General features: G+C 48.9%; 1 protein-coding gene across 1 annotated transcript; it reads left to right on the top strand.

Moving 5' to 3' along the window:
- Positions 1–23,393: 23,393 nt before the first annotated feature.
- On the top strand, positions 23,394–132,880 carry LOC147103042 (cornifelin-like). Its single transcript, XM_085962315.1, has 5 exons — positions 23,394–23,496; positions 35,316–35,482; positions 82,442–82,578; positions 123,867–123,964; positions 132,746–132,880. The coding sequence occupies exons 2-4, from the start codon at positions 35,377–35,379 to the stop codon at positions 123,957–123,959; spliced, it is 336 nt and encodes a 111-aa protein (XP_085818441.1). The 5' UTR covers positions 23,394–23,496; positions 35,316–35,376; the 3' UTR covers positions 123,960–123,964; positions 132,746–132,880.
- The last annotated feature ends 11,299 nt before the right edge of the window (positions 132,881–144,179 follow it).

Here is a 144,179-nt window from a genome sequence, read left to right as displayed (position 1 = left end):
TGCACAAGAACACCCAGGTCTCTTTGCACTTCCCCTTCTCCCAATCTATTGCCATTAAAATAATAACCTGCCTTCCTGTTTTTGCCACCAAAGTGGATAACCTCACATTTATCCACATTATAGTGCATTTGCCATGTTTCTGCCCAGTCACCCAACCTGTCCAAATCGTACTGGAGTTTCACGACATCCTCCTCACGGCATACCCTCCCACCCAGCTTTGTGTCATCTGCAAATTTGGAGATATTACATCCAATTCCCTTGTCCAGATCATTAATATATATTGTGAACAGCTGGGGTCCTAGGACCAATCCTTGCGGTACCCCACTAGTCGCTGCCTGCCACTCGGAAAACGACCCGTTTATTCCAACTCTTTGCTTTCTGTCTGCCAACCAGTTCTCTATCCAAGTCAATACCTTGCCCCCAATCCCATGTGCCTTAATTTTGCATGCTAATCTCTTATGCGGGACCTTATCGAAAGCCTTCTGAAAGTCCAAATACACCACATCCACTGGTTCTCCCTTATCTATTTCACCAGTTACATCCTCAAAAAATTCCAGTAGATTAGTCAAGCATGATTTACCTTTTGTAAATCCATATTGACTTTGTCTGATCCAGTCACTGCTTTCCAAGTGCTCTGCTATTACATCTTTGATAATGGACTCTAGCATTTTCCCCACTGCCGATGTCAGGCTTACCGGTGTATAATTCCCCGCTTTTTCTCTACCACCTTTTTTGAATAGTGGGGTAACATTAGCTACCCTCCAATCCATGGGTACTGTTCCAGAGTCTATCGAGTTCTGGAAGATGACCAGCAATGCATCTACTATTTCTAGGGCCACTTCCTTAACTACCCTGGGATGTAGATTATCAGGCCCTGGGGATTTATCGGCCTTCAGTCCCATCAATTTTCCTAACACCATTTCCCTATACTGATTTCTTTCTCATCAGACCCTATGTTCCCCGGCATCTCTGGGAGGTTATTTGTGTCCTCCTTTGTGAAGACAGAACCAAAATATATATTTAGTTGTTCTGCCATTTCTTTGTTCCCCATTATAAATTGCCCTGATTCTGATTGCAAGGGACCTACGCTTGACTTCACCAATCTTTTTCTCTTCACATATCTATAAAAGCTTTTACAGTCAGTTTTTATGTTCCCTGAAAGTATACTCTCATATTCTATTTTCCCTTTCTTAATTAATCCCTTTGTCCTCCTTTGTTGAATCCTAAACTGCTCCCAATCCTCAGGATTATTGCTTTTTCTGGCCAATTTATATGTCCTCTCCTTGGATCTTATGCTATCCCTAATTTCCCTTGTTAGCCGCGGTTGAGTCACCTTTTTTGTTTTATTTTTGTGCCAAACTGGGATGAACAAATTCTGTAGCTCATCCATTCGGTCTTTGAATGTTTGCCATTGCCTATTCACTGTCAACCCTTTGAGTGCCATTCCCCAATCAATCCTACCCAACTCGCTCCTCAGACCATCGTAGCTTCCTTTATTTAAATTGAGGACCCTAGTTTCTGAGTCAACTACTTAATTCTCCATCTTAATGAAGAATTCTATCATATTATGATTGCTCCGACCCAAGGGGCCTTGTACAACAAGATTGCTAATTAATCCTTTCTCATTACATAATACCCAGTCTAAGATGTCCTGATCTCTGGTTGGTTCCTCGACATATTGGTCCAGGAAACCATCCCATAAACACTCCAGGAATTCCTCCTCCGCAGTATTGTTACTAATTTGGTTGGCCCAATCTATATGTAGATTAAAGTCACCCATGATGACTGCTGTGCCCTTATTGCACGCTTCTTTACTTTCCCTTTTAATGCCATCCCCAACCTCCGCCTTACTGTTTGGAGGTATATACCACACCCACTAACGTTTTTTTCCCCTTAGTGTTTTGTCCTCCTCACGACTATGATTCGACAGACAGCTAAACCCTCATCACCAAACAGGAGGCGTTGTTACTTTTAATCCAGTTTAATGACACAGTGTGAAACTACAAAGAGAGCAAGAAATTACAACATCAAATAAGGCCGATTGGTGTTACAATCACGATCTAAATACACAAATTAAACCTAGGATAGTAGAATGAAATGTTACCACTATAACTCAACAGTTCTATTACAATTTGAGGTAAATCTGATACAACAATCAAAGGTCTAACACATGAATGCCAGAGGAAAGACTAATAGCCAGCCACATGGAAACTCCACAATGTGCAATATTTTAACTCATCTGGCCGCAAATATCAAGAAATGGTGACATAGATCAAACATAAAGACATCTGATAAAAGGCTACTTACAGACAATGCCAGTCAAAGGGGGAAACTGAGAAGGATGGCGTTAGATACTGTATACATCACCAGCCATGAATTTTGGGCTCCCTCGTGGTTGTGTTTTACTTTCACTTTCTCATCATGTCACATGACATAAATCAACAATAAGGAGGTAAGTTGTAAAACCACTAGGGGGGACAAAACACAATACTAAAAGTCTCATAGGGGACATAACACTCCCCGTCTGGTATCTCTAAGATGCCACATAATAATGAAAATACAACTTATCAGGGAGCAACCATCTGGTCTTCCTTGGAGAGAAGCACAATCTCTGTGATTGGCCTGTAGAAGAACTTTGTCCCATCACCGATTGGGATCTTGACCTCTACCTTCCAAACTCTACCATCTTTGCTGGGGAAAACCTTTGAGATGATCCCCATCGGCCATTCACTTCTTTTGTTCTGACTGTCCTTCATTAAAACTATGTTCCCCGTCTGGACGTTGGTCTTTGATGACTGCCATTTGCTACGTGCTTGGAGAGTTGACAGGTACTCGCGTCGCCAACGGCTCCAGAAGGTGTTGGCCAGACTCTGTACCTGCTTCCACTGACGTCTGTAGAGGTCCTTGCTGCCGAACTCTCCTGGAGGTGTAGGAATGGCTTCTCCTTTCTGAGTGAGGAGGGTAGCCGTCATCAGGATGAGTGGGAACTCTGCATCTGATGACGGAGGGACGAGTGGTCTTGCATTGATGATGGCTGCCACTTCAGCCATGAATGTGGTGAGGACTTCATGAGTGAGTCTGGAAAATCCATGTTCCAGAAGCATTGCATCCAATATGCGGCGTGTGATGCCGATCATTCGTTCCCATGAACCTCCCATATGTGAGGAATGTGGCGGATTGAAGATCCAGGTGCAACCTTGGTCTGCGAGGTATCTCTTAACTGTGTTGTCATCGTTAGAAGAAGGAATGTCGAGCTCCTTGCAGGCTCCGATGAAGTTGGTACCACAGTCAGATCGAAGCTGCTTGGCTGGTCCACGTATGGAGAAGAATGACACTTCTGTGACTTTCTGCTGGGGACGACACAGGAATTCAGGTCCTATAAGCCATGTGGTATCCCTTAAGCGAGCTGCAGTGACAGATCTGGTGGCGTGATCGGCTGGATTCAGCTGAGTAGGCACATAGTGCCATTGTTCAGGTTGTGTTGACCTTCTGCTGCGTTGGACTCTGTTATTGACGTACACATAAAACCTTCTAGTCTGGTTGCATATGTAGCCCAGCACCACCTTACTGTTTGTGTAGAACTGGATAGAGTCAGGCTTGAGATCAATCTCAGAGGTGATCAGTTCTGCCATCTCTACAGCCAGAACGGCAGCACAGCTCCAGTCATGGAATGCTGTGTTCGGGACGCGGTGTTAACCTTGCCTTGCCGAGGATGAGCCTGCTTCACAATCTCCATTGGGGTTTGTGACCTTGAGCTAGGCAACTGCAGCTGTGGCATTGTTTGAAGCATCAGAAAAGACACATATTTCTTTGTGTTGAGCTTCAGAGGGGGAGATGAGAGTATAGGGTCTTGGAATTTGAAGCTTTCTGAGGTCTTGGAGAGAGTTTCTCCAATTGTGCCAAGATCCCTCCTTTTCTCGAGGTAGTGGGGAATCCCAATCGTTTGTGTCTGCCGTGAGGTCTCTAAGCAGAGCTTTTCCTTGGATGATGACTGGTGCCACAAACCCAAGGGGGTCGAACAGGCCATTCACTGTAGAAAGGACACCACGACGAGTGAAGGGCCTTTTGCTGTCTTCAACTTGGAAGGTAAAGGTATCCGTATTCAGGTCCAAACTGAGCCCAAGGCTGCGCTGTAGAGGAGGTAAGTCAACTCCAAGGTCCAGGTCCTTTAGGTCATTGGCGTGGTCTTCTGAGGCAAAGGCTTTCTGCATGAATGAAATGAAGTGGCCCTTTGTATCCGGCTTTCTTTCCAGCGTGTGGCGGAGAGAGATGAGTCAATTGAGTGCCTGTCCTCTGTTGTTAGGAAGCCATCGTCTTGGAGTTCTGAACGGTAGAGGAGCGACCCAGCTATTGCTACTGTCCATGAAGACATCTTCATCCATGTTCTTTATAAAGAGTTTGTCCTCAATGGAAGGAGCAAACTTGTCATCGTCACTCGTCCCTTTGAAGACTGCCTGGCCAAGACGATCCTCTTGCTTTCCGTGTTCTGGTTGCTCAGTAGGATCATCAGAGAGAGAGCTTGGAACCTGTATGCCGTATCTTTCTTTCACTTGAAAGCTGTTGGGGCACGGATCAAAGAGTGAGGGGCGACCATTCTCCAGCACATTTGTATGGAATGTGTTCACTTTGGCAGGTCTGTGGGCGTTTCCCAGGCAAACATCACCGATGATGACCCACCCTAGGTCAAGTCTCTGAGCATAAGGTGAGTCGTGTGGACCATTTATCTGTTCATGTACCTTGTGGATTCTCAATATGTCTCTGCCTAGTAGAAGCAGGATGGGAGCTTGAGGGTTCAACGGTGGAATCTGGTAAGCCACTGGTTTGAGATGAGCATGATGAAGCGCTGCTTCAGGTGTAGGGATCTCTGACCTGTTATCAGGCACCTGGTTACACTCTATTAGTGTGGGCAGAGGCAGACTCGTCTTTCCATCAAGAGTCTCCACTACAAAACCACTGGCCCTCCTTCCTGATGTCTCCACTAGGCCGGCACAAGTTTTCAGTGAATATGGGGAGCTGTTTCCTTCTATGTTGAAGTGGTCAAAGAACTGAGACTTGGCGAGTGATCTGTTACTCTGATCATCCAGCATGGCGTATATCTTTATGGCTTTCTCTTGCTGTCCTTCAGGGTAGACCGTCACAAGACAGATTTTGGAACAGGATTTGCCGCTGATGTGTGCTCCGCAGACCTTGGTGCAATGTGAGGCTACTTCAGGTGTCAGAATGTCTTCCTCTTCCTCCCCGCCGTGCTCTGCTGCAGCGGTAGAGGCTGTTGAGACCCAGGGGGCTGGACCTGGGTGGAGTGCTGTGTTGTGGCCTTCGCTATTGCATTCTGCACATTTGACGGCCGTGATACAGTCCCGTGCCAGGTGAGTTGAAGAGGAACAGCATTTATAACAGATGCCACGTTTCTTTAAGAACGATTTGCGATCCTCCAAAGTCCGTTCTCTGAAGCTCCGACACCTCCTGAGCAGGTGCGGCTTGTTGTGAATGGGGCATTGCTTGACGGGGTCGTCCGTTTTCCCATCTGCGTCGTCGCTGGAGGAGGTGGTGGGCAGTGACATTTCAGTTTTATGAACTGACACTGGAGTTCTCTGGTTGTAGCTTGTAGCAGACTGTGCTGTCTTCGGTGGCCCAGGGCTTTGAGTGGAGAAGAAGAAGCTTGGGTCGTTTCTTATTTTAGCCTGCTGGCAGATAAACTTGGCAAAAAAGGAGAAAGGTGGGAAGGGAACGCTGTGATCTTCCTTATACTTTGATCCCTGAGTTATCCATCTTTCCTGCAAGTTGAATGGTAACTTTTCAACAATGGGATTTATCCCACGTGCCGTGTCAAGGTACAGAAGACCTGGCAGACATCCCTCAGTTTGGCTGAGTCAATTTCCATTAGGACGTCACCTAACTCTCTGAGCTTCAGGCGGTCTCGATTGAGGATCTTGGGAAAGTTCTCCAGCTTCTTAAACAGTGCATTCTCAACCACCTCCGGGGAGCCATAGCTCTCGTCCAGACGATCCCATATCCTCTTCAACCCCCTTTCCGGGAGGTTAATGTGCACAGCTCGAATTCTCTTGGCGTGCTCAGAGGATTCCTTACCCAGCCATTTAGCAAGTAGGTCGATTTCTTCGCTTGCTGACAGGTCTAACCCTCTTATGGTGTTCCGAAAAGTAGACCTCCATGCTCTGTAGTCTTCAGGTTGGTCGTTGAACTGTAGCAACCCGGTGGTGACGAGTTCACGACGTGCGAAGAACCTCACGAAATCTGACATGCTTTGGGTCTGTTCGTAGTGAGGTAGAGCAGCTGGACTGTGATAGGTCTGCAAATATTGTGAACGATAATGATGGGTTAGCCTTTGGTCTTCTGGTTGGAACTTGTGTTCATCCTCTTCCACAGTGTTTTTGTTGCGCTCACAACGACACTGAGATGCATGGCCAGGCTCCTCCTGTTCGTGTATTAACTCTGGAACAGGCTCTATGTCGGGCATTGAAGAGTTAACAGTTTGTGACCTGGAGTGGCTTTGTATGTATTCTGTGGTGCGTTGCACTGGATCTTGGTGAGGGAGATGAAGGTTAAGGTTGCTGCCTGTTGCTTCACCTTCAACAGCTGCTTCAAGGACTTCTGCCTCCGCTAGAGCTGCTGCTGCCTCTTTTTCCATATCCAATATGGCTAATGTTGCTTCAATACATGCCTTTTCCATTTTTATGTCCATTTCCCTTTGAGCAAAGGATATCTTTGCTTTGGCTGCTTCGGCCTTGGCTCTGGCCATCGCTGCTGCTGCACCAGTAACAGACCTACTTGAATGCCTGGAGGAGCCAGAACAGTGAGATCTGGTCTCCTCTGCTTGTTTCAATGGTGACTGTTCCTCTATTTCAGCTTTTGTGACTGGTATTTGGAATGTGTGGCTTCGGAGATGCATTGAATCGTGTTGGTGTTGAGTATCTGTACCTTTAGTAGATTCGCCCATGGGAAAGGTGTCTTTTCACTGTTCTGTCCTCCTCACGACTATGATTCGACAGACAGCTAAACCCTCATCACCAAACAGGAGGCGTTGTTACTTTTAATCCAGTTTAATGACACAGGGTGAAACTACAAAGAGAGCAAGAAATTACAACATCAAATAAGGCCGATTGGTATTACAATCATGATCTAAATACACAAATTAAACCTAGGATAGTAGAATGAAACGTTACCACTATAACTCAACAGTTCTATTACAATTTGAGGTAAATCTGATACAACAATCAAAGGTCTAACACATGAATGCCAGGAGAAAGACTAACAGCCGGCCACATGGAAACTCCACAAAGCGCAATATTTCAACTCATCTGGCCACAAATATCAAGAAATGGTGACATAGGTCAAACATAAAGACATCTGCTAAAAGGCTACTTACAGACAATGCCAGTCAAAGGGGGAAACTGAGAAGGATGGCGTTAGATACTGTATACATCACCAGCCATGAATTTTGGGCTCCCTCGTGGTTGTGTTTTACTTTCACTTTCTCATCATGTCACATGACATAAATCAACAATAAGGAGGTAAGTAGTAAAAGCACTAGGGGGAGACAAAACACAATACTAAAAGTCTCATAGGGGACATAATACTTAGTATTTCACAATTCTACCCATACAGATTCCACCTCATCAGAGCTAATATCCTTCATTACAATTGTGTTAATCCCTTCTTTAACTAGTAATGCTACCCCACCTCCCTTTCCTTTTTGCCTATCTTTTCTGAATATCGAATATCCCTGGATGTTGAGTTCCCAGTCTTGGCCATCCTTGAGCCACGTTTCCGTAATCCCAACCAAATCATATTCGTTTACCTCTATTTGCGCAGCCAATTCATCCACCTTATTACAAATGCTCCTCGCATTAAGACACAAAGCCTTCAGGCTTGTTTTTTTAACGCTCTTAGACCTATTAGAATTATTATTTACTGTGGCCACATTTGATTCAAACCGTTGATTTCTCTGACTGCCACTTTTGTTTTTCTCCTTCCTATCTTTTGCTTTTATCCTTGTTTCCCTTTCCTCTGTCTCCCTGCTCAGGTTCCCAACCCCCTGCCATTTTAGTTTAAACCCTCCCCCACAGCACTAGCAAACACTCCCCCTAGGACATCAGTTCCAGCCCTGCACAGGTGCAAACCGTCCGGTTTGAACTGGTCCCACCTCCCCCAGAACCAGTTCCAATGACCCCACCAAGGCAGACAGAGCTGTGAAAAGGTTCGGGGATGCCCTCCACTATGCCTCCTATTACCCAGAGGGCATGTGCAGGCAAACCCTATTTAAATGTGGGAAATATGGCCTCCACTGTATTTCCCACCATTTGCCCCATTAGATGTTTGGAGGCAAGGGCTGCCCAGTGAGTCCTGGTGCCTGAGGTTGAACGGTTAGCCTCACGACCTCGGAGGTTGTATTGCAGAGGGACCTGTGGAGTAGGGTTGCCAGCTCTGGCTGTTGTCTGACCATGTGACAGTCTGACCCATGTGATGACTGGTCATATGACATCTAATCACATTACATCAGATCACGTGACTTCTAGAAACATTTTTGTTGGGAACTCTAGTGAGACTGCACGAAATCTGTGAAAACCCAAAACTTTTCAGGCAGCTGGGAGGCTGTCTGCTTCCTCCTGATGTGCAGGCGGCTGGAGATTGGCGCAGTCAATCTGGGCCCCAACCTCAGAGCTGCCTCGAGTATGTTAATGGCCCCAAGGCTAGAAGATGGGCCTGGGCCTGGGCCAGGAGCACATCTCTGGCTGCTGGTGGGCAGAATACCTGCCCCAATTGGAAAGTCTAGGCTATTGAATCTGAAAACCCGGTAGATAATTGATATTAATCAAAGACTATTGGGCAATCCTTCCCTCCCCCCCCCTTTCTAACACCCACACATTAGAAAGCCAGACTGAAATCTGCCATTACAAAAACAGGCCATTCGGCCCAGCTAGTCCGTGTTGGTGATCATCCTCCATATGAGCAGTATGCCAATCCCATGGACCCACCCTCCTCCCATTTCCCTTTATCCTCCTTCCCTTCAACCAGCCATCCAACCTGCTATTAAATGTTGACATGATCTCTGCTCCAATCACTAACTCCAATTGTGCATTCCACAGTGTCACAACCGTATGTGTAAAAAAGTTCCTTCTGTTCGCTGTCCTAAATCTCACCTTAAATCTTATGTCTATGTCCCCTTAACCACTGGAAATAGTGTTTCTATCTAATCTGTCCCATCCGTACATAATTTTAGACACCTCTACCAACTCATCCTTTAGTCTCCTGTTCAAACGAAAACAGCCCCAATGTTGGCTGCTTCCGAGACATAAGCTGCATAAATAACCTCACCTTCGGAGTGTCTCATTTAACCCAGGCCAAATTGTATTAATCATTTTCCAGGAAAACCCAATCACTACTGGAGCACACAACAACACAGCGTGTTATGAAACAAATTAGACACTGCTGGAGATTCTCCTCAGGTGAGGCAGCCTCTGTTTTATCTCCAGAGTTTGCTGGTTTTGTTTCAGGTATTTTATTCTTGATGACAGAGTGAAGTGACATGAACGCCTACTTCCTAGAGTCAGCATGGATAGTCAGACACAGAGCTGTATTAACTAACATTGCTTTTGTTAACATCTAGGAGACACACCATCACAGGGTTAAGACTTGAAAATGACAATGAGAAACATAGAAAAATAGGAGCAGGAGGAGGCCATTCGGCCCTTTGAGCCTGCTCCGCCATTCAATATGATCATGGCTGATCCTCTATCTCACTACCATATTCCCGCTCTCTCCCCATACCCCTTGATGCCTTCTGTGTCTAGAAATCTATCTATCTCCTTCTTAAATATATTCAGTGACTTGGCCTCCACAGCCTTCTGTGGTAGACAGTTCCACGGGTTCACCACCCTCTGAGTGAAGACATTTCTCCTCATCTCAGTCCTAAATGTCCTACCCCGTATCCTGAGACTGTGACCCCTCGTTCTAGACCCCCCAGCTAGGGGAAACAGTACTTGGTTTTATATTATAGATGGAAGGTGAGATGGATACTGGGGATGGAATGAGAGGATAATGAGGATGGAATGAGGGGTATAATTAAAGTGTTGCTGTGAGAGCTCATATTGTTGCACTGTACATCAATTAGGTAGATATGTTTCAATGAGTTGAATCAAGTACAAGCAAAGTTTCACTGATGACAAGTTTAATACTCCAAATAAGGTAAAATATTTATAACCAAACAAATTTATTTCGGAAAACTGTCTCTCATGTTACAATTTCTTGATCTTGTGGCAAAGCCACTAAGAGACTCTCACAGTGACTTGTATAATTGCCTTTAATCATGTTTATTACCTTTTTAATGTTGGCTCTGGTTAAACAGAGCTAGATCGACAAAATCGCGATCTGACGCGATGACGTCATCACGTGGGTCATGTGACGTCCCCAACGGCGGGAAATGTGATGACGTCATGACGTCAGAGGTAGAGGGCGTAGCCAGCCAGTCCTCATGTGGAGTGATAGTGAAAAGACCAGTTTAGAACTTCTCCTGCATTTTCTTGTTTTGTAAAGTTTTAATACATTAAACTCAGTTTGTTAACTTCCAGTGAGTTTATAGATTCTTTGCTAGGAGTGCAGAGACTCCTACATTGGTGACCCCGAATCCTCGCGATCGTTTTTCGCGGTGAACGCAGAGAACGGGCCAGTAATGGAGGCCAATGCAGTGGCCTTGAAGCTCCCCCAATTCTGGGAACAACAGGCGGCCTCTTGGTTTGTGCAAGCCGAGGCGCAATTTGAGCTCCGCAACATCGTACAGGACCAGACCAGATATCTCCACGTGGTCTCCGCCCTCGAGAGCTCGACGGCGTCAAGAATCATCAGCCTTCTGGAGAGTCCCCCGAATGCTGACAAGTATGTCGCCATCAAGACACGATTGCTGCAGGTATTTGGTCTTACCAAAGCGGAGCGCGCTCGCCATTTACTGACGCTACCAGGGTTAGGTGACTCCAAACCCTCGGAGCTTATGTGCCACATGCTGACTCTCCTGGGGTCCGAGCCCCAGTGCTTTCTGTTTCGCGAGCTGTTCCTTACACAACTCCCCGAGCAAGTCCAGGCGGCCCTCGCCCGAGCAGAAACCGCAGACTGCGTCGCGCTTGCCGAAGAGGCGGATAAGATTTACGCAGTCCGGCAACAATACTGCGCCCTCGCGCAACGCCCCGCCACGAGGAGCCCGGCCCCGGCTCCGACCATGGCACCTCCAACGACCTGTTACTATTACGACCATGCTCGTTTCGGCCCGAAGGCTCGCTGCTGCCGCCCACCGTGCAGTTTAGTTACCAGACCGTCGAATAGACCGCCGCGAGTCAAGCACGCCGGTCCCGGTACTTCCCCCGCGGCCACGATGGTGATCGGCGCTTCCGGGAATCTCACCTACTTAACCGACTCCATCTCGGGCCGTCGTTTTCTATGCGACACGGGGGTGCAATGCAGCATACTTCCCGCCTCAGTCATCGACCGTCGGTCCGGCGGATGGGGTCCCCCTCTGCAAGCGGCCAATGGGGGTTCGATCCGCACTTGCGGAAAGCGGCTCGTCCAAGTATGTTTCGGTGGAAAGTTTTTCACCTGGAATTTCATCACCGCTCAAATCTCGCAGGCCCTGTTGGGTGCTGACTTTTTGGGCGCCAACGGCCTGTTGGTGGACGTGAAAAATCAACGCCTCGTTCGCGCCGCCACACTCGATGATATTTCAGGGGCACGCAGCACGCCTGCGTCACACACGATTTCATGTGCGCGGCCACAGCCCGACGATTTTGCCCGTCTCCTCGAGGAGTTCCCCGAGCTGACGAAGCCCACCTTTTCAGCTTCGACCATCAAGCATAGGGTGGAGCATCATGTCTCGACTACCGGCTCTCCCGTTTACGCCAGGGCGCGACATTTAGAGCCCAGCAAGCTAGCGGCAGCAAAGGTGGAGTTCGCCATGATGGAGAAAATGGGGATCATCCGTCGGTCCAGTAGCCCCTGGTCCTCCCCGCTCCACATCGTCCCCAAGCCCGGCGAGGGATGGCGGCCCTGTGGTGATTAGCGCCGCCTCAATGAGATAACGACGCCCGACCGCTACCCCATTCCCCATATACAGGACTTCTCAGCCCATTTGGCGGGGACGTCCATCTTCTCGAAAGTCAACCACGTCCGTGGTTACCACCAGGTGCCAGTGCACCCTCAAGATGTCGAAAAGACAGCGGTAATTACCCCCTTTGGACTTTTTGAATTCCTGCGAATGCCCTTTGGGCTTAAGAACGCGGCGCAGGCGTTTCAGCGCCTCATGGATTCAGTCCTGCGGGACCTTGATTTTTTATTTGTTTATTTGGATGATATTCTGATTGCCAGCACCTCCAAGGAGGAACACCTCGAACACCTTCGGGTCCTTTTCTGACGGCTTCAGCAGCACGGCCTCATCGTTAGCCTGGACAAATGCCGTTTCGGCCTAGTGCAACTTGATTTCCTGGGCCACCGCATAACCCCCACTGGGGCAATGCCACTTCGAGTCAAGGTGGAGGCAATCGCGGCGTTCCCGAAACCGAAATCCGTGAAAGCCTTACAGGAGTTCCTGGGGATGGTGAACTTCTATCATTGTATCATCCCCAGGGCAGCACAGCTCATGCGTCCGCTCTATGAGGCCCTCAGAGGCATGACGGGAAAGGAGCCAGTGGTATGGTCGCAAGACATGGATCGCGCCTTCGAGGAGATGAAGACTGCGCTCACCAACGCGACCATGTTAGCACACCCCCTGCCGGGAGCCACCATTGCCCTCACGACGGACGCGTCAGACTACGCGGTGGGGGCCGTCCAGGAGCAGTGGGTCGATGGTGCGTGGCAACCTCTGGCCTTTTTTAGCCGCCAGCTACAACGGCATGAGCGCCGGTACAGTACTTTCGACCGAGAGCTGTTGGCTTTGTTTTTGGCCATCCGCCATTTTCGTTTCCTCCTCGAAGGACGACGCTTCATAGCATTTGTTGACCACAAGCCATTGATGTTCGCAATGGCCAAGTCTGCGGAACCATGGTCGGCTCGGCGGCAACGGCAGCTGATGTACATATCGGAGTTCACCACCGACATCCGGCATGTGGCCGGTAAGGACAACGTCGTCGCCGATTGCCTATCCCGTGCCGCCGTCCAGGCCGTCCAATTGGGCATTGACTACACACAGATGGCGGCTGACCAAGCGGCCGACCCGGAGACCCAGGGTTTTCGTTCGGTTCCAACGAGCCTCCAGCTGAGGGATGTGCTGTTCCATTCCGCAGGTACTACTCTGCTCTGCGATGTTTCGTTGGGTGCACCCCGTCCGATTGTTCCGTGCAAATGGCGCCGAGCTGTTTTTGATGCCATACACGGCCTATCGCATCCTGGATTGCGGGCTTCGCAAAAGCTGCTGGTCTCCAAATTTGTATGGAGGGGAATACGCAAAGACGTCAGAGACTGGGCGAACACTTGTGTTGTTTGCCTACAGGCCAAGGTACAGCGGCATGTCAGGGCCCCGCTCACCACCTTCGAGGTTCCAGAGCGGCGATTTGATCACATTCACATTGACTTAGTGGGCCCGCTTCCACCTTCCCGGGGCTTTACGTACCTTTTGACAATGGTGGATCGAACCACGAGGTGGCCGGAGGCAGTCCCCATGACGTCCACCACCTCTGCGGCTGTTGCTCGAGCCTTCGTTTCATCATGGGTAGCCCGGTTTGGTGTCCCTGCGGATTTTTCGTCAGATCGGGGGCCGCAATATTCGTCCGAACTGTGGAATGAGGTGGTTTCCGTGTTGGGCGTTAAACTCCACCGCACTACGGCCTATCACCCGCAAGCGTACGGCTTCTGCGAGCGGTTCCACCGTTCCTTGAAGGCGTCGCTCAGGGCCAGCCTTCTGGATGCATCCTGGGTCGACAAACTGCCGTGGGTGATGTTAGGACTCCGCACGGCGCCGAAGGAAGATCTCCAGTCGTCGGTGGCAGAGATGGTTTACGGGCAACCGCTTTGAGTCCCGGGTGAGTTCCTGCCGTCCCCTACGCGGCCATGGTCCGCGGCCAGGCAAAGAGAGACCCACCGGGATGTGGCCCGCTGTTTCCGCTCAGTTCCGACCTCACAGCATGGTTTGCCTCGTCCAACGTCCCGGGGGAGTTGTTGAAAGCTAAGCTCGTGTTTGTGTGCCAAGACAGCCATTGTACCCCGCTCGCACCTCCTTATGCAGGGCCCTTCAAGGTTTTGCAGGCAGGGGACAAGGGTTTCATGATTGACGTTAGGGGCAAGCCTGATCACATCTCTGTCGATCGCCTTAAGCCTGCTGTGCACCTGGACCTCGAATGACCGATCGAGCTGGCGCAGCCTCCGCGCCGCGGCCGGCCGCCAGCCGCCGCCACACCTGACAGCGCCGTGTTACCTGCCAGCTCACCGCCTGCTCAGCGTTTTCCCCTCCGGGAATTTAGGAGTCGGTCCAACAGACTTGTCCGACCTCCTCAGCGATTGACTCTTCTCGTTAAAGACAATTCTGGGGGCGCGTATGTGGCAAAGCCACTAAGAGACACTCACAGTGACTTGTATAATTGCCTTTAATCATGTTTATTACCTTTTAATGTTGGCTCTGGTTAAACAGAGCTGGATTGACAAAATCGCGATCTGACGTGATGACGTCATCACGTGGGTCGTGTGACGTCCCCAACGGCAGGAAACGTGATGACGTCATGATGTCAGAGGTAGAGGGCGTAGCCAGCCAGTCCTCGTGTGGAGTGATAGTGAAAAGACCTGCTTAGAGCTTCTCCTGCATTTTCTTGTTTTGTAAAGTTTTAATACATTAAACTCAGTTTGTTAACTTCCAGTGAGTTTATAGATTCTTTGCTAGGAGTGCAGAGACTCCTACAATCTCAATCTTCCCAAGTCAAATCCAAAATCCCATTACAATTTGATGCGTTTTATCCCTTTCTCCTACCCATCCTACCTAACCATCAGCACCTCTCTACAGAACATGTTGAACCTCATATAAGGAGAAACTAATATGAAACCTATAACTTATCAATAATACGGTTATAAGCTGAATTCCTCATGAACGACCTCATTTGTTGAGCTAATGAGATCACTCGCCTTATTCTTGTAATCCTATTGCTCGTTCCATTCCCGATACATTTAATTGCTGATCAACCATGTGAATCTGCATCCTTCAGCACCAGTGTGACCCTCTTATCCTACATGCACTTTAATTAAGAAGATAATGGGGTAAAAATTGGGTAGTGCCTGTTACATTGTTATATAGTATCACATCGTTAAATGGAACTACTTTTGGTATGGAACTACTTTGGTATGGTGTAGTTATATTGCTATGTGGCAGTGCACAGCGCAGCGTCGGACATCTTGTATCACTCCGCACCATGCGGCAGCACTGTAACAAAAGCAAGAATACAGCTAAGTAAAAGCACTAACTAAAATGAACTAAAAGTGTCTGTAATATATATAGTATAAGAACACAAGGAGACACAACATGGTGGCAGCGGTATAAGTGAGTACAAATTCTGTTATACAAACTACGAATAAGACGAAAAGTGATTTTATGAGCTGATTGTGATTGCCGATGTCTGCGGTGATTGAAAGTGAATCGTATGGGAAACTAAAATGACGGCTGCCGCTGCACTGACTGTGCAAATGCAACCCCTCATGAACTGGGAAGCCGACAATATAGTTGAAGCATTCCGCAAGTTCAAACAGAAATGTGAGCTTACATTCAAAAGCTTCCTGAAGGGTACTACCAACGAGGAAAAGGTTAGTTACATTCTGTTGTGGACAGGAGAAAAAGGCCTAGATTTGTATAATGGCTGGAGTTTGACTGAAGAGGAAAAGGAAAACCCAGCGACAATTTTTGATAAATTCACCAACCATCTAGAGCCTAAATCCAATCACCGTATACACAGATACAAATTCCAGAGTCTAAGACAGGAACCCGGTGAAACAGCTTACAATTTCCTGACAAGGCTGAGAAATGAAGCCAGCAAGTGTAAATTTAAGGAAATGGAGGAAAGGCTTGTGGACCAGCTAATATGGGGGTCAGCGCATGTAGAGGTACAAAAAGCCCTGATAGGAAAAGAAAAGCTCGGAATAACAGAGGCTATAGATACTGCGAGAGCTCATGAAGCCATGAAGCAGCAAATGAAAACGCTGATTTCTCAAACGGCTGACATGCGGACGGCTTCTGAGACGGACAACAGAGTGGATGCAGTGAGAGAAAAGTACAACACATGAAGACATGCACATGACAACGGGGGAAACGTGCAGAAATTGTGGAAGACCGCATGATTACACAGACAAGAGGAAATGTCCAGCATATGGAACAAGCTGCAATGCATGTGGCAAACTAAACCATTGGGAAAAGAGGTGTAGAACGAAGAAAGGAGGAACATATATCAAAAACAAAGGTGGACAGCAGAACCAGAGAACGAAACACAATATCCATGCCATGGATGAGCAGGATGATGATGATGATCATGACAATGCACTAAACATCGTAACCATAAAGATACAGCTTCATGAGATGTCCAGAGTGGAAAATACTCCGAGGAGAGAATTGCGCACCATCATCCAAATAAAAAAAAAGGTCAAAGGTCGGCCCACAACCATCAACTTAAAGTTGAAGCTAGACACAGGGGCTCAGAGCAACATTCTCCCATTGAGACTGTACCAGCAGATCTTTCCCAAAAACCTGAGAGAAGATGGCTACCCGAAAGCGGTTGTTTAAAGGCAAGTAATGTCATGCTGACAGCATACGGGGGGAGTGAGATTAAACAACTCGGAATAACCTTTATCAAAGGGACACATAAAAGAAAGAACATCAACTGCATGTTCTATGTCACCGACACTGAGGAGCCAGCGATCCTGGAATTAAACAGCTGCGAGAAGTTGAGATTGATCTCAGTGCATCACGAGCTGACGGAAACGTCACCGAAGATAGACAGCAACACCCCGCTGGAGAACCGCCCACAAATCAAGAGTAAAAAAGACTTGATAGACATGTATCCGGAATGTTTCGATGATACAGTGGGATGTTTCGGAGATTTCCAATACCACATCACCATCGACCCAGAGGTAAAGCCCGTTATCCATGCTCCACGAAAAGTACCCATCGAGCTGAAGACAAAGCTTGAAAGAGAGCTAAAGGAGATGGAAGAAAAGGGAGTGATCGTAAAGGTCACTGAACCCACAGACTGGGTAAACTCAATTGTGGTACGAGAAAAGCCAAACGAGCGTCTCAGAATATGTTTGGACCCCAAAGATCTAAACCAGGCAATAAAGAGGGACCACTATCCCACCCCAACGCTAGAAGACATTATGCCATCACTGGCAGGAGCCAAGGTTTTCTCAAAACTAGATGCCAGAAATGGATATTGGAACGTGAAGTTGGATGAGGAATCAACAACACTGACATCATTCAACACACCATTTGGGCGTTACAAATTCCTGCGGCTACCATTCGGGCTAAAGGTCAGTCAAGATAACTTTCAACAGAAAGTAGATGAGACATACAGAGGCTGTGAAGGGGCTATAGGAATAGCTGATGATATTCAGATCTATGGAGCAGATGAAAGAGACCATGACATGCACCTACATGAGGCCATGGAGCGTACCAGGAAGGCTGGCATCAAGTTAAATGTAGGTAAGTGCATAGTTAAAGTCAAGGAATGCCAATTCTTCGGTATGATTTATACACCAGAGGGAGTCAAGCCAAGTCCAGAGATGATTGCGGCGATTGCTGAAATGAAACCACCCAAAGATAAGAAAGAGCTGAGGAGTTACCTCGGCTTGGTCCAATACATGAGTTCTTTCATCCCACACATGTTGGAACATACAACAAATCTCAGAGAGCTATTGAAAGAAGACACTGAATACCAATGGTCTGAATCACACGAAAGGAATTTCAAACAACTTCAAGAACTATTGTGCAAGGAAACAAGTCTGTCATACTATGACAGAAAACCAGTCACTCTGCAAGTAGACGCTTCTACCAGAGGACTAGGGGCAGCTCTGGTGCAGGAAGGAAAGCCGATAGCTTTCGCATCAAAGGCCTTGATGTCAGCCGAGACGAGATATGCCAACATAGAAAGAGAACTATTAGCAGCAGTGTACGGATGCGAGAAATTCCATACATACATATATGGCAGGCGATTTACAATAGAGAGTGGCCATCGTCCACTAGAACAGATCTATAAGAAGAATCTGTGCAAAGCGCCTGCAAGACTGCAAAGACTACTTCTAAGGATCCAAAGCTATGACTTCACGCTTAAATATAAGCCAGGAAAGGAAATGGTGCTAGCAGATGCGTTGTCTCGATTGTCACCATATGAGAAACATGAGGTGGAGGGCCTAACAGTAAAAATCCACCACCTAGTGAGTGTTACCCCTACAAAGCTCAGTCAAATCAGAGATGAGACTAGCAAAGATGAGGAATTGCAACTACTCACACAACAAGTAATACAGGGGTGGCCGGAGAGAATCCAGCAGGTACAGGCGACAATTTGTCAATACTGGATGATTAAAGACGATATTGCAGTAGAAGACGGTATTCTCCTTGCTGGATCGAGGATCATCGTGCCAAAGACGATGCAGACACAACTTCTCCATCTCATACATGAAGACCACATGGGAATGGAGAAATGCAAGCTGAGAGCCAGATCAGCTGTATACTGGATAGGCATGTACAAAAATATCGAACAGATGGTCTCTGCATGTGGTATATGCCAGAAATACAGAAATGCACAACAGAAAGAGGAGATGATACCTAGTGAAATACCGTCAAGACCATGGCCCACTGTTGGGGCAGATCTCTTCATGTGCAATCAAGAATGGTATCTCATAGTGGCAGATTACTATTCCAAGTTTCCTTTTGTGAGAAGGATGAAAGACTTGAGAGCCACAACTACCACCAGGATTGCAAAGAGCTTGTTTGCTGAACAAGGAATCCCGGAAAAGGAAATCTGTGACAATGGAACCCAGTTCACATCGAGTGAATTCAGAGCTCTGGCAGAAAAGTATGGGTTCAAAATAGTAACCTCATCCCCACATTTCCCAAGGGGACACGGGTTCATCGAAAGACAGATCCAGACTGTCAAGAGAACTCTCATCAAAAGTAGTGAGATGGGGGAAGACCAAGACCTTGCCCTCCTATCACTCAGATCAACACCACTGAAAGCAGACATGAATTTACCTGCGGAATTGCTGAATGGGAGGAAGTTTAAGACTACACTACCAGCAAAAATACATCCTCCCCAGGACCAGGAGGACTTCAGACAAATGCTGGCAGAAGCACAAATCGTAGGAAGCAAACATTACGATAAACATGCAAAGATGCTACCAGAATTGCTGAATGGACAATCAGTGCATGTGCAAGACCCGGTGTTGAAAACCTGGAATCCAGCCAAGGTCATTGGAAAAGCTGATACTCCAAGATCCTACTTCGTAGAGACCGAACCTGGTAACCAATACAGACGGAACAGACTCCACATCAGACCTTCACCTGAACTGGATAAGCAGCAGACAACACCAGCAACATTGACAACACCAGCTACCACAAGCAGTACAACACCAGAAACAAGCGCTACAAATCAAACAACCACGAGCATGCACACTCCAACTCCAAAGGTGACAGCAACAACAACGAGAGTGGAACACACCAAAACACCGCAGAGAGGAATGGTCACCACCAAGTCCACAAGATGGAGGGACAACATCCAACCACCTGAGCGATATCGCGAATAAAAAAAAAACTCACGATTCTTTGTAGTTGATAATAATAGTTTAGATATAATATTTGTTAATTTAAATTGTTAAATTTTATGTTTTAGTTTTTTTGAGAAAGAGGGATGTTACATTGTTATAGTATCACATCGTTAAATGGAACTACTTTGGTATGGAACTACTTTGGTATGGTGTAGTTATATTGCTATGTGGCACACTGTGCATGGGCAGTGCACAGTGCAGCGTCGGACATCTTGTATCACTCCGCACCATGCGGCAGTGCTGTAACAAAAGCAAGAATACAGCTAAGTAAAAGCACGAACTAAAATGAACTAAAAGTGTCTGTAATATATATAGTATAAGAACACAAGGAGACACAACAGTGCCCCCTTTGGGGTGCTACCTTTGCCAGGGAGAAGTTAGCACCCCCACAGCCGATTTTCCCAGGTAGCGCACCAAGAGGGAGGAGGGGCGCTACTGGAAGCACCCCACGTCCCTCTGGGGGCGCTGCGAGCCAAAACCGCAGTGCTACGTGTCGGAGTACTGCAGGCCTTCCTCCCCTTATTAAAGGGGAGGGGCCTGGCGCAGCGCGTCCTGGCACCCAGCTGGGCCACCAGGGATCGGGAGTGCCGGCAAACGAGCCTGGCACTCAAGGGGAATGCCGGGCTGACGGAGAGCAGCCAGCACCCCGCGGTGCGGGGGGGTGGGCTTCACAGGGGCCGGGGACAGCAACAGGGGCAGGTGCTGGCAGGCGGCCAGCAACAAAAATGGCGGCAGGCACCTCCCCGTTAACTAGCGCCGCCCCGGTAGGTGGGCCCCCCTGACCCCGGCGGACATAGCGTCCGGTGGTAAATCGGGGGGGGGGCGCCACCCAATATTACAGCTGGGGCGCGAGTGGGGCGCTGCGCACGGCGATGACGTCATCGCCGGCGGCGCGGGGCTAACGGTTAGTGCTGCCGCTAACCTCCCGCTGAATTTCCCATTAGCGCCCTCTTAGGCAAATCAACCGAATTTAGCCCCCAAAGACCTCACAGATGTTTTTCTTTAACCAGTTTCTTTGCAGCCACAGGTCAGTGATTGCACTTCCTTCAGCCTCGAGGATCAGTACACATTGGCACAGCTCCAATTAGCTCATCCCGTTAAGACACATTTTCTATCAGACAAGCATATTAAACCTGCTGGTGCTGTAAGGGTCAGTTCTCAGTTCAAAAGTTCAGTAATCACCATCTTAGGATTGCTGTGTGGTTTTGTGGCTACACAATCGTAATGTCAATTCGTTATTTTAAGGCATTACAATTTAAGATTCATACCTCCCTACTTAAAAAAACAAAGGTTAAAAGTTAACAGGAAAGAAAGGCTTGCATTTCTATAGCGCCTTTCATGACCTCAGGAGGTTCCAAAACACTCTACAGCCAATTAAGTACTTTTGAAGTGTGGTCACTGTTATAATGTGGGAAACGTGGCAGCCAATTTGTGCACAGCAAGCTCCCACAAGCAGCAATGAGATAAATGACCAGATTATCTGTTTTAAATGTTGGTTGAGGGATAAATATTGGCCAGGACACCAGGGAGAACTCCCCTGCTCTTCTTCAAATTAGTGCCATGTGATCAATCGCTTGAGAGAGCAGATGGGGCCTCGAATTAACGTCTCATCCGAAAGACGACCCCTCCGACAGTGCAGCGCGCCCTCAGCACGGCACCTGGGTGTCAGCCTAGATTTTATGCTCAAGTCTCTGGAGTGGGACTTCAACTCACTACTTTCTGACTCAGAGCTGAGGAGTTTTACTTGGAGCTGGTTACTTGGCTGCAATATAAAGACAAATCATTAGCAATATTATATTAACAAATTTTATTAAATCACTTCTCATTAATACATTCCTTAAAACTCTTACTCTGAGCTCTGTTTGTTTCACTGGGCTGCGTAGCTCCCATTTTTCAGGCGCTACATGACCACCCAAAGAGCTAAATCTCGCCCAAGGTGGCGCGCACACTTACGATGTGAAGTGCACAGCGCACCACCTTGGTGTAGGAGGGACCGCTCGTGAGAGTATCGCATGCCGGTGAGATGGAAAGGAGATAATCACCTGGATGAGTGTGCAACGCTTCTTGCAGGACGGGATTGCCATTTTGGAAAGCCCCAGTGAATCGGACGTCCTGTACTGCGTGATGCTAACCGGCACGAAGACCCCTCACCAGCGCTATTTAAAGGGATCATGCAGGGCTTATGGGCAAGCTGCTGGCTCACTGCTTCTAGCTGCTGCTTGAATTTTTGGCGTTTTTTGCTGAGTTCTAGCACTGTTCAAAGTTCCATTTGTCTGCACAGAGAGGACTGGCTGCTCTTGCACTCCTGTTGTTATCTCCATCCCAAATGATCCTGCTCCAGACATGGGCAGCCTGGTAGGACTGCCTCTCTGAACAGAGCACGACTGGAAGCATGAAGGAAGACACCACAGAGCTGGACATGCTGCCGGAAGAGGGAGGAGCAGGGCACTGTGCAGGAGGCCAGACCCACAGCCGGTCTTCAGGGAGCACTTCCGAGCTTGCGTGGCAGTAGTCGGAGATTCCAAGGCAGCAGTCAGAGCTGTAATGGAAGCTGTGACATCGGCCAACAGACTCTGCACCAGGGTGGGTTCCACAGGTGTGCTGATGGAGATGACCACCAGTTCCATGCTGGAAAGGATGGGCTCCAAGCTCTGAGCAAAACCCTGTGCCAAGTTGGTGCCGGACTCCTCCATGATCCTTGACATTGAGCGCAGGCTTCCCAATGCACCAAGCATTTGGTTATGTACACCCATCGGCCTTTTTCTGTAGCCTGGCCCATCGAAGTACTCATCTGACTCCTCTGCAGCAGAACTAGTGGGTGACCTCGCCCTCCGGCGCACTGGCGCCTGCACTATCCTTTCCCCCACCCTGGTTCCTGCACACTTGTGTCTCACCACGTGCAGATCCCTCCTCTATCCTATTCTGTACCCTATCCTCTAAAATACGCCCGGTGTCAGCATCTGAGCTGGTGGCTGTGAGTGTAAGATCAAGTGACGGGGTCTCTTCATCGTCACTCTCGTCATCTTCCTCCATTGGATGAGGAGCTTTCACATCCTGGTGATCTGAAATGGAAAAGGGACAAGGGTTAGGTTGAGGTGTGGGGAGAGGAGAGAGGGAGAATTGTGTGTTGACAGCAACTGCAGCTTGTCATGCAGAGTGTGTGGGGTGAGGGAGAAGTGAGAAGGTGGATGAGGTATGAAGAAATCCTGCTCAGCGATCCCTCCAGCCCCGCCAGTGGCCATGGCCGCCACGATGCCCCCTCCCATGATGGCCAGCACCATCTCCGCAATGGGGGAAAGGTGTAGATGCGCTGGTCCTCCTCCAGGGGTATCCGCTGCCTGGTGTTTTATGCCACCTTCTCCTGCAAGAAAGAGAGTTATGTTAGTGAGCCTTACACTCTATCTTACACTGAGTTTTACTCTGCATCTCGCTCCGAGTCTCAGTCCGAGTCCCACTTCGAGTCTCACTCTGAGCTCTGTTTCCTTTGCCTATCACTCTATAACTCAGCAGTAAGAACAGACACTGGGACTAAATATTGCTCAATCACAGCCTGGGAGTCACTCAGTAGCACTTGTGAGCGAGTCTATTGGTTCGGGTTGTGTTACGCTGCACATGCCCAGTCGCAAAACTTCTCCTTCTCACTTCCACTTTCCTATATTTAAATGACCTGATCACAAGCTTCTGGCTCACAGAAATAATTCTTGCTTCTGACAAGTGAGTGATTTACTTTGTTTTACATTTTAAGGATCTGTTGCTTCAGTTGTTTGATGTGTAAGCTCCCAGTTTACTTATTTTTGAAAATCTCCCCTCCTCACCTGAAAAACAAAGACTTGCATCTCTACGGTGCTTTTCTTGACCACCGGAGTCCTAAAGCGCTTTACAGCCAATTAAACACTTTTTGCAGTGTAGTCACTGTTCTAATGTAGGAAATGTGGGAGCCAATTTGTGCACAGCAAGCTCCCACAAACAGCAATGTGATAATGACCAGATAATCTGTATTAGTGATGTTGATTGAGGGATAAATATTGGCCAGGACACCGGGGATAACTCCCCTGCTCTTCTTCGAAATAGTGCCCTGGGATCTTTTACACCCACCTGAGAGAGCAGACGGGGCCTCGGTTTAACATCTCATCTTAAAGTCAGGACCTCTGACAGTGCAGCACTCCCTCAGCACTGCACTGGACTGTCAGCCTGGACTTTTATGCTCAAATCTGTGGAGTGAGACTTGAACCCACAACCTTCTGACTCAGAGGCCAGGATGCTAACCTTTGCTGTGATCTGGTTCCCAAATTCAAGATTATCACTAGGCTATTTGACCACGGAGCACATCGCAGCTGAACCCAGCCCTGTTTTTGTGTCCCTACTGTGCCTAGAAATTAGGCCAGAGAGGGACCAATATTGAGTGGGGATCTGTACCACCGATTCTCTGCCCATTCCGATTCTCAGGCGGGCTTCGATCTGGTGAGCTGTGGCTCAGTGGGCAGCACTCTCACCTCTGAGGCAGAAGGTTGTGGGTTCAAGTCCCACTCCAGAGACTTGAGCATAAAAATCTAAACTGACGCTTCAGTGCATTACTGAGGACCCCACTGCACTGTCGGAGGTGCCGTCTTTCAGGTGAGATGTTCTTAAACCGAGGCCCCGTCTGCTCTCTCGGGTGGACGTCAAAGATTCCCAGGGCACTATTTTGAAGAAGAGCAGGGGAGTTCTCCCCGGTGTCCTGGCCAATATTTATCCCTCAATCAACATCACTAAAACAGATTACCCGGTGATTATCACATTGCTGTGTGTGGGAGCTTGCTCTGTGCAATTGGCTGCCGCGATTCCTACATTACAACAGTGACTACACTTCAAAAAGTACTTCATTGGCTGTAAAGCTCTTTGGGGTGTCCTGAGGTCGTGAAAGGCGCTATATAACTGCATCTTTCTATTTTGGGAGGTCTGTGATTAAAATAGTTATAAAAGTTTAAATAGCCTTGTTGAATTTCAGTCACTGGTCGGTTTTATTTTGCATCCTGTCATCTGCCAATTGATTGCAGTGCATTTCACAATGGTCCTTTTACTGTAATTCAGTGTCTGTGGGGTCTGGTGTCTGTGGGGTCTGGTGTCTGTGGGGTCTGGTGTCTGTGGGGTCTGCTGTCTGTGGGGTCTGCTGTCTGTGGGGTCTGGTGTCCGTGGGGTCTGGTGTCCGTGGGGTCTGGTGTCCGTGGGGTCTGGTGTCTGTGGGGTCTGGTGTCCGTGGGGTCTGCTGTCCGTGGGGTCTGGTGTCCGTGGGGTCTGGTGTCCGTGGGGTCTGGTGTCCGTGGGGTCTGGTGTCCGTGGGGTCTGGTGTCTGTGGGGTCTGCTGTCTGTGGGGTCTGGTGTCTGTGGGGTCTGGTGTCTGTGGGGTCTGGTGTCTGTGGGGTCTGCTGTCTGTGGGGTCTGGTGTCTGTGGGGTCTGGTGTCTGTGGGGTCTGGTGTCTGTGGGGTCTGGTGTCTGTGGGGTCTGGTGTCTGTGGGGTCTGGTGTCTGTGGGGTCTGCTGTCTGTGGGGTCTGGTGTCTGTGGGGCCTGGTGTCTGTGGGGTCTGGTGTCTGTGGGGTCTGCTGTCTGTGGGGTCTGCTGTCTGTGGGGTCTGGTGTCTGTGGGGCCTGGTGTCTGTGGGGTCTGGTGTCTGTGGGGTCTGCTGTCTGTGGGGTCTGGTGTCTGTGGGGTCTGGTGTCTGTGGGGTCTGCTGCCTGTGGGGTCTGGTGTCTCTGGGGTCTGGTGTCTGTGGGGTCTGGTGTCTGTGGGGTCTGGTGTCTGTGGGGTCTGGTGTCTGTGGGGTCTGGTGTCTGTGGGGCCTGGTGTCTGTGGGGTCTGGTGTCTGTGGGGTCTGGTGTCTGTGGGGTCTGGTGTCTCTGGGGTCTGGTGTCTGTGGGGTCTGGTGTCTGTGGGTTCTGCTTTCTCTCCCTCTCTTCTCCTTCCCCATTTCAATGACTTCCTCCAGAGAGAAAACGATTCTCTCAGTTGCTGCAGCGTTGGGCTGTACAGCTTGGGCGGTGACAGGGGTCCAGGAGCTGAGGTTTCAGCTCTACCTGTCTTTGTGGCATCAGCAGGGTTCAGTTTTGGTCTCCGTATTACAGAATGGCCATCGAGTTATTGGCAGGACCCCAGAGAAGGACAACAGGGCTAGTTCCTGAACTTAGAGGATGGAGTAAAGATAGTCTACCCTAGAGAAGAGGAGGGTGATTGCTGACTTGATCAGGGAGATTTAAGATTTTTAGGGCTATAGACCTAAGATAGTCTCCTGTTGGACACAGATTACGAGGGCCAGCAACAGTTTAAAGTTAAGAGTGTCAACGGAAAATATGCAATTTAGATACTTAATAGGAGGGTGATCGAATCGTGGAACAGAGTACCAGCGGGGAACGAAACACTGAGGCCATGCTGACTGACTTTCTCTGTTAGGATCTCTCACTTTTCTCCTCTTCCTCTTCCTCTTTGTTTTGCTCTCCTGTGCCCTTCTGCCGATTCCCCGCCCTTCTCTGTGATGGCCGTGTATGCTCACTGATGGCGTAAGCAGCTTTATTCACCTACTGTCCCCACTCAATAAATAGGATGGAGAAAGGAGGAGGGAAAGTGCCCCCTCCCCTCAATTGTGGACTGAAAAATATAAACAGAGAAGCAAAGAATCATAGAGGCTTCCAGCACAGTAGGAGGCCATTCAGACCGTTGTGTCTGTGCAGCTCTTTGCGAGAGCAATCCGAAACTAATCCCACTGCCCCGCTCTCTCCCCATAGCCCTGTATCAATCCCAAATTAATCCCACTGCCCCGCTCTCTCCCCATAGCCCTGTATCAATCCCAAATTAATCCCACCGCCCCGCTCTCTCCCCATAGCCCTGTATCAATCCCAAACTAATCCCACTGCCCCAATCTCTCCCCATAGCCCTGTATCAATCCCAAATTAATCCCGCTGCCCCGCTCTCTCCCCATAGCCCTGTATCAATCCCAAATTAATCCCACTGCCCCAATCTCTCCCCATAGCCCTGTATCAATCCCAAACTAATCCCACTGCCCCAATCTCTCCCCATAGCCCTGTATCAATCCCAAATTAATCCCGCTGCCCCGCTCTCTCCCCATAGCCCTGTATCAATCCGAAATTAATCCCGCTGCCCCGCTCTCTCCCCATAGCCCTGTATCAATCCGAAATTAATCCCGCTGCCCCGCTCTCTCCCCATAGCCCTGTATCAATCCCAAACTAATCCCACTGCCCCGCTCTCTCCCCATAGCCCTGTATCAATCCCAAACTAATCCCACTGCCCCGCTCTCTCCCCATAGCCCTGTATCAATCCCAAACTAATCCCACTGCCCCGCTCTCTCCACATAGCCCTGTATCAATCCCAAACTAATCCCACTGCCCCGCTCTCTCCCCATAGCCCTGTATCAATCCCTAACTAATCCCACTGCCCCACTCACTCCACATAGCCCTGTATCAGTCCGAAAATAATCCCACTGACCCACTCTCTCCCTATAGCCCTATATCAACCCTAAACTAATCCCACTGCCCCGCTCTCTCCCCATGGCCCTGTATCAATCCTAAAGTAATCTCACTGCCCCAAACTTTCCCTATAGCCCTGTATCAATCCCAAACTAATCTCACTGCCCTGCTCTCTCCCCATAGCCCTGTATCAATCCCAAACTAATCTCACTGACCCACTCTCTCCCCAAAGCCCTGTATCAATCCCAAACTAATCCCACTGCCCCGCTGTCTCCCCATAGTCCTGTATCAATCCTAAACTAATCCCACTGTCCCGCTCACTTCCCATAGCCCTGTATCAATCCTAAACTAATCCCACTGCCCCACTCTCTCCCCATAGCCCTGTATCAATCCCAAACTAAACTCACTGTCCCGCTCTCTCCCCATAGTCCTGTATCAATCCCAAACTAATCCCACTGCCCTGCTGTCTCCCAATAGCCCTGTATCAATCCCAAACTAATCCCACTGCCCCGCTCTCTCCCCATAGCCCTGTATCAATCCCAAACTAATCCCACTGCCCACTCTCTCCCCATAGCCCTGTATCAATCCCAAACAAATGCCACTGCCCCGCTGTCTTCCCACAGTCCTGTATCAATCCCAAACTAATCCCACTGCCCCGCTTTCTCCCTATAGACTTGTATCAATCCCAAACTAATCCCACTGCCCCGCTCTCTCCCCATAGCCCTGTATCAATCCCAAACTAATTCCACTGCACCGCTCTCTCCCCACAGTCCTGTATCAATCCCAAACTAATCCCACTGTCCCGCTCTCTCCCCATAGCCCTGTATCAATCCCAAACTAATCCCACTGCCCCGCTCTTCCCATAGCCCTGTATCAATCCCAAACTAATCCCACTGCCCCGCTCTCTCCCCACAGTCCTGTATCAACCCCAAACTAATCCCACTGCCCTGCACTCTCCCCATAGCCCTGTATCAATCCCAAACTAATCCCACTGCCCCGCTCTCTCCCCATAGCCCTGTATCAATCCCAAATTAATTCCATTGCCCCGCTCTCTCCCCACAGTCCTGTATCAATCCCAAACTAATCCCACTGCCTCGCTCTCTCCCCATAGCCCTGTATCAATCCCAAACTAATCCCACTGCCCCGCTCTCTCCCCATAGCCCTGTATCAATCCCAAACTAATCCCACTGCCCCTCTCTCCACATAGCCCTGTATCAGTCCGAAAATAATCCCACTGACCCACTCTCTCCCCATAGCCCTATATCAACCCTAAACTAATCCCACTGCCCCGCTCTCTCCCCATGGCCCTGTATCAATCCTAAAGTAATCTCACTGCCCCAAACTTTCCCTATAGCCCTGTATCAATCCCAAACTAATCTCACTGCCCTGCTCTCTCCCCATAGCCCTGTATCAATCCCAAACTAATCTCACTGACCCACTCTCTCCCCAAAGCCCTGTATCAATCCCAAACTAATCCCACTGCCCCGCTGTCTCCCCATAGTCCTGTATCAATCCTAAACTAATCCCACTGTCCCGCTCACTTCCCATCGCCCTGTATCAATCCTAAACTAATCCCACTACCCCACTCTCTCCCCATAGCCCTGTATCAATCCCAAATTAAACTCACTGTCCCGCTCTCTCCCCATAGTCCTGTATCAATCCCAAACTAATCCCACTGCCCTGCTGTCTCCCAATAGCCCTGTATCAATCCCAAACTAATCCCACTGCCCCGCTCTCTCCCCATAGCCCTGTATCAATCCCAAACTAATCCCACTGCCCACTCTCTCCCCATAGCCCTGTATCAATCCCAAACAAATGCCACTGCCCCGCTGTCTTCCCACAGTCCTGTATCAATCCCAAACTAATCCCACTGCCCCGCTTTCTCCCTATAGACTTGTATCAATCCCAAACTAATCCCACTGCCCCGCTCTCCCCATAGCCCTGTATCAATCCCAAACTAATCCCACTGCCCCGCTCTCTCCCCATAGCCCTGTATCAATCCCAAACTAATTCCACTGCACCGCTCTCTCCCCACAGTCCTGCATCAATCCCAAACTAATCCCACTGTCCCGCTCTCTCCCCATAGCCCTGTATCAATCCCAAACTAATCCCACTGCCCCGCTCTTCCCATAGCCCTGTATCAATCCCAAACTAATCCCACTGCCCCGCTCTCTCCCCACAGTCCTGTATCAACCCCAAACTAATCCCACTGCCCTGCTCTCTCCCCATAGCCCTGTATCAATCCCAAACTAATCCCACTGCCTCGCTCTCTCCCCATAGCCCTGTATCAATCCCAAACCAATCCCGCTGCCCCGCTCTCTCCCCACAGTCCTGTATCAATCCCAAACTAATCCCACTGCCCCGCTCTCTCCCCATAGCCCTGTATCAATCCCAAACTAATCCCATTGCCCCGCTCTCTCCCCATAGCCCTGTATCAATCCCAAACTAATCCCACTGCCCCGCTCTCTCCCCATAGCCCTGTATCAATCCGAAACCAATCCCACTGCCCCGCTCTCTCCCCATAGTCCTGTATCATTCCCAAACTAATCCCGCTGCCCCGCTCTCTCCACATAGCCCTGTATCAATCCCAAACTAATCCCACTGCCGCACTCTCTCCCCATAGCCCTGTATCAATCCCAAACTAATCCCACTGCCCCACTCACTCCACATAGCCCTGTATCAGTCCGAAACTAATCCCACTGACCCACTCTCTCCCCATAGCCCGATATCAATCCTAAACTAATCCCACTGCCCCGCTCTCTCCCCATGGCCCTGTATCAATCCTAAACTAATCTCACTGCCCCAAACTTTCCCTATAGCCCTGTATCAATCCCAAACTAATCTCACTGCCCTGCTCTCTCCCCATAGCCCTGTATCAATCCCAAACTAATCTCACTGACCCACTCTCTCCCCAAAGCCCTGTATCAATCCCAAACTAATCCCACTGCCCCGCTGTCTCCCCATAGTCCTGTATTAATCCTAAACTAATCCCACTGTCCCGCTCACTTCCCATAGCCCTGTATCAATCCTAATCTAATCCCGCTGCCCCGCTCTCTCCCCATAGCCCTGTATCAATCCCAAATTAATCCCACTGCCCCAATCTCTCCCCATAGCCCTGTATCAATCCCAAACTAATCCCACTGCCCCAATCTCTCCCCATAGCCCTGTATCAATCCCAAATTAATCCCGCTGCCCCGCTCTCTCCCCATAGCCCTGTATCAATCCGAAATTAATCCCGCTGCCCCGCTCTCTCCCCATAGCCCTGTATCAATCCGAAATTAATCCCGCTGCCCCGCTCTCTCCCCATAGCCCTGTATCAATCCCAAACTAATCCCACTGCCCCGCTCTCTCCCCATAGCCCTGTATCAATCCCAAACTAATCCCACTGCCCCGCTCTCTCCACATAGCCCTGTATCAATCCCAAACTAATCCCACTGCCCCGCTCTCTCCCCATAGCCCTGTATCAATCCCTAACTAATCCCACTGCCCCACTCACTCCACATAGCCCTGTATCAGTCCGAAAATAATCCCACTGACCCACTCTCTCCCCATAGCCCTATATCAACCCTAAACTAATCCCACTGCCCCGCTCTCTCCCCATGGCCCTGTATCAATCCTAAAGTAATCTCACTGCCCCAAACTTTCCCTATAGCCCTGTATCAATCCCAAACTAATCTCACTGCCCTGCTCTCTCCCCATAGCCCTGTATCAATCCCAAACTAATCTCACTGACCCACTCTCTCCCCAAAGCCCTGTATCAATCCCAAACTAATCCCACTGCCCCGCTGTCTCCCCATAGTCCTGTATCAATCCTAAACTAATCCCACTGTCCCGCTCACTTCCCATAGCCCTGTATCAATCCTAAACTAATCCCACTGTCCCGCTCTCTCCCCACAGTCCTGTATCAATCCCAAACTAATCCCACTGCCCTGCTGTCTCCCAATAGCCCTGTATCAATCCCAAAGTAATCCCACTGCCCCGCTCTCTCCCCATAGCCCTGTATCAATCCCAAACTAATCCCACTGCCCACTCTCTCCCCATAGCCCTGTATCAATCCCAAACAAATGCCACTGCCCCGCTGTCTTCCCACAGTCCTGTATCAATCCCAAACTAATCCCACTGCCCTGCTGTCTCCCAATAGCCCTGTATCAATCCCAAACTAATCCCACTGCCCTGCTGTCTCCCAATAGCCCTGTATCAATCCCAAAGTAATCCCACTGCCCCGCTCTCTCCCCATAGCCCTGTATCAATCCCAAACTAATCCCACTGCCCACTCTCTCCCCATAGCCCTGTATCAATCCCAAACAAATGCCACTGCCCCGCTGTCTTCCCACAGTCCTGTATCAATCCCAAACTAATCCCACTGCCCCGCTCTCTCCCCATAGCCCTGTATCAATCCCAAACTAATTCCACTGCACCGCTCTCTCCCCACAGTCCTGTATCAATCCCAAACTAATCCCACTGTCCCGCTCTCTCCCCATAGCCCTGTATCAATCCCAAACTAATCCCACTGCCCCGCTCTTCCCATAGCCCTGTATCAATCCCAAACTAATCCCACTGCCCCGCTCTCTCCCCACAGTCCTGTATCAACCCCAAACTAATCCCACTGCCCTGCTCTCTCCCCATAGCCCTGTATCAATCCCAAACTAATCCCACTGCCCCGCTCTCTCCCCATAGCCCTGTATCAATCCCAAATTAATTCCATTGCCCCGCTCTCTCCCCACAGTCCTGTATCAATCCCAAACTAATCCCACTGCCTCGCTCTCTCCCCATAGCCCTGTATCAATCCCAAACTAATCCCACTGCCCCGCTCTCTCCCCATAGCCCTGTATCAATCCCAAACTAATCCCACTGCCCCGCTCTCTCCCCATAGCCCTGTATCAATCCCAAACTAATCCCACTGCCCCGCTCTCTCCCCATAGCCCTGTATCAATCCCAAACTAATCCCACTGCCCCGCTCTCTCCACATAGCCCTGTATCAATCCCAAACTAATCCCACTGCCCCTCTCTCTCCCCATAGCCCTGTATCAATCCCAAACTAATCCCACTGCCCCGCTCTCTCCCCATAGCCCTGTATCAATCCCTAACTAATCCCACTGCCCCACTCACTCCACATAGCCCTGTATCAGTCCGAAAATAATCCCACTGACACACTCTCTCCCCATAGCCCTATATCAACCCTAAACTAATCCCACTGCCCCGCTCTCTCCCCATGGCCCTGTATCAATCCTAAAGTAATCTCACTGCCCCAAACTTTCCCTATAGCCCTGTATCAATCCCAAACTAATCTCACTGCCCTGCTCTCTCCCCATAGCCCTGTATCAATCCCAAACTAATCTCACTGACCCACTCTCTCCCCAAAGCCCTGTATCAATCCCAAACTAATCCCACTGCCCCGCTGTCTCCCCATAGTCCTGTATCAATCCTAAACTAATCCCACTGTCCCGCTCACTTCCCATCGCCCTGTATCAATCCTAAACTAATCCCACTGCCCCACTCTCTCCCCATAGCCCTGTATCAATCCCAAATTAAACTCACTGTCCCGCTCTCTCCCCATAGTCCTGTATCAATCCCAAACTAATCCCACTGCCCTGCTGTCTCCCAATAGCCCTGTATCAATCCCAAACTAATCCCACTGCCCCGCTCTCTCCCCATAGCCCTGTATCAATCCCAAACTAATCCCACTGCCCCGCTCTTCCCATAGCCCTGTATCAATCCCAAACTAATCCCACTGCCCCGCTCTCTCCCCACAGTCCTGTATCAACCCCAAACTAATCCCACTGCCCTGCTCTCTCCCCATAGCCCTGTATCAATCCCAAACTAATCCCACTGCCTCGCTCTCTCCCCATAGCCCTGTATCAATCCCAAACCAATCCCGCTGCCCCGCTCTCTCCCCACAGTCCTGTATCAATCCCAAACTAATCCCACTGCCCCGCTCTCTCCCCATAGCCCTGTATCAATCCCAAACTAATCCCATTGCCCCGCTCTCTCCCCATAGCCCTGTATCAATCCCAAACTAATCCCACTGCCCCGCTCTCTCCCCATAGCCCTGTATCAATCCGAAACCAATCCCACTGCCCCGCTCTCTCCCCATAGTCCTGTATCATTCCCAAACTAATCCCGCTGCCCCGCTCTCTCCACATAGCCCTGTATCAATCCCAAACTAATCCCACTGCCGCACTCTCTCCCCATAGCCCTGTATCAATCCCAAACTAATCCCACTGCCCCATTCACTCCACATAGCCCTGTATCAGTCTGAAACTAATCCCACTGACCCACTCTCTCCCCATAGCCCTATATCAATCCTAAACTAATCCCACTGCCCCGCTCTCTCCCCATGGCCCTGTATCAATCCTAAACTAATCTCACTGCCCCAAACTTTCCCTATAGCCCTGTATCAATCCCAAACTAATCTCACTGCCCTGCTCTCTCCCCATAGCCCTGTATCAATCCCAAACTAATCTCACTGACCCACTCTCTCCCCAAAGCCCTGTATCAATCCCAAAATAATCCCACTGCCCCGCTGTCTCCCCATAGTCCTGTATCAATCCTAAACTAATCCCACTGTCCCGCTCACTTCCCATAGCCCTGTATCAATCCTAATCTAATCCCACTGCCCCACTCTCTCCCCATAGCCCTGTATCAATCCCAAACTAAACTCACTGTCCCGCTCTCTCCCCATAGTCCTGTATCAATCCCAAACTAATCCCACTGCCCTGCTCTCTCCCCATAGCCCTGTATCAATCCCAAACTAATCCCACTGCCCCGCTCTCTCCCCATAGCCCTATATCAATCCCAAACTAATCCCACTGCCCACTCTCACCCCATAGCCCTGTATCAATCCCAAACTAATCCCACTCAACCGCTCTCTCCCCATAGCCCTGTATCAATCCCAAAATAATCCCATTGCCCACTCTCTCCCCATAGCCCTGTATCAATCCCAAACTAATCCCACTGCCCCGCTCTCTCCCCATAGTCCTGTATCAATCCCAAACAAATCCCACTGCCCCGCTCTCTCCCCACAGTCCTGTATTAATCCCAAACTAATCCCACTGTCCCACTCTCTCCCCATAGCCCTGTATCAGTCCCAAACTAATCCCGCTGCCCCGCTCTTCCCATAGCCCTGTATCAATCCCAAACTAATCCCACTGCCCCGCTCTCTCCCCACAGTGCTGTATCAACCCCAAAGTAATCCCACTGCCCCGCTCTCTCCCCATAGCCCTGTATCAATCCCAAACTAATCCCACTGCCCCGCTCTCTCCCCATAGCCCTGTATCAATCCCAAACTAATCCCACTGCCCCGCTCTCTCCCCACAGTCCTGTATCAATCCCAAACTAATCATTCTGCCCTGCTCTCTCCCCATAGCCCTGTCTCAATCCCAAACTAATCCCACTGCCCCGCTGTCTCCCCATAGCCCTGTATCAATCCCAAACTAATTCCACTGCCCCGCTCTCTCCCCACAGTCCTGTATCAATCCCAAACTAATCCCACTGCCCCGCTCTCTCCCCATAGCCCTGTATCAATCCCAAACTAATCCCACTGCCCCGCTCTCTCCCCATAGCCCTGTATCAATCCCAAACTAATCCCACTGCCCCGCTCTCTCCCCACAGTCCAAGGTCCAACATTACTCATAGTCCAGGAATGGGTGGTATAGTTAGAAAAGCTGGAGAATTAGCGCAAGGCTAAACTTGTGGTTCTGGCCTCTGTGATGATGTCACTGATGAAGGCGGAGCCCAGGGTATTTCCTTTGACGTGCCATGCCATTGGACCAGCCTGCACACCAATCAGGAGCCACCCTGCACCAGCCCACTGCATGGGCTGACTACTCGACCCGTGGCAAAACATTCTTCCCCCTTTCATTCTTTGTTTCACGTCAAAATGTATTGCTCTCTGACTTGTTCATTAACACTTTTGTTGTATTGTTCATCTTGTCCTGCCAAACAAAAGAAACTGAGAACCTGCGAATGTTCCTCCTGTCTGTTTACAGGTTGAAATGAACTGTGTTATTATGGTGTTAAGAGCTTTGTTCCCATCGGTGCTGTTTGCCCAGTGTAACCATTCATGTTGATGTTGCAGCCCGCTCAGGACCCTCTCGGCTCTTTCCCACGAGTACCTCTGGGTATCAGCAGTTGTGAACATGGCCAACATCATCACTCAACAGCCTAGCACTGAACGTCATCCACTGATAGGCTCCGAGTTATGGAGCACGGGACTGTGCAGCATATGTGACGATGTGCCCATCTGTAAGTACCATGATCTGCAGGCAGGGGAGAGGGTCAGGGCGGGGATCAGGGCAAGGGCACTGGTGAGGGTCAGGACGAGAGTTTGGGTGAGAATCAGTGCGAGGCCGGGGGTGAGGGGGAGGGTGAGAGTCAGGGTGAGGCGGGTGCGAGGGTCAGGGCGAGGGTCAGGGTGAGGCGGGTGCGAGGGTCTGGGCAAGGGGCAGGGCGAGGGTCAGGGTGAGGCGGGTGCGAGGGTCAGGGCGAGGGTCAGGGCGAGGGTCAGGGTGAGGCGGGTGCGAGGGGCAGGGCGAGGGGCAGGGCGAGGGTCAGGGTGAGGCGGGTGCGAGGGTCAGGGCGAGGATCAGGGTGAGGCGGGTGCGACGGTCAGGGTGAGGTTCAGGGTGAGGCGGGTGCGAGGGGCAGGGTGAGAGTCAGGGTGAGGCGGGTGCGAGGGTCAGGGTGAGAGTCAGGGTGAGGCGGGTGCGAGGGGCAGGGTGAGAGCCAGAGTGAGGCGGGTGCGAGGGTCAGGGTGAGGCGGGTGCAACGGTCAGGGTGAGGATCAGGGTGAGGCGGGTGCGAGGGGCAGGGTGAGGATCAGGGTGAGGCGGGTGCGAGGGTCAGGGTGAGAGTCAGGGTGAGGCGGGTGCGAGGGGCAGGGTGAGAGTCAGGGTGAGGCGGGTGCGAGGGGCAGGGTGAGAGTCAGGGTGAGGCGGGTGCGAGGGTCAGGGCGAGGGTCAGGGTGAGGCGGGTGCGACGGTCAGGGTGAGGATCAGGGTGAGGCGGGTGCGAGGGGCAGGGTGAGAGTCAGGGTGAGGCGGGTGCGACGGTCAGGGTGAGAGTCAGGGTGAGGCGGGTGTGAGGGGCAGGGTGAGGGTCAGGGTGAGGCGGGTGCAACGGTCAGGTTGAGAGTCAGGGTGAGGCGGGTGCGAGGGGCAGGGTGAGAGTCAGGGTGAGGCGGGTGCGAGGGGCGGGGTGAGAGTCAGGGTGAGGCGGGTGCGATGGTCAGGGTGAGAGTCAGGGTGAGGCGGGTGCGAGGGGCAGGGTGAGAGCCAGGGTGAGGCGGGTGCGAGGGTCAGGGTGAGGCGGGTGCAACGGTCAGGGTGAGGATCAGGGTGAGGCGGGTGCGAGGGGCAGGGTGAGGATCAGGGTGAGGCGGGTGCGAGGGTCAGGGTGAGAGTCAGGGTGAGGCGGGTGCGAGGGGCAGGGTGAGAGTCAGGGTGAGGCGGGTGCGAGGGGCAGGGTGAGAGTCAGGGTGAGGCGGGTGCGAGGGTCAGGGCGAGGGTCAGGGTGAGGCGGGTGCGACGGTCAGGGTGAGGATCAGGGTGAGGCGGGTGCGAGGGGCAGGGTGAGAGTCAGGGTGAGGCGGGTGTGACGGTCAGGGTGAGAGTCAGGGTGAGGCGGGTGTGAGGGGCAGGGTGAGGGTCAGGGTGAGGTGGGTGCAACGGTCAGGTTGAGAGTCAGGGTGAGGCGGGTGCGAGGGGCAGGGTGAGAGTCAGGGTGAGGCGGGTGCGAGGGGCAGGGTGAGAGTCAGGGTGAGGCGGGTGCGACGGTCAGGGTGAGAGTCAGGGTGAGGCGGGTGCGAGGGGCAGGGTGAGAGTCAGGGTGAGGCGGGTGCGAGGGTCAGGGTGAGGGTCAGGGTGAGGCGGATGCGAGGGGCAGGGTGAGGGTCAGGATGAGGCGGGTGCGAGGGTCAGGGTGAGAGTCAGGTTGAGGCGGGTGCGAGGGGCAGGGTGAGAGTCAGGGTGAGGCGGGTGCGAGGGGCAGGGTGAGAGTCAGGGTGAGGCGGGTGCGAGGGGCAGGGTGAGGGTCAGGGTGAGGCGGGTGCGAGGGGTAGGGTGAGAGTCAGGGTGAGGCGGGTGCGAGGGGCAGGGTGAGAGTCAGGGTGAGGCGGGTGCGAGGGGCAGGGTGAGAGTCAGGGTGAGGCAGGGGCAAGGGGCAGGGTGAGAGTCAGGGTGAGGCGGGGGCAAGGGGCAGGGTGAGGTGGGTGCGATGGTTAGGGTGAGAGCCAGGGTGAGGCGGGTGCGAGCCAGACTTGCTTCGGTTACTGTGCAGAGATCAACTGTAAACGCGTGCAATCATCGGGCAGCTCTTAGACTTTTCTGCAGTGCGAGGAATTCAGTCCGGTATCACAGCGGGGCAGCAGTGAGGTAGCGTCAGGCAGCATTTCGGCGTTCCTGGTTTTCTCACAGTGCAGGGAGCAACCGTTGGTGTCTCTCTGAACTCCCACAGGAAGCCCACACAACAGGAAGGGCCTCCAGTCCCTGAATGTACAGATTGTGTGACAATCCTGCACATCAAAATAAGATACTTGCTGCAAACTGCATTTCAACTTCAGAATTAGTAAAGGAATAATCGGGTGTTTTTCTAATTGAGCGTAAACACTAACACACTCCTGTGGATCCACTGTAAACATGAACACACTCCTGTGGATCCTGTGTAAACACTAACACACTCCTGTGGATCCTGTGTAAACACTAACACACTCCTGTGGATCCTCTGTAAACACTAACACACTCCTGTGGATCCTGTGTAAACACTAACACACTCCTGTGGATCCTGTGTAAACACTGACACACTCCTGTGGATCCTGTGTAAACACTGACACACTCCTGTGGATCCTGTGTAAACACTAACACACTCCTGTGGATCCTGTGTAAACACTGACACACTCCTGTGGATCCTGTGTAAACACTAACACACTCCTGTGGATCCTGTGTAAACACTGACACACTCCTGTGGATCCTGTGTAAACACTAACACACTCCTGTGGATCCTGTGTAAACACTGACACACTCCTGTGGATCCTGTGTAAACACTAACACACTCCTGTGGATCCTCTGTAAACACTAACACACTCCTGTGGATCCTGTGTAAACACTGACACACTCCTGTGGATCCTCTGTAAACACTGACACACTCCTGTGGATCCTCTGTAAACACTGACACACTCCTGTGGATCCTCTGTAAACACTGACACACTCCTGTCGATCCTGTGTAAACACTGACACACTCCTGTGGATCCTGTGTAAACACTGACACACTCCTGTGGATCCTGTGTAAACACTGACACACTCCTGTGGATCCTGTGTAAACACTAACACACTCCTGTGGATCCTGTGTAAACACTGACACACTCCTGTGGATCCTGTGTAAACATTAACACACTCCTGTGGATCCTGTGTAAACACTAACACACTCCTGTGGATTCTCTGTAAACACTAACACACTCGTGTGGATCCTCTGTAAACACTAACACACTCCTGTGGATCCTGTGTAAACACTAACGCACTCCTGTGGAGCCTCTGTAAACACTAACACACTCCTGTGGATCCTGTGTAAACAATAACACACTCCTGTGGATCCTGTGTAAACACTAACACACTCCTGTGGATCCTGTGTAAACATTAACACGCTCCTGTGGATCCTGTGTAAACACTGACACACTCCTGTGGATCCTGTGTAAACACTAACACACTCCTGTAGATCCTGTGTAAACACTGACACACTCCTGTGGATCCTGTGTAAACACTAACATACTCCTGTGGATCCTGTGTAAACACTAACACACTCCTGTGGATCCTGTGTAAACACTAACACACTCCTGTGGATCCTGTGTAAACACTGACACACTCCTGTGGATCCTGTGTAAACACTAACACACTCCTGTGGATCCTCTGTAAACACTAACACACTCCTGTGGATCCTGTGTAAACACTAACACACTCCTGTAGATCCTGTGTAAACACTGATACACTCCTGTGGATCCTGTGTAAACACTGACACACTCCTGTGGATCCTGTGTAAACACTAACACACTCCTGTGGATCCTCTGTAAACACTGACACACTCCTGTGGATCCTGTGTAAACACTAACACACTCCTGTGGATCCTGTGTAAACACTGACACACTCCTGTGGATCCTCTGTAAACACTGACACACTCCTGTGGATCCTGTGTAAACACTAACACACTCCTGTGGATCCTCTGTAAACACTGACACACTCCTGTGGATCCTGTGTAAACACTAACACACTCCTGTGGATCCTGTGTAAACACTAACACACTCCTGTGGATCCTGTGTAAACACTAACACACTCCTGTGGATCCTCTGTAAACACTGACACACTCCTGTGGATCCTGTGTAAACACTAACACACTCCTGTGGATCCTGTGTAAACACTAACACACTCCTGTGGATCCTGTGTAAACACTGACACACTCCTGTGGATCCTGTGTAAACACTAACACACTCCTGTGGATCCTGTGTAAACACTAACACACTCCTGTGGATCCTGTGTAAACACTAACACACTCCTGTGGATCCTGTGTAAACACTAACACACTCCTGTGGATCCTGTGTAAACACTAACACACTCCTGTGGATCCTGTGTAAACACTAACACACTCCTGTGGATCCTCTGTAAACACTGACACACTCCTGTGGATCCTGTGTAAACACTAACACACTCCTGTGGATCCTGTGTAAACACTAACACACTCCTGTGGATCCTGTGTAAACACTAACACACACATATTGTCAGGAATGACCCATGTTCTGCCTCGCCTCGCCACCAGAGGGCACCATGAACTCTTAATTGGTTCCTTCTTTATTCCTAACTGTACTCACCTGTGCATGGTTATATGCCTACTATTTAAGTGGTGCTTAGTTTATGTACATTGCTCAGTCTTGAGTTTCACTGCCTTGTGATCCTCTTGCTGGCCTGCTAGCCTGTATCTGTGCTGTTGTTATTTTATTTATTTCAAGTAAAGTCTATCATTGTTTTTGCATCCTAACCTCTGCCTCAGTTTGCCTTCCTGCAGTTGGGTTCACCAAGTTCCATTCCTCACAGCAAGACTGAGCCAAACATGGACCCAGCAGAGAAGGACCAATGGCTACGACAAGTCTTTGAACATCTACAACTGGACTTGGACGAACTGCGGTGCCTCGCCACGTCATTCTCCCGAAGCCAGAAACAGCTGGAGGCCCTCGTCATTGCTTTCCATCAGAGCCAGAGTCAGGCGACCCAAGCTACTCCAGCACCGTTACCTGCTCCTCCGGTTTCGCCTCCCCCTCTGAAAGAACCCCGATTACCTGCAGCCGAGCGCTACGACGGTAACCCGGGAGGATGTCGAGGCTTTCTAACCCAGTGTTCCCTGGCTTTCCAACTGCAAGGTTCATTATTTCCCCGTGACCGTTCCCGAGTAGCCTACATCATTTCGCTACTCACCGGCAAAGCACTTACCTGGGCTACGGCCGTCTGGGAACAGCAAACTCCGGCATGTTCAAACTACCAACTTTTCTCTGAGGAAATGAGAAGGGTCTTTGATCATCCTGTCAGTGGGAGAGAGGCATCTAACAAACTGCTTCGGCTTTGCCAGGGGGCTCGTAGCGTTGCGGACTTCGCCATTGAGTTTCGCACTCTCGCGGCAGAGAGCCAATGGAATTCGGAGGCGCTCATTGCCACTTTTCGCCATGGTCTCATGAATGAAATCAAGGACGAACTGGCTTCCAGAGATCCGGTGAGTGATTTGGAGTCTCTCTTTGATATCTCCATTCGAGTGGATAATCGTCTCCGTGAGAGGCGAAGAGAACGCCGCTCCTTTTTCACCCCACTTCCGGAGACAAGAGCCTTCCCTGCTTCGAAGCCATCCGAGAACCTCCGAGCCATCCCGAGTCCATCTTTGACTGATCCAGAGGAGCCCATGCAGTTGGGAGTAACTCGTCTCTCGCAGCCTGAACGTGATCGCCGAATGAGAGAGGGATCTTGCCTCTATTGTGGGGAACCGGGCCACTTTCGCTCTTCTTGCCCAAAGTTGGTGGGAAAAGCCAGGGCTCATCCAGGACGGAGGGACCTGAGATGAGCGTAGCCATCCCTCCCGGTCCCACTGTTTCTAGGGTCCTGCTGGCATCCTCCCTTTTCTGGGGCAATCAACAACATGATCTTAAGGCCCTGGTGGATTCTGGGTCCGATGGTAACTTCATGGATCTGGGTTTAGCTAAACAGCTCAAGATTCCCCTGACCCATCCAGTTCACCCCCTCACTGTTATCGCCCTGGATGGAAGACCCCTGGGCTCCGGAACTATTCACCATCTTACTGCCCCCTGTGTTTGGGCGTGGAAGGACAACATTTCGAGACCATCCAATTCTCCCTTATCCACTCTCCCCGAGTTTCCATTAGTTCTGGGTTACCCTTGGTTGGCCTGCTATAATCCACGCATGGATTGGGCCGCCGGCCGGCTTACGGAATGGGGCTCCGCCTGACATACGCTCCAAGTCTCCTTCCCAGCCCCAGGAGCCCCCATCGCACTCTGAATTGTCCCGAGTGCCTCCCGAGTATGAGGATTTAAAAGAGGTCTTCAGTAAGGTTCGAGCCACATCACTTCCCCCTCATAGGCCATATGACTGTGCCATTGACTTCCTGCCTGGGACATGCCCACCTAGGGGTAGGATCTTCTCCCTTTCTGCTCCAGAGACCGCCGCCATGGAGGATTACATCCGTGACGCCCTCGCCGCTGGCTTCATCCATCCGTCCACCTCTCCTGTTGGTGCCGGTTTTTTCTTCGTGAGTAAGAAAGATGGAGGTCTCCGCCCCTACATCGACTACCGTGGCCTTAACAAGATTACTATAAAAAACTGTTATCCTCTTCCGCTCATGTCGACGGCCTTCGAGCTACTGCAGGGAGCCACAGTCTTCACAAAATTGGATCTCTGCAACGCCTACAACCTCATCCGCGTCCGCGAAGGGGACGAGTGGAAGACGGCATTCAACACACCTACCGGGCACTAGGAGAACCTGGTCATGCCTTTTGGATTGGCCAACGCCCCTGCTGTGTTCCAGGCGCTCATCAACGACGTCCTCCGAGACATGCTGAATCGCTTTGTCTTTGTCTACCTGGACGACATTCTTATTTTCTCCAAAACTCTTCACGATCATGTCCAGCATGTAAGGCAAGTCCTGCAACGTCTGCTTAATAACCTCTTGTTTGTCAAGGCTGAGAAGTGTGAGTTTCACGTTTCCACGGTTTCATTCCTGGGCTGCTTCATCTCCAGCGGCAACATCCAAATGGATCCTGGCAAGACCCAAGCTGTCCGAGATTGGCCACCACCCACCTCTCTCAAACAGGTGCAACGCTTCTTGGGGTTTGCTAATGTCTATCGGAGATTCATCAGGAACTTTGGCACCATTGCTGCCCCTCTCAACGCCCTCACCAAAACAGCTTCCACCCAGTTCAGTTGGTCCGCTGAGGCTGCGCAGGCTTTCGAGGATCTCAAGCGGCGCTTCACGTCTGCTCCTGTCCTCGTGATTCCGGATCCCTCACTCCCCTTCATTGTCGAGGTGGATGCCTCTGATATTGGAGTGGGTGCCGTTTTGTCCCAGCGGTCTAACGACAACAAACTGCACCCTTGCGCCGCCTTTTCTCACCGACTCACTCCTGCAGAACGAAACTATGATATTGGAAACCGGGAACTACTAGCAGTTAAGTTGGCACTGGAGGAGTGGAGACATTGGTTGGAGGGGTCTAAACACCCGTTCATTGTCTGGACAGACCATCAGAATCTGGCCTATATCCAGGAGGCCAAACGGCTTAACTCTCGTCAAGCTCGCTGGGCACTGTTTTTCAATCGTTTCGACTTTGTCCTGTCATATCGTCCAGGATCCAAGAATCTCAAGCCTGATGCTCTCTCCAGGCAGCTTGATCCACCCGAGCCAGAACCAGAACCTATTCTTCCAACTTCTCGAATTGTAGCACCGGTTCACTGGGGGATCGAGACGCTGGTCAGAGAGGCGCAACAGAGGGAGGCAGACCCTGGCAACGGCCCACCAGGTTGCCTTTTTGCTCCCAACACAGCACGCTCACAAGTCCTGCAGTGGGGGCATTCGTCGCGACTCACCGGTCATCCAGGCACATCCAGGATGCTGGAGTTTCTTCGCAGAAGGTTCTGGTGGCCCACCATGGAGAGGGACGTAAAGGCATTCGTGGCAGCTTGTGCTATTTGTGCACGAAACAAGAACCCATGATCTCGCCCCCAGGGTTTGCTGCATCCTCTCCCCCATTCCCACCCGCCCCTGGTCACACCTCGCTGTGGATTTCATCACAGGCCTTCCACCATCTCAAGGCAACACCGTCATTCTGGTCGTCGTAGATTGCTTCTCCAAAGCCTGTCGCTTTCTGCCCTTGCACAAGCTTCCCTCAGCCCAAGAGACAGCCGAGCTCATGGTCCAGCATGTTTTCAGGTTGTTCAGTTTGCCTCTTGACATCATCTCTGACCGTGGTCCACAATTCGCCTCCCGGTTTTGGAGAGCTTTCTATAAGTCATTGGAGCTACTGTCAGCCTTTCCTCGGGTTTCCACGCTCAGTCTAACGGTCAAACAGAACGGATCAACCAAGACCTAGAGACGACCCTGAGGTGTCTCGTGTCCGCTAACCCTGCGACCTGGAGTCGTCACATCATCTGGGCTGAGTACACGCACAACACCTTGTGCTGCTCCCCCACAGGAATGTTGCCATTCGAGTGCCAGTTTGGGTTTCAGCCTCCACTGTTCCAGGAGCAGGAGCTCGAGGTGGGGGTTCCCTCCATGGAGAAGTTTGTCCAGCGCTGTCGACGGACCTGGAGGAGAGCCCGGCTGGCCTTACAACGAGCTTCTCGGCAGCGACAGATCCAGGCCAACTACCTGGTCAGAGGGTCTGGCTTTCTACGCAGGATCTCCCGCTGTGAGTGGAGTCCGCAAGCTGGCGCCCCGTTTCATCGGCCCCTTCATGGTGTTGAGGAAGGTCAACCTGGTGTCCTACGATCTCCAGCTGCCCCGCTCCATGCGGATTCATCCTACCTTCCACATCTCCCGGCTCCGGCCAGTGGCCATCAGTTCCCTGGCGCCCGCCAGGAGGCCTCCTCCTGCTCCCCGCATCATCGAAGGCCAGCCTGCCTACATGGTCCGTCGCCTGATGGACTATCGCCGGGTTCGTGGGGGCCTCCATTTCCTGGTGGACTGGGAGGGATATTGTCCGGAGGAACACTCCTGGGTCCTGGACCGGAACATCCTGGATTGCGACTTAGTGCAAAACTTTTTTCGTCGTCACCATGGACCTTCTGGGGGAACGTCAGGGGCCGTTCCTAGTGCGGGGGGTCCTGTCAGGAATGACCCAGGTTCTGCCTCGCCTCGCCACCAGAGGGCACCATAAACTCTTAATTGTGTCCTTCTTTATTCTTAATTGTACTCACCTGTGCATGGTTATATGCCTGCTATTTAAGAGGTGCTTAGTTTATGTTCATTGCTCAGGCTTGAGTTTCACTGCCTTGTGATCCTCTTGCTGGCCTGCTAGGCTGTATCTGTGATGTTGTTATTTTGTTTATTTCAAGTAAAGTCTATCTTTGTTTTTGCAACCTAACCTCTGCCTCAGTTTGCCTTCCTGCAGTTGGGATCACCAAGTTCCATTCCTCACACATATGGTTCCTCTGTAAACACTACCAGACTCCTGTGGATCCTCTGCAAACACTAACACAGTCCTGTGGAACCTGTGTAAAAACTAACATACACTTGTGGATCCTGTGTAAACACTGACACACTCCTGTGGATCCTGTGTAAACACTGACACACACTTGTGGATCCTGTGTAAACACTAACACACTCCTGTGGATCCTGTGCAAACACTAACACACACCTGTGGATCCTGTGTAAACACTAACACACTCCTGTGGATCCTGTGTAAACACTGACACACACCTGTGGATCCTGTGCAAACACTAACACACTCCTGTGGATCCTATGTAAACAATAACACAATCCTGTGGATTCTGTGTAAACACTGACACACTCCTGTGGATCCTGTGTAAACACTGACACACTCCTGTGGATCCTGTGTAAATACTAACACACTCCTGTGGATCCTGTGTAAACACCGACACACTCCTGTGGATCCTCTGTAAACACTAACACACTCCTGTGGATCCTGTGTAAACACCGACACACTCCTGTGGATCCTGTGTAAACACGAACACACTCCTGTGGATCCTGTGTAAACACCGACACACTCCTGTGGATCCTCTGTAAACACTAACACACTCCTGTGGATCCTGTGTAAACACTAACACACTCCTGTGGATCCACTGTAAACACTAACACACTCCTGTGGATCCTGTGTAAACACTAACATACTCCTGTGGATCCTGTGTAAACACTAACATACTCCTGTGGATCCTGTGTAAACACTAACACACTCCTGTGGATCCTGTGTAAACACTAACACACCCCTGTGGATCCTGTGTAAACAGTAACACACTCCTGTGGATCCTGTGTAAACAGTAACACACTCCTGTGGATCCTGTGAACACACTAACACACTCCTGTGGATCCTGTGTAAACACTAACACACTCCTGTGGATCCTGTGTAAACACTAACACACTCCTGTGGATCCTGTGTAAACACTAACACACTCCTGTGGATCCTGTGTAAACACTAACACACTCCTGTGGATCCTGTGTAAACACTAACACACTCCTGTGGAGCCTCTGTGAACACTGACACACTCCTGTGGATCCTGTGTAAACACTAACACACTCCTGTGGATCCTGTGTAAACACTAACACACTCCTGTGGATCCTGTGTAAACACTAACACACTTCTGTGGATCCTGTGTAAACACTAACACACTCCTGTGGATCCTGTGTAATCAATAACACACTCCTGTGGATCCTGTGTAAACACAAACACACTCCTGTGGATCCTGTGTAAACACTGACACACTCCTGTGGATCCTGTCTAAACACTAACACACTCCCGTGGATCCTGTGTAAACACTAACACACTCCTGTGGATCCTGTGTAAACACTAACACACTCCTGAGGATGCTGTGTAAACACTAACACACTCCAGTGAATCCTGTGTAAACACAAACACACTCCTGTGGATCCTGTGTAAACACTGATACACTCCTGTGGATCCTGTGTAAACACTGACACACTCCTGTGGATCCTGTGTAAACACTGACACACTCCTGTGGATCCTGTGTAAACACTAACACACTCCTGTGGATCCTGCGTAAACACTAACACTCTCCTGTGGATCCTGTGTAAACACACTCTCCTGTGGATCCTGTGTAAACACTGACACACTCCTGTGGATCCTGTGTAAATACTAACACACTCCTGTGGATCCTCTGTAAACACTAACACACTCCTGTGGATCCTGTGTAAACATTGACACACACCTGTGGATCCTGTGTAAACACTAACACACTCCTGTGGATCCTGTGTAAACACTAACACACCCCTGTGGATCCTGTGTAAACACTGACACACTCCTGTGGATCCTGTGTAAACACTGACACACTCCTGTGGATCCTGTGTAAACACTAACACACTCCTGTGGATCCTGTGTAAACACTAACACACTCCTGTGGATCCTGTGTAAACACTAACACACTCCTGTGGATCCTGTGTAAACACTGACACACTCCTCTGGAACCTCTGTAAACGCTAACACACTCCTGTGGATCCTGTGTAAACACTAACACACTCCTGTGGATCCTGTGTAAACACTAACACACTCCTGTGGATCCTGTGTAAACACTAACACACTCCTGTGGATCCTGTGTAAACACTAACACACTCCTGTGGATCCTGTGTAATCAATAACACACTCCTGTGGATCCTGTGTAAACACTAACACACTCCTGTGGATCCTGTGTAAACACTGACACAGTCCTGTGGATCCTGTCTAAACACTAACACACTCCCGTGGATCCTGTGTAAACACTAACACACTCCTGTGGATCCTGTGTAAACACTAACACACTCCCGTGGATCCTGTGTAAACACTAACACACTCCTGTGGATCCTGTGTAAACACTAACACACTCCTGAGGATGCTGTGTAAACACTAACACACTCCAGTGAATCCTGTGTAAACACAAACACACTCCTGTGGATCCTGTGTAAACACTGATACACTCCTGTGGATCCTGTGTAAACACTGACACACTCCTGTGGATCCTGTGTAAACACTGACACACTCCTGTGTATCCTGTGTAAACACTAACACACTCCTGTGGATCCTGTGTAAACACTAACACTCTCCTGTGGATCCTGTGTAAACACACTCTCCTGTGGATCCTGTGTAAACACTGACACACTCCTGTGGATCCTGTGTAAATACTAACACACTCCTGTGGATCCTCTGTAAACACTAACACACTCCTGTGGATCCTGTGTAAACATTGACACACACCTGTGGATCCTGTGTAAACACTAACACACTCCTGTGGATCCTGTGTAAACACTAACACACCCCTGTGGATCCTGTGTAAACACTGACACACTCCTGTGGATCCTGTGTAAACACTAACACACTCCTGTGGATCCTGTGTAAACACTAACACACTCCTGTGGATCCTGTGTAAACACTAACACACTCCTGTGGATCCTGTGTAAACACTAACACACTCCTGTGGATCCTGTGTAATCAATAACACACTCCTGTGGATCCTGTGTAAACACTAACACACTCCTGTGGATCCTGTGTAAACACTGACACAGTCCTGTGGATCCTGTCTAAACACTAACACACTCCCGTGGATCCTGTGTAAACACTAACACACTCCTGTGGATCCTGTGTAAACACTAACACACTCCCGTGGATCCTGTGTAAACACTAACACACTCCTGTGGATCCTGTGTAAACACTAACACACTCCTGAGGATGCTGTGTAAACACTAACACACTCCAGTGAATCCTGTGTAAACACAAACACACTCCTGTGGATCCTGTGTAAACACTGATACACTCCTGTGGATCCTGTGTAAACACTGACACACTCCTGTGGATCCTGTGTAAACACTGACACACTCCTGTGTATCCTGTGTAAACACTAACACACTCCTGTGGATCCTGTGTAAACACTAACACTCTCCTGTGGATCCTGTGTAAACACACTCTCCTGTGGATCCTGTGTAAACACTGACACACTCCTGTGGATCCTGTGTAAATACTAACACACTCCTGTGGATCCTCTGTAAACACTAACACACTCCTGTGGATCCTGTGTAAACATTGACACACACCTGTGGATCCTGTGTAAACACTAACACACCCCTGTGGATCCTGTGTAAACACTGACACACTCCTGTGGATCCTGTGTAAACACTAACACACTCCTGTGGATCCTGTGTAAACACTGACACACTCCTGTGGATCCTGTGTAAACACTAACACACTCCTGTGGATCCTGTGTAAACACTAACACACTCCTGTGGATCCTGTGTAAACACTAACACACTCCTGTGGATCCTGTGTAAACACTGACACACTCCTCTGGATCCTCTGTAAACGCTAACACACTCCTGTGGATTCTGTGTAAACACTGACACACTCCTGTGGATCCTGTGTAAACACTAACACACTCTTGTGGATCCTGTGTAAACACTGACACACTCCTGTAGATCCTCTGTAAACACTGGCACACTCCTGTGGATCCTGTGTAAACACCAGCACACTCCTGTGGATCCTGTGTAAACACTAACACACTCCTGTGGATCCTGTGTAAACACTAACACACTCCTGTGAATCTAGTGTAAACACTGACACACTCCTGTGGATCCTGTGTAAACACTAACACACTCCTGTGGATCCTGTGTAAACACTAACACACTCCTGTGGATCCTGTGTAAACACTAACACACTCCTGTGGTTCCCGTGTAAACACTAACAAACTCCTGTGGATCCTGTGCAATCACTAACGCACACCTGTGGATCCTGTGTAAACACTAACACACTCCTGTGGATCCTGTGTAAACACTAACACACTCCTGTGGATCCTGTGTAAACACGAACACACTCCTGTGGATCCTGTGTAAACGCTGACACACTCCTGTGGAGCCTGTGTAAACACTAACACACTCCTGTGGATCCTGTGTAAACACTGACACACTCCTGTGGATCCTCTGTAAACAGTAACACACTCCTGTGGATCCTGTGTACACACTAACACACTCCTGTGGATCCTGTGTAAACACTGACACACTGCTGTGGATCCTGTGTAAACACTAACACACTCCTGTGGATCCTCTGTAAACACTGACACACTCCTGTGGATCCTGTGTAAACACTAACACACTCCTGTGGATCCTGTGTAAACACGAACACACTCCTGTGGATCCTGTGTAAACACTGACACACTCCTGTGGATCCTGTGTAAACACTAACACACTCCTGTGGATCCTGTGTAAACACTAACACACTCCTGTGGATCCTCTGTAAACACTGACACACTCCTGTGCATCCTGTGTAAACACTAACACACTCCTGTGGATCCTGTGTAAACACTAACACACTCCTGTGGATTCTGTGTAAACACTAACACACTCCTGTGGATCCTCTGTAAACACTGACACACGCCTGTGGATCCTGTGTAATCACTAACACAATCCTGTGGATCCTGTGTAAACACTGACACACTCCTGTGGATCCTGTCTAAACACTAACACACTCCTGTGGATCCTGTGTAAACACTAACACACTCCTGTGCATCCTGTGTAAACACTAACACACTCCTGTGGATCCTGTGTAAACACTAACACACTCCTGTGGATCCTGTGTAAACACTAACACACTCCTGTGGATCCTGTGTAAACACTAACACACTCCTGTGGATCCTTTGTAAACACTAACACACTCCTGTGGATCCTGTGTAAACACTGACACACTCCTGTGGATCCTGTGTAAACACTGACACACTCCTGTGGATCCTGTGTAAACACTGACACACTCCTGTGGATCCTGTGTAAACACTGACACACTCCTGTGGATCCTGTGTAAACACTAACGCACTCCTGTGGATCCTGTGTAAACACTAACACACTCCTGTGGATCCTGTGTACACACACTCTCCTGTGGATCCTGTGTAAACACTAACACACTCCTGTGGATCCTGTGTAAACACTAACACTCTCCTGTGGATCCTGTGTAAACACACTCTCCTGTGGATCCTGTGTAAACACTAACACACTCCTGTGGATCCTGTGTAAACACTGACACACTCCTGTGGATCCTGTGTAAATACTAACACACTCCTGTGGATCCTCTGTAAACACTAACACACTCCTGTGGATCCTGTGTAAACATTGACACACACCTGTGGATCCTGTGTAAACACTAACACACTCCTGTGGATCCTGTGTAAACACTAACACACCCCTGTGGATCCTGTGTAAACACTGACACACTCCTGTGGATCCTGTGTAAACACTAACACACTCCTGTGGATCCTGTGTAAACACTAACACACTCCTGTGGAACCTCTGTAAACACTGACACACTCCTGTGGATTCTGTGTAAACACTAACACACTCCTGTGGGTCCTGTGTATACACTAACACACTCCTGTGGATCCTGTGTAAACACTAACACACTCCTGTGGATCCTGTGTAAACACTAACACACTGCTGTGGATCCTGTGTAAACACTAACACACTCCTGTGGATCCTGTGTAAACACTGACACACTCCTGTGGATCCTGTGTAAACACTAACACACTCCTGTGGATCCTGTGTAAACACTAACACACTCCTGTGGATCCTGTGTAAACACTAACACACTCCTGTGGATCCTGTGTAAACACTGACACACTCCTCTGGATCCTCTGTAAACGCTAACACACTCCTGTGGATTCTGTGTAAACACTGACACACTCCTGTGGATCCTGTGTAAACACGAACACACTCCTGTGGATCCTGTGTAAACGCTGACACACTCCTGTGGATCCTGTGTAAACACTAACACACTCCTGTGGATCCTGTGTAAACACTGACACACTCCTGTGGATCCTCTGTAAACAGTAACACACTCCTGTGGATCCTGTGTACACACTAACACACTCCTGTGGATCCTGTGTAAACACTGACACACTGCTGTGGATCCTGTGTAAACACTAACACACTCCTGTGGATCCTCTGTAAACACAGACACACTCCTGTGGATCCTGTGTAAACACTAACACACTCCTGTGGATCCTGTGTAAACACTAACACACTCCTGTGGATCCTGTGTAAACACTGACACACTCCTGTGGATCCTGTGTAAACACTAACACACTCCTTTGGATCCTGTGTAAACACTCACACACTCCTGTGGATCCTCTGTAAACACTGACACACTCCTGTGGATCCTGTGTAAACACTCACACACTCCTGTGGATCCTGTGTAAACACTAACACACTCCTGTGGATCCTGTGTAAACACTAACACACTCCTGTGGATCCTCTGTAAACACTGACACACGTCTGTGGATCCTGTGTAATCACTAACACAATCCTGTGGATCCTGTGTAAACACTGACACACTCCTGTGGATCCTGTCTAAACACTAACACACTCCTGTGGATCCTGTGTAAACACTAACACACTCCTGTGCATCCTGTGTAAACACTAACACACTCCTGTGGATCCTGTGTAAACACTAACACACTCCTGTGGATCCTGTGTAAACACTAACACACTCCTGTGGATCCTGTGTAAACACTGACACACTCCTGTGGATCCTGTGTAAACACTGACACACTCCTGTGGATCATGTGTAAACACTGACACACTCCTGTGGATCCTGTGTAAACACTGACACACTCCTGTGGATCCTGTGTAAACACTGACACACTCCTGTGGATCCTGTGTAAACACTAACACACTCCTGTGGATCCTGTGTAAACACTAACACACTCCTGTGGATCCTGTGTAAACACTGACACACTCCTGTGGATCCTGTGTAAACACTGACACACTCCTCTGGATCCTGTGTAAACACTAACACACTCCTGTGGATCCTGTGTAAACACTAACACACTCCTGTGGATCCTGTGTAAACACTAACACACTCCTGTGGATCCTGTGTAAACACTAACACGCTCCTGTGGATCCTGTGTAAACACTGACACACTCCTGTGGATCCTGTGTAAACACTGACACACTCCTGTGGATCCTGTGTAAACACTGACACACTCCTGTGGATCCTGTGTAAACACTGACACACTCCTGTGGATCCTGTGTAAACACTGACACACTCCTGTGGATCCTGTGTAAACACTGACACACTCCTGTGGATCCTGTGTAAACACTGACACACTCCTGTGGATCCTGTGTAAACACTAACACACTCCTGTGGATCCTGTGTAAACACTAACACACTCCTGTGGATCCTGTGTACACACACTCTCCTGTGGATCCTGTGTAAACACTAACACACTCCTGTGGATCCTGTGTAAACACTAACACACTCCTGTGGATCCTTTGTAAATACTAACACACTCCTGTGGATCCTGTGTAAACACTAACACACTCCTGTGGATCCTGTGTAAACACTAACACACTCCTGTGTATCCTGTGTAAACACTGACACACTCCTGTGGATCCTGTGTAAACACTAACACACTCCTGTGGATCCTGTGTAAACACTAACACACTCCTGTGGAACCTCTGTAAGCACTGACACACTCCTGTGGATCCTGTTTAAACACTAACACACTCCTGTGGGTCCTGTGTAAACAGTGACACTCTCCTGTGGATCCTGTGTAAACACTGACACACTCCTGTGGATCCTGTGTAAACACCGACACACTCCTGTGGATCCTCTGTAAAAACTAACACACTCCTGTGGATCCTGTGTAAACACTAACACACTCCTGTGGATCCTGTGTAAACACTAACACAGTCCTGTGGATCCTGTGTAAAAACGAACATACACTTGTGGATCCTGTGTAAACACTGACACACTCCTGTGGATCCTGTGTAAACACTGACACACACTTGTGGATCCTGTGTAAACACTGACACACTCCTGTGGATCCTGTGTAAACACTAACACACTCCTGTGGATCCTGTGCAAACACTAACACACTCCTGTGGATCCTGTGTAAACACTAACACCCTCCTGTGGATCCTGTGTAAACACTGACACACACCTGTGGATCCTGTGCAAACACTAACACACTCCTGTGGATCCTGTGTAAACACTAACACAATCCTGTGGATTCTGTGTAAACACTGACACACTCCTGTGGATCCTGTGTAAACACTGACACACTCCTGTGGATCCTGTGTAAATACTAACACACTCCTGTGGATCCTGTGTAAACACCGACACACTCCTGTGGATCCTCTGTAAACACTAACACACTCCTGTGGATCCTGTGTAAACACCGACACACTCCTGTGGATCCTCTGTAAACACTAACACACTCCTGTGGATCCTGTGTAAACACCGACACACTCCAGTGGATCCTCTGTAAACACTAACACACTCCTGTGGATCCTGTGTAAACACTAACACACTCCTGTGGATCCTGTGTAAACACTAACACACTCCTGTGGATCCTGTGTAAACACTAACACACTCCTGTGGATCCTGTGTAAACACTAACACACTCCTGTGGATCCACTGTAAACACTAACACACTCCTGTGGATCCTGTGTAAACACTAACACACTCCTGTGGATCCTGTGTAAACACTAACACACTCCTGTGGATCCTGTCTAAACACTAACACACTCCTGTGGATCCTGTGTAAACACTAACACACTCCTGTGCATCCTGTGTAAACACTAACACACTCCTGTGGATCCTGTGTAAACACTAACACACTCCTGTGGATCCTGTGTAAACACTAACACACTCCTGTGGATCCTGTGTAAACACTAACACACTCCTGTGGATCCTTTGTAAACACTAACACACTCCTGTGGATCCTGTGTAAACACTGACACACTCCTGTGGATCCTGTGTAAACACTGACACACTCCTGTGGATCCTGTGTAAACACTGACACACTCCTGTGGATCCTGTGCAAACACTGACACACTCCTGTGGATCCTGTGTAAACACTAACGCACTCCTGTGGATCCTGTGTAAACACTAACACACTCCTGTGGATCCTGTGTACACACACTCTCCTGTGGATCCTGTGTAAACACTAACACACTCCTGTGGATCCTGTGTAAACACTAACACACTCCTGTGGATCCTGTGTAAATACTAACACACTCCTGTGGATCCTGTGTAAACACTAACACACTCCTGTGTAAACACTAACACACTCCTGTGGATCCTGTGTAAACACTGACACACTCCTGTGGATCCTGTGTAAACACTAACACACTCCTGTGGATCCTGTGTAAACACTAACACACTCCTGTGGAACCTCTGTAAACACTGACACACTCCTGTGGATCCTGTGTTAACACTAACACACTCCTGTGGATCCTGTGTAAACACTGACACACTCCTGTGGATCCTGTGTAAACACTAACACACTCCTGTGGATCCTGTGCAAACACTAACACACTCCTGTGGATCCTGTGTAAACACTAACACACTCCTGTGGATCCTGTGTAAACACTGACACACACCTGTGGATCCTGTGCAAACACTAACACACTCCTGTGGATCCTGTGTAAACACTAACACAATCCTGTGGATTCTGTGTAAACACTGACACACTCCTGTGGATCCTGTGTAAACACTGACACACTCCTGTGGATCCTCTGTAAACAGTAACACACTCATGTGGATCCTGTGTAAACAGTAACACACTCCTGTAGATCCTGTGAACACACTAACACACTCCTGTGGATCCTGTGTAAACACTAACACACTCCTGTGGATCCTGTGTAAACACTAACACACTCCTGTGGATCCTGTGTAAACACTAACACACTTCTGTGTATCCTGTGTAAACACTAACACACTCCTGTGGATCCTGTGTAAACACTAACACACTCCTGTGGATCCTGTGTAATCACTAACACACTCCTGTGGATCCTGTGTAAACACTAACACACTTCTGTGGATCCTGTGTAAACACTAACACACTCCTGTGGATCCTGTCTAAACACTAACACACTCCCGTGGATCCTGTGTAAACACTAACACACTCCTGTGGATCCTGTGTAAACACTAACACACTCCCGTGGATCCTGTGTAAACACTAACACACTCCTGTGGATCCTGTGTAAACACTAACACACTCCTGAGGATGCTGTGTAAACACTAACACACTCCTGTGGATCCTGTGTGAACACTGATACACTCCTGTGGATCCTGTGTAAACACTAACAAACTCCAGTGAATCCTGTGTAAACACAAACACACTCCTGTGGATCCTGTGTGAACACTGATACACTCCTGTGGATCCTGTGTAAACACTGACACACTCCTGTGGATCCTGTGTAAACACTGACACACTCCTGTGGATCCTGTGTAAACACTAACACACTCCTGTGGATCCTGCGTAAACACTAACACTCTCCTGTGGATCCTGTGTAAACACACTCTCCTGTGGATCCTGTGTAAACACTGACACACTCCTGTGGATCCTGTGTAAATACTAACACACTCCTGTGGATCCTCTGTAAACACTAACACACTCCTGTGGATCCTGTGTAAACATTGACACACACCTGTGGATCCTGTGTAAACACTAACACACTCCTGTGGATCCTGTGTAAACACTAACACACCCCTGTGGATCCTGTGTAAACACTGACACACTCCTGTGGATCCTGTGTAAACACTAACACACTCCTGTGGATCCTGTGTAAACACTGACACACTCCTGTGGATCCTGTGTAAACACTGACACACTCCTGTGGATCCTGTGTAAACACTAACACACTCCTGTGGATCCTGTGTAAACACTAACACACTCCTGTGGATCCTGTGTAAACACTGACACACTCCTGTGGATCCTGTGTAAACACTAACACACTCCTGTGGATCCTGTGTAAACACTAACACACTCCTGTGGATCCTGTGTAAACACTAACACACTCCTGTGGATCCTGTGTAAACACTGACACACTCCTCTGGATCCTCTGTAAACGCTAACACACTCCTGTGGATCCTGTGTAAACACTAACACACTCCTGTGGATCCTGTGTAAACACTAACACACTCCTGTGGATCCTGTGTAAACACTAACACACTCCTGTGGATCCTGTGTAAACACTAACACACTCCTGTGGATCCTGTGTAATCAATAACACACTCCTGTGGATCCTGTGTAAACACTAACACACTCCTGTGGATCCTGTGTAAACACTGACACAGTCCTGTGGATCCTGTCTAAACACTAACACACTCCCGTGGATCCTGTGTAAACACTAACACACTACTGTGGATCCTGTGTAAACACTAACACACTCCCGTGGATCCTGTGTAAACACTAACACACTCCTGTGGATCCTGTATAAACACTAACACACTCCTGAGGATGCTGTGTAAACACTAACACATTCCAGTGAATCCTGTGTAAACACAAACACACTCCTGTGGATCCTGTGTAAACACTGATACACTCCTGTGGATCCTGTGTAAACACTGACACAATCCTGTGGATTCTGTGTAAACACTGACACACTCCTGTGGATCCTGTGTAAACACTGACACACTCCTGTGGATCCTCTGTAAACAGTAACACACTCATGTGGATCCTGTGTAAACAGTAACACACTCCTGTAGATCCTGTGAACACACTAACACACTCCTGTGGATCCTGTGTAAACACTAACACACTCCTGTGGATCCTGTGTAAACACTAACACACTCCTGTGGATCCTGTGTAAACACTAACACACTTCTGTGTATCCTGTGTAAACACTAACACACTCCTGTGGATCCTGTGTAAACACTAACACACTCCTGTGGATCCTGTGTAATCACTAACACACTCCTGTGGATCCTGTGTAAACACTAACACACTTCTGTGGATCCTGTGTAAACACTAACACACTCCTGTGGATCCTGTCTAAACACTAACACACTCCCGTGGATCCTGTGTAAACACTAACACACTCCTGTGGATCCTGTGTAAACACTAACACACTCCCGTGGATCCTGTGTAAACACTAACACACTCCTGTGGATCCTGTGTAAACACTAACACACTCCTGAGGATGCTGTGTAAACACTAACACACTCCTGTGGATCCTGTGTGAACACTGATACACTCCTGTGGATCCTGTGTAAACACTAACAAACTCCAGTGAATCCTGTGTAAACACAAACACACTCCTGTGGATCCTGTGTGAACACTGATACACTCCTGTGGATCCTGTGTAAACACTGACACACTCCTGTGGATCCTGTGTAAACACTGACACACTCCTGTGGATCCTGTGTAAACACTAACACACTCCTGTGGATCCTGCGTAAACACTAACACTCTCCTGTGGATCCTGTGTAAACACACTCTCCTGTGGATCCTGTGTAAACACTGACACACTCCTGTGGATCCTGTGTAAATACTAACACACTCCTGTGGATCCTCTGTAAACACTAACACACTCCTGTGGATCCTGTGTAAACATTGACACACACCTGTGGATCCTGTGTAAACACTAACACACTCCTGTGGATCCTGTGTAAACACTAACACACCCCTGTGGATCCTGTGTAAACACTGACACACTCCTGTGGATCCTGTGTAAACACTAACACACTCCTGTGGATCCTGTGTAAACACTGACACACTCCTGTGGATCCTGTGTAAACACTGACACACTCCTGTGGATCCTGTGTAAACACTAACACACTCCTGTGGATCCTGTGTAAACACTAACACACTCCTGTGGATCCTGTGTAAACACTGACACACTCCTGTGGATCCTGTGTAAACACTAACACACTCCTGTGGATCCTGTGTAAACACTAACACACTCCTGTGGATCCTGTGTAAACACTAACACACTCCTGTGGATCCTGTGTAAACACTGACACACTCCTCTGGATCCTCTGTAAACGCTAACACACTCCTGTGGATCCTGTGTAAACACTAACACACTCCTGTGGATCCTGTGTAAACACTAACACACTCCTGTGGATCCTGTGTAAACACTAACACACTCCTGTGGATCCTGTGTAAACACTAACACACTCCTGTGGATCCTGTGTAATCAATAACACACTCCTGTGGATCCTGTGTAAACACTAACACACTCCTGTGGATCCTGTGTAAACACTGACACAGTCCTGTGGATCCTGTCTAAACACTAACACACTCCCGTGGATCCTGTGTAAACACTAACACACTACTGTGGATCCTGTGTAAACACTAACACACTCCCGTGGATCCTGTGTAAACACTAACACACTCCTGTGGATCCTGTATAAACACTAACACACTCCTGAGGATGCTGTGTAAACACTAACACATTCCAGTGAATCCTGTGTAAACACAAACACACTCCTGTGGATCCTGTGTAAACACTGATACACTCCTGTGGATCCTGTGTAAACACTGACACACTCCTGTGGATCCTGTGTAAACACTGACACACTCCTGTGGATCCTGTGTAAACACTAACACACTCCTGTGGATCCTGTGTAAACACTAACACTCTCCTGTGGATCCTGTGTAAACACACTCTCCTGTGGATCCTGTGTAAACACTGACACACTCCTGTGGATCCTGTGTAAATACTAACACACTCCTGCGGAGCCTCTGTAAACACTAACACACTCCTGTGGATCCTGTGTAAACATTGACGCACCCCTGTGGATCCTGTGTTAACACTGACACACTCCTGTGGATCCTGTGTAAACACTAACACACTCCTGTGGATCCTGTGTAAACACTGACACACTCCTGTGGATCCTGTGTAAACACTAACACACTCCTGTGGATCCTGTGTAAACACTAACACACTCCTGTGGATCCTGTGTAAACACTAACACACTCCTGTGGATCCTGTGTAAACACTGACACACTCCTCTGGATCCTCTGTAAACGCTAACACACTCCTGTGGATTCTGTGTAAACACTGACACACTCCTGTGGATCCTGTGTAAACACTAACACACTCTTGTGGATCCTGTGTAAACACTGACACACTCCTGTAGATCCTCTGTAAACACTGGCACACTCCTGTGGATCCTGTGTAAACACTAACACACTCCTGTGGATCCTGTGTAAACACTGACACACTCCTGTGGATCCTCTGGAAACACTGACACACTCCTGTGGATCCTATGTAAACACTAACACACTCCTGTGGATCCAGTGTAAACACTGACACACTCCTGTGGATCCTGTGTAAACACTAACACACTCCTGTGGATCCTGTGTAAACACTAACACACTCCTGTGGATCCTGTGTAAACACGAACACACTCCTGTGGATCCTGTGTAAACGCTGACACACTCCTGTGGAGCCTGTGTAAACACTAACACACTCCTGTGGATCCTGTGTAAACACTGACACACTCCTGTGGATCCTCTGTAAACAGTAACACAATCCTGTGGATCCTGTGTACACACTAACACACTCCTGTGGATCCTGTGTAAACACTGACACACTGCTGTGGATCCTGTGTAAACACTAACACACTCCTGTGGATCCTCTGTAAACACTGACACACTCCTGTGGATCCTGTGTAAACACTAACACACTCCTGTGGATCCTGTGTAAACACTAACACACTCCTGTGGATCCTGTGTAAACACTGACACACTCCTGTGGATCCTGTGTAAACACTAACACACTCCTGTGGATCCTGTGTAAACACTAACACACTCCTGTGGATCCTCTGTAAACACTGACACACTCCTGTGCATCCTGTGTAAACACTAACACACTCCTGTGGATCCTGTGTAAACACTAACACACTCCTGTGGATCCTGTGTAAACACTAACACACTCCTGTGGATCCTGTGTACACACACTCTCCTGTGGATCCTGTGTAAACACTAACACACTCCTGTGGATCCTGTGTAAACACTAACACACTCCTGTGGATCCTGTGTAAATACTAACACACTCCTGTGGATCCTGTGTAAACACTAACACACTCCTGTGTAAACACTAACACACTCCTGTGGATCCTGTGTAAACACTGACACACTCCTGTGGATCCTGTGTAAACACTAACACACTCCTGCGGATCCTGTGTAAACACTAACACACTCCTGTGGAACCTCTGTAAACACTGACACACTCCTGTGGATCCTGTGTTAACACTAACACACTCCTGTGGATGCTGTGTAAACACTGACACACTCCTGTGGATCCTGTGTAAACACTGATACACTCCTGTGGATCCTGTGTAAACACTGACACAATCCTGTGGATTCTGTGTAAACACTGACACACTCCTGTGGATCCTGTGTAAACACTGACACACTCCTGTGGATCCTCTGTAAACAGTAACACACTCATGTGGATCCTGTGTAAACAGTAACACACTCCTGTAGATCCTGTGAACACACTAACACACTCCTGTGGATCCTGTGTAAACACTAACACACTCCTGTGGATCCTGTGTAAACACTAACACACTCCTGTGGATCCTGTGTAAACACTAACACACTTCTGTGTATCCTGTGTAAACACTAACACACTCCTGTGGATCCTGTGTAAACACTAACACACTCCTGTGGATCCTGTGTAATCACTAACACACTCCTGTGGATCCTGTGTAAACACTAACACACTTCTGTGGATCCTGTGTAAACACTAACACACTCCTGTGGATCCTGTCTAAACACTAACACACTCCCGTGGATCCTGTGTAAACACTAACACACTCCTGTGGATCCTGTGTAAACACTAACACACTCCCGTGGATCCTGTGTAAACACTAACACACTCCTGTGGATCCTGTGTAAACACTAACACACTCCTGAGGATGCTGTGTAAACACTAACACACTCCTGTGGATCCTGTGTGAACACTGATACACTCCTGTGGATCCTGTGTAAACACTAACAAACTCCAGTGAATCCTGTGTAAACACAAACACACTCCTGTGGATCCTGTGTGAACACTGATACACTCCTGTGGATCCTGTGTAAACACTGACACACTCCTGTGGATCCTGTGTAAACACTGACACACTCCTGTGGATCCTGTGTAAACACTAACACACTCCTGTGGATCCTGCGTAAACACTAACACTCTCCTGTGGATCCTGTGTAAACACACTCTCCTGTGGATCCTGTGTAAACACTGACACACTCCTGTGGATCCTGTGTAAATACTAACACACTCCTGTGGATCCTCTGTAAACACTAACACACTCCTGTGGATCCTGTGTAAACATTGACACACACCTGTGGATCCTGTGTAAACACTAACACACTCCTGTGGATCCTGTGTAAACACTAACACACCCCTGTGGATCCTGTGTAAACACTGACACACTCCTGTGGATCCTGTGTAAACACTAACACACTCCTGTGGATCCTGTGTAAACACTGACACACTCCTGTGGATCCTGTGTAAACACTGACACACTCCTGTGGATCCTGTGTAAACACTAACACACTCCTGTGGATCCTGTGTAAACACTAACACACTCCTGTGGATCCTGTGTAAACACTGACACACTCCTGTGGATCCTGTGTAAACACTAACACACTCCTGTGGATCCTGTGTAAACACTAACACACTCCTGTGGATCCTGTGTAAACACTAACACACTCCTGTGGATCCTGTGTAAACACTGACACACTCCTCTGGATCCTCTGTAAACGCTAACACACTCCTGTGGATCCTGTGTAAACACTAACACACTCCTGTGGATCCTGTGTAAACACTAACACACTCCTGTGGATCCTGTGTAAACACTAACACACTCCTGTGGATCCTGTGTAAACACTAACACACTCCTGTGGATCCTGTGTAATCAATAACACACTCCTGTGGATCCTGTGTAAACACTAACACACTCCTGTGGATCCTGTGTAAACACTGACACAGTCCTGTGGATCCTGTCTAAACACTAACACACTCCCGTGGATCCTGTGTAAACACTAACACACTACTGTGGATCCTGTGTAAACACTAACACACTCCCGTGGATCCTGTGTAAACACTAACACACTCCTGTGGATCCTGTATAAACACTAACACACTCCTGAGGATGCTGTGTAAACACTAACACATTCCAGTGAATCCTGTGTAAACACAAACACACTCCTGTGGATCCTGTGTAAACACTGATACACTCCTGTGGATCCTGTGTAAACACTGACACACTCCTGTGGATCCTGTGTAAACACTGACACACTCCTGTGGATCCTGTGTAAACACTAACACACTCCTGTGGATCCTGTGTAAACACTAACACTCTCCTGTGGATCCTGTGTAAACACACTCTCCTGTGGATCCTGTGTAAACACTGACACACTCCTGTGGATCCTGTGTAAATACTAACACACTCCTGCGGAGCCTCTGTAAACACTAACACACTCCTGTGGATCCTGTGTAAACATTGACGCACCCCTGTGGATCCTGTGTTAACACTGACACACTCCTGTGGATCCTGTGTAAACACTAACACACTCCTGTGGATCCTGTGTAAACACTGACACACTCCTGTGGATCCTGTGTAAACACTAACACACTCCTGTGGATCCTGTGTAAACACTAACACACTCCTGTGGATCCTGTGTAAACACTAACACACTCCTGTGGATCCTGTGTAAACACTGACACACTCCTCTGGATCCTCTGTAAACGCTAACACACTCCTGTGGATTCTGTGTAAACACTGACACACTCCTGTGGATCCTGTGTAAACACTAACACACTCTTGTGGATCCTGTGTAAACACTGACACACTCCTGTAGATCCTCTGTAAACACTGGCACACTCCTGTGGATCCTGTGTAAACACTAACACACTCCTGTGGATCCTGTGTAAACACTGACACACTCCTGTGGATCCTCTGGAAACACTGACACACTCCTGTGGATCCTATGTAAACACTAACACACTCCTGTGGATCCAGTGTAAACACTGACACACTCCTGTGGATCCTGTGTAAACACTAACACACTCCTGTGGATCCTGTGTAAACACTAACACACTCCTGTGGATCCTGTGTAAACACGAACACACTCCTGTGGATCCTGTGTAAACGCTGACACACTCCTGTGGAGCCTGTGTAAACACTAACACACTCCTGTGGATCCTGTGTAAACACTGACACACTCCTGTGGATCCTCTGTAAACAGTAACACAATCCTGTGGATCCTGTGTACACACTAACACACTCCTGTGGATCCTGTGTAAACACTGACACACTGCTGTGGATCCTGTGTAAACACTAACACACTCCTGTGGATCCTCTGTAAACACTGACACACTCCTGTGGATCCTGTGTAAACACTAACACACTCCTGTGGATCCTGTGTAAACACTAACACACTCCTGTGGATCCTGTGTAAACACTGACACACTCCTGTGGATCCTGTGTAAACACTAACACACTCCTGTGGATCCTGTGTAAACACTAACACACTCCTGTGGATCCTCTGTAAACACTGACACACTCCTGTGCATCCTGTGTAAACACTAACACACTCCTGTGGATCCTGTGTAAACACTAACACACTCCTGTGGATCCTGTGTAAACACTAACACACTCCTGTGGATCCTGTGTACACACACTCTCCTGTGGATCCTGTGTAAACACTAACACACTCCTGTGGATCCTGTGTAAACACTAACACACTCCTGTGGATCCTGTGTAAATACTAACACACTCCTGTGGATCCTGTGTAAACACTAACACACTCCTGTGTAAACACTAACACACTCCTGTGGATCCTGTGTAAACACTGACACACTCCTGTGGATCCTGTGTAAACACTAACACACTCCTGCGGATCCTGTGTAAACACTAACACACTCCTGTGGAACCTCTGTAAACACTGACACACTCCTGTGGATCCTGTGTTAACACTAACACACTCCTGTGGATGCTGTGTAAACACTGACACACTCCTGTGGATCCTGTGTAAACACTAACACACTCCTGTGGATCCTGTGCAAACACTAACACACTCCTGTGGATCCTGTGTAAACACTAACACACTCCTGTGGATCCTGTGTAAACACTGACACACACCTGTGGATCCTGTGCAAACACTAACACACTCCTGTGGATCCTGTGTAAACACTAACACAATCCTGTGGATTCTGTGTAAACACTGACACACTCCTGTGGATCCTGTGTAAACACTGACACACTCCTGTGGATCCTCTGTAAACAGTAACACACTCCTGTGGATCCTGTGTACACACTAACACACTCCTGTGGATCCTGTGCAAACACTAACACACTCCTGTGGATCCTGTGTAAACACTAACACACTCCTGTGGATCCTGTGTAAACACTAACACACTCCTGTGGATCCTGTGTAAACACTAACACACTCCTGTGGATCCACTGTAAACACTAACACACTCCTGTGGATCCTGTGTAAACACTAACACACTCCTGTGGATCCTGTGTAAACACTAACACACTCCTGTGGATCCTGTGTAAACACTAACACACTCCTGTGGATCCTGTGTAAACACTAACACACTCCTGTGGATCCTGTGTAAACACTAACACACTCCTGTGGATCCTGTGTAAACACTAACACACTTCTGTGGATCCTGTGTAAACACTAACACACTCCTGTGGATCCTGTGTAAACACTAACACACTCCTGTGGATCCTGTGTAATCACTAACACACTCCTGTGGATCCTGTGTAAACACTAACACACTTCTGTGGATCCTGTGTAAACACTAACACACTCCTGTGGATCCTGTGTAATCAATAACACACTCCTGTGGATCCTGTGTAAACACAAACACACTCCTGTGGATCCTGTGTAAACACTGACACACTCCTGTGGATCCTGTCTAAACACTAACACACTCCCGTGGATCCTGTGTAAACACTAACACACTCCTGTGGATCCTGTGTAAACACTAACACACTCCCGTGGATAGTGTGTAAACACTAACACACTCCTGTGGATCCTGTGTAAACACTAACACACTCCTGAGGATGCTGTGTAAACACTAACACACTCCTGTGGATCCTGTGTGAACACTGATACACTCCTGTGGATCCTGTGTAAACACTAACAAACTCCAGTGAATCCTGTGTAAACACAAACACACTCCTGTGGATCCTGTGTGAACACTGATACACTCCTGTGGATCCTGTGTAAACACTGACACACTCCTGTGGATCCTGTGTAAACACTGACACACTCCTGTGGATCCTGTGTAAACACTAACACACTCCTGTGGATCCTGCATAAACACTAACACTCTCCTGTGGATCCTGTGTAAACACACTCTCCTGTGGATCCTGTGTAAACACTGACACACTCCTGTGGATCCTGTGTAAATACTAACACACTCCTGTGGATCCTCTGTAAACACTAACACACTCCTGTGGATCCTGTGTAAACATTGACACACACCTGTGGATCCTGTGTAAACACTAACACACTCCTGTGGATCCTGTGTAAACACTAACACACCCCTGTGGATCCTGTGTAAACACTGACACACTCCTGTGGATCCTGTGTAAACACTAACACACTCCTGTGGATCCTGTGTAAACACTGACACACTCCTGTGGATCCTGTGTAAACACTGACACACTCCTGTGGATCCTGTGTAAACACTAACACACTCCTGTGGATCCTGTGTAAACACTAACACACTCCTGTGGATCCTGTGTAAACACTGACACACTCCTGTGGATCCTGTGTAAACACTAACACACTCCTGTGGATCCTGTGTAAACACTAACACACTCCTGTGGATCCTGTGTAAACACTAACACACTCCTGTGGATCCTGTGTAAACACTGACACACTCCTCTGGATCCTCTGTAAACGCTAACACACTCCTGTGGATCCTGTGTAAACACTAACACACTCCTGTGGATCCTGTGTAAACACTAACACACTCCTGTGGATCCTGTGTAAACACTAACACACTCCTGTGGATCCTGTGTAAACACTAACACACTCCTGTGGATCCTGTGTAATCAATAACACACTCCTGTGGATCCTGTGTAAACACTAACACACTCCTGTGGATCCTGTGTAAACACTGACACAGTCCTGTGGATCCTGTCTAAACACTAACACACTCCCGTGGATCCTGTGTAAACACTAACACACTACTGTGGATCCTGTGTAAACACTAACACACTCCCGTGGATCCTGTGTAAACACTAACACACTCCTGTGGATCCTGTATAAACACTAACACACTCCTGAGGATGCTGTGTAAACACTAACACACTCCAGTGAATCCTGTGTAAACACAAACACACTCCTGTGGATCCTGTGTAAACACTGATACACTCCTGTGGATCCTGTGTAAACACTGACACACTCCTGTGGATCCTGTGTAAACACTGACACACTCCTGTGGATCCTGTGTAAACACTAACACACTCCTGTGGATCCTGTGTAAACACTAACACTCTCCTGTGGATCCTGTGTAAACACACTCACCTGTGGATCCTGTGTAAACACTGACACACTCCTGTGGATCCTGTGTAAATACTAACACACTCCTGTGGAGCCTCTGTAAACACTAACACACTCCTGTGGATCCTGTGTAAACATTGACACACACCTGTGTATCCTGTGTAAACACTAACACACTCCTGTGGATCCTGTGTAAACACTAACACACCCCTGTGGATCCTGTGTTAACAGTGACACACTCCTGTGGATCCTGTGTAAACACTAACACACTCCTGTGGATCCTGTGTAAACACTGACACACTCCTGTGGATCCTGTGTAAACACTAACACACTCCTGTGGATCCTGTGTAAACACTAACACACTCCTGTGGATCCTGTGTAAACACTAACACACTCCTGTGGATCCTGTGTAAACACTGACACACTCCTCTGGATCCTCTGTAAACGCTAACACACTCCTGTGGATTCTGTGTAAACACTGACACACTCCTGTGGATCCTGTGTAAACACTAACACACTCTTGTGGATCCTGTGTAAACACTGACACACTCCTGTAGATCCTCTGTAAACACTGGCACACTCCTGTGGATCCTGTGTAAACACTAACACACTCCTGTGGATCCTGTGTAAACACTGACACACTCCTGTGGATCCTCTGGAAACACTGACACACTCCTGTGGATCCTATGTAAACACTAACACACTCCTGTGGATCCAGTGTAAACACTGACACACTCCTGTGGATCCTGTATAAACACTAACACACTCCTGTGGATCCTGTGTAAACACTAACACACTCCTGTGGATCCTGTGTAAACACGAACACACTCCTGTGGATCCTGTGTAAACGCTGACACACTCCTGTGGAGCCTGTGTAAACACTAACACACTCCTGTGGATCCTGTGTAAACACTGACACACTCCTGTGGATCCTCTGTAAACAGTAACACAATCCTGTGGATCCTGTGTACACACTAACACACTCCTGTGGATCCTGTGTAAACACTGACACACTGCTGTGGATCCTGTGTAAACACTATCACACTCCTGTGGATCCCCTGTAAACACTGACACACTCCTGTGGATCCTGTGTAAACACTAACACACTCCTGTGGATCCTGTGTAAACACTAACACACTCCTGTGGATCCTGTGTAAACACTGACACACTCCTGTGGATCCTGTGTAAACACTAACACACTCCTGTGGATCCTGTGTAAACACTAACACACTCCTGTGGATCCTCTGTAAACACTGACACACTCCTGTGCATCCTGTGTAAACACTAACACACTCCTGTGGATCCTGTGTAAACACTAACACACTCCTGTGGATCCTGTGTAAACACTAACACACTCCTGTGGATCCTCTGTAAACACTGACACACGCCTGTGGATCCTGTGTAATCACTAACACAATCCTGTGGATCCTGTGTAAACACTGACACACTCCTGTGGATCCTGTCTAAACACTAACACACTCCTGTGGATCCTGTGTAAACACTAACACACTCCTGTGCATCCTGTGTAAACACTAACACACTCCTGTGGATCCTGTGTAAACACTAACACACTCCTGTGGATCCTGTGTAAACACTAACACACTCCTGTGGATCCTGTGTAAACACTAACACACTCCTGTGGATCCTTTGTAAACACTAACACACTCCTGTGGATCCTGTGTAAACACTGACACACTCCTGTGGATCCTGTGTAAACACTGACACACTCCTGTGGATCCTGTGTAAACACTGACACACTCCTGTGGATTCTGTGTAAACACTGACACACTCCTGTGGATCCTGTGGAAACACTGACACACTCCTGTGGATCCTGTGTAAACACTAACGCACTCCTGTGGATCCTGTGTAAACACTAACACACTCCTGTGGATCCTGTGTACACACACTCTCCTGTGGATCCTGTGTAAACACAAACACACTCCTGTGGATCCTGTGTAAACACTAACACACTCCTGTGGATCCTGTGTAAATACTAACACACTCCTGTGGATCCTGTGTAAACACTAACACACTCCTGTGTAAACACTAACACACTCCTGTGGATCCTGTGTAAACACTGACACACTCCTGTGGATCCTGTGTAAACACTAACACACTCCTGTGGATCCTGTGTAAACACTAACACACTCCTGTGGAACCTCTGTAAACACTGACACACTCCTGTGGATCCTGTGTTAACACTAACACACTCCTGTGGGTCCTGTGTAAACAGTGACACACTCCTGTGAATCCTGTGTAAACACTGACACACTCCTGTGGATCCTGTGTAAACACTGACACACTCCTGTGGATCCTGTGTAAACACTGACACACTCCTGTGGATCCTGTGTAAACACTTACACACTCCTGTGGATTCTGTGTAAACACTAACACACTCCTGTGGATCCTGTGTAAACACTGATACACTCCTGTGGATCCTGTGTAAACACTGGCACACTCCTGTGGATCCTGTGTAAACACTGACACACTCCTGTGGATCCTGTGTAAACACTAACACACTCCTGTGGATCCTGTGTAAACACTAACACTCTCCTGTGGATCCTGTGTAAACACACTCTCCTGTGGATCCTGTGTAAACACTAACACACTCCTGTGGATCCTGTGTAAACACTGACACACTCCTGTGGATCCTGTGTAAATACTAACACACTCCTGTGGATCCTCTGTAAACACTAACACACTCCTGTGGATCCTGTGTAAACATTTACACACACCTGTGGATCCTGTGTAAACACTAACACACTCCTGTGGATTCTGTGTAAACACTAACACACTCCTGCGGATCCTGTGTAAACACTAACACACTCCTGTGGATCCTGTGTAATCAATAACACACTCCTGTGGATCCTGTGTAAACACTAACACACTCCTGTGGATCCTGTGTAAACACTGACACAGTCCTGTGGATCCTGTCTAAACACTAACACACTCCCGTGGATCCTGTGTAAACACTAACACACTACTGTGGATCCTGTGTAAACACTAACACACTCCCGTGGATCCTGTGTAAACACTAACACACTCCTGTGGATCCTGTATAAACACTAACACACTCCTGAGGATGCTGTGTAAACACTAACACACTCCAGTGAATCCTGTGTAAACACAAACACACTCCTGTGGATCCTGTGTAAACACTGATACACTCCTGTGGATCCTGTGTAAACACTGACACACTCCTGTGGATCCTGTGTAGACACTGACACACTCCTGTGGATCCTGTGTAAACACTAACACACTCCTGTGGATCCTGTGTAAACACTAACACTCTCCTGTGGATCCAGTGTAAACACACTCTCCTGTGGATCCTGTGTAAACACTGACACACTCCTGTGGATCCTGTGTAAATACTAACACACTCCTGTGGATCCTCTGTAAACACTAACACACTCCTGTGGATCCTGTGTAAACATTGACACACACCTGTGGATCCTGTGTAAACACTAACACACTCCTGTGGATCCTGTGTAAACACTAACACACCCCTGTGGATCCTGTGTTAACACTGACACACTCCTGTGGATCCTGTGTAAACACTAACACACTCCTGTGGATCCTGTGTAAACACTGACACACTCCTGTGGATCCTGTGTAAACACTAACACACTCCTGTGGATCCTGTGTAAACACTAACACACTCCTGTGGATCCTGTGTAAACACTAACACACTCCTGTGGATCCTGTGTAAACACTGACACACTCCTCTGGATCCTCTGTAAACGCTAACACACTCCTGTGGATTCTGTGCAAACACTGACACACTCCTGTGGATCCTGTGTAAACACTAACACACTCTTGTGGATCCTGTGTAAACACTGACACACTCCTGTAGATCCTCTGTAAACACTGGCACACTCCTGTGGATCCTGTGTAAACACTAACACACTCCTGTGGATCCTGTGTAAACACTGACACACTCCTGTGGATCCTCTGGAAACACTGACACACTCCTGTGGATCCTATGTAAACACTAACACACTCCTGTGGATCCAGTGTAAACACTGACACACTCCTGTGGATCCTGTGTAAACACTAACACACTCCTGTGGATCCTGTGTAAACACTAACACACTCCTGTGGATCCTGTGTAAACACGAACACACTCCTGTGGATCCTGTGTAAACGCTGACACACTCCTGTGGAGCCTGTGTAAACACTAACACACTCCTGTGGATCCTGTGTAAACACTGACACACTCCTGTGGATCCTCTGTAAACAGTAACACACTCCTGTGGATCCTGTGTACACACTAACACACTCCTGTGGATCCTGTGTAAACACTGACACACTGCTGTGGATCCTGTGTAAACACTAACACACTCCTGTGGATCCTCTGTAAACACTGACACACTCCTGTGGATCCTGTGTAAACACTAACACACTCCTGTGGATCCTGTGTAAACACTAACACACTCCTGTGGATCCTGTGTAAACACTGACACACTCCTGTGGATCCTGTGTAAACACTAACACACTCCTGTGGATCCTGTGTAAACACTAACACACTCCTGTGGATCCTCTATAAACACTGACACACTCCTGTGCATCCTGTGTAAACACTAACACACTCCTGTGGATCCTGTGTAAACACTAACACACTCCTGTGGATCCTGTGTAAACACTAACACACTCCTGTGGATCCTCTGTAAACACTGACACACGCCTGTGGATCCTGTGTAAACACTGACACACTCCTGTGGATTCTGTGTAAACACTGACACACTCCTGTGGATCCTGTGGAAACACTGACACACTCCTGTGGATCCTGTGTAAACACTAACGCACTCCTGTGGATCCTGTGTAAACACTAACACACTCCTGTGGATCCTGTGTACACACACTCTCCTGTGGATCCTGTGTAAACACAAACACACTCCTGTGGATCCTGTGTAAGCACTAACACACTCCTGTGGATCCTGTGTAAATACTAACACACTCCTGTGGATCCTGTGTAAACACTAACACACTCCTGTGTAAACACTAACACACTCCTGTGGATCCTGTGTAAACACTGACACACTCCTGTGGATCCTGTGTAAACACTAACACACTCCTGTGGATCCTGTGTAAACACTAACACACTCCTGTGGAACCTCTGTAAACACTGACACACTCCTGTGGATCCTGTGTTAACACTAACACACTCCTGTGGGTCCTGTGTAAACAGTGACACACTCCTGTGAATCCTGTGTAAACACTGACACACTCCTGTGGATCCTGTGTAAACACTGACACACTCCTGTGGATCCTGTGTAAACACTGACACACTCCTGTGGATCCTGTGTAAACACTTACACACTCCTGTGGATCCTGTGTAAACACTAACACACTCCTGTGGATCCTGTGTAAACACTGATACACTCCTGTGGATCCTGTGTAAACACTGGCACACTCCTGTGGATCCTGTGTAAACACTGACACACTCCTGTGGATCCTGTGTAAACACTAACACACTCCTGTGGATCCTGTGTAAACACTAACACTCTCCTGTGGATCCTGTGTAAACACACTCTCCTGTGGATCCTGTGTAAACACTAACACACTCCTGTGGATCCTGTGTAAACACTGACACACTCCTGTGGATCCTGTGTAAATACTAACACACTCCTGTGGATCCTCTGTAAACACTAACACACTCCTGTGGATCCTGTGTAAACATTTACACACACCTGTGGATCCTGTGTAAACACTAACACACTCCTGTGGATCCTGTGTAAACACTAACACACCCCTGTGGATCCTGTGTAAACACTGACACACTCCTGTGGATCCTGTGTAAACACTAACACACTCCTGTGGATCCTGTGTAAACACTAACACACTCCTGTGGAACCTTTGTAAACACTGACACACTCCTGTGGATCCTGTGTAAACACTAACACACTCCTGTGGGTCCTGTGTAAACACTAACACACTCCTGTGGATCCTGTGTAAACACTAACACACTCCTGTGGATCCTGTGTAAACACTAACACACTGCTGTGGATCCTGTGTAAACACTAACACACTCCTGTGGATCCTGTGTAAACACTGACACACTTCTGTGGATCCTGTGTAAACACTAACACACTCCTGTGGATCCTGTGTAAACACTAACACACTCCTGTGGATCCTGTGCAAACACTAACACACTCCTGTGGATCCTGTGTAAACACTGACACACTCCTCTGGATCCTCTGTAAACGCTAACACACTCCTGTGGATTCTGTGTAAACACTGACACACTCCTGTGGATACTGTGTAAACACGAACACACTCCTGTGGATCCTGTGTAAACGCTGACACACTCCTGTGGATCCTGTGTAAACACTAACACACTCCTGTGGATCCTGTGTAAACACTGACACACTCCTGTGGATCCTCTGTAAACAGTAACACACTCCTGTGGATCCTGTGTACACACTAACACACTCCTGTGGATCCTGTGTAAACACTGACACACTGCTGTGGATCCTGTGTAAACACTAACACACTCCTGTGGATCCTCTGTAAACACTGACACACTCCTGTGGATCCTGTGTGAACACTAACACACTCCTGTGGGTCCTGTGTAAACACTCACACACTCCTGTGGATCCTCTGTCAACACTGACACACTCCTGTGGATCCTGTGTAAACACTCACACACTCCTGTGGATCCTGTGTAAACACTAACACACTCCTGTGGATCCTGTGTAAACACTAACACACTCCTGTGGATCCTCTGTAAACACTGACACACGTCTGTGGATCCTGTGTAATCACTAACACAATCCTGTGGATCCTGTGTAAACACTGACACACTCCTGTGGACCCTGTGTAAACACTAACACACTCCTGTGCATCCTGTGTAAACACTAACACACTCCTGTGGATCCTGTCTAAACACTAACACACTCCTGTGGACCCTGTGTAAACACTAACACACTCCTGTGCATCCTGTGTAAACACTAACACACTCCTGTGGATCCTGTGTAAACACTAACACACTCCTGTGGATCCTGTGTAAACACTAACACACTCCTGTGGATCCTGTGTAAACACTAACACACTCCTGTGGATCCTTTGTAAACACTGACACACTCCTGTGGATCCTGTGTAAACACTGACACACTCCTGTGGATCCTGTGTAAACACTGACACACTCCTGTGGATCCTGTGTAAACACTGACACACTCCTGTGGATCCTGTGTAAACACTGACACACTCCTGTGGATCCTGTGTAAACACTGACACACTCCTGTGGATCCTGTGTAAACACTAACACACTCCTGTGGATCCTGTGTAAACACTAACACACCCCTGTGGATCCTGTGTAAACACTGACACACTCCTGTGGATCCTGTGTAAACACTGACACACTCCTGTGGATCCTGTGTAAACACTGACACACTCCTGTGGATCCTGTGTAAACACTGACACACTCCTGTGGATCCTGTGTAAACACTAACACACTCCTGTGGATCCTGTGTAAACACTAACACACCCCTGTGGATCCTGTGTAAACACTGACACACTCCTGTGGATCCTGTGTAAACACTAACACACTCCTGTGGATCCTGTGTAAACACTAACACACTCCTGTGGAACCTCTGTAAACACTGACACACTCCTGTGGATCCTGTGTAAACACTAACACACTCCTGTGGGTCCTGTGTAAACACTAACACACTCCTGTGGATCCTGTGTAAACACTAACACACTCCTGTGGATCCTGTGTAAACACTAACACACTGCTGTGGATCCTGTGTAAACACTAACACACTCCTGTGGATCCTGTGTAAACACTGACACACTCCTGTGGATCCTGTGTAAACACTAACACACTCCTGTGGATCCTGTGTAAACACTAACACACTCCTGTGGATCCTGTGCAAACACTAACACACTCCTGTGGATCCTGTGTAAACACTGACACACTCCTCTGGATCCTCTGTAAACGCTAACACACTCCTGTGGATTCTGTGTAAACACTGACACACTCCTGTGGATACTGTGTAAACACGAACACACTCCTGTGGATCCTGTGTAAACGCTGACACACTCCTGTGGATCCTGTGTAAACACTAACACACTCCTGTGGATCCTGTGTAATCACTAACACAATCCTGTGGATCCTCTGTCAACACTGACACACTCCTGTGGATCCTGTGTAAACATTGACACACACCTGTGGATCCTGTGTAAACACTAACACACTCCTGTGGATCCTGTGTAAACACTAACACACCCCTGTGGATCCTGTGTTAACACTGACACACTCCTGTGGATCCTGTGTAAACACTAACACACTCCTGTGGATCCTGTGTAAACACTGACACACTCCTGTGGATCCTGTGTAAACACTAACACACTCCTGTGGATCCTGTGTAAACACTAACACACTCCTGTGGATCCTGTGTAAACACTAACACACTCCTGTGGATCCTGTGTAAACACTGACACACTCCTCTGGATCCTCTGTAAACGCTAACACACTCCTGTGGATTCTGTGCAAACACTGACACACTCCTGTGGATCCTGTGTAAACACTAACACACTCTTGTGGATCCTGTGTAAACACTGACACACTCCTGTAGATCCTCTGTAAACACTGGCACACTCCTGTGGATCCTGTGTAAACACTAACACACTCCTGTGGATCCTGTGTAAACACTGACACACTCCTGTGGATCCTCTGGAAACACTGACACACTCCTGTGGATCCTATGTAAACACTAACACACTCCTGTGGATCCAGTGTAAACACTGACACACTCCTGTGGATCCTGTGTAAACACTAACACACTCCTGTGGATCCTGTGTAAACACTAACACACTCCTGTGGATCCTGTGTAAACACGAACACACTCCTGTGGATCCTGTGTAAACGCTGACACACTCCTGTGGAGCCTGTGTAAACACTAACACACTCCTGTGGATCCTGTGTAAACACTGACACACTCCTGTGGATCCTCTGTAAACAGTAACACACTCCTGTGGATCCTGTGTACACACTAACACACTCCTGTGGATCCTGTGTAAACACTGACACACTGCTGTGGATCCTGTGTAAACACTAACACACTCCTGTGGATCCTCTGTAAACACTGACACACTCCTGTGGATCCTGTGTAAACACTAACACACTCCTGTGGATCCTGTGTAAACACTAACACACTCCTGTGGATCCTGTGTAAACACTGACACACTCCTGTGGATCCTGTGTAAACACTAACACACTCCTGTGGATCCTGTGTAAACACTAACACACTCCTGTGGATCCTCTATAAACACTGACACACTCCTGTGCATCCTGTGTAAACACTAACACACTCCTGTGGATCCTGTGTAAACACTAACACACTCCTGTGGATCCTGTGTAAACACTAACACACTCCTGTGGATCCTCTGTAAACACTGACACACGCCTGTGGATCCTGTGTAAACACTGACACACTCCTGTGGATTCTGTGTAAACACTGACACACTCCTGTGGATCCTGTGGAAACACTGACACACTCCTGTGGATCCTGTGTAAACACTAACGCACTCCTGTGGATCCTGTGTAAACACTAACACACTCCTGTGGATCCTGTGTACACACACTCTCCTGTGGATCCTGTGTAAACACAAACACACTCCTGTGGATCCTGTGTAAGCACTAACACACTCCTGTGGATCCTGTGTAAATACTAACACACTCCTGTGGATCCTGTGTAAACACTAACACACTCCTGTGTAAACACTAACACACTCCTGTGGATCCTGTGTAAACACTGACACACTCCTGTGGATCCTGTGTAAACACTAACACACTCCTGTGGATCCTGTGTAAACACTAACACACTCCTGTGGAACCTCTGTAAACACTGACACACTCCTGTGGATCCTGTGTTAACACTAACACACTCCTGTGGGTCCTGTGTAAACAGTGACACACTCCTGTGAATCCTGTGTAAACACTGACACACTCCTGTGGATCCTGTGTAAACACTGACACACTCCTGTGGATCCTGTGTAAACACTGACACACTCCTGTGGATCCTGTGTAAACACTTACACACTCCTGTGGATCCTGTGTAAACACTAACACACTCCTGTGGATCCTGTGTAAACACTGATACACTCCTGTGGATCCTGTGTAAACACTGGCACACTCCTGTGGATCCTGTGTAAACACTGACACACTCCTGTGGATCCTGTGTAAACACTAACACACTCCTGTGGATCCTGTGTAAACACTAACACTCTCCTGTGGATCCTGTGTAAACACACTCTCCTGTGGATCCTGTGTAAACACTAACACACTCCTGTGGATCCTGTGTAAACACTGACACACTCCTGTGGATCCTGTGTAAATACTAACACACTCCTGTGGATCCTCTGTAAACACTAACACACTCCTGTGGATCCTGTGTAAACATTTACACACACCTGTGGATCCTGTGTAAACACTAACACACTCCTGTGGATCCTGTGTAAACACTAACACACCCCTGTGGATCCTGTGTAAACACTGACACACTCCTGTGGATCCTGTGTAAACACTAACACACTCCTGTGGATCCTGTGTAAACACTAACACACTCCTGTGGAACCTTTGTAAACACTGACACACTCCTGTGGATCCTGTGTAAACACTAACACACTCCTGTGGGTCCTGTGTAAACACTAACACACTCCTGTGGATCCTGTGTAAACACTAACACACTCCTGTGGATCCTGTGTAAACACTAACACACTGCTGTGGATCCTGTGTAAACACTAACACACTCCTGTGGATCCTGTGTAAACACTGACACACTTCTGTGGATCCTGTGTAAACACTAACACACTCCTGTGGATCCTGTGTAAACACTAACACACTCCTGTGGATCCTGTGCAAACACTAACACACTCCTGTGGATCCTGTGTAAACACTGACACACTCCTCTGGATCCTCTGTAAACGCTAACACACTCCTGTGGATTCTGTGTAAACACTGACACACTCCTGTGGATACTGTGTAAACACGAACACACTCCTGTGGATCCTGTGTAAACGCTGACACACTCCTGTGGATCCTGTGTAAACACTAACACACTCCTGTGGATCCTGTGTAAACACTGACACACTCCTGTGGATCCTCTGTAAACAGTAACACACTCCTGTGGATCCTGTGTACACACTAACACACTCCTGTGGATCCTGTGTAAACACTGACACACTGCTGTGGATCCTGTGTAAACACTAACACACTCCTGTGGATCCTCTGTAAACACTGACACACTCCTGTGGATCCTGTGTGAACACTAACACACTCCTGTGGGTCCTGTGTAAACACTCACACACTCCTGTGGATCCTCTGTCAACACTGACACACTCCTGTGGATCCTGTGTAAACACTCACACACTCCTGTGGATCCTGTGTAAACACTAACACACTCCTGTGGATCCTGTGTAAACACTAACACACTCCTGTGGATCCTCTGTAAACACTGACACACGTCTGTGGATCCTGTGTAATCACTAACACAATCCTGTGGATCCTGTGTAAACACTGACACACTCCTGTGGATCCTGTCTAAACACTAACACACTCCTGTGGACCCTGTGTAAACACTAACACACTCCTGTGCATCCTGTGTAAACACTAACACACTCCTGTGGATCCTGTGTAAACACTAACACACTCCTGTGGATCCTGTGTAAACACTAACACACTCCTGTGGATCCTGTGTAAACACTAACACACTCCTGTGGATCCTTTGTAAACACTGACACACTCCTGTGGATCCTGTGTAAACACTGACACACTCCTGTGGATCCTGTGTAAACACTGACACACTCCTGTGGATCCTGTGTAAACACTGACACACTCCTGTGGATCCTGTGTAAACACTGACACACTCCTGTGGATCCTGTGTAAACACTGACACACTCCTGTGGATCCTGTGTAAACACTAACACACTCCTGTGGATCCTGTGTAAACACTAACACACCCCTGTGGATCCTGTGTAAACACTGACACACTCCTGTGGATCCTGTGTAAACACTGACACACTCCTGTGGATCCTGTGTAAACACTGACACACTCCTGTGGATCCTGTGTAAACACTGACACACTCCTGTGGATCCTGTGTAAACACTAACACACTCCTGTGGATCCTGTGTAAACACTAACACACCCCTGTGGATCCTGTGTAAACACTGACACACTCCTGTGGATCCTGTGTAAACACTAACACACTCCTGTGGATCCTGTGTAAACACTAACACACTCCTGTGGAACCTCTGTAAACACTGACACACTCCTGTGGATCCTGTGTAAACACTAACACACTCCTGTGGGTCCTGTGTAAACACTAACACACTCCTGTGGATCCTGTGTAAACACTAACACACTCCTGTGGATCCTGTGTAAACACTAACACACTGCTGTGGATCCTGTGTAAACACTAACACACTCCTGTGGATCCTGTGTAAACACTGACACACTCCTGTGGATCCTGTGTAAACACTAACACACTCCTGTGGATCCTGTGTAAACACTAACACACTCCTGTGGATCCTGTGCAAACACTAACACACTCCTGTGGATCCTGTGTAAACACTGACACACTCCTCTGGATCCTCTGTAAACGCTAACACACTCCTGTGGATTCTGTGTAAACACTGACACACTCCTGTGGATACTGTGTAAACACGAACACACTCCTGTGGATCCTGTGTAAACGCTGACACACTCCTGTGGATCCTGTGTAAACACTAACACACTCCTGTGGATCCTGTGTAAACACTGACACACTCCTGTGGATCCTCTGTAAACAGTAACACACTCCTGTGGATCCTGTGTACACACTAACACACTCCTGTGGATCCTGTGTAAACACTGACACACTGCTGTGGATCCTGTGTAAACACTAACACACTCCTGTGGATCCTCTGTAAACACTGACACACTCCTGTGGATCCTGTGTGAACACTAACACACTCCTGTGGGTCCTGTGTAAACACTCACACACTCCTGTGGATCCTCTGTCAACACTGACACACTCCTGTGGATCCTGTGTAAACACTCACACACTCCTGTGGATCCTGTGTAAACACTAACACACTCCTGTGGATCCTGTGTAAACACTAACACACTCCTGTGGATCCTCTGTAAACACTGACACACGTCTGTGGATCCTGTGTAATCACTAACACAATCCTGTGGATCCTGTGTAAACACTGACACACTCCTGTGGATCCTGTCTAAACACTAACACACTCCTGTGGATCCTGTGTAAACACTAACACACTCCTGTGCATCCTGTGTAAACACTAACACACTCCTGTGGATCCTGTGTAAACACTAACACACACCTGTGGATCCTGTGTAAACACTAACACACTCCTGTGGATCCTGTGTAAACACTAACACACTCCTGTGGATCCTTTGTAAACACTGACACACTCCTGTGGATCCTGTGTAAACACTGACACACTCCTGTGGATCCTGTGTAAACACTGACACACTCCTGTGGATCCTGTGTAAACACTGACACACTCCTGTGGATCCTGTGTAAACACTGACACACTCCTGTGGATCCTGTGTAAACACTGACACACTCCTGTGGATCCTGTGTAAACACTGACACACTCCTGTGGATCCTGTGTCAACACTAACACACTCCTGTGGATCCTGTGTAAACACTAACACACTCCTGTGGATCCAGTGTACACACACTCTCCTGTGGATCCTGTGTAAACACTAACACACTCCTGTGGATCCTGTGTAAACACTAACACACTCCTGTGGATCCTTTGTAAATACTAACACACTCCTGTGGATCCTGTGTAAACACTAACACACTCCTGTGGATCCTGTGTAAACACTAACACACTCCTGTGTATCCTGTGTAAACACTGACACACTCCTGTGGATCCTGTGTAAACACTAACACACTCCTGTGGATCCTGTGTAAACACTGACACACTCCTGTGGATCCTGTTTAAACACTAACACACTCCTGTGGGTCCTGTGTAAACAGTGACACTCTCCTGTGGATCCTGTGTAAACACTGACACGCTCCTGTGGATCCTGTGTAAACACTGACACACTCCTGTGGATCCTGTGTAAACACTGACACACTCCTGTGGATCCTGTGTAAACACTGACACACTCCTGTGGATCCTGTGTAAACACTGACACCCTCCTGTGGATCCTGTGTAAACACTGACACACTCCTGTGGATCCTGTGTAAACACTGACACACTCATGTGGATCCTGTGTAAACACTGACACACTCCTGTGGATCCTGTGTAAACACTAACACACTCCTGTGGATCCTGTGTAAACACTGACACACTCCTGTGGATCCTGTGTAAACACTGACACACTCCTGTGGATCCAGTGTAAACACTGACACACTCCTGTGGATCCTGTGTAAACACTAACACACTCCTGTGGATCCTGTGTAAACACTGACACACTCCTGTGGATCCTGTGTAAACACTGACACACTCCTCTGGATCCTGTGTAAACACTAACACACTCCTGTGGATCCTGTGTAAACACTAACACACTCCTGTGGATCCTGTGTAAACACTGACACACTCCTCTGGATCCTGTGTAAACACTAACACACTCCTGTGGATCCAGTGTAAACACTGACACACTCCTGTGGATCCTGTGTAAATACTGACACACTCCTGTGGATCCTGTGTAAATACTGACACACTCCTGTGGATCCTGTGTAAACACTAACACACTCCTGTGGATCCTGTGTAAACACTGACACACTCCTGTGGATCCAGTGTAAACACTGACACACTCCTCTGGATCCTGTGTAAACACTGACACACTCCTGTGGATCCTGTTTAAACACTGACACACTCCTGTGGATCCAGTGTAAACACTGACACACTCCTCTGGATCCTGTGTAAACACTGACACACTCCTGTGGATCCTGTGTAAACACTGGCACACTCCTCTGGATCCTGTGTAAACACTAACACTCTCCTCTGGATCCTATGTAAACACTGACACACTCCTGTGGATCCTGTGTAAACACTGACACACTCCTGTGGATCCAGTGTAAACACTGACACACTCCTGTGGATCCTGTGTAAACACTGACACACTCCTGTGGATCCTGTGTAAACACTAACACACTCCTGTGGATCCTGTGTAAACACTAACACACTCCTGTGGATCCTGTGTAAACACTGACACACTCCTGTGGATCCTGTGTAAACACTAACACACTCCTGTGGATCCTGTGTAAACACTAACACACTCCTGTGGATCCTGTGTAAGCACTAACACACTCCTGTGGATCCTGTGTAAACACTGACACACTCCTGTGGATCCTGTGTAAACACTAACACACTCCTGTGGATCCTGTGTAAACACTGACACACTCCTGTGGATCCTGTGTAAACACTAACACACTCCTGTGGATCCTGTGTAAACACTGACACACTCCTGTGGATCCTGTGTAAACACTGACACACTCCTGTGGATCCTGTGTAAACACTGACACACTCCTGTGGATCCTGTGTAAACACTGACACACTCCTGTGGACACTCTTATCACTGACTTACTCCCAGGTAGAGGAATGTCCTCCCCCGCCCCCTGACAGAGGCATGTGGGGAAGGGCCTGTGATAGTCGCTGAATCTGGAGACAGGGAAAGAAAATAAAAGGCTTGAAAAGTGTCTGTTGCTCAGTGAGGAACGTTTCTTCCCACAGGCCTCCTTGGTTCTTTCTGCCCCAACATTCTGGGCTGTTTTTTAGCTCATAAATATGGAGAGAATTGCTGCCTCGGGTTGGTGCCTGGAGGTCTGGTTGCCCTGAGAACTCACATGAGGCTTTCGTACAATATTCAGGTACGTGATTGAGCTCCTTGCACTCTTCCCCAGCTGAGGGCCCGTAAACCATTTTATAGAGCAGGGATAGGTGCACTGCCCTTTCACCTCTGGGGCCTGGGTTAGTTTGCAGTCCAGGCTGAAGCGATGAAGGTGTCTCACTCGGCTTTCATCCTTGTTTTCAAATCCACCCATGGCCTCGCCCCTCCCTATCTCTGTAATCTCCTTCAGCCCCACAACCTCCACCAGCCCCCCCTCCGAGATATCTGCGCTCCTCTAATTCTACCCTCTTGAACATCCCTGATTATAATCGCTCCACCATTGCTGGCTGTGCCTACTGTTGCCTAGGCCCTGAGCTCTGGAATTCCCTGCCTAAACCTCTCCGCCTCTCTATCCTCCTTCGTCTTTCCTGAAACCCTGCCTCTTAGACCAAGCATTTGGTCACCTGTCCTAATAGAGAAAGACAGACTTGCATTTATATAGCGCCTTTCACCATCTCAGGACGTCCCAAAACGCTTTACAGCCAATGAAGTGCTTTTGAAGTGTAGTCACTGTTGTAATGTAGGAAACGTGGCTACCAATTTGCGCACAGCAAGCTCCCACAAACAGAACTGTGATAATGACCAGATCATCTGTTTTAGTGATGTTGATTGAGAGATAAATATTGGCCAGGATACCGGGGATAACTCCACTGCTCTTCTTCGAAATAGTGCCATGGGATCTTTTTACGTCCACCTGAGAGAGCAGACGGGGCTTCGGTTTAATGTCACATCCAAAAGACGGCACCTCCGACAGTGCAGCACTCCCTCAGCGCTGCACTGGAGTGCCAGCCTAGATTTTTGTGCTCAAGTCTCTGGAGTGGGACTTTACACACAACCTTCTGACTCGGAGTGAGCGTGTTAACCACTGAGCCACTGCTGACACCGTCTCCTTATTTGGCTTGGCATCAAATGTTGTCCAATTACGCTCCAATGAAGCACCTTGGCACATTTTACTATGTTGAAGGCGCTATATAAATGCAAGTTGTTATTTGGCAACTTGGCTCTGACAGGATATCCGATAAGGACAGTCAATGTGAGAAATGGAAATGGGGGTGTGGTGGGGGATGGGGGGAATCCATCACTGGATCTGCTCAGACCCACAGACTGTCTCAGGCCCACGGACTGACTCAAACCCATTGACCGGCTCGGTCCCACTGACTGGCCAAGACCCACTGACTGGCTCGGGCGCACTGACTGGCCAAGACCCACTGACTGGCTCAGACCCACTGACCGGCTCGGGCCCACGGACTGACTCAAACCCATTGACCGGCTCGGTCCCACTGACTGGCCAAGACCCATTGACCGGCTCGGTCCCACTGACTGGCCAAGACCCACTGACTGGCTCAGACCCACTGACCGGCTCGGGCCCACGGACTGACTCAAACCCATTGACCGGCTCGGTCCCACTGACTGGCTCAGACCCACTGACTGGCTCGGGCGCACTGACTGACTCGAACCCACAGACTGGCTCAAACCAACAGACTGACTCAAACCCACTGACTGACTCGAACCCACTGACTGGCTCAAGCCTACTGACCGGCTCGGACCCACTGACTGGCTCAAACCCACTGACAGGCTCGGGCCCACTGACTGGCTCAGACCCACTGACTGGCTCGGGCCCACTGACTGGCTCGGGCCCACTGACTGGCTCGGGCCCACTGGCTGGCTCCGGCCCACTGACTGGCTCGGACCCACTGACTGACTCGAACCTTGACTAGCTCAGGCCCACTGACTGGCTCAAACCCACTGACTGGCTTGGGCCCACTGACTGGCTCGGACCCACTGACCGGCTCGGGCCCACTGACCGGCTCGGACCCACTGACCGGCTCGGACCCACTGACTGGCTCGGACCCACTGATTGGCTCGGACCCACTGACTGGCTCGGACCCACTGACTGGCTCAGACGCACAGACTGGCTCGGACCCACAGACTGGCTCGGACCCACTGACTGGCTCAGACCCACAGACTGGCTCAAACCCACAGACTGGCTCGAACCCACAGACTGGCTTGGAACCCACTGACCGGCTCGAACCCACAGACTGGCTCAGACCCACTGACTGGCTCGGACCCACTGACTGACTCGAACCTTGACTAGCTCAGGCCCACTGACTGGCTCAAACCCACTGACTGGCTTGGGCCCACTGACCGGCTCGGACCCACTGACCGGCTCGGGCCCACTGACCGGTTCAGGCCCACAGACTGCCTCGAACTCACAGACTGGCTCAAACCCACTGACTGACTCAAACCCATAGACTGGCTCGAACCCACTGTCTGGCTCGGACCCACTGACCGGCTCGGACCCACTGACTGGCTCAGACCCACTGACCGGCTCAGACACACAGTCTGGCTCGGACCCACTGACCGGCTCGGACCCACTGACCGGCTCGGACCCACTGACCGGCTCGGTCCCACTGACTGGCTCAGACCCACTGACTGGCTCGGGCGCACTGACTGACTCGAACCCACAGACTGGCTCAAACCCACTGACTGACTCAAACCCACTGACTGACTCGAACCCACTGACTGGCTCAAACCTACTGACCGGCTCGGACCCACTGACTGGCTCAAACCCACTGACAGGCTCGGGCCCACTGACTGGCTCAGACCCACTGACTGGCTCGGGCCCACTGACTGGCTCGGGCCCACTGGCTGGCTCCGGCCCACTGACTGGCTCGGACCCACTGACTGACTCGAACCTTGACTAGCTCAGGCCCACTGACTGGCTCAAACCCACTGACTGGCTTGGGCCCACTGACCGGCTCGGACCCACTGACCGGCTCGGGCACACTGACCAGCTCGGACCCACTGACTGGCTCGGACCCACTGACTGGCTCGGACCCACTGATTGACTCGGACCCACTGACTGGCTCGGACCCACTGACTGGCTCAGACGCACAGGCTGGCTCGGACCCACAGACTGGCTCGGACCCACTGACTGGCTCAGACCCACAGACTGGCTCCAACCCACAGACTGGCTTGGAACCCACTGACCGGCTCGAACCCACAGACTGGCTCAGACCCACTGACTGGCTCGGACCCACAGACTGGCTCAGACCCACAGACTGGCTCAGACTCACAGACTGGCTCGAACCCACAGACTGTCTCGAACCCACAGACTGTCTCGAACTCACAGACTGGCTCGAACCCACAGACTGGCTCAGGCCCACTGACTGGCTCCGGCCCACAGACTGGCTCAGACCCACTGACCGGCTCGGACCAGCTGACTGGCTCCGGCCCACAGACTGTCTCGAACCCACAGACTGTCTCGAACCCACAGACTGTCTCGAACCCACAGACTGGCTCGGACCCACTGACTGGCTCGGGCCCACTGACTGACTTGAACCCACTGACTGGCTCGGACCCACAGATTGACTCGAACCCACTGAGCGGCTCGAACCCACAGATTGACTCGAACCCACTGACTGGCTCGGGCCCACTGACTGGCTCGGGCCCACTGACCGGTTCAGGCCCACAGACTGCCTCGAACTCACAGACTGGCTCAAACCCACTGACTGACTCAAACCCATAGACTGGCTCGAACCCACTGTCTGGCTCGGACCCACTGACCGGCTCGGACCCACTGACTGGCTCAGACCCACTGACCGGCTCAGACACACAGTCTGGCTCGGACCCACTGACCGGCTCGGACCCACTGACCGGCTCGGACCCACTGACCGGCTCGGTCCCACTGACTGGCTCAGACCCACTGACTGGCTCGGGCGCACTGACTGACTCGAACCCACAGACTGGCTCAAACCCACTGACTGACTCAAACCCACTGACTGGCTCGAACCCACTGACTGGCTCAAACCTACTGACCGGCTCGGACCCACTGACTGGCTCCAACCCACTGACAGGCTCGGGCCCACTGACTGGCTCAGACCCACTGACTGGCTCGGGCCCACTGACTGGCTCGGGCCCACTGACTGGCTCGGGCCCACTGGCTGGCTCCGGCCCACTGACTGGCTCGGACCCACTGACTGACTCGAACCTTGACTAGCTCAGGCCCACTGACTGGCTCAAACCCACTGACTGGCTTGGGCCCACTGACCGGCTCGGACCCACTGACCGGCTCGGGCCCACTGACCGGCTCGGACCCACTGACTGGCTCGGACCCACTGACTGGCTCGGGCCCACTGATTGACTCGGACCCACTGACTGGCTCGGACCCACTGACTGGCTCAGACGCACAGGCTGGCTCGGACCCACAGACTGGCTCGGACCCACTGACTGGCTCAGACCCACAGACTGGCTCGAACCCACAGACTGGCTTGGAACCCACTGACCGGCTCGAACCCACAGACTGGCTCAGACCCACTGACTGGCTCGGACCCACAGACTGGCTCAGACCCACAGACTGGCTCAGACTCACAGACTGGCTCGAACCCACAGACTGTCTCGAACCCACAGACTGTCTCGAACTCACAGACTGGCTCGAACCCACAGACTGGCTCAGGCCCACTGACTGGCTCCGGCCCACAGACTGGCTCAGACCCACTGACCGGCTCGGACCAGCTGACTGGCCGCCGCCCACAGACTGTCTCGAACCCACAGACTGTCTCGAACCCACAGACTGTCTCGAACCCACAGACTGGCTCGGACCCACTGACTGGCTCGGGCCCACTGACTGACTTGAACCCACTGACTGGCTCGGACCCACAGATTGACTCGAACCCACTGAGCGGCTCGAACCCACAGATTGACTCGAACCCATTGACTGGCTCGGGCCCACTGACTGGCTCGGGCCCACTGACCGGTTCAGGCCCACAGACTGCCTCGAACTCACAGACTGGCTCAAACCCACTGACTGACTCAAACCCATAGACTGGCTCGAACCCACTGTCTGGCTCGGACCCACTGACCGGCTCGGACCCACTGACTGGCTCAGACCCACTGACCGGCTCAGACACACAGTCTGGCTCGGACCCACTGACCGGCTCGGACCCACTGACCGGCTCGGACCCACTGACCGACTCGGGCCCACTGACCGGCTCGGGCCCACAGACCGGCTCGGACCCACTGACTGGCTCCGGACCACTGACTGACTCGGGCCCACTGACCGGTTCAGACCCACTGATTGACTCCGGCCCACTGACTGTCTCGAACCCACAGTCTGGCTCGGATCCACTGACTGGCTCTGGCCCACTGAATGGCTCGGGCCCACTGGCTGACTCGGGCCCACTGATTGGCTCCGGCCCACAGACTGTCTCGAACCCACAGACTGGCCCGGACCCACTGACTGGCTCTGGCCCACTGAGTGGCTCAGGCCCACTGACCGACTCGGACCCACTGACCGACTCGGACCCACTGACTGACTCGGGCCCACTGACTGACTGGGCCCTGACTGGCACGGGCCCACTTAGAATAAGGACTTCACAAACTGACCTTATCCATAACATTTGATGCTCATCTCCTCCTCCTATCATTGCATTAATGGATGTTCAGTCTTTGAATTTGGGTGAAAATTGGTTTTGATAGGGTTTGGATTGAGATTGGATTGGGAATGGATTGGGATCTGATTGGGATCGGATTGAGTTTGGATTGGGATTGGATTGGGTTTGGATTGGGATTGCATTGGGATTGGATTAGGATTGGATTTGTTTTGGATTGGGATTGGATTGGGTTTTCATTGGGTTTGGATTGGGATTGGATTGGGTTTGGATTGGATTATGATTGGATTGGGTTTTCATTGGGATTGGATTGGGTTTGAATTGGGATTGGATTGGGATTGGATTGGGTTTTCATTGGGATTGGATTGGGTTTGGATTGGGATTGGATTGGGATTGGATTGGGATTGGATTGGTTTTGCATTGGGATTGGATTGGGATTGGATTGGGATTGGATTGGGATTTCATTGGGATTGGATTGGGTTTGGATTGGGATTGGATTGGGATTGGATTGCGATTGGATTACGATTGGATTGTGATTGGATTGGGATTGGATTGGGATTTTATTGGGATTGGACTTGGTTTGGATTGGGATTGGATTGGGTTTGGATTGGAATTGGATTGGGTTTGGATTGGGTTTGGATTGGGATTGGGTGTGGATTGGGTTTGGATTGGGTTTGAATTGGGATTGGATGTGGATTGGGTTGGGATTGGATGGGGTTTGGATGCGGATTGGATTGGGATTAGATTGGGTCTGGATTGAGATTGGATTGGGTTTGGTTTGGGATTGGATTGGGTTTGGACTGGGATTGGATTGGGTTTGGATTGTGTTTGGATTGGGATTGGGTATGGATTGGGTTTGGATTGGGATTGGATGTGGATTGGGTTTGGATTGGATGGGGTTTGGATGCGGATTGGATTGGGATTGGATTGGGTCTGGATTGAGATTGGATTGGGTTTGGATTGAGTTTGTATTGGGTTTGTATTGGGATTGGATTGGGATTGGATTGGGTTGGATTGGGATTGTATTGGGATTGTATTGAGTTCGGATTGGGATTGAATTGGGATTGGATTGGGATTGGATTGGGTTTGGATTGGGATTGGATTGGGTTTGCATTGGGATTGAATTGGTTTTGGATTGGGATTTGATTTGGTTTGGAATGAGTTTTGATTGGGATTGGATTGGTTTTGGATTGGGATTGGATTGGGATTGGATTAGGTTTGGATTGTGTTTGGATTGGGATTGGAGTGTGATTGGATTGGGATTGGATTGGGATTGGATTGGGCTTGGACCGGGATTGGATTGGGATTTGATTAGGTTTGGATTGGGGTTGGATTTGGTTTGGATTGGGATTGGATTGGGAGTGGATTGGGTTTGGATTGGGATTGGATTTGCTTTGGATTGAGTTTGGATTGGGTTTGGATTGGGTTTGGATTGGAATTGGATTGGGATTTGATTGGGATTGGATTGGGTTTGGATTGAGATTGGATTGGGATAGAATTGGATTTGGATTGGGTTAGGGATTGGATTGGGATTGGATTGGGTTTGGATTGGGATTTGATTGGGTTTGGATTGGATTTGGATTGGGATTGGATTGGATTTGGATTGGGATTGGATTGGGATTGGATTGGGATTGGACTGGGTTTGGATTGGGATTGGATTGCGTTTGGATTGGGTTTGGATTGGGTTTGGATTGGGATTGGATTTGGTTTGGATTGCTATTGGATTGGGCTTCCATTGTGATTGGATTGGGATTGGATTGGTATTGGAGTGGGATTGGATTGTGATTTGATTGGGATTGGGTTTGGTTTTGATTGAGTTTGGATTGGGATTGGATTGGGTTTGCATTGGGATTGGATTTGGCTTGGATTGGTTTGGATTGGGATTGTATTGGGATTGTATTGGGATTGTATTGGGATTGTATTGGGATTGTATTAGGATTGGATTCGGATTGGATTCGGATTGGATTGGGTTTGGATTGGGATTGGATTGGGATTGGATTGAGTTTGGATTGGGATTGAATTGGATTTGGATTGGGATTGGATTGGGTTTGGATTGGGATTGGATTGGGATTGGATTGTGATTGGATTGGGATTGGATTTGGTTTGGATTGTGCTTTGGATTGGGATTGGATTGTGATTGGATTGTGATTGGATTTGGTTTGGATTGGGTTTGGATTGCGTTTTGGATTGGGTTTGGATTGGGATTCTATTGGGATTGTATTGGGATTGGATTGAGATTGGATTGGAATTGGATTGGGTTTGCATTGGGATTGGATTGGGATTGGATTGGATTTGGATTGGGATTGGATTGGGATTGGATTGGGATTGGATTGGGTTTGGATTGGGTTTGGATTGGGTTTGGATCGGGATTGGATTGGGATTTGATTAGGTTTGGATTGGGTTGGATTTGGTTTGGATTGGGATTGGATTGGGAATGGATTGGGTTTGGATTGGGATTGCATTTGCTTTGGATTGAGTTGGGATTGGGTTTGGATTCGGTTTGGATTGGGATTGGATTGGGTTTGGATTGGGATTGGATTGGGTTTCGATTGGTATTGGATTGGGTTTGGATTTGGATTGAGTTGCGTTTGCATTGGGATTGGTTTGGGGTTGGATTGGGTTTGGATTGGGATTGGATTGGGATTGGATTGGGATTGCATTGGAATTGGATTGGGATTGGATTGGGTTTCGATTGGGATTCTATTGGGTTTGGATTGAGTTACGATTGGGATTGGATTGGTTTTGGATTTGGATTGGATTGGGATTGAATTGGTTTTGGATTGGGATTGGATTGGGTTTGGATTGGGTGTGGATTGGGTTTGGATTGGTATTGGATTGGGTTTGGATTGGGATTGGTTTGGGTTTGGTTTGGGATGGGATTGGGTTTGTAGTGTGATTGTATTGTGATTGTATTGTGATTGGATTCGGTTTGCATTGGGATTGGATTGGGTTTGGATTGTGTTTGGATTGGGATTGAATTGGTTTTGGATTGGGATTGGATTTGGTTTGGAATGAGTTTGGATTGGGATGGGATTGGTTTTGGATTGGGTTAGGGATTGGATTGGGATTGGATTGGGTTTGGATTGGGATTTGATTGGGTTTGGATTGGATTTGGATTGGGATTAGATTGGATTTGGATTGGGATTGGATTGGGATTGGATTGGGGTTGGATTGGGTTTGGATTGGGATTGGATTGCGTTTGGATGGGTTTGGATTGGGTTTGGATTGGGATTGGATTGGGTTTGGATTGCTATTGGATTGGGCTTGCATTGGGATTGGATTGGGATTGGATTGGGATTGGATTGAGTTTGGATTGGGATTGGATTGGGTTTGGATTGGGATTGGATTGTGATTTGATTGGGATTGGATTTGGTTTTGATTGAGTTTGGATTGGGATTGGATTGGGTTTGCATTGGAATTGGATTGGGATTGGATTGGGATGGGATTGGGGTTGGATTGGGATTGGATTGTGATTGTATTGGGATTGGATTTGGTTTAGATTGGGTTTGGATTGGGATTTTATTGGGATTGTATTGGGATTGTATTGGGATTGGATTGGGATTGGATTAGGATTGGATTCGGATTGGATTGGGATTTGATTGGGTTTGGATTGGGTTTGGATTGGGATGGATTGGGATTGGATTTGTATTGAATTGGGTTTGCATTGGGATTGGATTGGGATTGGATTGGGTTTTGGATTGGGATTGGATTGGGATTGGATTGATTTTGGATTGGGATTGAATTGGGTTTGGATTGGGATTGGATTGGGTTTGGATTGGGATTGGATTGGGATTGGATTGGGTTTGCATTGGGATTGGATTTGCTTTGGATTGAGTTGGGATTGGGTTTGGATTGGGATTGTATTGGGATTAGATTGGGATTGGATTGAGATTCGATTGGGTTTGGATTGGGATTAGATTGGGTTTGCATTGGGATTGGATTGGGATTGGTTTGGGTTTGGATTGGAATTGGATTGGGATTGGATTGGGATTGGATTGGGTTTGGATCGGGATTGGATTGGGATTTGATTAGGTTTGGATTGGGTTTGGATTGAGATTGGATTGGGTTTGGATTGCCATTGGATTGGATTTGGATTGTGATTGGATTGGGTTTGGATTGGGTTTGGATTGGGATTGGGTTGGGATTGGATTGGGTTTGGATTGGGATTGGATTGGGATTGGATTGGGATTGAATTTGAATTGGATTGGGATTGGATTGGGTTTGGATTGTGATTGTATTGGGATCGGATTGGGTTTGGATTGGGATTGGATTGGGATTGGATTGGGTTTGGATTGGGATTGAATTGGTTTTGTATTGTGATTCTATTGGGTTTCGATTGAGTTTGGATTGGGATTGGATTGGTTTTGGATTGGGATTGGATTGGAATTGCATTGGGATTAGATTGGGATTGGATCGGAATTGGATTGGGATTTGATTAGGTTTGGATTGGGTTTGGCTTGGGATTGGATATGGATTGGATTGAGCTTGGATAGAGATTGGATTGGGTTTCGATTGACATTGGATTGGGATTGGATTGGGATTGGATTAGGTTTGGATTGGGATTGGATTGGGATTGGATTGGGATTGCATTTGAATTGGATTGGGATTGGATTAGGTTTGGATTGTGATTGGATTGGGATTGGATTGGGTTTGGATTGGGATTGGATTGGGTTTGGTTTGGGATTGGGTTTGGATTGGGATTGGATGCGGATTGGGTTGGGATTTGATTGGGTTTGGATTAGGATTTTGTTGGGATTGGATTTGGTTTGGATTGGGATTGGATTGTGATTGGATTGGGTTTGGATTGGGTTTGGATTGGGATTGAATTGTGATTGGATTGGGTTTTCATTGGGATTGAATTGGTTTTGGATTGGGATTGGATTGGTTTTGTATTGGGATTGGATTGGGATTGAACTGGTTTTGGATTGGGATTGGATTTGGTTTGGATTGGGTTTTTGATTGGGATTCGATTGGGAATGGTTTGGGTTTGGATTGGGGTTTGATTGGGATTGGATTGAGATTGGATTGGTTTTGGATTGGCATTGGATTGGATTTGCTTGGGATTAGATTGGGATTGAATTGGGTTTTGGATTGAGATTGTATTGGGATTGTATTGGGACTAGAGTGTGATTGGATTGAGATTGGATTGGGTTTGGATTGGGATTGGATTGGGTTTGCATTGGGATTGGATTGGGATTGGTTTGGGTTTGCATTGGGATTGGATTGGGATTGAATTGGGATTGGATTGGGATTGGATTGGGTTTGGATCGGGATTGGATTGGGATTTGATTAAGTTTGGATTGGGTTTGGATTGGGGTTGAATTGGGATTGGATTGGATTTGGATTGAGATTGGATTGTGATTCGATTGGCATTGGATTGTGTTTGGATTTGGATTGAATTGGGTTTGGATTGGGTTTGGATTGGGATTGGATTGGGATTGGATTGGGTTTGGATTGGGATTGGATTGGGATTGCATTTGAATTTGATTGGGATTGGATTGGGTTTGGATTGGGATTGGATTGGGATTGGATTGGGTTTGGATTGGGATTGGGTTGGGTTTGGATTGGGTTTGGATTGGGATTGAATTGGTTTTGTTTTGGGATTCTATTGGGTTTGGATTGAGTTTGGATTTGAATTGGATTGGTTTTGGGTTGGGATTGGATTGGGATTGCATTGGGATTAGATTGGGATTGGATCGGAATTGGATTGGGATTTGATTAGGTTTGGATTGGGTCTGGATTGGGATTGGATATGGATTGGATTGGGTTTGGATTGAGATTGGATTGGGACTCGATTGGCATTGGATTGGGTTTGGATTTGGATTGAATTGGGTTTTGATTGGGTTTGGATTGGGATTGGATTGGGATTGGATTGGGTTTGGATTTGGATTGGATTGGGATTAGATTGGGATTGCCTTTGAATTGGATTGGGATTGGATTGGGTTTGGATTGGGATTGGATTCGGTTTGGATTGGGAATGAATTGGTTTTGTATTGTGATTCTATTGGGTTTGGATTGAGTTTGGATTGGGATTGGATTGGTTTTGGATTGGGATTGGATTGGGATTGCATTGGGATTAGTTTGGGATTGGATTGGGATTGGATTGGGATTTGACTAGGTTTGGATTGGGTTTTGATTGGGATTGGATATTGATTGGATTGGGTTTGGATTGAGATTGGATTGGGTTTGGATTGGGATTGGATTGGGATTGGATTGGTTTTGGATTGGGATTTTATTGGGATTGGATTTGGTTTGGATTGTGATTGGATTGGGTTTGGATTGGGATTGGATTGGGATTATATTGGGATTGGATTTCGATTGGATTGGGATTGGATTGGGTTTGGATTGGGATTGGATTGGGTTTGGATTGGGATTGGGTTTGGATTGGGATTGGATGCAGATTGGGTTGGGATTTGATTGGGTTTGGATTTGGATTTTATTGGGATTGGATTTGGTTTGGATTGGGATTGGATTGTGATTGGATTGGGTTTGGATTGGATTTGGATTGAGATTGGATTGGGATTGGATTGGGTTTTCATTGGGATTGAATTGGTTTTGGATTGGGATTGGATTAGTTTTGTATTGGGATTGGATTGGGATTGAACTGGTTTTGGATTGGGATTGGATTGGGTTTGGATTGGGTTTTGGATTGGGATTGGATTGGGATTGGATTGGGTTTGGATTGGGATTTGATTGGGTTTGGATTGGGATTGGATTGAGATTGGATTCGTTTTGGATTGGTATTGGATTGGGTTTGCATTGGGATTAGATTGGGATTGGATTGGGTTTTGGATTGAGTTTGTATTGGGATTGTATTGGGATTAGATTGGGATTGGATTGAGATTCGATTGGGTTTGGATTGGGATTAGATTGGGTTTGCATTGGGATTGGATTGGGATTGGTTTGGGTTTGGATTGGAATTGGATTTGGATTGGATTGGGATTGGATTGGGTTTGGATCGGGATTGGATTGGGATTTGATTAGGTTTGGATTGAGATTGGATTGGGTTTGGATTGCCATTGGATTGGATTTGGATTGTGATTGGATTGGGTTTGGATTGGGTTTGGATTGGGATTGGGTTGGGATTGGATTGGGTTTGGATTGGGATTGGATTGGGATTGGATTGGGATTGAATTTGAATTGGATTGGGATTGGATTGGGTTTGGATTGTGATTGTATTGGGATCGGATTGGGTTTGGATTGAGATTGGATTGGGATTGGATTGGGTTTGGATTGGGATTGAATTGGTTTTGTATTGTGATTCTATTGGGTTTCGATTGAGTTTGGATTGGGATTGGATTGGTTTTGGATTGGGATTGGATTGGAATTGCATTGGGATTAGATTGGGATTGGATCGGAATTGGATTGGGATTTGATTAGGTTTGGATTGGGTTTGGCTTGGGATTGGATATGGATTGGATTGAGCTTGGATAGAGATTGGATTGGGTTTCGATTGACATTGGATTGGGATTGGATTGGGATTGGATTAGGTTTGGATTGGGATTGGATTGGGATTGGATTGGGATTGCATTTGAATTGGATTGGGATTGGATTAGGTTTGGATTGTGATTGGATTGGGATTGGATTGGGTTTGGATTGGGATTGGATTGGGTTTGGTTTGGGATTGGGTTTGGATTGGGATTGGATGCGGATTGGGTTGGGATTTGATTGGGTTTGGATTTGGATTTTGTTGGGATTGGATTTGGTTTGGATTGGGATTGGATTGTGATTGGATTGGGTTTGGATTGTGTTTGGATTGTGATTGAATTGTGATTGGATTGGGTTTTCATTGGGATTGAATTGGTTTTGGATTGGGATTGGATTGGTTTTGTATTGGGATTGGATTGGGATTGAACTGGTTTTGGATTGGGATTGGATTTGGTTTGGATTGGGTTTTTGATTGGGATTCGATTGGGAATGGTTTGGGTTTGGATTGGGGTTTGATTGGGATTGGATTGAGATTGGATTGGTTTTGGATTGGCATTGGATTGGGTTTGCTTGGGATTAGATTGGGATTGTATTGGGTTTTGGATTGAGATTGTATTGGGATTGTATTGGGACCAGAGTGTGATTGGATTGAGATTGGATTGGGTTTGGATTGGGATTGGATTGGGTTTGCATTGGGATTGGATTGGGATTGGTTTGGGTTTGCATTGGGATTGGATTGGGATTGGATTGGGATTGGATTGGGTTTGGATCGGGATTGGATTGGGATTTGATTAAGTTTGGATTGGGTTTGGATTGGGATTGAATTGGGATTGGATTGGATTTGGATTGAGATTGGATTGTGATTCGATTGGCATTGGATTGTGTTTGGATTTGGATTGAATTGGGTTTGGATTGGGTTTGGATTGGGATTGGATTGGGATTGGATTGGGTTTGGATTGGGATTGGATTGGGATTGCATTTGAATTTGATTGGGATTGGATTGGGTTTGGATTGGGATTGGATTGGGATTGGATTGGGTTTGGATTGGGATTGGGTTGGGTTTGGATTGGGTTTGGATTGGGATTGAATTGGTTTTGTTTTGGGATTCTATTGGGTTTAGATTGAGTTTGGATTTGGATTGGATTGGTTTTGGGTTGGGATTGGATTGGGATTGCATTGGGATTAGATTGGGATTGGATCGGAATTGGATTGGGATTTGATTAGGTTTGGATTGGGTCTGGATTGGGATTGGATATGGATTGGATTGGGTTTGGATTGAGATTGGATTGGGACTCGATTGGCATTGGATTGGGTTTGGATTTGGATTGAATTGGGGTTTGATTGGGTTTGGATTGGGATTGGATTGGGATTGGATTGGGTTTGGATTTGGATTGGATTGGGATTGGATTGGGATTGCCTTTGAATTGGATTGGGATTGGATTGGGTTTGGATTGTGATTGGATTGGGATTGAATTGGGTTTGGATTGGGATTGGATTCGGTTTGGATTGGGAATGAATTGGTTTTGTATTGTGATTCTATTGGGTTTGGATTGAGTTTGGATTGGGATTGGATTGGTTTTGGATTGGGATTGGATTGGGATTGCATTGGGATTAGTTTGGGATTGGATTGGGATTGGATTGGGATTTGACTAGGTTTGGATTGGGTTTTGATTGGGATTGGATATTGATTGGATTGGGTTTGGATTGAGATTGGATTGGGTTTGGATTGGGATTGGATTGGGATTGGATTGGTTTTGGATTGGGATTTTATTGGGATTGGATTTGGTTTGGATTGTGATTGGATTGGGTTTGGATTGGGATTGGATTGGGATTATATTGGGATTGGATTTCGATTGGATTGGGATTGGATTGGGTTTGGATTGGGATTGGATTGGGTTTGGATTGGGATTGGGTTTGGATTGGGATTGGATGCAGATTGGGTTGGGATTTGATTGGGTTTGGATTTGGATTTTATTGGGATTGGATTTGGTTTGGATTGGGATTGGATTGTGATTGGATTGGGTTTGGATTGGATTTGGATTGAGATTGGATTGGGATTGGATTGGGTTTTCATTGGGATTGAATTGGTTTTGGATTGGGATTGGATTAGTTTTGTATTGGGATTGGATTGGGATTGAACTGGTTTTGGATTGGGATTGGATTGGGTTTGGATTGGGTTTTGGATTGGGATTGGATTGGGATTGGATTGGGTTTGGATTGGGATTTGATTGGGTTTGGATTGGGATTGGATTGAGATTGGATTCGTTTTGGATTGGTATTGGATTGGGTTTGCATTGGGATTAGATTGGGATTGGATTGGGTTTTGGATTGAGTTTGTATTGGGATTGTATTGGGATTAGATTGGGATTGGATTGAGATTCGATTGGGTTTGGATTGGGATTAGATTGGGTTTGCATTGGGATTGGATTGGGATTGGTTTGGGTTTGGATTGGAATTGGATTTGGATCGGATTGGGATTGGATTGGGTTTGGATCGGGATTGGATTGGGATTTGATTAGGTTTGGATTGGGTTTGGATTGAGATTGGATTGGGTTTGGATTGCCATTGGATTGGATTTGGATTGTGATTGGATTGGGTTTGGATTGGGTTTGGATTGGGATTGGGTTGGGATTGGATTGGGTTTGGATTGGGATTGGATTGGGATTGGATTGGGATTGAATTTGAATTGGATTGGGATTGGATTGGGTTTGGATTGTGATTGTATTGGGATCGGATTGGGTTTGGATTGAGATTGGATTGGGATTGGATTGGGTTTGGATTGGGATTGAATTGGTTTTGTATTGTGATTCTATTGGGTTTCGATTGAGATTGGATTGGGATTGGATTGGTTTTGGATTGGGATTGGATTGGAATTGCATTGGGATTAGATTGGGATTGGATCGGAATTGGATTGGGATTTGATTAGGTTTGGATTGGGTTTGGCTTGGGATTGGATATGGATTGGATTGAGCTTGGATAGAGATTGGATTGGGTTTCGATTGACATTGGATTGGGATTGGATTGGGATTGGATTAGGTTTGGATTGGGATTGGATTGGGATTGGATTGGGATTGCATTTGAATTGGATTGGGATTGGATTAGGTTTGGATTGTGATTGGATTGTGATTGGATTGGGTTTGGATTGGGATTGGATTGGGTTTGGTTTGGGATTGGGTTTGGATTGGGATTGGATGCGGATTGGGTTGGGATTTGATTGGGTTTGGATTTGGATTTTGTTGGGATTGGATTTGGTTTGGATTGGGATTGGATTGTGATTGGATTGGGTTTGGATTGGGTTTGGATTGTGATTGAATTGTGATTGGATTGGGTTTTCATTGGGATTGAATTGGTTTTGGATTGGGATTGGATTGGTTTTGTATTGGGATTGGATTGGGATTGAACTGGTTTTGGATTGGGATTGGATTTGGTTTGGATTGGGTTTTTGATTGGGATTCGATTGGGAATGGTTTGGGTTTGGATTGGGGTTTGATTGGGATTGGATTGAGATTGGATTGGTTTTGGATTGGCATTGGATTGGGTTTGCTTGGGATTAGATTGGGATTGTATTGGGTTTTGGATTGAGATTGTATTGGGATTGTATTGGGACCAGAGTGTGATTGGATTGAGATTGGATTGGGTTTGGATTGGGATTGGATTGGGTTTGCATTGGGATTGGATTGGGATTGGTTTGGGTTTGCATTGGGATTGGATTGGGATTGGATTGGGATTGGATTGGGTTTGGATCGGGATTGGATTGGGATTTGATTAAGTTTGGATTGGGTTTGGATTGGGATTGAATTGGGATTGGATTGGATTTGGATTGAGATTGGATTGTGATTCGATTGGCATTGGATTGTGTTTGGATTTGGATTGAATTGGGTTTGGATTGGGTTTGGATTGGGATTGGATTGGGATTGGATTGGGTTTGGATTGGGATTGGATTGGGATTGCATTTGAATTTGATTGGGATTGGATTGGGTTTGGATTGGGATTGGATTGGGATTGGATTGGGTTTGGATTGGGATTGGGTTGGGTTTGGATTGGGTTTGGATTGGGATTGAATTGGTTTTGTTTTGGGATTCTATTGGGTTTGGATTGTGTTTGGATTTGGATTGGATTGGTTTTGGGTTGGGATTGGATTGGGATTGCGTTGGGATTAGATTGGGATTGGATCGGAATTGGATTGGGATTTGATTAGGTTTGGATTGGGTCTGGATTGGGATTGGATATGGATTGGATTGGGTTTGGATTGAGATTGGATTGGGACTCGATTGGCATTGGATTGGGTTTGGATTTGGATTGAATTGGGTTTTGATTGGGTTTGGATTGGGATTGGATTGGGATTGGATTGGGTTTGGATTTGGATTGGATTGGGATTGGATTGGGATTGCCTTTGAATTGGATTGGGATTGGATTGGGTTTGGATTGTGATTGGATTGGGATTGAATTGGGTTTGGATTGGGATTGGATTCGGTTTGGATTGGGAATGAATTGGTTTTGTATTGTGATTCTATTGGGTTTGGATTGAGTTTGGATTGGGATTGGATTGGTTTTGGATTGGGATTGGATTGGGATTGCATTGGGATTAGTTTGGGATTGGATTGGGATTGGATTGGGATTTGACTAGGTTTGGATTGGGTTTTGATTGGGATTGGATATTGATTGGATTGGGTTTGGATTGAGATTGGATTGGGTTTCGATTGGCATTGGATTGGGTTTGGATTTGGATTGAATTGGGTTTGGAGTGGGTTTGGTTTGGGATTGGATTTGCATTGGATTGGGTTTGGATTGGGATTGGATTGGGCTTGGTTTGGGATTGCATTTGAATTGGATTGGGATTGTATTGGGTTTGGATTGTGATTGGATTGGGATTGGATTGGGATTGTATTGGGTTTGGATTTGGATTGGGTTTGGATTGGGATTGGATGCGAATTGGGTTGAGATTTGTTTGGGTTTCGATTTGGATTTTATTGGGATTGGATTTGGTTTGGATTGGGATTGTATTGTGATTGTATTGGGTTTGGATTGGGTTTGGATTGTGATTGGATTGGGATTGTATGGGGTTTTCATTGGGATTGAATTGTTTTTGGATTTGGATTGGATTGGTTTTGTATTGGGATTGGATTGGGATTGAACTGGTTTTGGATTGGGATTGGATTGGGTTTGGATAGGAATTGGATTGGGATTGGATTGGGTTTGAATTGTGATTGGATTTGGGTTGGATTGAGTTTTGGATTGGGATTGGATTGGGTTTGGATAGGAATTGGATTGGGATTGGATTGGGTTTGAATTGTGATTGGATTTGGTTTGGATTGAGTTTTGGATTGGGATTGGATTGGGATTGGATTGGGTTTAGATTGGGATTTCATTGGGTTTGGATTGGGATTGGATTGAGATTGGATTGGTTTTAGATTGGTATTGGATTGGGTTTGCATTGGGATTAGATTGGGATTGGATTGGGTTTTGGATTGAGATTGTATTGGGATTGTATTGGGATTAGATTTGGATTGGATTGAGATTGGATTGGGTTTGGATTGGGATTGGATTGGGATTGGTTTGGGTTTGGATTGGGATTAGATTGGGATTTGATTGGGATTGGATTGGGTTTTGATCGGGATTGGATTGTGATTTGATTAGGTTTGGATTGGGTTTGGATTGGGATTGGATTGGGATTGGATTGGGTTTGGATTGAGATCGGATTGGGTTTGGATTGGGATTGGATTGGTTTTGTATTGTGATTCTATTGGGTATGGATTGAGATTGGTTTGGGATTGGATTGGTTTTGGATAGGGATTGGATTGGGATTGCATTGGGATTAGATTGGGATTGGATCGGGATTGGATTGGGATTTGATTAGGCTTGGATTGGGTTTGGATTGGGATTGGATATGGATTGGATTGGGTTTGGATTGAGATTGGATTGGGTCTCGATTGGCACTGGATTGGGTTTGGATTTGGATTGAATTGGGATTGGATTGGGATTGGATTGGGTTTGGATTTGGATTAGATTGGGATTGGATTGGGATTGCATTTGAATTGGATTGGGATTCGATTGGGTTGGGATTGGATTGGGTTTGGATTGGGATTGGATTGCGTTTGGATTGCGTTTGGATTGGGATTGGATTGGGTTTGGATTGAGATTGGATTGGGTTTCGATTGGCATTGGATTGGGTTTGGATTTGGATTGAATTGTGTTTGGATTGGGTTTGGATTGGGATTGGATTGGGATTGGATTGGGTTTGGATTTGGATTGGATTGGGATTGGATTGGGATTGCATTTGAATTGGATTGGCATTGGACTGGGTTTGGATTGTGATTGGATTGGGATTGGAATGGGTTTGGATTGGGATTGGATTGGGTTTATATTGGGTTTGGATTGGGATTGAATTAGTTTTGTATTGTGATTCTATTTGGTTTGGATTGAGTTTGGATTGGGATTGGATTGGTTTTGGATTGGGATTGGATTAGGATTGCATTGGGATTAGATTGGGATTGCATCGGGATTGGATTGGGATTTGATTAGGTTTGGATTGGGATTGGATATGGATTGGATTCGGTTTGGATTGAGATTGGATTGAGTTTCGATTGGCATTGGATTGGTTTTGGATTTAGATTGAATTGGGATTGGATTTGGATTGGATTGGAATTGGATTGGGATTGGATTGGGTTTGGATTTTGATTGGATTAGGATTGGATTGGGTTTGGATTGGGATTGTATTGGGTTTGGATTGGGATTGGATGCAAATTGGGTTGGGATTTGTTTGGGTTTGGATTTGGATTTTATTGGGATTGGATTTGGTTTGGATTGGGATTGGATTGTGATTGGATTGGGTTTGGATTCTGTTTGGATTGGGGTTGGATTGGGATTGTATTGGGTTTTCATTGGGATTGAATTGGTTTTGGAATTGGATTGGATTGGGTTTCAATTGGGATTGGATTGATTTTGGATTGGGATTTGATTGGGTTTGGATTGGGAGTGGATTGAGATTGGATTGGTTTTGGATTGGTATTGGATTGGGTTTGCATTGGGAATAGATTGGGATTGGATTGGGTTTTGGATTGAGATTGTATTGGGATTGTATTGGGATTAGATTGGGATTGTATTGAGATTGGATTGGGTTTGCATTGGGATTGGATTGGGATTGGTTTGGGTTTGGATTGGGATTGGATTGGGATTGGTTTGGGATTGGATTGGGTTTGGATCGGGATTGGATTGGGATTTGATTAGGTTTGGATTGGGTTTGGATTGGGATTGGATTGGGATTGGATTGGGATTGCATTGGGATTGCATTGGGATTAGATTGGGATTGGATCGGGATTGGATTGGGATTTGATTAGGTTTGGATTGGGTTTTGGATTGGGATTGGATTGGGTTTGGATAGGAATTGGATTGGGATTGGATTGGGTTTGAATTGTGATTGGATTTGGTTTGGATTGAGTTTTGGATTGGGATTGGATTGGGATTGGATTGGGTTTAGATTGGGATTTCATTGGGTTTGGATTGGGATTGGATTGAGATTGGATTGGTTTTGGATTGGTATTGGATTGGGTTTGCATTGGGATTAGATTGGGATTGGATTGGGTTTTGGATTGAGATTGTATTGGGATTGTATTGGGATTAGATTGGGATTGGATTGAGATTGGATTGGGTTTGGATTGGGATTGGATTGGGTTTGCATTGGGATTGGATTGGGATTGGTTTGGGTTTGGATTGGGATTAGATTGGGATTTGATTGGGATTGGATTGGGTTTGGATCGGGATTGGATTGGGATTTGATTAGGTTTGGATTGGGTTTGGATTGGGATTGGATTGGGATTGGATTGGGTTTGGATTGAGATCGGATTGGGTTTGGATTGGGATTGGATTGGTTTTGTATTGTGATTCTATTGGGTATGGATTGAGATTGGTTTGGGATTGGATTGGTTTTGGATTGGGATTGGATTGGGATTGCATTGGGATTAGATTGGGATTGGATCGGGATTGGATTGGGATTTGATTAGGCTTGGATTGCGTTTGGATTGGGATTGGATATGGATTGGATTGGGTTTGGATTGAGATTGGATTGGGTCTCGATTGGCACTGGATTGGGTTTGGATTTGGATTGAATTGGGATTGGATTGGGATTGGATTGGGTTTGGATTTGGATTAGATTGGGATTGGATTGGGATTGCATTTGAATTGGATTGGGATTCGATTGGGTTTGGATTGTGATTGGATTGGGATTGGTTTGGGTTTGGATTGGGATTGGATTGGGATTGGTTTGGGATTGGATTGGGTTTGGATCGGGATTGGATTGGGATTTGATTAGGTTTGGATTGGGTTTGGATTGGGATTGGATTGGGATTGCATTGGGATTGCATTGGGATTGGATCGGGATTGGATTGGGATTTGATTAGGTTTGGATTGGGTTTTGGATTGGGATTGGATTGGGTTTGGATAGGAATTGGATTGGGATTTGATTGGGTTTGAATTGTGATTGGATTTGGTTTGGATTGAGTTTTGGATTGGGATTGGATTGGGATTGGATTGGGTTTAGATTGGGATTTCATTGGGTTTGGATTGGGATTGGATTGAGATTGGATTGGTTTTGGATTGGTATTGGATTGGGTTTGCATTGGGATTAGATTGGGATTGGATTGGGTTTTGGATTGAGATTGTATTGGGATTGTATTGGGATTAGATTGGGATTGGATTGAGATTGGATTGGGTTTGGATTGGGATTGGATTGGGTTTGCATTGGGATTGGATTGGGATTGGTTTGGGTTTGGATTGGGATTAGATTGGGATTTGATTGGGATTGGATTGGGTTTGGATCGGGATAGGATTGGGATTTGATTAGGTTTGGATTGGGTTTGGATTGGGATTGGATTGGGATTGGATTGGGTTTGGATTGAGATCGGATTGGGTTTGGATTGGGATTGGATTGGTTTTGTATTGTGATTCTATTGGGTATGGATTGAGATTGGTTTGGGATTGGATTGGTTTTGGATTGGGATTGGATTGGGATTGCATTGGGATTAGATTGGGATTGGATCGGGATTGGATTGGGATTTGATTAGGCTTGGATTGGGTTTGGATTGGGATTGGATATGGATTGGATTGGGTTTGGATTGAGATTGGATTGTGTCTCGATTGGCACTGGATTGGGTTTGGATTTGGATTGAATTGGGATTGGATTGGGATTGGATTGGGTTTGGATTTGGATTAGATTGGGATTGGATTGGGATTGCATTTGAATTGGATTGGGATTCGATTGGGTTTGGATTGTGATTGGATTGGGATTGGATTGGGTTTGGATTGGGATTGGATTGCGTTTGGATTGCGTTTGGATTGGGATTGGATTGGGTTTGGATTGAGATTGGATTGGGTTTCGATTGGCATTGGATTGGGTTTGGATTTGGATTGAATTGTGTTTGGATTGGGTTTGGATTGGGATTGGATTGGGATTGGATTGGGTTTGGATTTGGATTGGATTGGGATTGGATTGGGATTGCATTTGAATTGGATTGGCATTGGATTGGGTTTGGATTGTGATTGGATTGGGATTGGAATGGGTTTGGATTGGGATTGGATTGGGTTTATATTGGGTTTGGATTGGAATTGAATTAGTTTTGTATTGTGATTCTATTTGGTTTGGATTGAGTTTGGATTGGGATTGGATTGGTTTTGGATTGGGATTGGATTAGGATTGCATTGGGATTAGATTGGGATTGCATCGGGATTGGATTGGGATTTGATTAGGTTTGGATTGGGTTTGGATTGGGATTGGATATGGATTGGATTCGGTTTGGATTGAGATTGGATTGGGTTTCGATTGGCATTGGATTGGTTTTGGATTTAGATTGAATTGGGATTGGATTTGGATTGGATTGGAATTGGATTGGGATTGGATTGGGTTTGGATTTTGATTGGATTAGGATTGGATTGGGTTTGGATTGGGATTGTATTGGGTTTGGATTGGGATTGGATGCAAATTGGGTTGGGATTTGTTTGGGTTTGGATTTGGATTTTATTGGGATTGGATTTGGTTTGGATTGGGATTGGATTGTGATTGGATTGGGTTTGGATTCTGTTTGGATTGGGGTTGGATTGGGATTGTATTGGGTTTTCATTGGGATTGAATTGGTTTTGGAATTGGATTGGATTGGGTTTCAATTGGGATTGGATTGATTTTGGATTGGGATTTGATTGGGTTTGGATTGGGAGTGGATTGAGATTGGATTGGTTTTGGATTGGTATTGGATTGGGTTTGCATTGGGAATAGATTGGGATTGGATTGGGTTTTGGATTGAGATTGTATTGGGATTGTATTGGGATTAGATTGGGATTGTATTGAGATTGGATTGGGTTTGCATTGGGATTGGATTGGGATTGGTTTGGGATTGGATTGGGTTTGGATCGGGATTGGATTGGGATTTGATTAGGTTTGGATTGGGTTTGGATTGGGATTGGATTGGGATTGCATTGGGATTGCATTGGGATTAGATTGGGATTGGATCGGGATTGGATTGGGATTTGATTAGGTTTGGATTGGGTTTGGTTTGGGATTGGATATGGATTGGATTGGGCTTGGAATAAGATTGGATTGGATTTCGATTGGCATTGGATTGTGTTTGGATTGGGATTGGATTGGGATTGGATTGGGATTGCATTTGAATTGTATTGGGATTGGATTGTGTTTGGATTGTGATTGGATTGGGTTTGGATTGGATTGGATTGGGTTTGGATTGGGTTTGGATTGGGATTGGATTGGGTTTGGATTGGGTTTGGATTGGGATTGAATTGGTTTTGTATTGTGATTCTATTGGGTTTGGATTGAGTTTGGATTGGGATTGGATTGGTTTTGGATTGGAATTGGATTGGGTTGGGATTGGGTTTGGATTGGGATTAGATTGGGTTTGGATTGGGTTTGTATTGCGTTTGTATTGGGTTTGGATTGGGATTGAATTGGTTTTGGATTGGGATTGGATTGGGTTTGCATGAGTTTGGATTGAGATTGGATTGGATTGTGATTGAATTGGTTTTGGATTGGAATTGGATTGGGTTTGGATTGGGTTTGGATTGGGATTGGATTTGGTTTGGATTGGTATTGGATTGGGTTTGGATTGCTATTGGATTGGTCTTGCATTGGGATTGTCGGAGCAAATCTGTTCTGGCAAGCCATTCCTGGCAAAAATGGTCCGTAGGACTGCCATAGTTTTCTCCGTGGTGGTGGAGGACATTTTGATGACCTCAGGCCATTTCGAGTGTGCATCCACGGCTATTAAAAGCATTGAGTCCATGAATGGACCAGCAAAATCAATATGCACCCGTTGCCATGGAGATGAGGGCCACTCCCATGGGTGTAGAGGGGCCTGTGGTGGTGCATTTTGGACTTTCTGGCATCCTGAGCAGCTCTTGGTCAGGTCCTCGATTTGTTTATCGATTCCCGGCCACCACACATAAGCCTGGCTAGGCTTTTCATTTTTACCCCTCCCAGATGACCCTCATGAAGCTCATTGAGCACTCGATCCCTTAACTTGGGTGGAATTACCACTCGGGATCCACACATCAAGGTTCCACGGCACACTGACAGCTGTTCTCTCCTTGTCGAGAATGCTGGCAACAGTGAGTCGCCATGTGCTGGCCATCCCTTCACCGTCAAATCATATACCCGAGACAGTGTCGGGTCATTTCGGGTTTCCTTTTCGATACAAGCGTTAGTTACCGGTAGGTATTCAACTATAGTCGAATGGAATATTTTGACAGGATCCACTGCTGGTGCTTCCTCCGCAGTAGGCAGTGGCAGGCGTGATAGCCCATCAGCATTTCCATGCTGTTTCGTGCCCTTATATTCAACCTCATAGTGGTGCGCCCCTAGAAAAAGTGACCATCTTTGTAGTCGTTGCGCAGTCATCACCAGAACGCCCTTCTTCGGATTAAAAATGGAGACAAGAGGCTGGTGATCAGTCAGCAAGGTGAATTTCTGCCCGTGCAGATAGTGATTGAACTTTTTCACTCCCCACACTAGGCTGAGGGCCTCCCTGTCAATCTGGGCGTAGTTACGCTCGGCTGAGGTTAGTGATCATGACGCAAAGGCTATTGGCCTCTCTGAGCCATCTGAGAATTTGTGCGAGAGCACCGCTCCAATGCCGTAGGGTGACGCATCACATGCCAACTGAATTGGTAATGCCGGGTTGTAATGGGCCAATACCTCTTTCGATGTGATTAGTGTTTTGCTCTTCTGGAAAGCTCGTCTACATTCGTCACTCCACTTCCATGGCACCCCAGTTTGCAGTAGGGTGTTCAGTGGGTGTAGTATTGTAGACAAATTTGGCAAGAACTTATGGTAGTAGTTTACCAGCCCGAGGAACGACCTCAGTTTTGACACATTTTCCGGTGCTGGATCCTTGACTACTGCCTCAATCTTCTCTGGGGACTTATGTAACCCCTCTTTATCGATAACGTGGCCACAATACGAGATCTGTTTTCTAAAAAACTCGCATTTGGGGCGGTTAGCTCGGAGCCCATATTCCTGCTATCTAGTGAGCACCTGCTCCAGGTTGGCAAGGTGATCACTGTCATTTTCGTCCGTGACCAGGATGTCGTCCAAATAACACTGGGTCCCTGGGATCCCTTGCAGGACTTGTTCCATTGCCCTCTGCCAAATAGCCGGAGCTGATGCTACCCCGAATACCAGCCGGTTGTATTGGTAGAGACTTTTATGGGTGTTGATTGTGAGGTATTTTTTTGATGCTTCTTCTACCTCCATTTGCAGATACGCCTGGGCCAGATCAATCTTAGTGAAGCGTTTCCCTCCAGGTAGCGAGGCGAAAATATCTTCAATCCGCGGAAGTGGATATTGTACGGTGTGAAGGATCGGGTTCACTGTTACCTTAAAGTCCCCACAGATGCGAACCTTCCTTCGTTCCCCAGGCGCGCTGCTCAACGACTTTTTCATCACAGTGACGATGGGTGTAGCCCACTCGCTCCAGTCTACCTCGGACAGTACACCTGAACATTCCAGACTCTCCAGCTCTGCTTCGACGGCTGGGCGGATCGCATAAGGTACCGGTCTGGCCTTAAAAAAATTTGGGCTTGCGTTTTCTTCAATTTTAATCGTCGCTGTTATGCCTTTTAGTATTCCGAGTCCTTGCTGGAACATTTCTTTCGCATCAGTTAGCATCTTTGACAGTCGCCCAGGTGTGACGTCGGCATCCTTTTTGTCAGCCACAGTCAGTGCCTGTATGGAATGCCAATCCAGTTGTATTTTCCGGATCCATTCACGTCCCAGTAATGGTGGTCCTCCATCTTGCAATACATACAGGTCTAGTTTTGGTGTTTCCTTACCGTTATATATAACGGTCACCCTTATTTTTCCTTTGGGGTAGACTTTTTGCCCCGTGTACGTCTTCAAAATAATTTTTGTGTCTCTCAAGGGTATGTGTGCGAATAGCTGCACGTAGTCCCGTCAGTTTATGGCTGTTAGGGCTGATCTTGTGTTCAATTCCATCTTTACCTGGACTCCTGCTATCTTGAGAGTGACCCAAATGGTTCGGTGATCCTCTGTTGTGATCACATTATGTAGTTTCAGACAACTCAGTTCCCTTAAGGTATCTGCCAGTCCTGCTCCAAACTGGCAGTGTTTCGATAGTTTGCGCAGTTCTGTTAAATAATCAGCATTGCTTTCATCCTTATGCTGGTTCCGTTTGTAAACTTGAATCTTTCAGCTATCAACAGCGGTGTGGGGTTTAAATGTTCCTTTTGTATCGTTACTATGTCTTCAAAACTCTTTTCCATTGGCTTCGTTGGGGTTACTAGATTTCGTAATGAACCATACGTCTTTGCACCTATTAAATTTAACAATACCGATGCTTTCTTGTCATCTAACACCTCATTTGCCTTGCAGTACACCTCTATTCGTTCGACATATGTAGTCCAATCTTCGACTTCATTGTCAAATGCGGTGATACTGCCACTCTTCGGCATTTTGGGTGTGGTTTAAAACGGCATCTCACAATGGCTTTAAATGGCGTCTCCCGCGCTTTCCTTCCTCCCCCGCTGCTGCCGGTTCTCATGGCAATGGCGGCGCCCTGTAGGTTTCGCGCGCTTCTCCTGCGCTGCTGCCAACGCCGCTCTCGGTGGTCCTCGTGGCAATGGCGGCGCCTCGTGGGTTTCAGCGCGTCTCTCTCTCCCTCTCTCCGATGCTGCTCGGCCCCTGAACACCGGCTGCGCCCTGTGCGCTCTGCCCTCTCTCTCTCTCCCTCGTCGACGCTGCTCGGCCTTTTGCTGTGCCGCTCAGTCGGGCTCTAGCCCGCCGCTGTCCGGGAAGGGTCTGCGCACTACCTGTTGCCAGCCCGTTTCGCTGGACCACCTCGACTGGAAAGCCAAGACTGGCTCGCGACAGCCTCCGCCGCAATTCTCGAGTCTCTGCTGGATGACTGGGCGGCTGCCCGTGGTCGACGCCCGAGTCTCTGGCCTTGACTTCCAATCCGCCGATCTCCAGGAATGAACCCCCGGGAGGTGATGCAGAGTTGCAGGTAGGTTCGAACCTGCCTCGTCGCCAATGTTACGTCCGTGTATAATCAGACACAGACTGCGGAGAACGATACAAACGGTGTTTACTCAACGTGGCTCAGACTGCAACTGAACTGTACAGATTATTACTCAACGTTATATACAGGTGTGGTCACTGCCGGTACTACAGTATACATGAGCTGCAAAAAGTAGTTCCCCCCCTTAAAGGTACTTACATCACAGTTGGGTTGAGTGACGTGGGGAGAAGGTTGGGTTGAGGGATGTGGGGAGAAGGTTGGGTTGAGGGACATGGGCAGAAGGTTGGGTTGAGGGACGTGAGGAGAAGATTGGGTTGTGGGACATAGGGAGAAGGTTGGGTTGAGAGACGTGAGGAGAAGGTTGGGTTGAGGAACATGGGGAGAAAGTTGGGTTTAGGGACGTGGGGAGAAGGTTGGGTTGAGGGACATGGGCAGAAGGTTGGGTTGAGGGATGTGAGGAGAAGGTTGGGTTGAGGGACATGGGGAGAATGATGGGTTGAGTGACATGGGGATTAGTTTGGGTTGAGGGACGTGGGGAGAAGGTTGGGTTGAGGGATATGGGAAGAAGGTTGGGTTGAGGGACGTGGGGAGAAGGTTGGTTGAGAGACGTGGGGAGAAGGTGGGTTGAGGGACAGGGGGAGAAGGTTGGGCCGAGGGACGTGGTGAGAAGGTTGGGTTGAGGACCATGGGGAGAAGGTTGGGTTGAGAGACGTGGGGAAAAGGTTGGGTTGAGGGACATGGGGAGAAGGTTGGGTTGAGAGATATGGGAAGAAGGTTGGGTTGAGGGACGTGGGGAGAAGGTTGGTTGAGAGATGTGGGGAGAAGGAGGGTTGAGGGACATGGGGAGAAGGTTGGGTCGAGGGACATGGTGAGAAGGTTGGGTTGAGGGACATGGGGAGAAGGTTGGGTTGAGAGACGTGGGGAAAAGGTTGGGTTGAGGGACATGGGGAGAAGGTTGGGTTGAGGGACATGGGGAGAAGGTTGAGTTGAGAGATATGGGGAGAAGGTTGGGTTGAGGGACGTGGGTAGAATGTTGGGTTGAGAGATATGGGGCGAAGGTTGGTTGAGAGATATGTGGAGAAGGTTGGGTTGAGGGACGTGGGGAGAAATTGGGTTGAGAGACGCGGGGAGAAGGTTGGGTTTAGGGACATGGTGAGAAGGTTGGGTTGAGGAATGTGGTGAGAAGGTTGGGTTGAGGGACATGGTGAGAAGGTTGGGTTGAGGGACGTGGTGAGATGGTTGGGTTGAGGGACATGGGGAGAAGATTGGGTTGAGGTACGTGGGGCGAAGGTTGGGTTGAGAGATATGGGGAGAAGGTTGGTTTGAGAGATATGGGGAGAATGTTGGGTTGAGCGATATGGGGAGAAGTTTGGGTTGAGAGACGTGGCGAGAAGGTTGGGTTGAGGGACGTGGGGGGAAGGTTGGGTTGAGAGATATGGGAAGAAGGTTGGGTTGAGGGACGTGGGAAGAAGGTTGATTGAGAGACGTGGGGAGAAGGTGGGTTGAGGGACATGGGGAGAAGGTTGGGTCGAGGGACGTGGTGAGAATGTTGGGTTGAGGGACATGGGGAGAAGATTGGGTTGAGGTACGTGGGGAGAAGGTTGGGTTGAGAGACGTGGGGAAAAGGTTGGGTTGAGGGACATGGGGAGAAGGTTGGGTTGAGGAACGTAGGGAAAAGGTTGGGTTGAGGGACATGGGGAGAAGGTTGGGTTGAGGGACATGGGGAGAAGGTTGAGTTGAGAGATATGGGGAGAAGGTTGGGTTGAGGGACGTGGGGAGAAGGCTGGGTTGAGAGATATGGGGCGAAGGTTTGGTTGAGAGATATGGGGAGAAGGCTGGTTTGAGGGACGTGGGGAGAAATTGGGTTGAGAGACGCGAGGAGAAGGTTGGGTTTAGGGACATGGTGAGAAGGTTGGGTTGAGGAATGTGGTGAGAAGGTTGGGTTGAGGGACATGGTGAGAAGGGTGGGTTGAGGGACGTGGTGAGATGGTTGGGTTGAGGGACATGGGGAGAAGATTGGGTTGAGGTACGTGGGGAGAAGCTTGGGTTGAGAGATATGGGGAGAAGGTTGGTTTGAGAGATATGGGGAGAATGTTGGGTTGAGCGATATGGGGAGAAGTTTGGTTTGAGAGACGTGGCGAGAAGGTTGGGTTGAGGGACGTGGGGAGAAGGTTGGGTTGAGAGATATGTGAAGAAGGTTGGGTTGAGGGACGTGGGGAGAAGGTTGGTTGAGAGACGTGGCGAGAAGGTGGGTTGAGGGATGTGGTGAGAAGCTTGGGTTGAGGGATGTGGGGAGAATGTTGAGTTGAGGGATGTGGGGAGAAGGTTGGGTCGAGGGACGTGGTGAGAAGATTGGGTTGAGGAACATGGTGAGAAGGTTGGGTTGAGGGACGTGGGGAGAAGGTTGGGTTGAGAGATGTGGGGAAAAGGTTGGCTTGAGGGAGATGGGGAGAAGGTTGGGTTGAGAGATATGGGGAGAATGTTGGGTTGAGGGATGTGCGGAGAAGGTTGGGTTGAGAGACATGGGGAGAAGGTTGTGTTGAGAGATATGGGGAGAATGTTTGGTTGAGCGATATGGGGAGAAGTTTGGATTGAGAGACGTGGTGAGAAGGTTGGGTTGAGGGACATGGGGAGAAGGTTGGATTGAGGAACGTGGGGAGAAGGTGGGGTTGAGGGATGTGGGGAGAAGGTTGGGTTGAGGGACGTGGGGAGAAGGTTGGGTTGAGGGACGTGGGGAAAAGGTTGGGTTGCGGGACATGGGTAGAAGGTTCAGTTGAGGGATGTGGGGAGATGGTGGGGTTGAGGGACGTGGGGAGAAGGTGGGGCTGAGGGATGTGGGGAGAAGTTTGGGTTGTGGGACGTGGGGAGAAGGTTGGGTTGAGGGGTGTGGGTAGAAGGTTGGTTTTAGGGACGTGGGGAGAAGGTTGTTTTGAGGGATGTGGGGAGAAGGTTGGGTTGAATGAAATGGGGAGAAGGTTGGGTTGAGGTATGTGGGGAGAAGGTTGGGTTGAGGGATGTGATGAGAAGGTTGGGTTGAGGGACATGGGGAGAAGGTTGGGTTGAGGGATGTGGGGAGAAGGTTGGGTTGTGGGATGTGGGGAAAAGGTTGGGTTGAGGGACATGGGGAGAAGGTTGGGTTGAGGGATGTTGGGAGAAGGTTGGGTTGAGGGATGTGGGGAGAAGGTTGGGTTGAGGGATGTGCGAAGAAGGTTGGGTTGAGGGATATGGGGAGAAGGTTGGATTGAGGGATGTGGGGAGAAGGTTGGGTTGAGGGATGTGGTGAGAAGCTTGGGTTGAGGGATGTGGGGAGAATGTTGAGTTGAGGGATGTGGGGAGAAGGTTGGGTCGAGGGACGTGGTGAGAAGATTGGGTTGAGGAACATGGTGAGAAGGTTGGGTTGAGGGACGTGGGGAGAAGGTTGGGTTGAGAGATGTGGGGAAAAGGTTGGCTTGAGGGAGATGGGGAGAAGGTTGGGTTGAGGAACGTAGGGAAAACGTTGGGTTGAGGGACATGGGGAGAAGGTTGGGTTGAGCGACATGGGGAGAAGGTTGGGTTGAGAGATATGGGGAGAACATTGGGTTGAGGGATGTGGGGAGAAGGTTGGGTTGAGAGATATGGGGCGAAGGTTCGGTTGAGAGATATGGGGAGAAGGTTAGGTTGAGGGATGTGGGGAGAAATTGGGTTGAGAGACGTGGGGAGAAGTTTGGGTTTAGGGACATGGTGAGAATGTTGGGTTGAGGAATGTGGTGAGAAGGTTGGGTTGAGGGACGTGGGGAAAATTTTGGGTTGTGGGACATGGGTAGAAGGTTCGGTTGAGGGATGTGGGGAGAAGGTAGGGTTAAGTGACGTGGGGAGAAGGTGGGTTTGAGGGATGTGGGGAGAAGGTTGAGTTGAGGGACGTGGGGAGAAGGTTGGGTTGAGGGATGTGGTGAGATGGTTGGGTTGAGTGATATGGGGAGAAGGTTGGGTTGAAAGACGTGGTGAGAAGGTTGGGTTGAGCGACGTGGGGAGAAGGTTGGGTTGAGGGACATGGGGAGAAGGTTGGGTTTAGGGACATGGAGAGAAGGTGGGGTTGAGGGACATGGGGATTAGTTTGGGTTGAGGGACGTGGGGAGAAGATTGGGTTGAGAGATATGGGGAGAAGGTTGGTTGAGGGACATGGGGAGAAGGTTGGGTTGAGGGATGTGGTGGAAAGGTTGGGTTGAGGGACGTGGGGAGAAGGTTGGGTTGAGAGACGCGGGGAAAAGGTGTTCAGGGACATGGGGAGAAGGTTGTGTTGAGGATTGTAGAGAAAAGGCTGGGTTGAGTGATATGGGGAGAAGGTTGGGTTGAGGGACATGGGCAGGTTGCGTTGAGAGATATGGGGAGAAGGTTGGGTTGAGGGACGTGGGGAGAAGGTTGGGTTGAGAGACATGGGGAGAAGGTTGGGTTGAGAGATATGGGGAGAATGTTGGGTTGAGGGACGTGGGGAGAAGGTTGGGTTGAGGGACATGGTGAGAAGGTTGGGTTGAGGGACATGCTGAGAAGGTTGGGTTGAGAGACATGGGGAGAAGTTGGGTTGAGGGTCATGCGGTGAAGGTTGGGTTGAGGGACGTGGGGAGAAGGTTGGGTTGAGAGATATGGGGAGAAGGATGGGTTGAGGGACGTGGGGAGAAGGTTGGGTTGAGAGACATGGGGAGAAGGTTGGGTTGAGAGATATGGGGAGAATTTTGGGTTGAGCGATATGGGGAGAAGTTTGGGTTGACAGACGTGGTGAGAAGGTTGGGTTGAGGGACATGGGGAGAAGGTTGGGTTGAGGGACGTGGGGAGAAGGTTGGGTTGAGGGACGTGGGGAGAATGTTGGGTTGAGGGACGTGGGGAAAAGGTTGGGTTGCGGGACATGGGTTGAAGGTTTGGTTGAGGGATGTGGGGAGAAGGTGTGGTTGAGGGACGTGGGGAGAAGGTTTGGTTGAGGGACGTGGGGAAAAGGTTGTGTTGAGGGACATGGTGAGAAGGTTGGGTTGAGGGACATGGTGAGAAGGTTGAGCTGAGAGACGTGGGGGGAAAGTGGGTTGAGGGACATGGGTGAAGGTTGGGTTGAGGGACGTGGGGAGAAGGTTGGGTTGAGAGACATGGGGAGAAGGTTGGGTTGAGAGATATGGGGAGAATGTTTGGTTGAGCGATATGGGGAGAAGTTTGGGTTGAGAGACGTGGTGAGAAGGTTGGGTTGAGAGATATGGGGAGAATGTTTGGTTGAGCGATATGGGGAGAAGTTTGGGTTGAGAGACGTGGTGAGAAGTTTGGGTTGAGGAACATGGGGAGAAAGTTGGGTTGAGGGGTGTGGGTAGAAGGTTGGTTTTAGGGACGTGGGGAGAAGGTTGTTTTGAGGGATGTGGGGAGAAGGTTGGGTTGAATGAAATGGGGAGAAGGTTGGGTTGAGGTATGTGGGGAGAAGGTTGGGTTGAGGGATGTGATGAGAAGGTTGGGTTGAGGGACATGGGGAGAAGGTTGGGTTGAGGGATGTGGGGAGAAGGTTGGGTTGTGGGATGTGGGGAGAAGGTTGGGTTGAGGGACATGGGGAGAAGGTTTGGTTGAGGGATGTTGGGAGAAGGTTGGGTTGAGGGATGGGGGAGAAGGTTGGGTTGAGGGATGTGCGAAGAAGGTTGGGTTGAGGGACATGGGGAGAAGGTTGGATTAAGGGATGTGGGGAGAAGGTTGGGTTGTGGGATGTGGGGAGAAGGTTGGTTTGAGGGACATGGGGAGAAGGTTTGGTTGAGGGATGTTGGGAGAAGGTTGGGTTGACGGATGGGGGAGAAGGTTGGGTTGAGGGATGTGCGAAGAAGGTTGGGTTGAGGGACATGGGGAGAAGGTTGGATTAAGGGATGTGGGGAGAAGGTTGGGTTGAGGGATGTGGTGAGAAGCTTGGGTTGAGGGATGTGGGGAGAATGTTGAGTTGAGGGATGTGGGGAGAAGGTTGGGTCGAGGGACGTGGTGAGAAGATTGGGTTGAGGAACATGGTGAGAAGGTTGGGTTGAGGGACGTGGGGAGAAGGTTGGGTTGAGAGATGTGGGGAAAAGGTTGGCTTGAGGGAGATGGGGAGAAGGTTGGGTTGAGAGATATGGGGAGAAGGTTGGGTTGAGGGACGTGCAGAGAAGGTTGGGTTGAGAGACATGGGGAGAAGGTTGTGTTGAGAGATATGGGGAGAATGTTTGGTTGAGCGATATGGGGAGAAGTTTGGGTTGAGAGACGTGGTGAGAAGGTTGGGTTGAGGGACATGGGGAGAAGGTTGGATTGAGGAACGTGGGGAGAAGGTGGGGTTGAGGGATGTGGGGAGAAGGTTGGGTTGAGGGACGTGGGGAGAAGGTTGGGTTGAGGGACGTGGGGAAAAGGTTGGGTTGCGGGACATGGGTAGAAGGTTCAGTTGAGGGATGTGGGGAGACGGTGGGGTTGAGGGACGTGGGGAGAAGGTGGGGCTGAGGGATGTGGGGAGAAGTTTGGGTTGAGGGACGTGGGGAGAAGGTTGGGTTGAGGGGTGTGGTTAGAAGGTTGGTTTTAGGGATGTGGGGAGAAGGTTGTTTTGAGCGATGTGGGGAGAAGGTTGGGTTGAATGAAATGGGGAGAAGGTTGGGTTGAGGTATGTGGGGAGAAGGTTGGGTTGAGGGATGTGATGAGAAGGTTGGGTTGAGGGACATGGGGAGAAGGTTGGGTTGAGGGATGTGGGGAGAAGGTTGGGTTGTGGGATGTGGGGAGAAGGTTGGGTTGAGGGACATGGGGAGAAGGTTGGGTTGAGGGATGTTGGGAGAAGGTTGGGTTGAGGGATGTGGGGAAAAGGTTGGGTTGAGGGATGTGCGAAGAAGGTTGGGTTGAGGGACATGGGGAGAAGGTTGGATTGAGGGATGTGGGGAGAAGGTTGGGTTGAGGGATGTGGTGAGAAGCTTGGGTTGAGGGATGTGGGGAGAATGTTGAGTTGAGGGATGTGGGGAGAAGGTTGGGTTGAGGGACGTGGTGAGAAGATTGGGTTGAGGAACATGGTGAGAAGGTTGGGTTGAGGGACGTGGGGAGAAGGTTGTGTTGAGAGATGTGGGGAAAAGGTTGGCTTGAGGGAGATGGGGAGAAGGTTGGGTTGAGGAACGTAGGGAAAACGTTGGGTTGAGGGACATGGGGAGAAGGTTGGGTTGAGCGACATGGGGAGAAGGTTGGGTTGAGAGATATGGGGAGAACATTGGGTTGAGGGATGTGGGGAGAAGGTTGGGTTGAGAGATATGGGGCGAAGGTTCGGTTGAGAGATATGGGGAGAAGGTTAGGTTGAGGGATGTGGGGAGAAATTGGGTTGAGAGACGTGGGGAGAAGTTTGGGTTTAGGGACATGGTGAGAATGTTGGGTTGAGGAATGTGGTGAGAAGGTTGGGTTGAGGGACGTGGGGAAAATTTTGGGTTGTGGGACATGGGTAGAAGGTTCGGTTGAGGGATGTGGGGAGAAGGTAGGGTTAAGTGGCATGGGGAGAAGGTGGGTTTGAGGGATGTGGGGAGAAGGTTGGGTTGAGGGACGTGGGGAGAAGGTTGGGTTGAGGGATGTGGTGAGAAGGTTGGGTTGAGCGACGTGGGGAGAAGGTTGGGTTGAGGGACATGGGGAGAAGGTTGGGTTTAGGGACATGGAGAGAAGGTGGGGTTGAGGGACATGGGGATTAGTTTGGGTTGAGGGACGTGGGGAGAAGATTGGGTTGAGAGATATGGGGAGAAGGTTGGTTGAGGGACATGGGGAGAAGGTTGGGTTGAGGGATGTGGTGGAAAGGTTGGGTTGAGGGACGTGGGGAGAAGGTTGGGTTGAGAGACGTGGGGAAAAGGTGTTCAGGGACATGGGGAGAAGGTTGTGTTGAGGATTGTAGAGAAAAGGCTGGGTTGAGTGATATGGGGAGAAGGTTGGGTTGAGGGACATGGGCAGGTTGCTTTGAGAGATATGGGGAGAAGGTTGGGTTGAGGGACGTGGGGAGAAGGTTGGGTTGAGAGACATGGGGAGAAGGTTGGGTTGAGAGATATGGGGAGAATGTTGGGTTGAGGGACGTGGGGAGAAGGTTGGGTTGAGGGACATGGTGAGAAGGTTGGGTTGAGGGACATGGTGAGAAGGTTGGGTTGAGAGACATGGGGAGAAGTTGGATTGAGGGTCATGCGGTGAAGGTTGGGTTGAGGGACGTGGGGAGAAGGTTGGGTTGAGAGATATGGGGAGAAGGATGGGTTGAGGGACGTGGGGAGAAGGTTGGGTTGAGAGACATGGGGAGAAGGTTGGGTTGAGAGATATGGGGAGAATTTTGGGTTGAGCGATTTGGGGAGAAGTTTGGGTTGAGAGATTTGGGGAGAGGTTTGGGTTGAGAGACGTGGTGAGAAGGTTGGGTTGAGGGACATGGGGAGAAGGTTGGGATGAGGGACGTGGGGAGAAGGTGGGGTTGATGGATGTGGGGAGAAGGTGAGGTTGACGGACGCGGGGAGAAAATGTGGGTGAGGAATGTTGTGAGATGGTTGGGTTGAGGGACATGGGGAGAAGGTTGTGTTGAGGGACGTGGGGAAAAGGTTGTGTTGCGGGACATGGGTAGGAGGTTCGGTTGAGGGATTTGGGGAGAAGGTGGGGTTGAGGGACGTGGGGAGAATGTGGGGTTGAGGGATGTGGGGAAAAGGTTAGGTTGAGGGACGTGAGTAGAAGGTTGGATGGAGGGATGTGGGTAGAAGGTTGGTTTGAGGGACGTGGGGAGAAGGTTGGTTTGAGGGATGTGGAGAGAAGGTTGGGTTGAGGGATGTGGGGAGAAGGTTGGGTTGAGGGACATGGGGAGAAGGTTGGGTTGAGGGATGTGATGAGAAGTTTGGGTTGAGGGACATGGGGAGAAGGTTGGGTTGAGGGATGTGGGGAGAAGGTTGGGTTGAGAGACGTGGGGAGAACGTTGGGTTGAGGGATGTGGTGAGAAGCTTGGGTTGAGGGATGCGGGGAGAATGTTGAGTTGAGGGATGTGGGGAGAAGGTTGGGTCGAGGGACGTGGTGAGAAGGTTGGGTTGAGGAACATGGTGAGAAGGTTGGGTTGAGGGATGTGGGGAGAAGGTTGGGTTGAGAGATGTGCGGAAAAGTTTGGGTTGAGGGACATGGGGAGAAGGTTGGTTTGAGGAACGTAGGGAAAAGGTTGGTTTGAGGGACATGGGGAGAAGGTTGGGTTGAGGGACATGGGGAGAAGTTTGGGTTGAGAGATATGGGGAGAAGGTTGGGTTGAGGGATGTGGGGAGAAGGTTGGGTTGAGAGATATGGGGTGAAGGTTCGGTTGAGAGATATGGGGAGAAGGTTGGGTTGAGGGACGTGGGGAGAAATTGGGTTGAGAGACGTGGGGAGAAGTTTGGGTTTAGGGACATGGTGAGAATGTTGGGCTGAAGAATGTGGTGAGAAGGTTGGGTTGAGGGATGTGTTGAGAAGGTTGGGTTGAGGGACGTGGTGACATGGTTGGGTTGAGGGACATGGGGCGAAGATTGTGTTGAGGTACGTGGGGAGAAGGTTGGGTTGAGGGATGTGGTGAGAAGGTTGGGTTGAGAGACGTGGGGTGAAGGTTGGGTTGAGGGACATGGGGAGAAGGTTGGGTTTAGGGACATGGGGAGAAGGTGGGTTTGAGGGACATGGGGATTAGTTTGGGTTGAAGGACGTGGGGAGAATGTTGGGTTGAGTGATGTGGTGGGAAGGTTGGGTTGAGGGACGTGGGGAGAAGGTTGGGTTGAGAGACGTGGGGAAAAGGTTTGGTTGAGGGACATGGGGAGAAGATTGTGTTGAGGTACGTGGGGAGAAGGTTGGGTTGAGAGATATGGGGAGAAGGTTGGTTTTCGAGATATGGGGAGAATGTTGGGTTGAGCGATATGGGGAGAAGTTTGGGTTGAGAGACGTGGTGAGAATGTTGGGTTGAGTGGCCTGGGGAGAAGGTTGGGTTGAGGGACATGGGGAGAAGTTTGAATTTAGGGACATGAGGAGAAGGTGGGGTTGAGGGACATGGGGATTAGTTTGGGTTGATGGACATGGAGAGAAGGTTGGGTTGAGAGATATGGGGAGGAGGTTGGTTTGAGGGATGTGGGGAGAACGTGGGTTGAGAGATCTGGGAAGCAGGTGGGTTGAGGGACATGGGGAGAAGGTTGGGTTGAGGGATGTGGTGGGAAGGTTGGGTTGAGGGACGTGGGGAGAAGGTTGGGTTGAGAGACGTGGGATAAAGGTAGGGTTGAGGGACATGGGGAGAAGGTTGTGTTGAGGATTGTAGGGAAAAGGTTGGGTTGAGGGACATGGGGAGAAGGTTGGGTTGAGGGACGTGGGGAGAAGGTTGGGTTGAGAGACATGGGTAGAAGGTTGGGTTGAGAGATATGGGGAGAAGTTTGTGTTGAGGGACGTGGGGAGAAGGTTGGGTTGAGGGACATGGTGAGAAGGTTGGGTTGAGGGACATGGTGAGAAGGTTGAGTTGAGAGACGTGGGGAGAATGTGGGTTGAGGGACATGGGGTGAAGGTTGGGTTGAGGGACGTGGGGAGAAGGTTCGGTTGAGAGATATGGGGAGAAGGTTGGGTTGAGGGACGTGCGGAGAATGTTGGGTTGAGAGACATGGGGAGAAGGTTGGGTTGAGAGATATGGGGAGAAATTTGGGTTGAGCGATATGGGGAGAAGTTTGGGTTGACAGACGTGGTGAGAAGGTTGGGTTGAGGGACATGGAGAGAAGGTTGGGTTGAGGGACGTGGGGAGAAGGTTGGGTTGAGGGACGTGGGGAGAAGGTTGGGTTGAGGGACGTGGGGAAAAGGTGGGGTTGAGGGATGTGGGGAGAAGGTTGGGTTGAGGGACATGGGGAGAAGGTTGGGTTGAGAGATATGGGGAGAAATTTGGGTTGAGCGATATGGGGAGAAGTTTGGGTTGACAGACGTAGTGAGAAGGTTGGGTTGAGGGACATGGAGAGAAGGTTGGGTTGAGGGACGTGGGGAGAAGGTTGGGTTGAGGGACATGGGTAGAAGGTTGGATTGAGGGACATGGGGAGAAGGTGGGGTTGAGGGATGTGGGGAGAAGGTTGGGTTGAGGGACATGGGGAGAAGGTTGGGTTGAGGGACGTGGGGAAAAGGTTGGGTTGCGGGACATGGGTAGAAGGTTCAGTTGAGGGATGTGGGGAGACGGTGGGGTTGAGGGACGTGGGGAGAAGGTGGGGTTGAGGGATGTGGGGAGAAGTTTGGGTTGAGGGACGTGGGGAGAAGGTTGGGTTGAGGGGTGTATGTAGAAGGTTGGTTTTAGTGACGTGGGGAGAAGGTTGTTTTGAGGGATGTGGGGAGAAGGTTGGGTTGAGGGAAATGGGGAGAAGGTTGGGTTGAGGTATGTGGGGAGAAGGTTGGGTTGAGGGATGTGATGAGAAGGTTGGGTTGAGGGACATGGGGAGAAGGTTGGGTTGAGGGATGTGGGGAGAAGGTTGGGTTGTGGGATGTGGGGAGAAGGTTGGGTTGAGGGACATGGGGAGAAGGTTGGGTTGAGGGATGTTGGGAGAAGGTTGGGTTGAGGGATGTGGGGAGAAGGTTGGGTTGAGGGATGTGCGAAGAAGGTTGGGTTGAGGGACATGGGGAGAAGGTTGGATTGAGGGATGTGGGGAGAAGGTTGGGTTGAGGGATGTGGGGAGAAGGTTGGTTTGAGGGACATGGGGAGAAGGTTGAGTTAAGGGATGTGATGAGAAGGTTGGGTTGAGGGACATGGGGAGAAGGTTGGGTTGAGGGCTGAGGGTTGAAGGTTGGTTTGAGGGATGTGTGGAGAAGGTTGGGTTGAGGGACATGGGTAGAAGATTGGGTTGAGGGATGTGGGGAAAAGGTGGGGTTGAGGGATGTGGGGAGAAGGTTGGGTTGAGGGACATGGGGAGAAGGTTGGGTTGATAGATATGGGGAGAAATTTGGGTTGAGCGATATGGGGAGAAGTTTGGGTTGACAGACGTAGTGAGAAGGTTGGGTTGAGGGACATGGAGAGAAGGTTGGGTTGAGGGACGTGGGGAGAAGGTTGGGTTGAGGGACATGGGTAGAAGGTTGGATTGAGGGACGTGGGGAGAAGGTGGGGTTGAGGGATGTGGGGAGAAGGTTGGGTTGAGGGACATGGGGAGAAGGTTGGGTTGAGGGACGTGGGGAAAAGGTTGGGTTGCGGGACATGGGTAGAAGGTTCAGTTGAGGGATGTGGGGAGACGGTGGGGTTGAGGGACGTGGGGAGAAGGTGGGGTTGAGGGATGTGGGGAGAAGTTTGGGTTGAGGGACGTGGGGAGAAGGTTGGGTTGAGGGGTGTATGTAGAAGGTTGGTTTTAGTGACGTGGGGAGAAGGTTGTTTTGAGGGATGTGGGGAGAAGGTTGGGTTGAGGGAAATGGGGAGAAGGTTGGGTTGAGGTATGTGGGGAGAAGGTTGGGTTGAGGGATGTGATGAGAAGGTTGGGTTGAGGGACATGGGGAGAAGGTTGGGTTGAGGGATGTGGGGAGAAGGTTGGGTTGTGGGATGTGGGGAGAAGGTTGGGTTGAGGGACATGGGGAGAAGGTTGGGTTGAGGGATGTTGGGAGAAGGTTGGGTTGAGGGATGTGGGGAGAAGGTTGGGTTGAGGGATGTGCGAAGAAGGTTGGGTTGAGGGACATGGGGAGAAGGTTGGATTGAGGGATGTGGGGAGAAGGTTGGGTTGAGGGATGTGGGGAGAAGCTTGGTTTGAGGGACATGGGGAGAAGGTTGAGTTAAGGGATGTGATGAGAAGGTTGGGTTGAGGGACATGGGGAAAAGGTTGGGTTGAGGGCTGAGGGTTGAAGGTTGGTTTGAGGGATGTGTGGAGAAGGTTGGGTTGAGGGACATGGGTAGAAGATTGGGTTGAGGGATGTGGGGAGAAGGTTGGGTTGAGGGATGTGGGGAGAAGGTTGGGTTGAGGGATGTGGGGAGAAGGTTGGGTTGAGGGATGTGGGAAGAAGGTTGGGTTGAGGGACGTGGGGAGAAGGTTGGGTTGAGGGACATGGGGAGAAAGTTGGTTTGAGGGACGTGGGGAGAAGGTTGGGTTGAGGGATGTGGGGAGGAGGTTGGGTTGAGGGACATGGTGAGAAGGTTGGGTTGATGGATGTGGGGAGAAGGTTGGGTTGAAGGATGTGGGGAGAAGGTTGGGTTGAGGGACGCGGGGAGGAGGTTGTGTTGAGGGACGTGGGGAGAATGTTGGGTTGAGGGACGTGGTGAGAAGGTTGGGTTGAGGGACGTGAGGCGAAGGTTGGGTTGAGGGACGTGGGGAGTAGGTTGGGTTGGGGGACGTGGTGAGAAGGTTGGGTTGACGGACGTGGGGAGAAGGTGGGTAGTTGAACTTGATCTACCTAATGTCCATCACCTGTTCCTGAAGTGTCTTGTGTTTAATGGTTTGGTCCTTTGACCAAATTAGGAGAAGGATAACGATTTGGGTAAGAACATGAATTGATGACTAACAACCAAGCCCACTTAATGCAAAGCCATTGGTACTCGGCCGAACCAATCACTGGGATTTATCTCAACAATTTCTTATTACAATCAGACTAGTTAAACCGATGATTATTGGCTAAAGACACCTGGAAGTGTCAGGTTCACTCCCTGGTCTGTGATGAGTTTGCAGGAATAGGGTTTTCACTACAATTTGCCTCAGTGCCCTTGGGTTAGGGAGGGAGAAATCAGTCAAGGATCCCACTCCTAATCACTCGGCAGTGATCCAGTGACCCTTGCTGGACAGTGTGTGTTTGCACAACAAATGAAAACAGGATTGGGCCTGGTTGTGATTCCTTCCATGGTTGAAAAGCCACCAGCACTAACTGTCCAACAATACTTGGGAGGAATTGCCCGTGGGTGAGATGTTGTTGCATTTGCAATATCATGCACATTTTCTGGGCAATGTGTTTTTAAAAGGAAGGATTGTTTATAATTCCTATTCTCCGTGTTACAGGGAACGATCTGCAATGATGCCTTGATGATGATGTTTTGTGGCCCATGTGAAATCTGTCGAATGGCTCGTGAGTTGCATAACCACAATGGGTAGTGCTGGTAAGAGAAGCAGCCACCTCCTTTTTAAAATAAAACTCATCTCTTCCCCAACCACCCCCCCCACTTCCCCTTCATCCCCCCTCCAACCTCCCCCCCGCCCACACCCCCCCCCACCCGTGAATGTGCTCTTGTTGGGCGAGGATTCCATTAGCAGCAGCTGAACTCTTGAACTTTCCCCAAGAGCCTCGTCTTCCTGAGGCAGCGAGTGTGAGCAGACTGTCCAAGTTTGGTGGCATCGCAGCAAACTCCATCCTGCTCTCAGGTGATCTTCAGATCTCAGAATCCTACAGCACAGGAGGTCATCATTCAGCCCGGTGTACCTGTGCCAGCTCTTTGAAAGAGCTATCCAATGAGTCTCTCTCCTCTGCTCTTTCCCCAAAGCCCTGTAAGTTTTTACCCTTTAATAGTTATCCAACTCCCTTTTGAAATCTGCTTCCACCTCCCTTTCAGGCAGCGCATTCCAGACCACAACAACTCACTGTGTAAAAAAATTCTCCTCATCTCCCCCTGTTTTGTTTTTGTCAATTACCTTACATCTGTGTTCTCTGGTTTCCGGCCCCCCTGCTACTGGAAACACTTACTCCTTATTTCCTCTATCAAACTCCCTCATCATTTTGAACGCCTGTATTAAATCTCTCCTAACCTTCGCTGCTCCAAGGAGAACTATCCCAGCTCTGTGCACTTTCCTGCAAGGCTCACTGAGGAGCAATCAGGAGCTGGACGTTGGATGACTTTCCCCCACCCTGGCCCAGTGGTGACATCAGCTTAGACCTCACTGCTACCCCAGCCGAGATCAGCTAAATCAGGGCGGACGGGGGATTGAACCTGGGACTGTCCAGTCTGGCTAACTCGGTACTAAATCTTTGACTCCTCACTCTTGGTATCGCCTTGGTATCGTCAATCTTTAAGTCAATTCCCTTAGCCCCCACTTCTCTGAATTCACCACTCACTATCCTGCCCTCCTCCCTCAATCTCACTCTTCATGTAAACTCCCATATCCATACTGATTATTCACAACCTCGGCATCCTGCCAGAACCTGAGCTGAGCTTCAGACCTCCTCTACTCTCCATCACCAAGATCGCTTGGCTCCACCTCCACCCCAACCTCAGCCTCTCTGCAGCTGAAAACCTTACACACGCCTAGATTCCGCTCCTAGATTCAGCTACCCCATCACTGTCCTTCCCATCCTCCGCCATGCACTATCTCCAACTTGCCCTGTCCTACACATCACCCTCATCCTCACTGACCTTCACTGGATCCCCGCCTCCCAGTATCTCACGTTTAAAATCCGCCTCCTTGTCTTTAAATCCCTCCATAACCTCACCCCACCCTACCTCTGCAATCTCCTCCATTCCTGTATCCCCCACCACCCCGCCCAACCAAACACTTTCCTCTGATTGACATTTGGAGTATTGTGCACAGTTCTGGTCTCCATGTTAAAAAAAGGGATATAGAGGCACTGGAGAAGGTGCAAAACGATTCACAAGGATGATACCAGAACTGAGAGGTTATAACTATCAGGAGAGGCTGAACAGGCTGGGGCTCTTTTCTCTGGAAAGAGAAGGTTGAGGGGTGAGCTGATAGAGGGCTTTAAGATTCTGAAAGGGTTCGATAGGGTAGACGTAGAGAAGATGTTTCCACTTGTGGAGGAGTCTAAGGCTAGGGGCCATAAATTATAAGATAATCACCAATAAATCCAATAACGAATTCAGGAGAAACTTCTTTCCCCAGAGAGTGGGGAGAATGTGGAACTCGCTACCACAGGGAGTAGGTGAGGTGAATAGTATAGATACATTTAAGGAGAAGCTAGATTAAGTACATGAGTGAGAAAGGAATAGAAGGATATGTTGGTGGGGTTAGATGATGAAGGGTGGGAGGAGGCTCATGTGGAGCCTAAACACCAGCATAGACCAGCTGGGCCAATGGCCTGTTTCTGTGCTGTAAATACTATGTTGATTCTGTGTTAATGCCATGTCAGTTCTATGATTCTAGCCTCTTGTTCATTCCCTCTCCCTTCCAGCATTGCTGGCAGAGCCATCAGCTGCCTGGGTTCTGACTCTGGAATTACCTCCCAAACTCCCTCTGTCTCTCTGGTCCTTTAAAAAACTTCTTCAAAATCCATCTCTTGACCAAGCTTTTGGTCACTTCTAACTTCTCTTTCATGGCCCGGGATCTGTGAAGCGTTGTGAGGTGTTTTTCACATTTGAGGCACGATACAAAGGAGGTGTTGTTGTTGTTGTGCTGCAGTGCCATTAATCAGGGGCTCTGAAACCCGAGAGTTTGTTTATACGATGCAGACCATCCACACGGTCACTGCATTGCACAGGCTGCATAGACTAGGCTTGTATTCCCTTGAGTTTAGAAGATCGAGTGGTGATCTAATCGAGGTGTTTAAAATGATAAAGGAATTCAGTAGAGTAGATGGAGAGAAACTATTTCCTCTGATGGGGAAATCTAGAACAAGGGGACACAATCTTAAAATTAAAACAGGAAGCACAACTTCACACAAAGGGCAGTGAAAATCTGGAACTCTCCCCCAAAAGGCTGTGGATGCTGGGAACAATTGGAGCTTTCGAGACTGAGATCGGTAGATTTCTGTTGGGTGAGGGTATCAAGGGATATGGAGCGAAGGTGGGTAAATACATAGAAACATAGAAGATAGGAGCAGGAGTAGGCCATTCGGCCCTGCTCCGCCATTCAACGAGATCATGGCTGATCATCCAAACCCTAGCACCCGGTCCCTACACCGACAGCCATCCCACCCAAGCCCTATCCCCGTAACTCCGTAACCCCACGTATTTTAATCCCCCTAACACTAGGCCAATTTTTATCATGGCCAATCAACCTAACCCGCACATCTTTAAACTGTGGGAGGAAACCAGAGCACCCGGAGAAAACCCACACAAACACGGGGAGAATGTGCAAACTCCACACAGACAGTCACCCGAGGCCGAATTTGAACCTGGGTCCCTGGCGCTGTGAGGCAACAGTGCTAACCACTATGCCACCGTGCTGCCCTGGTTGAGCTACACATCAGCTATAATCTGATTGAATGACGAAACAGGCTTGAGGGGCTGAACGGCCTCCTCCTGTTCCTATGACTCTGGAAGCTCTGGGATCGTGGTCCCTGTGAAGTTGAATGTGGCCTGAATGTTGAGGCCACAATGAACAGGCACAGTAAAAGGGAGGTGGAGCTCGCTGCTCAGGGTCAGCTCCAGTATCCAACAGCCATTAGACTGGATCAAACAGCAGGGCAGTTCCTCAAACACACTCAGTGCCTGGCCGGTCTTTACAACAGGCTGTCTGAATACTTGTAAACTCTCAACCAGACGTACAAATCTGCATTATATCAAAATAAAGGTATTATTTCCCAATTCTGAGTGTGATTAATAGCCTGCAATCAATTTTCATCCACACTCAGAACTGATGTCCTTTCCCCACTCCGGCTCTGATCCTATCCCAGACCCACTCCGGCTCTGATCCTATTCCAGACCCACTCCGGCTCTGATCCTATTCCAGACCCACTCCGGCTACGATCCTATTCCATCCCACTCTGGCTCTGATCCTATTCCAGACCCACTCCAGCTATGATCCTGTTCCAGACCCACTCCGGCTCTGATTCTATTCCTGACCCACTCCGGCTCTGAACCTATTCCATCCCACTCCGGCTCTGATCCTATTCCAGACCCACTCCGGCTCTGATCCTATTCCAGACCCATTCCAGCTCTGATCCTACTCCAGATCTACTCTGGCTCTGATCCTATTCCAGACCCACTCTGGCTCTGATCCTATTCCAGACCCACTCCGGCTCTGATCCTATTCCAGACCCACTCCGGCTCTGATCCTATTCCATCCCACTCCGGCTCTGATCCTATTCCATCCCACTCCGGCTCTGATCCTATTCCAGACCCACTCCGGCTCTGATCCTATTCCAGACCCACTCCGGCTCTGATCCAATTCCAGACCCACTCCGGCTCTGATCCTATTCCATCCCACTCCGGCTCTGATCCTATTCCAGACCCACTCCGGCTCTGATCCTATTCCAGACCCACTCCGGCTCTGATCCTATTCCATCCCACTCCGGCTCTGATCCTATTCCATCCCACTCCGGCTCTGATCCTATTCCAGGCCCACTCCGGCTCTGATCCAATTCCAGACCCACTCCGGCTCTGATCCTATTCCAGACCCACTCTGGCTCTGATCCTATTCCAGACCCACTCCGGCTCTGATCCTATTCCAGACCCACTCTGGCTCTGATCCTATTCCAGACCCACTCCGCCTCTGATCCTATTCCAGACCCACTCCGGCTCTGATCCTATTCCAGACCCACTCCGGCTCTGATCCTATTCCAGACCCACTCCGGCTCTGATCCTATTCCAGACCCACTCCGGCTCTGATTCTATTCCAGACCCACTCCGGCTCAGATCCTATTCCAGACCCACTCCGGCTCTGATCCTATTCCATCCCACTCCGGCTTTGATCCTATTCCATCCCACTCCGGCTCTGATTCTATTCCAGACCCACTCCGGCTCTGATCCTATTCCAGACCCACTCCGGCTCTGATCCTATTCCAGACCCACTCCAGCTCTGATCCTATTCCAGACCCACTCCGGCTCTGATCCTATTGCAGACCCATTCCGGCTCTGATCCTATTCCAGACCCATTCCGGCTCTGATCCTATTCCAAACCGACTCCGGCTCTGATCCTATTCCAAACCCACTCCGGCTCCGATCCTATTCCAGACCCACTCCGGCTCTGATCCTATTCCAGACCCACTCCGGCTCTGATCCTATTCCAGACCCATTCCGGCTCTGATCCTATTCCAGACCCATTCCGGCTCTGATCCTATTCCAGACCCACTCCGGCTCTGATCCTATTCCAGACCCACTCCGGCTCTGATCCTATTCCAGACCCACTCCGGCTCTGATCCTACTCCAGACCCACTCCGTCTCTGATCCTATTCCAGACCCATTCCGGCTCTGATCCTATTCCAAACCCACTCCGGCTCTGATCCTATTCCAGACCCACTCCGGCTCTGATCCTATTCCAGACCCACTCTGGCTCTGATCCTATTCCAGACCCACTCCGGCTCTGATCCTATTCCAGACCCATTCTGGCTCTGATCCTATTCCAGACCCATTCTGGCTCTGATCCTATTCCAGACCCACTCCGGCTCTGATCCTATTCCAGACCCACTCCGTCTCTGATCCTATTCCAGACCCATTCCGGCTCTGATCCTATTCCAGACCCATTCCGGCTCTGATCCTATTCCAAACCCATTCCGGCTCTGATCCTATTCCAGACCCACTCTGGCTCTGATCCTATTCCAGACCCACTCCGGCTCTGATCCTATTGCAGACCCACTCCGGCTCTGATCCTATTCCAGGCCCACTCCGGCTCTGATCCTATTCCAGACCCACTCTGGCTCTGATCCTATTCCAGACCCACTCCGGCTCTGATCCTATTCCAGACCCACTCCGGCTCTGATCCTTTTCCAGACCCACTCCGGCTCTGATCCTATTCCAGACCCACTCCGGCTCTGATCCTATTCCAGACCCACTCCGGCTCTGATCCTATTCCAGACCCACTCCGGCTCTGATCCTTTTCCAGACCCACTCCGGCTCTGATCCTATTCCAGACCCACTCCGGCTCTGATCCTATTCCAGACCCACTCGGCTCTGATCCTATTCCAGACCCACTCCGGCTCTGATCCTATTGCAGCCGCTGTCCAGTTTTGGGCTGGTGATAGTTTGAAACTCTACAAAAATGTAGAAAAAGGACATGCATTTATTTAGCACCTTTCACAACCTCAGGATGTCCAAAGCGCTTTACATCCAATGAAGTACTTTTTGAAGTGTAGTCACTGTTGTAACGTCGGAAATGCTGCAGCCAATTTGTGCACAGCAAGCTCCCACACACAGCAATGTGATAATGACCAGAGAATCTGTTTTAGGTGTTGGTTGTCTCCCCACTACACGTGGAGGCAGTAGGGTAAACGCACACTCAACATGCACAATGGAGACCACCTCTAATTGTCCTCAACAGCAGATTAAGTAACTAAATCAGTTGGTTCAGTTGGTTAAAGCTACTGAAGGTCTGAGCCGGGGGAGCAGAGGGGCTGGGTTCAATTCTCCGTCCATGTTTAGACAGCTGATCTCAGTTTGAATGGCACTAGGGGAGCTATCATTGGTCTCACTGCCCCATATTGGGAAGGGGGGAAATCAGCCAAGGTTCCTGCTCCTGGTCATTGTCCAGCAACTCCACACTGGACGGTACCCATGTCTGTGGCGGCTGGATGGGCTTAAGTTTTGAAAAAGGAATGGTGCAAGCAGACTGATGATCCTTAACTGCTCCTAAACAGTCCTATGAGCACATGGATCGGTCCTGATTTGAAGGGAGCCGGGCAGGGTCTGACTCACAGGGTCGCCCACAAGTACCTGGCGATCTGGGGACAACAGCATGAGAATCTGTAGCTTTAGTCTGGTTCTAGATGCTCGGGGATTGGGGTCTATGTGAAGCTCAATGCAAAGCCAAACCCTGAATTTTAAGGTCACAATGAACGGGCAAGATAAAAGAGCACTGGATCTCAGCAATACTGCTCAGCATCAGCTACAGCCTTCAAACCACAGGGTAGAACCTCACTCGACAACAGCAACCTGCATTTATATAGCACCTTTAATTTAGTAAAACATCCCAAGGCGCGTCAAAAGGAGTGTTATCAAACAAAAACTGACACTGAGATGACAAGGAGCTACCAGGACAGGTGACCAAAAGCTGGGTCAAAGAGGTCGGTTTTAAGGAGCTTCTTCAAGGAGAAGAGAGGCGGAGAGATTGAGGGAGGGAATTCCAGAACTTTGGGCCTAGGCAGCTGAAGGCACCGCCATCAATGGTGGAGCGATTAAGACCGGAGATGCGCAAGAGGCGAGAATTGGAGGAGCGCAGCGATCTCGAAGGCTTGTAGTGCTGGAGGAGGTTACAGAGATAGGGAGGGCAAGGCCATGGAGAGAATTGAAAACAACGATGATCATTTTAAAATTGAGGCGTTGCCAGACCAGGAGCCAGTGTAGGTCAGCAAGCACAGGCGTGATAGGTGAACGGGACTTGGTGCGATTAGGATACGGGCAGCAGAGTTTTGGATGAACCCAAGTTTTCAGTGGGTGGAATGTGGGAGGCCATCCAGGAGTGCGTTGGAATAGTCAAGTCTAGAGGTAGCAAAGGCATGGGTGAGGGTTTCAGCAGCAGATGAGCTGAGGCAGGGGCGGAGTCGGGCGATGTTACGGAGGTGGAAGTAGGTGGTCTTAGTGATGGAATGGATATGAGATCGGAAGCTCATCTCAGGGTCAAACACAACACCAAGGTTGCGAACGATGTGGCTCAGCTTCAGACAGTTGCCAGGGAGAAGGGCGGAAATGGTGGGCAGGGAACAGAGTTTGTATCGGGGACCGAAGACAATGGCTTCAGACAACTAAACAATATTTACTTGGAGGAAATTACTGCTCATCCAATACTGGATGTCGGACAAGCAATGTGACAAATCAGAGACAGTGGAGGGGTCAAGAGAGGTGGTGGTGAGGTAGAGCTGGCTGCCCTCAATGTACATGTGGAAACTGACATGTTTTCGGATTATGTCACCAAGGGGCAGCATGCAGATGAAAAATAGGAGGGAGCCAAGGATAGATCCTTGGGGGACACCAGAGGTAACGATGTGGGAGCAGGAAGAGAAGTCATTGCCGGCGATTCTCTGGCTACGATTAGACAGATAAGAATGGAACCAGACGAGTGCTGTCCCACCCAGCTGGACGATGGTGGAGAAGTGTTGGAGGAGGATGGAGTGGTCAACCGTGTCAAAGGCTGCAGACAAGTCAAGAAGGACGAGGAGGGATAGTTTACCATGATCACAGTCACATAGGATGTCATTTGTGACTTTGATTAGGGCTGTTTCAGTGCTGTGGCAGAGTGGAAACCTGATTAGATGGACTCAAACGTGGAATTGCAGGAAAGATGGGCATGGATTTGGGAGGCGACAACATGATCAAGGACTTGGGAGAGGAAAGGGAGGTTGGAGATGGGGTGGTAGTTTGCAGGGGCAGAGGGGTTAAGGGTGCATTTTTTTGGAGAGGGGTGATGACGGCAGATTTGAAGAAATGGGGGTACAGTACCTGAGGAGAGAGAACCGTTAACAATATCAGCTAACATGGGGCTCAGGAAGGGAAGTTGGCTGGTCAACTGTTTGGTGGGAATAGGGTCGAGGGAGCAGGATGTGGGTCTCGTGGGCAAGATGAGCTCAGACAGTACACGATGGCAGATGGGATAGAATTTATTGAAAGATGGGAGTTTAGGGCTAGGGCAGTGGGGAACATTAGTGAACCAGTTGGGTTTTTACAACAATGCAAAAGCTTCATGGTCACTTTTGCTGATACCAGTTTCTTATTTCCAGATTTTTTTTAATAAACTGAAATCAAATTCTCAAACTCTGTGGTGGGATTTGAATGTGCATTCTCTGTGTTATTGCTCCAGTAATGGAGAAACAGACAGTGCTTCTGCTCCGGATTATTATCCAAGGACCCAAAGCTGAAACGTGCTTCTGGGCATCGGATGAGGACAGGAGTGGGCTTAGCTGTGAGGCCTTCATGATTGAATAGCCAACTAAAACTCAATGTTTCGGCTCACGCTTGAGAAAAGGCAACTTGGACAGGGTACAGGAGAGTGATCGACGCCCACGGGAGAACACTGAGGGAAAAGATTCTAGATTTTGACACTGTGATTTTTGCTTGTTACAGATGCTGCATGGAAGGACCAAGTCTCCGTATCAAGATCGACGTGTGCTCTGATACAGATTAATGTGTATCGCGACATAGATCAATGTGTGTCCTAATAAAGATTGATGTGTATCTGAAACAACTGAAGTGTGCCGTCCCCCTCTCCGACCCCCAGTCCGACTGTCCCCCGCTTCGTCGTCCCCAGCACCGACTGTCCCTAGTTCCAGCTTTAACCACAGCCTCTTAACCCTGAGAGAAAAGTCCGAGGGGTTGTTTTAAATTAACAATGAACAGGAGATTGGAACATGACGCTTGTATGATTTGGCCAGTGCACCTGAATCTGTTGTGTACAGTCCGTTTTCTGGCTGTGGGAGAGATGTATTGTCAAGTTCATGTCCCTGTATCATGTCTCCCACTGGGTGTTCCCTTTCACTGTAAGCACAGCTTTGTGGGTGAGGAGCACTGTAGAAATGGAACTTCTTGTCTCCCTGACTGAGTGTGTGTTTCACCCCCTTGATGTGCAAGGCCCTGTCCACATCTGAGATTTGATGGATCCCATCGCTTGAACAGTCAGAGAGCTGAAATCTTGCAGAGACGTTGGACGTAAACCAGCCAAGCACCGATGTCCAACAGGAGCTCTATCCCCAGGTTTCACAAGATGCACTGAGCACCAAGAGAAGGGCCGGTGTTACCCCCTCGGTCCCACCCCCCCCAGGTCCCCTCAGTCACCCCCCCCCCCCACAAACTCGGTCACCCCCTCGGTTCCCCCCCCCACCCGGTCCCCTCAGTCACCACCCCCCCCAAAAAACTCGGTCACCCCCTCGGTCCCACCGCCCCCAACCTCAGTTCCCCCCTCGGTCCAGTCCCCCCCCCTCCCCAGTCACCCCTCCTCGGTCCGCCCGTCGGCCTCCCTCCCTTCAGTCACCCACTTTGTCCCCCCACCCTCGGTCAAACCCCTTGGTCCCCTGCTCTGTCACTCCCTCAGTCACCCCCCAATCACCCCATCGGTTCCCCCCTCATCCCCTCCCCCAGTCCCCCCTCCCCCCTCGGTTCCCCCCTCCTCCCCCCGATCCCCTGCCTCAGTCCCTCCCTCACTCCCCCTTCAGTCCCTCCCTCACTCCCCCCCTCAGTCCCTCCCTCACTCCCCCCTCAGTTCTCCCCACCCCTCGCCCCTCGCTCCACTACCCCGATTCCCCCCTTGGTTCCCCCCTCCCCTCCCCCCACGCTCCCCCCCGATCCCCTCCCTCAGTCCCCCCTCACTCCCCCCTCGGTTCGCCGCTCCCCTCCCCCCTCGCTCCCCCCCGATCCCCCCCTCAGTACCCCCCTCACTCCCCCCTCAGTTCCCCCCTCCCCTCCCCCCTCGCTCCGCCACTCAATCCCCTCCCTCACTCCCCCCTCGGTTCTCCCCTCCCCTCTCCCCCTCGCTCCACCCCGATCCCCTCCTTCAGTCCCCCCCCTCACTCCCCCCTCGGATCCCCCCTCCCTCACTCCCCCCCCCTCACTCTCCCCTCGGTTCCCCCTTCCCCTCCCCCCCCTTGCTCCCCCCCCGGTCCCCTCCCTCAGTCCCCCCTCGGTTCCCCCCTCCCTCACTCCCCCCCGATCCCCTCCCTCACTCCCCCCTCGGTTCCCCCCTCGCTCCCCCCGATCCCCTCCCTCTTCTCCCATCCCCTCCCTCACTCCTCCCTCACTCCCCCCTCGGTTCCCCCCCCCGATCCCCTCCCTCAGTCCCCCCCGATCCCCTACCTCAGTCCCCCCTCGGTTCTCCTCTCCCTCCCTCACTCCCTTCCCCCCCCTCGCTCCCCCCCATCCCCTCCCTCAGTCCTCCCTCAGTCCCCCCTCGGTTCACCCCCTCACTCACCTCTTGGTTCCCCCTCCCCTCACTCCCCCCCCCCGATCCCCTCCCTCACTCCCCACTCGGTTCCCCCCTCCCCCCCGATCCCCTCCCTCATTCCCCCCGTCACTCTCCCCTCGGTTCCCCCCTCCCCTCCCCCCCTCACACACCCCCCTCCCTCAGTCCCCCCTCGGTTCTCCCCTCAGTAACACCTTCCATGACCAGAGCTCCTCTCCTCAATACCCTGAGATTTATATAAAAATTGGTTCCTGCACCGACCAATCAGCTCACTCGATCAGGACAATTGATTTGAAATATTGACATGACCGCATCGTACAAGCAGGTAGAAAACAGTGTTTTCATTGTTACACAAAATGTTTCGTTACAACAACAACTTGCACTTATATCGCACCTTTAACCTAGTAAAACGTCCCACAGGAGTGTTATTAAACAAAATTTGACACCGAGACGTGGATATTCGGACAGGTGAGGTAGGTTTTAAGGAGCATCTTCAAGGAGGAGAGAGAGGTAGAGAGGCGGAGAGGTTTAGGGGGGGAATCCCAGAGCTTGGGGCCCAGGTAGCTGAAGGCACGGCCACCAATGGTGGGCCAAAGAAAATCGGGGATGTGCAAGAGGCCAGAATTGGAGGAGCGCTGCGATCTCGGAGGGTTGTAGGACTGGAGAAGGTTACAGAGAAAGGGAAGGCCGAGGCCATGGAGGGATTTGAAAAATGGATAAGAATTTTAAATTTGAGGTGTTGCTAGACCAGGAGCCAATGTAGGTCAGTAGAGCAGAGGGGTGATGGGAGAACGAGATTTGGTGCCAGTTAGGATTTCCTAATATAATTGTAAAAACATTTTGTGTTGATTTTGATATCTCTGCAAGTTTCTTTTCATACTCCCTTTTTGTAGCTCTTACTGTCTGTTTTGTCAATTTTTGTTGTTCTTTGTATCTTTCCCAGTTGCCAGGATCTGTGCTAGTTTTTGCATTTTTGTCTGCTTTTTCTTTTAACATAGAAACATAGAAGATAGGAGCAGGAGGAGGCCATTCGGCCCTTCGAGCCTGCTCCGCCATTCAATGTGATCATGGCTGATCATCCAAACTCAGTACCCTGTCCCCGCCTTTTCCCCATATCCCTTGATCCCTTCAACCTCAAGAAACATATCCAACTCTTTCTTGAATATATTAATGAACTGGCCTCCACCGCCCTCTGTGGCAGAGAATTCCATAGGTTCACCACTCTCTGGGTGAAGAAATTCCTCCTCATTTCAGTCCTAAATGGCTTACCCCTTATCCTTAGACTATGACCCCTGGTTCTGGACTACCCGGCCATCAGAAACATCCTTCCTGCATCTAGTCTGTCCAGACCTGACAGAATTTTATAGGTTTCGATGAGATCCCCTCTCAATCTTCTAAACTCCAGTGAGTATAAGCCCAATCGACACAATCTCTCCTCATACGTCATTCCTGCCATCCCAGGTATCAGCCTGGTGAATCTTCACTGCACTCCCTCCATGGTAAGAACGTCCTTCCTCAGGTATGGTGACCAAAACTGCACACAATACTCAAGGTGCGGTCTCACCAATGCCCTGTACAACTGTAGCAAGACATCCTTGTTCCTGTACTCGAACCCTCTTGCTACGAAGGCCAACATACCATTTGCCTTCTTAACCGCCTGCTGCACCTGCATGCTTACCTTCAGCGACTTGTGCACAAGGACACCCAGGTCTCTTTGCACTTCCCCTTCTCCCAATCTATTGCCATTCAAATAATAATCTGCCTTCCTGTTTTTGCCACCAAAGTGGATAACCTCACATTTATCCACATTATAGTGCATTTGCCATGTTTCTGCCCAATCACCCAACCTGTCCAAATCGTACTGGAATTTCCCGACATCCTCCTCGCAGCTTACCCTCCCGCCCAGCTTTGTGTCGTCTGCAAATTTGGAGGTATTACATCCAATTCCCTCATCCAGATCATTAATATATATTGTGAACAGCTGGGGTCCTTGGGCCGATCCTTGCAGTACCCCACTAGTCACTGCCTGCCACTCGGAAAACGACCCGTTTATTCCAACTCTTTGCTTTCTGTCCGCCAACCAGTTCTCTATCCAAGTCAATACCTTGCCCCCAATCCCATGTGCCTTAATTTTGCACGCTAATCTCTTGTGTGGGACTTTATCGAAAGCCTTCTGAAAGTCCAAATACACCACATCCACTGGTTCTCCCTTATCTATTTTACCAGTTACATCCTCAAAAAATTCCAGTAGATTAGTCAAGCATGATTTACCTTTTGTAAATCCATGTTGACTTTGTCCGATCCTGTCACTGCTTTCCAAGTGCTCTGCTATTACATCTTTTATAATACTCTAGCATTTTCCCCACTACCGATGTCAGGCTTACCAGTCTATAATTCCCCGCTTTTTCTCTACCACCTTTTTTGAATAGTTGGGTAACATTAGCTACCCTCCAATCCATGGGTACCATTCCAAAGTCTCTCGAGTTCTGGAAGATGATCAGTAGTGCATCTACTATCTCTAGGGCCACTTCCTTAAGTACCCTGGGATGTAGACCATCAGGCCCTGGGGATTTATCGGCCTTCAGTCCCATCAATTTTCCTAACACCATTTTCCTACAAATACTGATTTCTTTCAGTTCCTCGCTTTCATCAGACCCTATGTTCCCCGGCATCTCTGGGAGGTTATTTGTGTCCTCCTTTGTGAAGACAGAACCAAAGTATGCATTTAGTTGGTCTGCCATTTCCTTGTTTCCCATTATAAATTCCCCTGATTCTGACTGCAAGGGACCTACGCTTGACTTCACTAATCTTTTTCTCTTCACATATCTATAAAAGCTTTTACAGTCAGTTTTTATGTTCCCTGATAGCTTACTCTCATATTCTATTTTCCCTTTCTTAATTAATCCCTTTGTCCTCCTTTGTTGACTCCTAAACTGCTCCCAATCCTCAGGATTACTGCTTTTTCTAGCCAATTTATATGTCCTCTCCTTGGATCTTATGCTATCCCTAATTTCCCTTGTTAGCCACGGTTGAGTCACCTTTTTTGTTTTATTTTTGCACCAAACTGGGATGAACAAATTCTGTAGCTCATCCATTCGGTCTTTGAATGTTTGCCATTGCCTATCCACCGTCAACCCTTTGAGCGCCATTTCCCACTCAATCCTGCCCAACTCGTTCCTCAGACCATCGTAGTTTCCTTTATTTAAATTGAGGACCCTTGTCTCTAAGTCAATTACTTCATTCTCCATCTTAATGAAGAATTCGATCATATTATGATCGCTCCGACCCAAGGGGCCTCGTACAACAAGATTGCTAATTAATCCTTTCTCGTTGCATAATACCCAGTCTAAGATGGCCTGATCTCTGGTTGGTTCCTCGACATATTGGTCCAGGAAACCATCCCGTAAACACTCCAGGAATTCCTCCTCCACAGTATTGTTACTAATTTGGTTGGCCCAATCTATATGTAGGTTAAAGTCACCCATGATGACTGCTGTGCCCTTATTGCACGCTTCTTTAATTTCCCTTTTAATGCCATCCCCAACCTCCACCTTACTGTTTGGAGGTCTATATACCACTCCCACTAATGTTTTTTTCCCCTTAGTATTTCTCAATTCTACCCATACAGATTCCACATCATCAGAGCTAATATCCTTCATTACAATTGTATTAATAATTTAGTTTTATGCTGTCCCTTACCTCTTTAGTCGTCCATGGCTGTTTTTTTGCCAAGTAGTGCTGTAAAACTCTATGACTCTATGACTCTATTGCCCCTTAGGGTATAAATTGGTTCTGTATCATGTTAAATTATATTTTGAACATCTCCCACTGATCTTCTGTCGATTTACCCATGAACAGATTTACCCAGTTTACTGTGGACAGTCTCTGTCTCATCCTATTCAAGTCAGCCTTACCTAAATCTAGAATCGTGCAGCTGTTTTGCATTTCTCCCTTTCAAACACATTGAACTCGATCATATTATGATCGCTATTAGATAAATGTTCATACACCGTTAGGCTGTTAACTAAATCTGGTTTATTACTCATTACTAAATCTAATATGGCCTGCCCCCTTGTTGGTTCTAGGACATATTGTTGCAGAAAACTATCCTGGACACACTCAAGAAATTCACAACCTTTCTGACATGAACTTGTCTGCTTATCCCAATCTATATGAAAGTTAAAATCTCCCATTAAAGCCACTCTGCCTTTACGACATGCTTGTCTAATCTCTGCATCTATACATTCTGCCACTTCACAGCTGCTACCAGGGGGCCGATACACAACTTCCACTACAGTCCTAAATCTTTCTCTATTTCTTAATTCTATCCATAAATTCCCCACTGCCTACCTCTCGTTTTATAGCATGCATAGTGTCATTACGACACAGAAGGAGGCCATTCGGTCCATCAAGTCCGTGCTGGCTCTCTGTAGAGCAATCCAGTCAGTCCCATTCCCCCGCTCTATCCCCGTAGCCCTGCAAGTTTATTTCCCTCAAGTGCCTATCCAATTTCCTTTAGAAATCATTGATCGTCTCCGCTTCCACCACCCTCGTCGGCAGCGAGTTCCAGGTCCTCACCACTCGCTGCGTAAAAAAGTTCTTCCTCACATCCCCCCTGTACCTCTTGCCCAAAACCTTAAATCTGTGTCCCCTAGTCCTTGTACCATCAGCTAATGGGAACAGCTTTTCTCTGTCCACCTTATCCAAACCCGTCATAATCCTGTACACCTCTATCTAATCTCCCCTCAACCCCCTTTGCTCCAAGGTGAACAACCCCAGCTTCTCCAACCTAACCTTGTAGCTAAGATCCCCCATCCGTGGAACCATTCTGGTAAATCTCCTCTGCGCCCACTCAAGGACCTTCACATCCTTCCTAAAGTGTGGTGACCAGAACTGGATGCAATACTCTAGTTGTGACCTAACCAGAGCTTTATAAAGGTTCAGCATAACTTCCCTGCTTTTGTGCTCAATACCTCTATTTATGAAGCCCAAGATCCCATATGCTTTGCTAACTACTCTCTCAATATGTCCTGTCAGCTTCAAAGATCTTTGCACATGAACCCCCAGGTCCCTCTGTGCCTGCAACCTCTTTAAAACTGTGCCATTAAGTGTATATTACCTCTCCCTATCCCTTCTGCCAAAATGCATCACCGCACACTTCTCTGTATTAAATTCCATCTGCCACTTGTCTGCCCAATCTGCTAGCCTTTCTATGTCATGTTGCAGTTGATCGGTATCCTCACTGTTTGCCACACCTCCAGGTTTGGTATCATCGGCAAATTTTGAAATTTTACTCTATATTCCAATATCCAAGTCATTTATATATATCAAAAAAAGCAGTGGCCTAACACTGACTTTTCTGCCCTCGCAGCGCGTTCCTATGCAGAGCTAGACAGATAGCTAACAACTTGATATCTTCCCATAAAAATCACAAGGCTTGACTTTTCTTGTAAAGCTTTACTGAAAGATTCTTATTGTAAAACTGAAATACAACACAGAAATGGAAGCACACATTAGTATACAAGCGCATAACTGATATGTATACACAAATTTAGGTACGCCTGAGCAACACAGTACATTTGGCATGTAAATTACCAAACACGTGGAAACACAGCTTACTGTGAATATACATTTAGCAAACTGGAAGGCATTCTCTTTAAATTAGCCCTGTACATAGTGCATCAAAATACAGCTACTAGTTAACCAGCTAGACAGAGAGCGAGCACTTCACGGCTAGCTGTGTAAGTTTGCTTACAGAGAAAAGTTACAAACTAAACATTTTCTGCAACATACAGTGTACACTAATCATCTATAACATTCTCAAGTACTTACAGACAAATAATATCCAAGACTCAGGCGTGGGAACAATATAACTTCCCAGAGCATGTGCCGCTGTAGGTCTGTAGTATACAGTAGTTTACTTTACTGCACTTACTGTGCTTTACTGCACTTTACTGCGCTTTTACTGCAGTTGCCAGGTACCAAATAGCCAATAGGTGGCAGCACACAATGGGAATCGACCGAACTTACTCAAACCCCTGAATTAACTGGAAAACTAACATAAATTGCTACAGAGAGACAGCACACTCCCCGCTTGGTACAATTCCGTTGTACCACTACAGATACAAAATAAACCTAAAGAAAACGTCCTTTGGCTGCAAACATACTCAGAATCCATTCTCTAGGTTTCTTCAGAAAGGAGGACTACGATCTCTGAGACTGGCCTCAGAAACACTTTGACAGTACCCTCCTTGACAATCTTCACCTCCACCTTGCGGACCCTCTTGTCCCTGCTCGGCAGAGTTTTTGTCAACCAGTCCCACTGGCCATTCATTTCTGTGTGCTTGGCTGTCTTTCAGCAAGACAACATCTCTCACTTTGACATTTGGCTTGTCTTCTGTCCATTTCCTATGGCTCTGTAGGGTGGACAAATACTCTCCTCTCCATCTCTTCCAAAAAGTGTCTGCAAGACACTGGACTTGCTTCCACTGCTTCCTGTGCAGCTCAGCCATGTCAAAGTTTCCAGAGGGGGCTGAAATAGCACTCATCATTTGAGTCAGGAGCATCATTGGGGTGAGGACTGCAGGCATGTCTGGGTCAGTGGACACCGGCACCAGGGGTCTTGCATTCATGATCGCCATGACTTCAGCCATGAGAGTGCTTAAGACGGCGTGTGTGAGACGAGTAGGTCCCGTCCAAAGCAGCATAACATCCAGAATACGCCTGGCAACACCGATGAGCCTCTCCCATGAACCACCCATGTGGGATGAATGTGGGGGGTTAAACACCCACGTGCATCCTTTCTTTTGGAGGTAGCTTCCTACTGCTGCATCGTCCGTGTGGATGTCCAACTCCTTACAGGCACCCACGAAGTTAGTCCCTCTGTCAGAGCGGAGAAGTTTGGCTGGACCACGGATTGAGAAAAACCTCCTCAGGGCATTGATAAAGCTGTCTGTTGACATGGATTTGATCAGCTCAATGTGCACAGCTCTGGTAGACATGCACGTAAAGAGCACCGCCCAGCGCTTGCTGCCTGCACTACCTCCTCTTGTGCGACGCGTCATGATGGTCCATGGCCCAAAGACGTCAAGGCCCACACTGGTGAATGGAGGCTCTGGAGTGAGTCTGTCAGTGGGCAAGTCTGCCATCTTTTGGTCCTCTAACCTCCCTCGTAGCTAGCGGCAGGTAACACACTTGTGGATAACAGAAGAAACCAGACGCTTGCTCCCGATTATCCAGTATCCGGCTGCTCGGATAGCTCCTTCTGTTATGTGTCGTCCTTGGTGAGCCACTTGCTCATGATAGTACCTCACGAGTAGTGTGGCAATGTGATGGGTGTGCGGGATGATCAGAGGGTGCTTTTCTTCTCTTGACAAGTCTGCGGATGATATGCGCCCTCCGACCCGGAGCAAACCATCTTCATCTGTAACTGGGTTGAGCTTTTTAAGTGGGCTTTGCTTGGGGAATGTCTGTCCCTCTTCAAGACATTTGAATTCCTCCTTGAAGACATCATGCTGGACAGAGCAAATGATCACACCTTTGGCTTGTGAAAGCTCACTTGTGCTGGATACTTCTTTAGAACATTTCCATCCTTTGCGTTCTACGTTGTCCAAATTCCCCTTGAAGGATGCTGCTACATGAATGAGTCGGGCTGTGGTTCGGCAGAGTGTTCTCCAGCTTGAGAATCGCTCAAAGCATTGTGAGCCCAACTGAGATTCTGAGGCTTTGGTGACCAGGGTCGTAACTTCAGGCCGAATCTCAGTATCAGCTTCAGGCTCCACAAGGGTGAAGGGATTGGACTCAGGAGTCTCCTCTGTGTTGACATTAGACAGGAAAGAGGGGCCCGAGAACCAACTGCTTTGCTGTAGGTGTGCTGCTGGTATAGGCCTGGTAGCATGGTCTGCAGGGTTCAGGTCTGTGGAGACATAGCACCACTGGTCAGGGTGAGTGGATCGTCTGATACGAGTCACCCGGTTGGAAACATACACATAAAACCTTCTTGCGGAGTTGTGGATGTAACCAAGTACAATCTTGCTGTCCGTGAAGAACTTGACGGCACCCACATCGATGTCAATCTCGTCTCTGATCAACTCGTACAGTTGAACAGCCAACACAGCTGCACAAAGCTCGAGACGTGGAATGGTGTGGGCAGGCCGAGGGGCCAACTTGGACTTCCCCATAACGAATCCCACATGGTATTTCCCATCGGTGTCAGCTGCTCTCAAGTAGGCCACAGCTCCTATTGCTACTGTGGAAGCGTCTGAGAAGATGCACAGCTCTCTTCTCTGTGTTGAAGACAGCGAGCCTGGAATGTAGCACCTCTCTATGTGCAGGTCTTCGAGAGCCTTCAAGGACTCCTTCCATAGGTTCCATTTTGCTTCTTTTTCTGGGAGGAGTGGAGCATCCCACTCACTCTGATCCGATGAGAGTTCCCGTACTAATGCTTTTCCTTGCATTGTTATGGGAGCTACGAACCCCAAAGGGTCGTACAAACTGTTGACTGTGGACAGGACACCTCTCCGTGTGAATGGCCTTTCTTCACGGGACACCAGGAATGTGAAGCTGCCTGTTTCCAGGCTCCAGGAGAGCCCCAGGCTCCGTTGAAGGGGGAGAGGATCCACTCCAAGGTGCAAATCCTTCAGATCCTTGGCACGGTCCTCTGCAGGGAAGGCTTCCATCACCTGTCCACTGTTCGATGCTACCTTGTGTAGTCTCAGGTTGGACTCTGCCAACATCGCTCTGGTTCTTGTCAGGAGATCTATTGCTTCTTCAGGTGTGGTAACCGAGGTAAGACCATCGTCAACATAGAACTGTCTCTCAACAAAATGCTTCGCATCGGAGCCATATTCTTGCTCACCTTTCTGAGCAGCTCGCCTCATGCAGTAGATAGCCACAGCAGGTGAAGGGCTGTTTCCAAACACGTGGACCTTCATCCTGTACTCCACCACATTCTTGTTGATGTCGTTGTCCTCATGCCACAGGTAGCGGAGATAGTCCCTGTGGTCTTCTCGGACGACGAAGCAATAAAACATTTGCTGCACATCTGCTGTCAGGGCTACAGGTTCTTTCCTGAACCGCAGAAGAACTCCCAACAAGGTGTTGTTCAAGTCTGGACCGCTGAGGAGTACATCGTTCAGAGACGCTCCTTTACATTCAGCACTTGAATCAGACACAACTCGTAACTGGTCTGGCTTTTGTGGGTGATACACACTGAATGTTGGCAGGTACCAGTGTTCTTTACCTTCCTCCAGAGGTGGAGCAGGCTCGGCTTGGTCGTTGTCCAGCATCTTCTGCATGAACTCTATGTAATGGCCCTTCATTTCTAGCCTTTTCTCCAGTGTTCTCCTGAGTGAGCAGAGGCGCTTCATAGCTTGTTCCCTGTTACTCGGAAGATGGCGTCTGGGAGAGTGAAATGGTAAGGGTGCCACCCAGCTGTGTCCATCGTCCTGGTAAACCTCCTCATCCATGATGGTTAGGAAAGCTTTGTCGTCCATGGATAGTGCTGGCTTGTCATCATCCTTGGACCTTTCAAACGCTGAGCATCCTAGGCTGTCTGTGCTCACAGTGAGGCCTGCCTCTTCCTCACAGGCAGAGGAGGTTGACCTA

The sequence above is a fragment of the Somniosus microcephalus genome, chromosome 20 (assembly GCF_052327205.1).
Source record: "Somniosus microcephalus isolate GS21.2 chromosome 20, FLI_Smic_1.0, whole genome shotgun sequence".
NCBI lineage: Eukaryota > Metazoa > Chordata > Chondrichthyes > Squaliformes > Somniosidae > Somniosus > Somniosus microcephalus.
This window is presented reverse-complemented; position numbering and strand designations above follow the sequence as displayed.

Coding starts and splice junctions, on each gene's coding strand:
- LOC147103042 (XM_085962315.1), top strand. CDS start 35,377: ATGGCCAACATCATCACTCAACAGCCTAGCACTGAACGTCATCCACTG. Junction 35,483..82,441: donor ATGTGACGATGTGCCCATCT/GTAAGTACCATG, acceptor TTCTTCCCACAG/GCCTCCTTGGTTCTTTCTGC. Junction 82,579..123,866: donor GGCTTTCGTACAATATTCAG/GTACGTGATTGA, acceptor TCCGTGTTACAG/GGAACGATCTGCAATGATGC.